Genomic DNA, 144179 nt, shown 5'->3' with positions numbered 1-144179 from the left:
AAAAGAATCTCAATTAAGCCAGAAGTCAATGCTTTTGTATTTTAAATTTTTTTTATACTGACCAAGGGAACTCTGAGGATTATTATCTATAAACCTTTATGCTTTATCAAGTCACTCTCCTTCCCTTTACATTTTATATAACTTTTTATTCAAATAGCAAGTCATAGCACAACCTTTTAAAAGACATTTTAAACTTCCAATAACACATGTGAGTTTACTAAAATTAAAATAGTATGTATCTGGACTCGGGAATACACATGTGAATGTGCAGACAATAGCAACCATATCACTGCTACTCTCCAGCCAGCAATTGTAGCACACCTTCCACTGCGAGAGATCCATTCTGAGTTCAAAGATGCCATTTTTGAATCAGTGAAATATATTTTTTACCGTACTTTTTTTATTTTGTTTTGTTTTGCTTTGTTTTTTTTTCCACAGAGAGTTAGCTAGATGTTATGTCACTATCTACTGGTTAACATCATCTGGATATCTCCTTTAGCTTCAAGAATAAAGCGTGAGAGTAGGGATGCCTGTTTGTTTTTTCTGACAACATCCATTAATCCAGAGTTAGGAAAGCATCTTGGGTAGTATGAGAACAAACCTGAGAATGCACACTTCCCTGTATGGGGTCAACTTACTTTTGTGATGCCCACTGTCTCCTTTAGGATCTCAACTGCAACTCTGAAATGTTTGCAAGCCCAAGCCATGAAAGAAGGCCTTGCAAAAGAATCTGATGAGGGAGATAATCTATGGACCCTACTTAGCAGCCCTGCTACCCATCACATAGGAGTGTGTGCACTGGCCAGGTAAAGTGCAGATAATCTAGAACTGGATACGATCGAGAAAGCTAAGTGAAAAGAACCAAAACTGCACCACAGCAGGACCTCTAGTCAAAGGGAGAATATCAGGGGGGAAATACACCAGGAAAAGGGGGTAGAAAGAGACAGTAGGCTCAAATGGCGATTAAAATTGGATACTTGGGTAAGTTATTTCAAAATTTAAGCCTTGGTGCTCTTTTCATCAAGCATCCCTTTTTAGACAATTCTCCAGAGGAAAAAATAAACTAAAATTTTCCTCCATTGTTCAGAAAAAGACATTTCTGGTAATACTTGAGTTTTTTTTAGGAGCATGGCCGTCTGGCAGCGTGGGGTCATACTGGACATCATGGAACACCTACTCTCCTCTCTGACCTCCTCCTCGGAGAACTACCGGATAACTGGCACGGCTTTCTTCTCTGAGGCAAGGACAGCAGCCATCAGTGCATGCTCAATGGGATCCTTGGGGGCACTTCTCTTGGGGTCTGGGGCTCAGTGAGAGCTGAAACCACAAATGAGGAACTTGGAGGGGACCTTTAGTATCAGAGGACACAACTCCTTCCAGAAACACCTAAGCAGGGAGGAAAAATAAATAAATAAATAAATAAATAAATAAATAAATAAATAAATAAATAAAAACCTCCCTCAACCACACCTGCCCTCCATCTGCAGAAACAAACCTTCCAGAGGAGAAAAAGGGAAGGAAATAAATCTGGGAGGGGCAAAACAAAACATAATCAATAATCAAGAGTATTACTAACCCTTCCAAATCTGGCATAGAGACTGTCCAGGCCAACCCTAAAAACATCATCAGTAATTTCTGATTTCCCTGCCCCTTTTCTCCAGTGAAGCTAGAAACACCCTCTTATTATGATATTCTGGTTCTCATTACCACCTGACCTGGGCCTACAGCTCCTTCATCAGATCTAGGGCTGAGCCTCTATAGGGCTGGCTCGTTCACCTGGAGACTTCCTCCTCGCTCCAAGCAGGGAGGCCCTTCCTTAAATTGCAGCAACCATGCTTTGGCACTCTCTGAAGGGAAGACACACCCATAACTAAAGGAAAGGAGTCTTGATTTCAGCTCATGAGGGAGCCAAGCCTTTGGAAGCTAGGGAATCTACGAGAGGTACTGAACTTCATGGACCAGAGCGCCTGGGACTCCAATGCTATTCTGAGGCAAATGGCCATCCGCGGCCTGGGAAACACTGCATCTGGGGCCCCTCACAAGGTAAGAGGTGCTCTCGGGAAAAAGGCTGCATGTAAGTGGTTTTAAATTTATTATTTACTAACCCACACCTGATAATTGCACAGAAATCCAGTGAAAATCTCAATTCCTTAATAAAGTGATAGCTCTTGGGTCAAAATATACGTGACCCTAATGGAATCTCAGTCTCCTCTCTGGGGACCCTAACCCTCTTCCAGATATGCACAGAGCAGTTTTTGAGATTAAAAGACCTTACTTCAAAATAGGTGAAGAAGCATAAGCAGATCATGTTGGAATCTGTCATCAGAGGCCTGTATCACCTGGCTCGCACTGAAGTCGTCTGTGAAAGCCTGAAGGCTCTCAAGAAGATCCTGGAGCTGCTCACAGACAAAGATGTGAGCTTCTACTTCAAGGAAATAGTGCTGCAAACCAGAACCTTCTTTGAGGATGTAAGTGAGCCTGTTCAGGAATCTTCCTTCCCCAGAAGTGAGTGAACAGAAAAAGGTCCAGATGGTTCTCATACAAGGCAATCTCAGTGTGTGACCAGGATTCCTTGGCCGGCCCAGAGGTCACCTGCAAACAATTCCCATACAGCCCGTTGACTGTAGCTGTCTGCCTGAGGCTGATCCCCAGCCTGAGACTCATGGTTGATCCAAGTCAGGTGGGCTAGAAGTGTTGGGGGTAAAGGGAAGAAAGCCCTGTGAAAGACAGATAAAGAGAGCCGTGTGTAGATAGATTTCCTAGAAGGATTGAGTACCGCTTGCTCATGTGAGTACCACATGCATTAGTACTCCTCTCTTAGCCCTCCTCTCCTCCCTATCTCATTCCCACTGCCAGGATTGTTTTCTGGATTCACTTCCTGAGTACTTGAACTTAACCCTCAATTCAAGGTGTGCTTTGGGAAAGAAATGCTAAATGCAGAATGAGGGCCTGAACAAAGATGGTATTACTCCATCACTATTGTTTCCATTTCTCAAATCCTAAAACTATGCTACACGTGGTGGCACGCACTTGTAATCCCCATGCCTGTAGTCCCCGCGCTTGGGAGGCAGAGACAGGAGGATCGCACAGGTTCGAAGCCAGCCTCGCTGGCTTAAGAGGCCCTGTTTCCAAATAAAAATATAAAAATAGGTCTTGGGGTATAGCCTGGAGGTAGAAGGGCTTCCAGAACCCCAGTATCACCAAAAAAAAAAAAAAAATCCTAAGACTGACTTCATCCAGCCATCAATCAATGACAGCCCATGGACCAAATCCAGGCCACAGCCTGAATTCATCAATAAAGTTTTATTGAAACAAAACCACACTCATTAACTACATATTGTCTATGGCTGTTTTCACACTCCCTTGGAAGAGTTAATTTGCTGTTACAGAAACCATATGGACCATAAAGTCTAAATAATTTACCATTTGGCTTTTTACAGAAAAAGTTTGCCAATTCTTTATCTAGTTCACAATCCTAATTTCAAAAAGATCGGTCAGTAGTCCTAGGCACAGAGGGCCATTTTCCTTATAACTTCCAGGAAACTTTATTTTATTATCTATTTTTATCTATTTACAACCATCAATGTAAAAATCTATTTTATAACAAACCACATCTATTATTTTGTGACCTACACCTGTGCCCTCATGTTCTGCTGTCAAGGGAGATTGAAAACTGCTGATTGCCTCCTCTTGTACATCTTTGTTAACATTAAGGTTTTATTAAATTACTTATTTACCTTCTACTCTCCAGACTGAAATCTTCATTTCCATCACTATTCATCACGAACCTAATTTTTCTGTGCATTAAATATTTTATAAGTCACTGACTAAGTTAGATCTCCAAATGAGACCTGAGAAGTATCAAATAGAATTTGAAGAAAAATTACCTCTCAAATTCAACCTTTTCCTATTTAGCTACTCCATATTTTTTATCTTTCTTTCTTCCTGACACTTTGGCAGTTTATTAGGTGTAGGATCTATATATTTTAATCTGCAATCTATTCCCACACTCAATAATTCTCATTTCAGATTTTTACAATTTTCCTTGTTAGTATGCTAAACCTAACCTTTGAAAACAGCTTGCCATTTTCTCTAATTTTTCAGTATTTACTCTAGGTGTCTGTCAGCATTCTTGCAGCTATAATCTAAAAGTCTGACCACATAACTTAGCAGGAAAGAAGATTTATTTTCTTACAGTTTCAGGCTCAGTCCATCTGAGGTTGATGATGGTCGATCTCTGGGCTTGGAGGTGGGAGGCAGAAGTAGAACATACAACAGGCTCATGGGCTGTGCTCTTTATATCACATCACAGAGATTGGGAGAGAGGGAGAGAGAGAGAGAGAGAGAGAGGGAGAGGGAGAGGGAGAGGGAGAAAGGGAGGGAGGGAGGGAGGGGGAGGGAGAAAGGGAGGGAGGGAGGGAGGGGGAGGGAAGAAGGGAGGGAGAGAGAAAAAAAGAGAGGGAGAGAGAGGGAGGGAGGGAGGGAGAGAGAGAGAGAGAGAGAGAGAGAGAGAGAGAGAGAGAGAGATGGGGGAGAAAGCCCCAGGAACCATATCCTACAGCCACACACTATGGATTTATCCACTTCTTGGATTACAATCCTCAGGACTCAATTACGTCAGCTTTAAACATTAATAAGTGATCTCTCAAGCCAACATGGTGGTACATACTTGTAATCCCAGGATTTGGGAAGCTGAGATAGGAGGATCACAGTTCTAGGGAAGCCTCAGCTACTTAGGCCCTTTGCAACTCAGTGAGACCCTGTTTCAAAATAAAGAATAAAAAAATTGGAGCCAGGCATGGTGGTGCACGCTTGTAATCCCAGCAATCGGGAGATGGAGACCAGTTTGCAGACAACCTCAGCTACTTAGCAAGGCCCTTCACAACTTGGTGAGGCCCTGTTTCAAAAATAAAAAGACTAAGCCTGGCATGGTGGCGTATGCTTGTAATCCCCATGCTTGGGAGGCGGAGACAGGAGGATTGCGCAGGTTCGAAGCCAGCCACGCTGGCTTAAGAGACCCTGTTTAAAAAAAAAAAAAAAAAAAATATATATATATATATATAAGGTCTGGGAGTGTAGCCTGGAGGTCAAAGGGTTTCCAGGAACTCCAGTAAATAAATAAATAAATAAATAAATAAATAAATAAATAAATAAATAAATAAATAAATATAAAAAGACTAAAAAATAGAGCTGATGGTGTAGCTCAGAGGTAGAATGCTTCTGGGTTCCATCACTGGTACTGAAAAAAAAAGTTATCTCTAGGGGCATTTTATATCTGAAAATTCTTTACAGATTCTCAAATTACTTTAAATTCTCAAATTGTCCTCAGGAATGCTTATTGGGTTCCCACCCAGTTTAGTATCTTCTGTAAATATAACAAACATGTTTATTTTTATTGCACAGATAATTGATGTGAATCTTTTAAAAAGAACTAAAGTCACTCCTATAGGTCTCACTGTTAGGTTTCCTGAGTTGTTGTTATTGTTGACCGGTAGTAATAATTTTATTGGAACAAGCCTGAAATAAATCACAGATATACCTAACAGTTTTGTGATCAATATGTTTCTCAGTGCTATTGCAGAAGAAAAAATTCTAAATTATTCCTGGTTGTTAGCCTAGGTCTTTCTCATTCTTAGTAGGTAAAAGTTTCCTCACACCTACTTAAAAGTAAAGTTTGACAAAACTTAAGTCTTAGTAGTGGCATGCTGTTTATTCTCCAGTAACATTATTCTTCTAAAAGTATATGTAACTCTATAATATTTTTACCCTACATTTTTCTGTATATTAAGCAGACAAATCTATAATCTTCTAGTTTTCTCCCCCTCCATTTGGAAACATTTTTTTGGAACTCTCAAAATATAGTGATTTGTTAAGGAAATGGTAGAATCAAAAGTATGTCCACCATCCACCCCATGCCCCAGATTCTTCTTGCCACCTTTTTCTACACTGTTGCCCTGAACAATCACTTTACTCTTATGAATCCTTTTTGTGTGTGAGCTAGAAATTGAACCCAGAGGCATTCTACCTCCCAGCTATGCTCCCAGCCCTATTTTAATTTTTTATTTGGAAACAGGTTCTCACTAAGTAGTGGAGCGCCTCTCTAAGGATCACCGACTAAAAACCTGTGATCCTACTGTCTCAGTCGGCCAAGTATTGGTATTACAAGCATGCACCACCATGCCTGGCTGTCTCATAAATCCATTTTTTAACTGAGAAATAAGAACTTTATGAATATCTCTAGTATTTCTAAAATACTTTGACATTTCTTTTATCTGCTTTTATATAATCTTATCTTTCTTCATTGATGTTGAAAAATTCCAGCATTGTTCGTTTCTATTTTTTAGTAGATGCCTCTCTACATTTTGGGCATTTCATCTTTGATTTTTTAATTTTTATAAAAAGGTATCTTTTACAAAGCTACTCTGACCTTATTCCTAATATATTTAAATTATGTGTTTCTACTTTCATGGCCATTATGCAATATCATATCTCATGTATTCAATTATTCTGACCTTTTTCCAACAAACCATCTTAAATTTTCCGGAACATCTGTATCAACTTTCTTGTTAAGTAGTGCTGACCTAAATAATAGCCTGCTAATTAGGTTTGGATATGGGTATGGGTGTTTTAACTAGTTTTCTAAGCAAACAAAACAAAACCTTCTAGAAAATTCATCTAATTCCTTTCACTTGCTGAAACTCTGAACCATATCAGAAAATTACATATGTGAGATAATTAAAAGCAATCTTCCTCCATCATCTTACCCTTTGTTTCTTGAAATCATTTCCCATCATCCTGGATAAAAACAGGGAAGTTCCTATTCTTGAATTCATACACTCAAGAACAGGGCTTTAAAACCCAAGATCCAGATTCCCGAGCTGCCTATAATTCAATTCTTTAGAATATATTAGGCACCTGGAGAAGAGTTCTGGACTTTAGGAAATTTAGATTAAAGGTCCCAATTGGACATCCCAGCTGGATGTTATGGCACATACGTGTACTCCTAGTACTTGGGAGACTGAGACAGGAGGATCACAGGCTCACAGACAGCCTCAGCAAGTAGCAAGACCTTCAGGAGCGTAGCAAGACTCTGTTTCAAAAAAAAAAACTTAAAAGGGGGGTGTAACTCAGGTACAATGCCCCTGGGTTCAATCCTCAGTACCAAAACAAAATAAAAAAAAATAGATTAGAGGTCCCATAAGTTATGATGCAAACAGGCTAATTTGTATAAATACACAAGACAAGCTAGTATCCCTATAGGGCCTTCTACTGCTTACAGTCCTGCTTATCATTCCTGAGGTCACACTTCTCCACTAGTTACTGAAAAACAAAAATTGGGCCTCCTGCTCTTTAGCATCACCTAAACCCCAGAACCACAGCTCTTTTAACTCACATTTTATGGGGAGAGGAAAAAGACAGTTCTTGGAACACGTACTCTGCTGAAGTGTGGCAGGGCTGGATGGGTTCCAAGTGGGTGCTCTTGGGAAACAGCCTGTGAGAAGATGCATTTGTTGCCACAGGAGCAAGATGATGTGAGGCTGACCGCCATCTTCCTATTTGAGGATCTGGCATCCCTGGCAGGAAGGAGGTGGAAGATATTTTTTGCTGAAGAAATAAAAAAGAGCATGATTTCATTCCTGCTCCACCTGTGGGATCCCAATCCCAAGATTGGAGCTGTAAGTGTCCTTCTGAATATGCCAGTACCTCTCCCTCTCCCTAGGGCTGAGAAACACCAGGAGATCTGGTCTAGCTGGACCTGGAGCCCTATGCAAAGGCACTCCTTAGAACCATAGCTGAAAACTACTCATCCAGTTCTAAGCCCATTCTCATCATCTCTGCCCAAGTCTGCTCTTCCACTTTTCAAATTGGGGGAAATGCTAAGTATGAACATAAAGCCCCTGAAGCCATGCTGACTCCCTTTGCTCCTTTCCCAAAACTTCTCAGCATTTCTTCCCTTCTGGAAGGGCATCCCAGCCTCATAGACTATTACACCGAAAGTAAAATCTTGTTTTTTAGGCTTGCCGTGATGTCTTGATCATCTGTATCCCTTTCCTGGGCCTTCAGGATCTCTACGGGATATTTGACCATCTCCTTGAACAGGATCTACCAAGGGCCAGGGATTTCTATAGACAATTCTGTGTGAAAATGGTGAGTGGAGCAGAGATGCCTGCCTCTAAAATAGCAGGACAAGCCTAGTATGGTGGCACAAACCCATAATCCCAGTACTTGGGAGGTTGAAATGGGAGAGTCACGGGTTTACAGCCAACCTCGGCAATTTAGTGAAATCCTGTTTCAAAATAAAATAAGGCTGGGGGTATAGCTCAGAGATAGACTCCCTTGGATTCAAACCCTAGTACAAGAAAAAAAGGAAGGAAGTGAGGGAGGGAAGGAGGGAAGGAAGAAAGAGGGAAAGAAGGAGGAAGGAAGAGAAGGAAGAGAAGGAAGGAAGGAAGGAAGGAAGGAAGGAAGGAAGGAAGGAAGGAAGGAAGGAAGAAGGAAAGAGTGAGTCTAGATGAATCCCACAAGGGTAAACACATAGCAAGGAATCTCTGGCCAAGACTGTCTTGGAAAGACCATATTGACTCTTGTTATCTCCCACATTGCCCTCTGCTCTTTTCTCAAGTCCAGTCTAGGATCTTTTCTCCTAGGTTCTGGAAATTCACATCTGTTGATTAAGTCCTTAAGCCCTGGCACTTTGATCACTAAGTTTAGAATAAAGTAGCCACAAGGCAACTTTCAGTCCATCACTTACTGATGGCTGTGTGTATATTCTCTGGCCTTTCAAGTTCCCTTCTGAGGACTTCTAAGCTACTGAGTAAAGCATCACTTTCGAGTTGCCCTGTTGGTAATTCACATCTCTTCTAGGCAAAGAAAAACCAAGAGATTCTGTGGATCCTACACACACACTCCTTTACCTTCTTCACCAGCAGCTGGGAGATGATCAGGAGTGCAGCTGTCAAACTCACAGGTGCGTGCACATCCACAGCCCCTCCTCAGAGGATCTGTCCTCCTCTTCATCTGCATCTTGCTTTGACTAAAAGCTACCCCAGTGTAGACGCCAGTGGGATTAGTATGACAATAAAAATAAAAGACCAGGAAGAAATTCATTTTATGTCTTGCCATATCTTCCCTCAAAGGAGCTTGTTTTCTCTCACAAACAAAATCTTATACCCTCTTAACCTCTCCTTCGTCATAAACACTCAACTCAGCTGCCATCAGACTCTTCCCTTCTGAACCTCACCCCCATGTTCCTTCTGGTTCCAAGTCATTGTTCTTTCCTTTCCCACAGGCCTCTGCTCCAAGCTGCAGTGCGGCCTCTGCATAAATACTTTCCTTCCCTTTACCCCTGGGTGTGAACCACACACAACATTCTAAGCGCAGTTCAAGCTGAGAGCTTGGGCAGCAACATGGTACAAGAGGGAAGCATGCTGGTTTTGATGGGGACCCAGCAGACTCTGTGGTCACCTCTTTATCAGATTTACAAAACAGAGAAGAAAATAAGTCAACCTCTGATGACCTCTCTATTATGACATTCTAATTTCATTTTGAAAAGTGTTGGGACTAATTAAGCACATGTTGAACAGACCCACTTGTTTGGTCACTTTAAAGCCAATTAAAAGCTAAGGATTCCTCAGTGGATCATACATATCATTGCCCCAACAACACCACATGTTTACTGAATACAGGCACTGTATCTTATGTTTGAAACCTGACAATACTTATCTCTCCCCTAGAAGGCCATTGTATGAGCTTTTCTGGATACTCTTTGAATAATTTACCACTTCCAGACCTGGTGCTCAACACTCAGTATAGGTGCACCTTACCGCATCGGTCCTTGGCATTTCAGGGGGAGCCATGTAATTTGTTCATTCACTAACCAGACTGCTTCCCTTCTGACCAAGTGCCAAGTCTGACATGATCTCTTGCTGCCTTCAAATGAAACCAGTAATGCTTTCTTCTGTTGCCTTTAGATGCCATCATTCTCAATTTGACCAGCCAATATGTGGAGTTACTAGACAAAGAACAATTGACCATACGTGAGTGCCAAGCCTAGTTTCTGCCCAATATATTATTATATTCAGAGAAAAAGGAACTATTAATGCTTCACATTCTATATAAGCCCAGAAATAGGGAATCTTTTTCAATTATTTTCTCTGAGGCTCTCTAGACACTGGAAATTCTTTGGGGTATAAAGCACCCTCCAGGTCCAGCTTCACAGACGTTCCCAACAGATGATTTTCTAATTATCTTGACCTACTGGTTTTTTTACTCTTAATTTTTTCTCTTCTTTTCTTTTATCCTTTGTGCACACATGCTACCACTGAGCTACACCCTTGGGTTCCTCTTCCCATCTTTCAGCATTATAAGTTTTTCAACTTGCAGCTCCAAATTCTACCTTTGAATGTGGAGCACAAGGACTTGAATTGCACGCTGGCCTGAGCCTCAGGGGAAGCCTTGTGGTGCTCCATAAGTTGGACTTTGCCTTGGGCCACTCTCCCTGCTGGGCTCTGACTGTCCTTGCTTACTTTTGCTAATCTTTCCATTTCAGGGCTCCAGGCACTTCGGCAAGACCCCTGTATCAGTGTCCAGAGAGCAGCCGAAGCTGCCTTGCAGACCCTCCTGAGAAGGTGTAAAGAAACAAGCATCCCTCTGTAAACCATCCAGAAATAAACTGCTAGGCTTTTTTCTAAAACTGACTCCTGGCTTTACCCCATTAATTCATGAACTTGCAGCATTTTGAAGAAGGCGATTTGTAGAATGGAAATCTTGAAATGTGGTATAGTCCCTGCTCTCCAGAATCTTTCTGGTGGCTTTCATTTGGAAAGCAAATCCAATAAATTCACTTCAAGGATAACGTGTGACTTGAGCGGGGATGGCTGCGTGGCTTTGTTCGGGCTAGCCCTTTATCTTGCTTGAGAAATTTAAATCCTAGCAGGCATCAAAAAGTGACAGAACTTGACAAAGTTGTGCCACCTGTAAGAAGAGGAACCCTGTTATTTTACACACATAGCCCTCTCCTTTCATATCTTTGTCAGCTTTGAATTACTACCCACACTCTTCTCCTTATAAAATATATTTGTATGATAAACTTTAACCTGTTTTCTCTCAGGTTATAATTTATGCATCAAGAGTATGTCAGTACTTTTCTACAAAAGACCCTTTTTGACATTATACCAAATCTCGTGGTTTCCTTTTCATTTCTAACCTAGAACAATATTGTGTGTATGTGTGTGTTAACATTCTTTAAGCATCTGTATCATAATTCTTTACTCTTTTTCATAATGCATAAGTAGAAGGCTATGTCCATGAATTAGTTACATAAAGTTTCTAACACATAATTTATACTCATTTAACCCCACCATCATAATTTATTAGTACCATTACTAATATATCCTCTATAATGTCTCTGAAAATTACTACTATATTCTAATTTCTTCATACCCAAACATTTTGGAGAAACACCTCTTGGTCCTACACAACCCAGAAACCAAAAGAGTCTTTTGGGTCAGAGATTCTGGACCAAGAGTCCTTTTATTCATTCATTTAACAAACATTTATTGAGTATCTACAACTTCATAAGGCATTGTTATAGCCACAGAGACTATAACAATGAGAACAAGTAGAAAAATTAAACCCTCATGAAGCTTATAGTCTATGAAATCTGTGTGATCTAAAGGATTGAACTAATCTCCAATCTGGTGTCCAGTGATTCTTGCCTCCCTCCTGGTGTTCATGTCCTCTCCTGCAATGAATAGGATTGATCTTTGCAAACAGTGCAATAGTAAATCACTCAAAGAGGATCTGTCCTGAAGAATCCTAGCAGACCTATAGAAAGGTCCATGTGGTAAGGAACTGATGGCTCCTATGAACAACCAAGACAAGATGCAAGGCATAAAAGCTGCAAGGCATAATAGCCTCCTCCCAGTGGTTAGGTTTCAACATATTCAGACAGATCCATGAGTCCCAGTGAAAGTCCTCAGCTGACCAATCCCCAGCTAGCACCTGAACTGCAATATGGGATTATAACATGAAACACACAATGCCCAGCTAAATATAAATTTCAGAAAAATATTGAAAAGATTTTTTGTAAAAGTGTGTCCTAATTATATACCATATTAAAAGATTATTATCAATTTAAGTTTAAACAAGCCTCTTGTCTTTTCACATGATAAATATGAAACTCTAGTGCTAGCTAAGGAGAGTTCCACACTAGAATCTCTAAGATAAGCTACTTCCAAATTCCTGAACCACAAAACCATAGGAGGTAATAAATCTTTGGTATGTAAAGCCACTAAGTTTTGAGATAATTTACCACATACCAGTAGGTAACTATTACACAATGGACCTATGAACTGTGTGAAATTTTCCGTGTATAGTTTTATAGGTGCATTTTCTAAGTAATGTCCTTTATTAAATTATTAATAGAATCAGAAGCAATTTCCAAGCATAGCTTATATGAAAAGAGCAAGAAAAAGAAGAGATGGGATATGAGCTAAAATGACCTCTTTTGGAAGGTTAAGCCAAGTGACTTTTTTTTTATCAGTGCATTGTAGTCATACATCTTAATGGGATACAAATGGTGGAGACATATATGCACACATCACCCAATCACCCCTTACCCAATTCCCACCCCATTCCCTCCTCCTCTCTCCTTCTCATGTTTGGCTTAGTGATTGACTTTGATAAATTTGTTAAAGTACATCATGTACATTACGGAATTTCCTTCTTCCTTCCTCCCATCCCCTCAGATCAGCTTATTTGCTTATCTATAGTATCTCTTTCTTCATCTAGAGTTCTTCCTATGGCCCATTTCTCTCTAGCTTTTTCATATTAGGGAGAGCATCTGATTTCTTATTTTTTATGACTGACTAATCTCATTTAGCATAATGTCCTCCAGTTTCATCTATTTCTCTGTAAATGATGTAACCATGTTTTTCTTTATGGTTGAATAAAATTCCATTGTGGAGATGGCGACCGAGTAAAGCGGCATTTACAAATCCCGCTAAAAATCGATCTTTATTACTACAAAATCAGTGCTTTTCATAGCCAGAAAACACCACCAGCAGAGAAATAAAAACTGCAAGTACAAGAGACAGGGAGAAGGAAGGTGAGAAGAATGGCCAGATGCCAGAGAGGAAACCAGCCCACATTCCAGCAGCGGCGGAGCCTCGCCGCCAACGCCATCTTCCCTCGCAGCGCCGGGCTCCAGAGAGGAGGGGGACTCAGAACGGAGCTCAGAACTGGAGAGGAGATATGCCAGCCTCACGGCCTGGATGCAGCAGCAGCGCCTTACTGCCGCTGGCAGCAGAGAATTTACCGGATGGCTCCAGACCAGTGCACTCAACCAGCCACCAGACTCCAGAGAGGAGGGGTGGACAGCGAGCTGAGGTGAGCAGCTGCAGAACAGCCGGGTATAATTCAGCATTTTTCTGGGCACGAGGAGTGTCTAAAGCTCCCAGGGGCCAGGCTCAGCACGCTCTCCAGGGACTCAGAGTGGAGCTCAAAACCAGAAAAGAAATACACCAGCCTCAGGACCGACGGTATGGCGGCAGCGCCATATTGCCTTCGGTGACAGCAACGAGTTCACCGAGTCCGCGACAGTGCACTCAATAACCGTTGGCATTGGCTACTGTTTATTGTCATTTTGTGAAGCAGAGAAAATTTTGTTCTGAGTTCCTGACTTCTGACCCCTACTACTCCACCATCACCCAACCCTCACCACTCGAAAAAATACTGTTTACCTTTTAACTCTTCTAAATTCATACTACTAAGACTGGACTATACACAATACCCACAATGGAAAGACAACAGAAGAACAGGCCTGAGAACATTGAAAATATGAGAACCAGGAATAGTGGAGAAACGACAGAAGTCACAAATACTGACCTACAAGAAATGCAAGAAGGGGAGTTCCGAATCTTGATTTACAATATGATGAAAGGATTTAAAACAAGTCTAGAGGAGATGAAAGATGAGTTGGAAACACTAAGAATCAGAAAGAATAAGTGAAATGAAGACAGCAATAGAAAATTCTGGAAGATTAGATAAAATGGAAAACAGAATATCAATGTTAGAAGACAGTACATCCAAAACCGAAAACACGGTCGGGTCGGCAATATACAGAAATCTTTACAGCAACAAAACCTAAACATTCAGCAAATATGGGATAATATGAAGTGCCCTAACTTATGGATAATAGGCATTGAAGAAGGGATAGAGGTACAGACCAAGGGCATCTGTAATCTCTTCAAAGAAATAATTTCAGAGAATTTTCCAAACATGGAAAGAGACTTGGATCTTTATGTCCAGGAGGCATACAGAACACCATTGAGACAGGACCAAAGAAGGACCTCCCCACGCCACATAATAGCCAAAATGACCAACATAGAGGCCAAGGAAAGAATCTTAAAAGCAGTGAGAACAAAAGGACAGGTGACATATAGATGCAAAACAATAATCACCCCAGACTATACAACCCAGGTCAGGAATGCTAGGAGAGACTGGTACAACATGATTCAGACCCTGGAAGAAAATAACTTCCAACCAAAACTACTCTATCCAGCAAAACTACTATTCAAAATCAATGGGGAAACAAATGTTTTTTCAGGATAAACAGAATCTTTTAAAAATTCATGAATTCAAAGCCTACACTAGAGAAAATTCTTAAAGAAATAAACAATAAAGAAGAAAAAAGAAGCAGACTTCAGAAACAGAGAAGAGAGGAAGTTCATAAGTGGCCATTTAAGTAAAGAAGAAAGACAAAACCACCCAAGAGTAGACAGAACACAAAATGGCAGAAAACAAAAATCATATTACAATAATATCTCTTAACATCAAAGGACTTAACTCACCAATCAAAAGACATAGACTGGCAATGTGAATTAGGAAACACAATCCAAATATATGCTGTCTGCAAGAAACCCATCTTATAGCCAAAGACATTCACAGACTGAAAGTGAAAGGATGGAAAAAGATATACCATGCTATTGGAGATGAAAAAGAGCAGGGATAGCAACCCTGATATCCAACAAGACAGACTTTAAACTAAAACACATCAGAAGAGACAAATCAGGGCACTTCCTTTTATTAAAAGGAACAATACACCAAGAAGATATAATTATAGTAAATATTTATAACCCAAACGGTGCAACCACATTTATAAAACAAACCCTTTGGGACATCAGATCCCAAATAGACCCAAATACAATAATTCTGAGAGACTTTAATATGCCCCTCACACCACTGGATCGATCTTCAAGGCAAAAGATGAGTAAAGACTCCTTAGAGCTAAATAAAACCATAAACCAAATGGACCTAATAGACATTTACAGAATATTTCAGCCAGTAACTACAGAATACACATTCTTCTCAGCAGCCCATGGAACCTTCTCCAAAATAGACCACATCCTGGGTCACAAAGAAAGCGCCTGCAAATTCAAAAGATGTAATAAAATTCCTTGCATCTTTTGAGACCATAATGGAATAAAAGTAGAAATCAACAACAGGAAACTCAAAAGAAATTACTCAAATACATGGAGATTGAATGATACGCTATTAAATGATGAATGGGTAAGAGGAGAAATTAGGCAAGAAATAAAGAAATTTATGGAAACAAATGAAAACAGACACAACCTACCAAAATCTATGGGACACTATGAAGGCAGTATTAAGAGGAAAGTTTATTGCATTGAGTGCCCACATAAGAAGGACAGAGAATCACCAAGTAAAGAACCTAATGACACAACTCAAGGACCTAGAAAGACTGCAACAGTCTATTCCCAAAGCCAGCAGAAGGCAAGAAATTATTAAAATTAGAGCAGAAATAAATGAAATAGAAAAAAAAACAATTCAAAGAATCAATAAAACAAAAAGCTGGTTCTTTGAAAAGATTAATAGAATTGATAAACCCCTGGCCAACCTAACCAAAAGAAAAAGAGAATCAATTCAAATTATCAAAATTAGAAATGAAAAAGGATATATCACCACAGTGAAGAAATTCAAAAGATTATCAGAAACTACTTTAAAAATTTATACACCAATAGACTAGAAAACATGGAAGAAATTGATGGATTTCTAACCACAATTAACCTACCTAAACTCAACCAGGAGGACATAGCAAGCCTAAACCAACCAATAGCAATGAAAGAAATAGAAATGGCAATAAAAATTCTTCCACCGAAAAACGCCCAGGCCGAGATGGGTTTCCAGCTGAATTCTACAAAACCTTCAGTGAACAACTAATACCAATACTTCAGAACTTGTTCCAGGAAATTGAAAGTGATGGAACTCTCCCAAATTCCTTCCATGAGACCAGTATCACATTAATCCCCAAAACAAAGATACCTCAAGAAAGGAAAACCACAGAACAATATCCTTAATAAACATAGATGCAAAAATTCTAAACAAAATACTAGCCATATGCATTCAAAACTATATCAAGAGAATAATATATCATGACCAAGTCGTTTTCATACCAGAAAAACAAGGCTGGTTCAACATACACAAATCAATACATGTTATCCACCACATAAATAGAACCAAGAAAAAAACCACATCATCATAGCAAGAGATGCTGAAAATGCATTTGACAAAATCCAACACCCATTTATGTTAAAACACTGCAAAAAATTGGGATATAAGGGATGTACTTCAACATCATTAAGGCAATATACTGTAAACCCAAAGCCACTATTATATTGAATGGGGAAAAACTGCAAGAATTTCCGCTACAGTCAGGAACAAGACAAGGATGCCCACTATCACCACTCCTTTTCAATATAGTTCTTGAGACCCTTGCCGCAGCAATAAGACAAGAGAAGGAAATCAAAGGAATCCACATAGGATGAGAGGAATTAAAATTATCCTTATTTGCAGATGACATGTTCCTTTATCTAGAAGACCCAAAGAACTCAACCAAAAGACTTCTGGAGCTGATTGACAAATTCAGCAAAGTCGCAGGATACAAAATCAACCTAAAGAAATCAGTGGCTTTTCTTTATGCCAACAATGAATCCACAATGAAAGAAACAAAGAAAAAAATTCCATTCACTATAACCTCAAAACCAATAAAACACCTAACCCAAGATGTAAAAGACCTCTACAACAAAAACTATAAAACATTAAAGAAAGAAATTGAAGAAGACCTTGGAAGATGGAAAGACCTCCCGTGCTCATGGATAGGCAGAATATATATCATCAAAATGGACATTCTGCCAAAAGTTATCTGTAGATTCAATGCAATTCCCATTAAAATACCAGTGACATTCTTCACAGACCTAGAAAAATCAATCATGAACTTTATATGGAGAAAGAAAAGACCCAGAATAGCCAAAGCAATTCTCAGTAATAAGAAACATGCAGGAGACATCACAATCCCAGACTTCAAATTATACTATAGAGACAGCAGCGCCATACTGCCGGCGGCAGCGGCGAATTCACCGGACGGCTACAGCAATCACAGGCGAGCCACTGCGGAACAGCCAGGCGGAATCATTCGGCGCAGGAAGCATCTAAAGATCCCAGTGGCTGAGCTCAGCACACGCTGCAGGGACTCAGAGTGGAACTCAAAACCAGAGAAGAAAAAATACGCCAGCCTCACAGCCGAGGGCGTGGCAGCGGCGCCATATTGCCACCGACGGCAGCAGCAGAGAATTCACCAAGTCCAGTACAGCTACATCTGCGTACTCAAGAACAGTGAGTCAAACTGCGGGCCACAGAGGAGAAATCTCAGTACTGTACTCCCTGGGACTTGACCCAGTGGGGGAGTGGCGGTGGCACAGATATCACAACATAGGACAACGTGCAACCTGGCACCCCCCATAGTTTAAAGCAGTCTCTATCGACTCCCTGGGTCGGAGACTCTGTGATACAACACAGTAAAGGAGTAGTGGGGTCTGATATACTACAGACTCGAGATCCAGAGCACCATAAGTGAAGTCATAGTGACCCAAGGGAAGAACCCAGAGAAGGCACAAACTTCCAAAATCATGGGAAAGAGGAATAACACTGGAGCAATGAATGCCCACAACCCCACAACATCAGAACCCGATAAAACAGAAAATCAGAGATTTCTAGAAGATCAAATCAGGAAAATAACTGTAGAAATAATAGAGGTGCTTCGAAAAGTACTCAGAGAGAGCCAAAAAGAGATAAAAGATGCAATTAATGAAGTAAAGGCCTCAATTCAAAGCACAAACAACCGATTAGACCACATGGAGAACAGAATCTCGCTCTTAGAAGATGATCATTCCAAAAATGAACGCATAGTTTCTAATCTAGGAAAAATATCCGACAGCAGGAATCTGACATTGAAGAAATATGGGCCCATTTTAAGAGAGCTAACCTAAGAATAATTGGAATAGAGGAGGGAAAAGAAAGTGAAACCAAAGGGATCAACAATCTCTTCAAGGAAGTAATAGCAGAAAATTTTCCAAACATAGAGCAAGAGGTTGATACACAGGTCCAGGAAACTTATAGAACTCCCTTTAGACAGGATCGGAGAAGAGGATCCCCACGCCACATAATTGTCAAAATGACCAATGTGGAAGCCAAGCAGAGAATCTTAAAGGCAACAAAAACAAAGGGCCAAGTGACATTCAGAGGCAAACCAATTAGAATCACTCCAGACTTCCCAAACCAAGTCATGAGAGCCAGAAGGGCTTGGAGTAACATATTCCAAACTCTGAAAAAAAACAACTTCCAGCCAAAAATTTTCTACCCAGCAAAACTTTCTACCAAATTAGATGGAGAAATAAGAAGCTTCCATGACAAACAGAAACTGAAGGAATTTATGTCTTCAAAACCAGCGCTAGAGAAAATACTCAAAGAGATTAACTACAAAGAAGAAATAGGTAACACACACCAGAACCAGAGAAACAAGATTTTCCATCCAACAGACAACTAAGATTGGTTATCTGTGGAGATTCATTATTTATGTTAGTCTTTTACCTATCTCTAAAGGGTATTGTTTGCCTTTATTGTTGTTAATTTTTAGGATTTCTAGTTGGAATATTAATATGCCTTCAGATATAGCATTTGGAAATATTGTATCCAATTCTATTAGTAACTGTTAACTCTGTTTACATTGTTTTTGGATATACAATTTTTTTTTTATTTTTTAGGGAGTTTGTATACTCTTCTGTTGCCTGTGCCTTTGAAATCATATCCAAGAAATCACTGCCAATTTCAATGTTGTGAGGTTTTATGACCCAGATTTTCTCCTAAAAGTTTATAGTCTTAAGATTTATATTTAGGTCTATTATCTATTTTGAGTTAATATTTTTATATGGGATTAGGTAAGGGTCCAACTTTATTCTTTTCCATGTAATTATTATGTTTCAACAATATTTAGTTAAAAGATTATTATTTCTACCACCAAATGTTCATGGAAACCTTGTCAAAAATAACTTGACAATATATGGAAGAATGTATCTCTAGGCTTTTATTTAACTCCAATGGTTTATATATCTGCCTTTAGAATAGTACACTGTTTCAATTATTGTAGCTTTATATGGTTTGAAATCAGAAAATATATATCTTCTTGCTTTATTCTTTTTCAAGATCGTTTTGCATATCTAGAGTCCATATTCCATATTAGGATAGTTTTTTTTCTGAAAAATAAATATATAAATATATGATAGTTTCACCTAAAAAATAGAAAAAAAAATATTCTCTGGTAAGAAAGAAAGTAAAAAGAAATATTGAAATGTTATCTTTAAGTCATCAAAAGCTTGGTATCAGACAAATGAAACTATTATGTGAGATTATCATTTTTAATTTTGGATAAATTGCCATAATACTAGATGTCAACCACTAAGCCAAGCATGGGAGGGATGGATGGGGAGAGAATGGGGTGGGGATCGGGTGGGGGCTGACTGGGCGATGTGTGCATGTATGTCTACAAAAGTTTGTATCCCACTATGATGTATGAATACAGTGCACCAATAAAAAATAAAAAATAAAAAAATAAAAATAAAATAAAAAATTCATTTGGAACAACAAAAAAACCAGAATAGCCAAAGTAGTTCTCATCAATAAAAACCATACAGAAGGAATCACAATACCTGACTTTATACTACAAAGCCATAGTAATAAAAACAGCATTGTATGGGCACAAAACAGATACCAAGTGACTTTTAAAAACATCACTATCCAATAAAATTTTCTTCAATGATGGAAATCATTTTTTCTTTCTATGCAGATTGATATGATAGCCACTAGCTACATGTGGCAACTTAGTACTCGAAATGGAACTATTATATCTGAGGGAATAAATTATTTAGTCTTAACTAATTTTAATTAAATAGTGATTTACTTTACAAACCGTGAGTCTGAGACAGGAGGATCACGGGTTCAAGGCTAGCCTCAACAATTTAGTGAGACCCTCGGTAACTTAAATGGTGATACGTAACTTTTAGTTATGGGATTGTACAGGAAAGTTTAAGAAATTAGGACAAACGCTGTTATTAGAATAGGTTTGACCCACTCTACAACCATGGTTATCCTCAACAAACGTGTAAGTTCATCGGCACAGGACTTAGATCTGTTTTCCAAATCTCTACCACCACGTCTCATCCATCTTCACATCATCTAGTAAAAAGCCTTCTCATACACTGATATAGAAATTAGAAAGACCTGCCCGGCGTGGTGGCGCACGCTTGTAATCCCTGCGCTTGGGAGGCAGACAGGAGGATCGCGCTGGTTCGGAGCCAGCCTCACTGGCTTAAGAGACCCTGTTTCCACATAAAAAAAAAGTTAAAAAATAGGTCTGGGAGTGTAGCCCGTGGGAGTGTATCCCAGAGGTAGAAGGGCTTCCAGGAACCCCAGTACCACAAAAAATAAAAATAAATAAATAAATAAATAAATAAATAAATAAGAAACTAGAAAGACCTGCAAAACATGCATTGTGCTGAATCTTCAACTATTTGTACCCTAAATGATTATAATATTAGAAAAACTCACCAGGAATTTCCTGCGCGTGGTTCTCTCTCTCTCTCTCTCTCTCTCTCTCTCTCTCTCATTTTAACTTCTTAGTACTTCAATTTCCACATCTGTAAAGGGGTTCTTTTTTTTCTTTTTTTCTTTTTTTTTTTTTTTTGGTGGTACTGGGGGTGGAACCCAGAGGCTTTCTACCTCCGGGCTATACTCCCAGACCATTTTTATATTTTATTTGGAAACAGGGTCTCACTAAGTTGATGAGAACCTCACTAAGTAGCTGAGGCTGGCTTCGAACCTATGCGATCCTCCTGTCTCAGTCTCCCAAGCGCGGGGATTACAAGCATGCGCCACCACGCCCGGCTAAAGGGATTCTTTTTTTGTGTGTCTTTTTTTTTTTTTAACTGGGAATCGAACCCAGAGCGCCACACCTGCAAGGCAGGCGCTTTGCCACTGAGCTACTAGGAAATTTTCTACCTGGAGGTGCTATTGGGGAGATTAAGGAAATAACTCACTCCAAATCATTTAGACTGCTATCACAAAATACCTGAGATGTGATGATTGACAAACAACAGAATTGATTGCTCACAGTTCTGGGGTCCAGGAAGTCCCACGTCAAGGTGCCAAGAGTCAGTGTTGATTTAGGGGCCCTTACTTTTACTTGGCGCCTTCTTATCATGTCCACACATGGTAGGTGGAGCAAAGCAGGTTCTTCAGGCTTCTCTTATAAAGACACTCATCCTCTGGAGGTAGAGTTTTTCAGTGACCTATTCACCTTTCAAAAGTCCGAGCCCTTCATCGCCTGCTCTCAGTGGTTAGGTTTCAACATAGAAATTTGGGGTAAACACAAACATTTCAGAACACAGCTCACAGAAGACATTTAGAGGTCTGCCACAGAACCACTGTTTTATTGATGTTAACCCTACAATAGAAGTATTAATAATGTTAACTGGCTAAATTAGTGATGTGTGTACATATGTATGCTTCTACCATCTTTTATCCCATTAAGATGTATGACTACAGCAGGGCATGGTGGTGCACGCTTGTAATCCCCGCGCTTGGGAGGCGGAGACAGGAAGATCACGCAGGTTGGAAGCCAGCCACATTGGCTTAAGAGACCCTGTTTCCAAAAGAGAAAAAGTATAAAATAGGTCTGGGAGTGTAGCCTGGAGGTAGAAGGGATGAAGGGCTTCCAGTAAACCCAATAGCACCAAAAAAACAAAAAAACAAACAAAAAAATGTATGACTACAATACACCAATTAAAATTTTTTAAATAAAATAATGTCAACTAATTTATAATTAGAATCACAAATACTTACATAAGCTCAGTGGTTTGTACCTAAAGGCAGCTCATTAGACTACCCCTGTGTTTTTCAGCCCTTGTGACTATCGCTGCCTTTTCTGGCAGGCCAAGGGTGAGGGGCGACCCTTCTAACGTAGAAGAGGGCTCAGCTCAGCCTCCTCCTCTTCTTGCTGCTTCCTAGTGACTGCCAGATCCCATCAAAGTCCTCTTACTCTCACCTAACACACAGCATAAATCACAGTAAGATTTTTTGAAAAGAGAAATTTAGGTCTCCTTTTCTTCCCCAACAATTATTTCTATTAATCCCTCCCAACTACTACTTTTCCACTTTAGAAAGTTGCCAGCAGGCCTCCTGATGCCTGCCTTCCCAGGTAGGCTTCAAAGAGCCCTCTGTGGTTCATCCTAAAAACTTAAACACAGGCACATTACCCAATGAGGAAGACTCTTTGAGAACCTCAGGGAAATAGAGTCAGAGAAAAAAAGCTTGTTTGAGGTCCTTTGAAGAAATTGCAGATTCCATTTAGCCTCACCTCAGTGCTTGCCTTGCTATTATTTGCACATGTAATCATTTTCCAACTCATATTTATTATAGGATGGGGTTTCTGCAATGTTCATGGACTGCCTACTGGGCTAGCACCGTTTGAAGGGTTAAAAATCACGTTATTTTGCAACTCGGTAGTCTGCCCTTTAACCCAATAGTGTGAGCCAGTGTTCTGCTGGTAATTTAGAGATGTTTAGCTTGGCTGACCCTGCTATGAAGGCAGTTTTACCAGAAAAGAGGAGAACAGTGAATACATATGAGAAAAATAAACAGGTTTCCAGCAAAAGAAGCCAAGGGGATTGCTTAATAGGAATTGTCCCCTCATTGCCACAGTTTCAAAGCATAAAATGAAAAAGAGGCATTTCTTCTGAAGCCACTGAACTTTCAGACTCTGAAACGATAGTAAAGATTTCCTAATACTGTTTTTCATTTTTTTCTTGATTTAGTTTCCACCCTCCCACGGCCCTTTAAATCACCTGAGTATAGAGTTAAAGAATGCATGATCAACCAGACATGGTAAGGAGCTAGGAGCTAATCAGGGGCCTCCGACAGACAGCAACTTTCTGACAAGTAATTTTATATATCTGCAGCTTGGGGATTATCGTTTCTTGGAAAATCTATTTCTTATTTATTTCTTACCAGTATATCTTACCCTTGGATAGTAGAAAACATGACAGAATCAAAAGGAATACAAGGAAAGAACAGTGAAATTCATTATAAAAATGTGTATGTATGTGTGTCTGTGGTGTCTTTGTCTATGTGTATGTAAAATCACCAACTCAAGACCTAAAAATATGCCATTTGTTTCTGCCTCAACTTTGTCAAACTTTATCCAACAAAAGATTCTTACTTATTTTTATTCCTTCTGGACAAACTGTCCTGGATTTTATTTATTGAATTATGTGGTTATCCTGAAGGCAGGATAAATTTGGAGAATTTCAAATGTGACTCATACTTCTTTTTCAATTTGGAAGCCACTAAAAAACATAAGAAATCCCTCCATCTACATGACCTGCCGGTTCCTCCAAAATTCTCGGAGGCAAGGCTTGAGGATGAAAGTGCTCAAAGCCCTGACCCCATTCTTAACTGACTAGGGAACTGCTTTGCCTGCAGGACAGGTTAACTAGGACCTTTGGAATTTTACAAAGAGGTCGAAGGGAATTGGAATCCATGTTTTCCCTCTCCCAATGGAATGGAAAGAAAACCATCATTTTACATCCAATCATCAGAGGCTGTGCTCAGGGTTAACAGTCATGGGAATGTGCCATCGGAATGTAGATGGAATAAATAGGCCCTGTGGAAAGAGCTGCAGGATGGTGGTTTTCCAGTCTGTTTCATTCTATAGAGGATAGAATCGAGTCCCTTGTGAAGAGAGCAAAGATCTTTTTTTTTTTTTATTAAGAGACAAGGATAATTCAGGGGCAGTGCAAATCAAAACCACAAGTATCACCTCCCAGTAAGAATGGCTACTGCCACCCGGTGTGGTGGCACACACTTGTAATCCCCGCGCTTGGGAGATGGAGATAGGAGGATCATGCAGGTTCGAAGCCAGCTGGGCTGGCTTAAGTGATCCTGTTTCCAAATTTTTTTTTTAAAAAAAGTATAAAATAGGTCTGGGAGTGTAGCCTGGAGGTTGAAGGGTTTCCAGGAACTCCAGTACCACCACACACACACACACACACACACACACACACACACACACACAAAGAATGGCTACTGCCAAATGGACTAAAGATAACAAGTGCTGGTGAAGATGTGGAGAAAATAATTCTTGCACAGTATTCTTGGGGATGTAAAGTAGAACAGCTATTATGGAGGTTCCTGCAAAATAGAACCATATGATCCAGCAATCCCACTATGGGGTATATCTCCAGGAAATGAAGTCAGTGTCTCAAAGTGACATTGGCTCCCCCATGTTTATTGCAGCACTCTTCACAACAACCTAAGTGTCCACTAATATGTGAACAGAAGAAGAGAATGTGGTCCTTATACACATTGGATACATTTAGCCACAAAAAAAGAATTAAATTTTGTTAATGGCTGCAACATGGATGGAACCTGAGGTTATTATATAATAAGTGTAATGAACCAGACACAGAAAGATAAGTACTGCATGATCTTATTTATATGAGAAATCCAAAAAAGTTGATCTTATAACACTTGAGAATAGAAGAGTGGTTACCAGAAGCCAGAGAGAATAGGGGTCTGGAGAGTGATGGAGAAAGGTGTATCAATGGGTACTGTATTCATCAGGAATAGAGCTCACGGGACACATACATGGTAAAGGGGGATTTGTCACATCAGCTTACAGGCTGAAGCAGTGTAACCCAAGTGGCCACCACCTGCAATGAAGAGAGCCCAGAAACAAGCAGCTGGCCAAGTGGTCCAAGACCTAGAATCTTAAATCAGAGTGACTGATTCTAAGTCCCAATTCAAGACTAAAAGGCCAGGAAGCTCTGTGGAGACAGGGTAATGAAAGTCCAGTTCGAAGAGCTGAAGGCCAATGTCCCAACCAGAGCCGACACGCTTTCTTCAGGAAGAACCACACATGCATTCACACAGCTTTCTCCTTTTTTTCTGGGTCCTGCACCTATTAGAACCAAATTATGCTGCCTATGTTCGGGGCAGGATTTCCCCTTCGATATGCTATTACATAAACCAGACATTTCATCAACACACCCATAGTCACATTATCTTGGGTGTGTTATAATCTAGTCAAGCTGACAATTCAGACTAACCATCACAGGTACAAAGATGCAGTTAACAATAACAAGAAGTTCTGGTGTGTTCTTGCTCAGTAAAGTGACCATAGATACTAATATCAATTACTAGACATTCCAAAAAGCTTTAAAAGTTTAAAAGGTTTTTTCACCATAAAGGAATTATAAATGTTTAAGGATATAGATACATTTAAACTGACTTAAGCATTGTGTAATATGCTCAGTGTCAGAACATCACATGGTGCCCCATTAATACGTACAAGTTTTATATTTTTATGTTTTAGTTAAAAATAACTTTAAAAAATAGGTAAGACTAGCCAAGTGTGGTGGCACACACTTGCAATCCCAGTACTTAAGAGGCTGAGACAGAAGGATTGCAGGTTTGTGGCCAGCCTCAGCAACTTAGTGAAGTCCCTTGCAACTTAGACTGTTTCAAAATAAAGAATTAAAAAATAGGGCTATAAGTATAGCTCAGAGGTAAAATGCACATGGGTTCAATCCCCAGTAACACACACACACACACACACACACACACACACACACACACACTAGATAAGACCAATTAAACAGCAAAAAGCAAAATGGTGAATGAAAAATTGAATTACACTTTATCTGGAAGACAGTAGGTAGTCAAAGGGGCTCTGGATCAAGGGAGAGAAGAGTAAAATCAGTAATATAGAATGTAATTAACAAAGTAGATAAAACAGTAAATCAGGTATACGGTTTTGGACTAAGATCATATATAAAGAAATGACGGGGGATATTGTGGCAGTTTTAAAGGTGTGGATAAAAAAATATCCTGAATATTTAAGGCTAGAGGGCTAGGAGACTAATAAGAATGTTAGGAGAAAAAAATCTATTCAAGATGAAGATGATGAGATTAGAGATTTTACCCTATCTCCAAGCCCAGGGAATTGTCACTAATCTTTTGGTTTTCTTATTTCTTTTTAAGTGAATCATATAAGTATATACAAATATTAAGTTAATAGTTTAAATTATTTCAAATGCCACATATATGCTGGTAACTGCTTAAACTCTGTACCCACCCTGATCACTCCTTAACCCCAGGTTGACCTTCCCCATTTTGTCTCAAGATGCATCAACCTTATGACTTCCAAACACTGAACTGATTGCTCCTGGGTTTGTATTCTGTAGTGCAGCCATGTCCTTTTTACTTCATTGAGGCCCAGATAGGCCACAATCTCCAGTTCCTCTTCCTATCAAGTTCACTCAGACCATAAAGCCTTTCCCCCTTCAACCCCTCATGCACTCCCCTAATGGGTCTAAAATGCTCTAGGTACATTCCATCTAACCCCAATCAGAGTAGCAAACATAAAGAAATCAAAGAACAACAATTGCTGGTGAGGATGTGGGGAAATTTACACTGTTGGTGGGAGTGCAAAGTAGTTCAGCCACTATGGAGATCAGTGTGGAGATTCCTTAGAAAACTGGAAATAGATCCACCATTTGATCCGGCTATACCACTCCTGGGTATCTTTCCAAAAGGTTTTAAATCAGAGAACTATGTTAACATATGCATACCCATGTTCATAGCAGCACAGTTTGTAATAGCCAAAATATGGAACCAACCTAGATCTCCATCAACAGATGAATGGATTGCAAAATTATGGGAAATACACACAATGTAATTCTATTCAGCTATAAAGAAAAATAAAATAATAGCATTTGCAAGAAGATGGAAGGAACTAGAGAACATTATGTTAAGTGAGATTAGTCAAGAAAGCTGAGGTTGTTCAATGGAGGAGCTACATACGAATATGTGTAATAGCATAAATACAACATGACTAACCTGGAAACTCTCTATTGGAGGGGGGAAGGGAGAGGGAAGGGCATGAAGCACAATATAAATGTACACCACTCTCAATATGTTCCACTGATAAAAAAAATTAAATTTTTTTAAAAATGCTCTAGTCTAGGCACATATCTTAATGCTATGAGCTGAAAGAGATTCAGAGTTGATAGTTAAAAAAACAAACAAAAGAAAAACCAACAAGTAAATCAATTCATTGAAGACCTAAAATAAATGAATGCTGAAATTCAAATGGCAATTTGTCTCAGAAACACCTTCATAGGCACATTTAAAAAGTATGTTTAACCGGGTGTCTGGGTATCTCATGACCCAATCAAATTGAAACATAAATTTAACCATCACACAGTGTTTACCACTTTTCATTCCATTAATGTTAGTCTATCTCTATCCTTATATGTAAAGTAATTTCTTATGGGAAGCATATTATTGTTTTTTTAAAAAATACAATCTAATAAACTTTGTCTTTTACTTGAGATGTTTAATATAATAACTGATATGATTGGATTTAAACCTACCATGTTGCTGTTAATTTTCTATCTGCTTTATCAGGTTAAAATGTATAATATAAACTTTAGAGCAAATCCTTGCAAGATTTAGCTAAATGCAAACAGCAAAATTAAAATAGTGACACAAATTTTAAGTGAAAACTTAATCCAGACAAAAAGATGAAAATGCAAACAACAGATGTCCTTTGATCAATTCCCAGACTTTAGTCAATTTATAGACCCAAAATCCTTAATGAAGGAGACTAGTTTCCTAGTACACTAACAAAAACTTATGCTGTTGCTCTTTCTCAGTCTCCTACAGCCTTTTACCAAAGTAGCTGTGCATGGGGAAAATGAAATTTTCAGTTCTTTCAGGGACTACTGGATATTGGCTTTAACCTGACACTAATTTTAGGAGAAACAAAATGTTACTCTTTTCTTCTAGTCAGGGGCTCATGGAGGTCAAGCAATCAATGGAGTTTTGACTCAATTCTGTCTCACAGTGGCCTGCGCCCTCCATATATTTCCCCATTTCTGAAATGCATAATTGGAATATGTATGCTCAGCAATTGGCAGAATACCCACATTGATTATTTGACCTGAGGAACCAGAGCTACAATCATGGGAAAGGCTGACTGGAAGCACTAGAGCTCCCCTAGCCTAGGAAGAGAGTAAACCTGAAGCAATATTCCATTCCTAGAGAGACTGCAAAAGAGATTAGTGCCACCATCAAAGACTTGAAAGATATAGGGATGGTGATGACCACCACACATCCTTTCAACTTACATGGTTGACATATATAGAAGACAGACCTTGGAGAATGACAGTATATTGTCAAAAGCTTATCCAAGTGATAATTCAAACTGCACCTGTTATGCCAGATGTGATTTCATTGCTTGAACTATTTAAATCTTCTGGGACCTGGAGTGCAGCTATTGATTTGGTAAATGCTTTTTCCTCCATATTTATTATTAAGGACCACCAAGGCAATTTGCTTTCATCTCACAAGGTCAGCAGGAACATTTCCCAAAGGTATATCAAGTTTCCATCCCTATTTCACAATGTTTATACCCACAGCCCTGTTTTTTTAGTCTTTATTTTGATACAGGGTCTCATTAAGTTGCTTGGGGCCTCACTAAGTTGTGGAAGCTGGTATTGAACCTGTGATTCTCCTGACTCGGCCTCCCAAGTATTGGGATTACAAGCATGGACCACTATGCCCAGTTAAGAAGGTAGTTTCTATGATGAGTGGAATGATTGCTCTTGACTATCAAGGGGAAGGAAGACTACTATCTATCTCCACAATGGAGGTTAATGAAGAGTATGTCTGAAATACAAAGATCTCTTAGGATGTCTCTTAGTATTGGCATGTGCTGTGATCAAGGTTAATGAAAAATTACAACAACCCAATCAAAGCAGAATCACTAACAGCCCACACCTTCAAGAATGAAGGCTTGGTTCATCCACCATATAAAGAACCACAAAACCTAAGGTGCTTGCAGAATGTGAAGGAAACATGGTCTGGGTAATGAAGAAAGGTAATTATAGATACCAGCTAGCACAATCTCACTAGTTACAGAAATGAGGACTAAAATTGTCCTCAGTATTTCCTCTTTGTTTTGTTGTGATCATGTTTCTGTGTATGTATGAATGAGTACATGTAACAAATATCTTTGTTTTATTTTTTCTTATGCAGGATAGGATGGATTGGCTTTATTTTATGGTATTTAAGTTGTTAATTTATATAATAGTATATAATTTATGAACTGTCAAGGAAAAAGACCAATATCACTCAAGGACTTCATCTCCTCGTCATGAGAAAAGATTAGTGTGTTTTCAGTTATACACAGAATAATGGTAGCATGTTAGGTTGAATTACAACTTTGTTATTATCTTTACTCAAAGATGAGTATGATTTTTGGAGATGCATACTACTGCCAAGTTGACAAGGAATGACAGTCAACTTGACATCATTGATATACATAAAATACTCCAATGAACAACAGAATGCAAATTCTTTTCTAAAGTACTTGGAACATTCACCAAGCTAAGTCATATTCTATATCATAAACAAATCCCAATAAATTTAAAAGAATTGAAATCATACAAAGTATGTTCTTTAGCCAATCAATAAGAGAAATGCATCTCAAACTCTGTTACTTAATAAAACAAGCCAGTGTTTTAATTAAAGCTCTGTACCCTCAAGATCAAACCTTAGGAATCCCATTTCAGGAGGGAATAGCCCTTGATCCACTCAAACAACTCAACACACACACACACACACACACACACACACACACACACACGCTTGCGCGTGCACACACACACACACACACACACACACACACACACACTATACACTTATGGACTAAAATCTCTAAAATTTTGTTTCAACTAATTTTAAAACATCAGTTAGAGAAATTTATTATTTAATAAAGATTAATCTTTATTGCAATACTGGGGATGGAACCTGGGGCATTCTACCTCTGAGCTACACCCCCAGACCTATTTTTTATTCTTTATTTTCTGAATCAAGGTCTCACTGAGTTGCAAAGGGCCTCCTAAGTAGTAGCTGAGGCTGTCCTCAAACCATGATCCTCCCGTCTCAGTCTCCCAAATGCTGGTATGAATCTTTAAAAAGAAGAGGCTAAAGAAATTAAATGTTGTTCTTTTATTTTAGAAATCTAATCTTATTCTGAATGTTGCATTCAACTGAATAGGACTTAATTTCTTACATCAGTGAGCAGTGCCATTCCCATCTGTAACACAGGAATAATGGCTACCAAACCAAAGAGCTTGAATTTGAATTCTGGTTCCTCCATTTGCTATCTGTGTGAACATGAGTAAATTTCTTAGCCTCTCAGTGTTTTCACCTCTTCTTTGTAAAATTTGAATAATTATGTTGCTTACTATTGTACTGTTGTGATGATTAAATGAGTTAGTAGAGGTAAATAGCTCACAGCAGTTACTGGCATGTGATAAGCACCATATGAGATTTGGTTTTAAGTACAAATATTGCTATTTTCCAGTATTCAGGTCTTTGCATTCCACATCTCAATACTGAATTTCAGGTTCCTTCTCAAAAAATATGGTACATACCAGATTGAGTTGCTCAAAATCTGTATTAGGTATTTGAGGCACTGTCATTATAATGTGAGAGAATGTCTCCCCATAATCCATGGAGATAATATATTAGGTGCTACATTTTTACTTTGATTTCTTTACATTACTTGCTAAGATTGCAAAAGGACAAGCTTGTGGGTGAAGACATCTCAAAAATAACAGGTTTAAATAAGACATCCCCTCAGTCCATAGTTTTTATTGTGGACTGAATGTATTCCCCCAAATCCTATATTGGGACTTCTAGGATGATGGTGATCAAGAAAGCAGCACATACCAGTTATGCTGACACTGTATCTCCACTCTCTTAAAAAGAATGTTCTATAAAATCCAGAAAACACCATAACTAGAAAAAGAATAGGAAAATAAAAGGTGGCAGGAAAAAAAAAGGCTAGAAGACCAATAAGAGAGCGGAAAAGAAATCCATCTGCCTTGTGGCCATGGGCACCACAAAAAACTACCTTGCCTCACTACACCCAACTCTGGAGAACAGGAAAACAACAAAAGACCTGAAGTAAGCAGCTACAGATCATCAGAATTATAAGCCATCAGTTCCTCCTGCACAAACACTGGGTACAACTTGGAGCAGTGGCGGTTGAGTTCACCATGCCTTCCCAAGACCCAGAGCTGCACTCAACAACACCATAAGTGAAGCTGCCTTCCCTGCAGAATACCCAGTGCAGCACTCCCAGAGACTTGCTCAGCCACTATGAATTCTCTGGATCTGAGACTTTGCAGTTCAACATGGCAAAGGTGAGGAGGGAATCTGCTGTTGGACATAGCAGAGGCTCAGAAACACTTAGGCTCTGTATCAATAGAAAGTGTGGGGAAGACCTACACTTAAGAGTAAATTCAACTAGTAGAATCTCTGGGATCACCACAGATCACCCAATCATGATGAATAGGAGAAATCAGACCAGACCAGCCCTAGCTGTGGAGAACAGAGACTCTTACATTAAGTTTAGTCTCAGAAGCATCCACCACCTACAGAGGCAGGAAGATATCGAGACTCCACTTCTGTAGAAAAGGTTGAGGCTGACCTATACTTAACACTAGATCCAGCCTCATTGATACCAACCACCTGCATAGACTGAGAAAGACTCAGAGAAAAAGGTGTTCATGGCACTTGGTGTCTGCACAGAGAGAAACTGCAGAGGCCCAGTCTGCTGAATATTCTTATATTTGTAGGGTTGCATTATTTTGTTGTTGTTTTGTGTTTTTTATTTTATGTGTGTAAACTCTCTCCCAAGCTTCTTCCCTTGAACACACCTACTCTCTTCTATCACTTTTTTTTCCTTTGTTCTTTTTTCTGTCTTTTCCTCTTCCTTGCCTTGTATTAAGTCCACTTTATATCACTATACTAAAAACTCTACATTGGTTACTAGAATACTACTACATATTCACTATCTCTAATCTCTACTATATACTACTTTACCAAACTCATATTCTCATTCTCTTCTATTGTATCTGAGGCTTTACCCTATTCTTGCATTCACAAATTCATTTTCCTCCTCACTCAAACTTCATGTTGAATACAACACAACTTCCCTTGAATATACCACCTGACATATAGAGACTGAGAAAAATCTATCAAAAGCAACAGATATAAAGTTCTGAAATCATGAGAAGGAATAACAAGGAAGCAATGAGTTCCCACAACACCACCATAATAAAATTTGATAACAGAGAACTGCACAGATCTCTAAAAGGTCAAATCAGGAATGTAACTGTAGAAATAATAAAAGACTTCCAAAAAGAATTTAGAGAGAATCTGAAAGAAATAAAGAATGCAATCATTGAAGTGAAGGCATCAATTCAAACTATAAGCAATCAGTTAGACCACATGGAGAACAGAATCTTGATTCTAGAACATTATCAGTCCAAAAACAAAGACATAGTATATAAAGTATATAACTTAGAAAAAGCAATTTGATAACATGAATTGGTCATTGAAGAAATATGGGCCCATTTTTAAAAAGCTAACCTAAAAATAATTGATATAGAAGAGGGAATAGAAGGTGAAACCAAAAGCATCAACAATCTTTTCAAAGAAATAATATCAGAAAGTTTTCCAAACAGAACAAGAGGTCAATACACAGGTATAGAAAACTTAAAGAATCCCCATTAGACAAGATCAGAGAAAAGGTTCACCACACCACATAATAGTCAAACTGACCAATGTAGAAGCCAAGAGAGAATCTTAAAGACAAAAAAAACAAAAGGTCAAGTGACATCCAGAGGGAAACCAATTAGAATCACTCCAGACTTCCCAAATCATGTCATGAAAGCCAGAAGGGCCTTGAATAGCATATTCCAAACTGAAACTAAACAACTTGAAGCCAAAAATATTTTTTCATCAAAACTATCTCTCAAATTAGATGGAGAAATAAAAATCTTCCACTAAAAACAGAAGCAGAGTTCATATTTTTCTCAGCTGCTCACAGAAACTTCTCACAAAGTGAGCACTAGCAAATTCAAAAATGTGACATACTTCCCTGTGTCTTTTCAGACCATAATGAAATAAAACTAGAAACCAACTATAATAACATTATGTTAAATGAGATCAGCCAAACACAGAAGGAGACGGTACATATGTTTCCTCTAATATGCCCAAACTAGGAAACACAGAGGACACCAGTGGGACTCCAGATAATGGAGGGGAAATATCAGCAAAGTTTGAATGGAAAGATAGGAGAGGAGGAAGGCTGATCTTGATTAATGAGGGTCTACATCTGAATATGTGTAAAATTATGAATATGACATGGTTAACCTGGACAACCATTGGTGGGAGGGGGGAAGGGAAAATGAGGGCGGTGGGGAGAGGGCACCAAATATAGTTTAAATGTGTACCATTTATGTTCAATAAAAAATTTGTTTAATAAAATAAATAAATAAAATAAAAAAGAAGACCCAGAAAAACCACATAACATGTGGAGACTGACTACCACACTGCTGAATGAAGAATGGGTCATAAAATAAGTAAGGCTTAAAATAAAAAAAATCTAGAAACAAATAAAAATAAAGATATATCAAAACCTCTGGGACACTTTGAAGGCACTATTAAGAGTAAAATTCATACCACTGAGTGCTCACATAAAAAGAACAGAAACCACCAAATAAATAACCTAATGACACACATCAAAGCCCTTGAAAAACAGGAACGATCTAACCCCAAAGCCAGGAGAAAACAAGAAATTATTAAAATCAGAGCAGAAATCAACAAAGTAGAGAATTAAAAAGCAACAAAAAATCAACAAAACAATAAGCTGGTTTCTCAAAAAATTAACAAGATAGATAAACAACTAGCCAACTAAACCAAAGAAAAAAAGAGAGAGAATCAACCCAACTTACAAAGATAAGAAATGTAAAAGAAGATATTACCAGTGACAGTGTAGCAATCCAGAGGATTATCAGAAACTACTTTGAAAAACTATACTCCAACAAAATGGAAAATCTGGAAGAAATTGACAGCTTTCTTGATAAATACAACCTTCCTAAACTGACTCAAAAAGATATAAAAAATGTTAAACCAACCAATATCAATCAAAGAGACTGAAACAGCAATAAAGAGCCTACCATCAAAGAAAAGCCCAGGATCAGATTGTTTCCCAAATGAATTTTATAAAACCTTTATAGAAGGGCTAATCCTGATACTTCTCAATCTATTTCATGAAATAGAAAAAACAGGACTCTCCTAAATACATTCTCTGAAGCCAATATCACATTAACACCAAAACCAAATAAAGACAGCTCAAGGAAGGAAAACTACAGGTCTATATCTTTGATGAACTTGAATGCAAAACTGCTAAACAAAATACTATCAACATGCATTCAAAACACCATAAATCAAACACCATAACCAACTAGGGTAAAAGAAATCCAGAAAACACTTCCACTCAGGATTTCCCACAAAAAATAAAATATTTAGGAATAAACTTAACCAAGGAGGTAAAAGACCTCTACAAAGAAAATTACAAAACATCAAAGAAATCAATGAAGATCTTAGAAGATGGAACGATCTTCCATGTTCATGGATAGGCAGAATAAATATCATCAAAATGGCATACTTCCAAAAGTGATCTCCAGAAGAAACTATCAAGAACTTTAACCAAGAGCCAACAGAATGGAAGAAGATTTTTGGAACTACTCCTCTGATAGAGTTCTAATATCTAGAATATTCACAGAACTCCACACTAAGAAAACAAATATTGCAATCAAAAAATGGGTGAGTCATCTAAATAGACAGTACATGAAGGAAGAAATTCAAATGGCCAATAAATGCATTAAAAAATGCTCAACATCATTAACAATCAGAGAGATGCAAATTAAAACTACCCTGAGATTTCACCTAATTCCAACTAGAATGGTAATCATTCAAAACACAAACAACAACAAATGCTGGCAAGGATGTGAAGAAGCAGGAACTCTAATACATTGTTGGGGAGGTTGAAAATTAGTGCAACCACTTTGGAAAATAGTAAGGAGGATCCTCAGAAGAATGGGAACAAATTTACCATTTGATCCAACAACACCACTTCTGGGTATCTACCCAAAAGAATGGAAACCAACCTACCAAAATAAGGCATGCAAATTTATGTTTATAGCTGCACAATTCACCATAGCCAAACTATGGAACTAGCCAAGATGTCCATCAACAGATGAATGGATTCCAAAACTATGGGATATATACACAATGGAATTTTACTCAGCCATAAAGAAAAACACAGTTACATCATTTACAAGGAAATGGATGGAACTGGAGAACATTATGCTAAGTGAAATTAGTCAGTCACAAAAAATAAGAAATCAGATGCTCTTCCAAATATGCAGAAGCTAGGGAGAAAATGGGTCATAGGAGGAACTCTAGATGAAGAAGGAGATACTATAGATGAGCAAATAAGGCAACCTAACTGAGGGGATAGGGGGAAGAAGGAGGGAAGTTCTCTAATGCACATGATGTACTTTCAAAAACATATCAATGTCAATCACTAAGCCAAACATGAGAAGGAGGGAAGGGGAGGGAATGGAGCAGGAATTGGGTGAGGGCTAATTGGGTGATGTGTGCATGTGTGTCTCCACCATCTTGTACCCCATTAAGATGTATGACTTCAATGCACCAATAAAATTTTCAAATAAAAAGAACAGGAGAACAGCTTCCTATGTTGAAGCTCTAATCACTATCATAGCAGTATTTAGAGGTGGAGGCTTACGCTTGGTTGAGGGCATGGGGGTGGGTTTCTCACAATGCGATTAGTGTCCTTCTAAGATGTTGAGGAAACCAGAGCACCTCTCTCTATGCCATGAGAGAACACAACAAGAAGGTGGCTGACTGCAAGCCAGAAAGCAGGCCCTCAACACACACCAATTCTTCCAGCACCTGGATCTTGGGTTTTCCAGCCTCCAGAAATTGTAGGAAATAAGCATTGTTGTTGAAGCCACTCAGTCTGTGGGACCTGATTGTAGTGGCATAAATGGACTAAAACAAGCTTCTTTCTCCCACCAAAATGGGACTGTTTATTGCAGGATCGGAATTCCCACTCTACATCCAAAGGAACTATCATCTGTGGATACCTCCAGTGCTTGAAGCAGAATCACTGCTCTCTTGATAAGCCAGCATCCTAAGATCAACTCCCCAGGACTTAAGATTGTCTGTTAATGTTTAGATCTCAGAGATTTCTAAGCTTCCTACTTAAGTACTCTGACTCCTTCTCTACCACAATTTCCAATAGTGAGCTTCTTCACCCTCAATCAATCCATCATAAGGAAATAAGAATAAATACCCAATCTATATTAGAAAAAAGGAAGGAAACAAATTTGGAGGGACACATTTTCATGGAAGAAAAAAAAGGGATGATTATGTTCATCCATACTAGCACTTCAGAATACCAGACCTATATGTATTGCAAGAGACCATCCATACACATGTCACTATGCAAGACATAACCCAAACATAAAACCCATAGCTATACAAGACAGCAAATGGCCAGCTCTATGGTGAGAGAGGATGAACACTAACCTGGAAAGCAAAAGGGCCCTTTCTGGAATATACCTTTTGCTGCATAACTATGGAAAATTGAGTATAGCCAGTGTACTGAGCCCTGGGGACATAGAACCACAGAAGGTCTATCCCTAACTTTACCAGGCTAGGGAGGATTTGGGGACTATATCTCCTCAAATTGCATTTCTCTATCATGTTAATGAATCTGTGAACCATATCCATGCTAAAGTCAATCATTAAATTAGAGACTGAAAATGCTTTGGAAAGCTCATTATCATTATATCAAAGCTATTTTACCTGGTAGAGCCACAAGGGTCTACTAGTGAGTTTGTGCATGGTTTTACATCCTGCCTGACTCCAGGAGTTGCTCATGGTACTATCTGTGTATAAAAGTTTCTGCACATGGAGCTCCCTTGTGGCCACTTACTAAATATTATAATACACAGTTGGTTGGATTGTGTATATTCTAATGGCACATGAATCCTGAGCCTTCTGGGTTAATCACTTTCTCTTAAAGATGTCAGAAGAAATTTTTCTTTTGCAGAAAAAATTCCATTTCGCCATTGCCAAGAAGTCCTTTGGTCCCTCTGTGTTCTCAGCTCACTGGGACAGTTGATTATTGTGTCATGACCTTCAAGTCAACGTTACATATGCTTCATCTTCCCAGGCAATTTTACTCTTTCTTGAACATCACTGATCCCCTATGGATCTAAGGCCCCTCCCCTGGATTTCAGTCAAGTCTCTTCTACTAGGGACACACAAATAACAGTGATAACACAGCAAAGCCCTTCTTTATATTTATCCTTTCACAGGAAATTGTCCTTGGCCTGTGAATCAAAAAGAATATTTTAATGTTCTTTCTTCTCCTGCCCACCTTTTAGCCTCCAGCCCACCTCTTCTGAAACCATGGCAGTCTTTCCCTCTGGTCTTGTTAACCCTTGTCTAAAAAAGCAAATTTTTCTACACGATTGATGTTTGAGTGTAAATTTGGAGCCCTGCTTTCAGAGCGTGACAGGAATAAATAAAAAGACAAATTGTAGGTCTTTGGTTGTCACAGCAGGGACTCCTATCATGCCATCAGCTTTCTTGTCCCCAAATGTGCGAACTGCCTGAAAGACCAAGGTAATTGAAAAGCAGGCATAAACCTTTGATTTCTCTGATATTAACGGAAATTGCCTCCTACAGAGGTTGCTTTCTGGCTTAGTGCTCTGAAAGAGAGACAGGCCATTCTGTTTCTAACACAGAGATTTAATACTTTAGTCAATCAAGGAAGGAAAATCTCAGTGGACTAGTAGGAACAGGACTAATAGGGTTGCTCAGTTCTTCCAAATCTATTTGGAGAGCAGCACTTTCATATTCTTTCTCCCTCCTCTCTCCTTCTCTCTCTCTCTCTCTCTCTCTCTCTCTCTCTCTCTCTCTCTCTCTCTCTCTCTCTCTCTCTCCTCCTTTGCTTACCCTCCTCTTACCACAGAGAGAGAAAAGATGAGCAGTAGATATATCAGAATACCCACATTATCTTGCCCCAAAATATGCAGCACCTCAGTTTAACTTCTTCAAGTTTATGATGTCCATCTCCATTAACTAGAATACTGGTCTCAAAAATAAGACAAATGTTTATGATATGGATAGCATTTCCCAAGGGCTTCTGTGTCAAAGGCTTGGACTCCAGGATGGCACTACTAATATGTGCTGGGGACCTTTAAAAGGTGGGGCTTAGTAGAAAGCCCTTAAGTCACTGGGAGAATCCCTCAAAGGAGAATTATATAAATTATAAAACACAGGGTTTAACATATCAGCAATAAAAATTTTAAATATTAAAAAACACAAGGTCAAAATATATTGATTGGGATACATCTTAATTCAAAGAAAAACTGAGTTATGATTTCTGTGTGGGCCCATAAAAAGCTGTTTCAGGAAATGCTGGGTAAGGCAGCTGCCTAGAACCTGCAACTCTGATTATCTACTCAAGGATTGGACGTGTTCGTAAGTCTCAAGTGAAGCTGAGCTTAGCCATCATCTGCCTAGCTTAGAAGGAGCCCTCAACCCAATGTTCTGTATTCCCAAGTAGTTGCTAGGTAACCCAGAGTTCCAGCGGTCATTTTCTTCAGGTATTTGCCACTCTATTCCCTACCATATCCCACCTGAATATCAAAAACTCACCCTCTGTTTCAAAGTGATTACATGTACCTGAACTGGATGGGCAAGAATGGGATAACGCAAAGAAGTATGGATGGGGCTTAAAAAGCTTCTGGCACCAGTTAGCAGCACTTGCATTGACCAATCATTAGGGAATGTGTGGGGTGTCACTGGAAGGCACTCCCCAGTGCCAACACCATTAGGAGGTCTTCCAAGATTTCTTCTGCATCCACATAAGTTGCAGTGTTCATGTAAGGAGTGATAAAAGGCATGTCTGTGGGATATGCCTTGGCTCTTCTGCACTTTCCTAAAACCAGTAATGGTGATACCCCAATTTTTTTCTCTATCTCCCTCTGTTCTCCTTGTGTTCAGATGACCTAAATTCCCACCATCTTCAGTTTTCTCCTAAGTTATATCCCATCTTAGCTCAGATGACCCTCACCTGATCTAAGGCAGAGGGAAAGGCAGCAGGGAGGATTCTCACACCACTCTCTATTCTCTTTGAAATTTATTTTCATGGTACAAATAATCCCTATAGATTTTTCTCACAGGCTTCTCGTCAGGTGAGCAAAAACTCATTTTGGAAATCTCAAAGCATTTTTAAAGACTCATTGAAAGTGACTTTCTCCTTGTAAACCTGCTGCAAGAATCTTGGTTCTCTCTAGGTAATTGTGAATGTTCCTGTATGACTTGAGGAAAGGTCAATATGTGTAAGAATGTTCAAAAATAAAAAATAGGCACAAAACAGTATATCAAAATAATATCTCTTAGCTGGGCATGGGTGGCACACACCTGTAATCCCACTACTTGGGATGCTGAGACAGGAAGATTGCAGGTTAACACCAGCCTCAGCAAATTAGTGAGGCTCTCAGAAACTTAGTGAGTTACTGATTCCAAATAAAAAGTAAAAAGGGCTGGGGTATATCTCAGAGGTAGAAAGCCCCTGGGTTCAATTCCCAGCACCACAAAAAATAGTATCTCTTTACAACCACCTTTACCACTCTTTTCCTTCTCTGATGATTCATTAATAATTTAGTGCCGCCGGGCGTGGTGGCGCACGCTTGTAATCCCCGCGCTTGGGAGGCAGAGACAGGAGGATAACGTAGGTTCAGAGCCAGCCGCGCGTGCTGGCTTAAGAGACCCTGTTTCCAAATAAAAATGTAAAAATAGGTCTGGGAGTGTAGCCCAGAGGTAGAAGGGCTTCCAGGAACCCCAGTACTACAAAAAAAAAAAAAAAAATTAGTGCCCCTTCAGCAACTCAGCTGAAACTTTTTTCTCATTTCTTAGTTGTTAAATCTTCTACAAGTCGAGTATCCTTCATCCAAAAATGTTTGGGATGAGAATAGTTTTCAGTGTCAATTTTTTAATTTTATAACATTTCCATATATGTTATGTGATATTTGGGGATGGGACCCAGGTCTGAACATAAATTCATTTATGTTTCCTATATATCTTACACGTATAGCCTGGTGGTAATTTAAAATAACATTTTAGTGTACCTGGCTTTTGATTGTGGCCCACCACACAAGGTCAAGTATGGGATTTTTCCACTTGTGGCATCATGCAGCGTTCAGAAAGTTTCAGATTTTGGAACATTTCAGATATTGGAATTTTTAGACTAGAGATGTTCAACCTGACATTTTTTACTTCAGATTTGGATCTCTGTTGGCATTAATAATGCTGACCATATCCTCTATATTAGGACCTGGATGTGGTGATTCATAATTAACCTACTAGCCAAAGTCCACAAGGGAAATTATTGGAAGGATACTGAGATAGCTTCTCCCAAATGGGTTTCTTGTTCAGCTCTTTACCATGGGGTTTGCATCCAGGTCTGACATTTTCAAATCAATCCCTGCACCCAGGGTAGAAACTATCCTCTATAACTAGCGAATATTATGCTAAGTGAGCTTGGCCAGTCTCAGAAAGTAAAGGGTCATGGGTTTTCATATATGGAAGCTAGAGAGAAATTGAGAAACAAAATAGACTTCAGATAATGAGGAGAGATATCAGTAGAATAGTGGAAGGAGACAGAGAAAGGGATAGGCGGGGAGGGAGGAGATGATGAAGGAATCAGTCCAAACAATCCTATGTACATTCATGAAACTATTATTATCAATTCCAATATTATGCATGGGAATGGGGCGGGAACAGGGTGGAAATGTATTAGGTGATATATACATGAATGTTTCTATCACACTAAACCTCAATATGATGTATGGTTATAATGCACCAATAAAAGTATACTTAAAAAGAGAAATTGTCTTCCATAATAACCTCCAATAAATGCAAATGACATGTCTTAATATTATTATTTTCAATCAATTGAAGCCTGCCTCCTTGTAACTTCCACATATTACATCTGCCTCCTCCCTCAAGACACTTTGGTATAAAAAGGTAGATCTGGATCAGACAGAAAACTTCAAGCAAGAACACATTAGTCATTACCATTCTTCATTGAAATGTTCTCTAAAATCAAATATTATACAGATCAAACAATTCTAAAGAATAGCATCTCTAATAAGTTTTCTGATTCTTATCATCTTAACTAAAGTTTCCTGAAATGTATTTATTAGCACTAGAAAAAAAGAGATAGTATTTGTATATAAAAGCCTATTTAAAATTCTACTTATGCCCACTTATTTCACCTACTACAGATGCTTTTTTATGTTTTGAAGAAAAACAAATAAGGAATAAATAGAAGGCCAGTGCTTCACATCTAAGCATGTATCCACATTGAATATTATTCTCAAATCTGCATCACTTAGTAACTCGAATATGAAGTGATACTTTCTTCAAAACCAGGGGGTGGTGGTTAATTGTAGGTCTTGTGCCTTGCACGTACTATAGAAAAGCCCCCAGGAATAGAATGAATCATATTTGTTCTCAGACAAGAAGGCAGAAGGCACCCTGTGACCATAGCATGATGAATTCTGTTCTGACATTTCAGTGGTTCAATCTTCAGACAAGAATAGGATCCCCACATGTGGCGGTTGACTCAGCAGGGTGAAGCGTGACATTACAACTCAGGGCGGAAATAATTGTATCTGTCTTTTTTCATTCAAGTTCCTTTTTGTATTTGATTTCATTGAGGGAAGCCAACCTTTCTAATCAGGAAATTGTGTTCTTTCTGTTTTCCTAATCAATTCATAGAGTGTGTTCTGGCCCACTGGCTGGGTCAGTCATACATTAATAGAACCATAAGGAAGAATGGAGCATGTATGTATCTCTAGTCTAGCCCTCTAATTTTGCAGTCAAAAAAGTCAAAGTCCAGAGAATTTTTCCAAGAACAGCTAGCTCTTCCAATGGCTTATGAATATTCTTCATCCTGTCATTTTTAAAAGATGGGGGGAGAGTCTCTGGGCTTGGGTTTGGGAGAACAAAGGGTTTGTTTACACAGGTGGCTGAGAGTCCAGGAGAGAAGTGTACACTGGTGAGGAAGGAGGAAAAAATGAATGAGTCTTCATGCTGGCGAAGTGGTCTAGGTGCCCATTTATGCAGGTGTTTTTACTCAACCCCAGCTGCCTGCTGGATTCCAAGCTGGATGATCAAAGTCCTCAAGAGCCTACTGGGTTTCTGCAGCACAGGGCTTTATGCTGGTGACAGAGATACTGTGCCCTCCGCAGCTCAGGACTCCCACCTCACACTCAGACATTGTCTGCTCCTTGCCATCCACTTCCACACAGACGCTGAACCCTTTTTCCTGGCACTCCGAGACTTCTCTGCAAATACATTTGCTGCTCTGGGCTGGAAAATATAAACGAGAGAGGTTTGATGGTATGCACATCATGGATTTGGGAGGGCCAAACCACATTACCTTCAGAGTAATCATTATCCCCTGGAAGACCAGTAGGACCAGGCAACTGAGGCATTTTACTCCACTTGGAATGAATGGCTTTCTATTGGTTGGACCCATGTGAGGCAATTCTATTCAAGTCAGGTACTCTCTGGCTCTCTCCTCACACATGCCAGCATCATGTGAGCCAGCTATCAAGTGTAATCCTTCATCCTTCCAGACCAGATGAGAAGATCTCAGCAAAAGAACAAAGAGTCTTTTTTGAGAGAGAGAGAGAGAGAGAGAGAGAGAGAGAGAGAGAGAGAATGAGAATTAAGCTGGGCTTAGTGGGTCATGCCTGTCATTCTAGTATTTTGGAAGTTGAGACAGGAGGATCACAGGTTCAGAACTAGCCTCAGCAATTTAGCAAGGCTCTTAACAAACTAGTGAAACCCTGTTCCCAAATAAAAGATAAAAGTAGGGCTGAGGGTATATAGCTCAGAGGTATAATGCCCCTGAGTTCAATCCCCAGCACTAAGAGAAAGAGAGAAAGAAAAAGAGGAAAAAAATAGAGAGAATAATTAAACTTGTTTTGAGGGAGAAGGCATGGCACACAAAGGGCTACATATGCTATAAAAACAAACCAGAAATGAATTGGGGAGGAAAGGAGTCTATCTGGGAAAAGGGTGTGCTGAAATACACTTACTAGATGTCTCCAGAAGGAGAGGAGTGACAGGGTCAGGCAGCAGATGGTGGGGAACCACCAAACCCAAAATAATCCCATTTGTGGCTACAGTCACATATGTCTTTGTCTGTGCTGCAAACCATGATGGAGTGAGGGGAAAGGTGCCTGTTAGGTATAGTCCAGGATGGGGAGGGAGCCAAGAGCTGGTGGGGAACAGGTTTACAGATGCAGAGAGGCAGGGAAGAGACTGCTCCAGCCACCCAGCCCATCCAAAACTGGGACGTGTGCCATGGCCTTGGTGGTATTGAAGATCATTGTAAATGCTACCTGGACACAGACTTAGCAAACACTGAATCAAGGAAGTAATTATTTTGTCTATTATCTTCAAATTCTTCTGATTTCCTAGGAGAAAGTGTCAGCTTGGTGGTAGTATGTTTTTAACACCCCTCTAAAACTTAATAGATTTTCTTATCACAAAGATCCTTATCAGTCCTAGAGGAATCCTCAACTCTCTTGTTCTTACTGTATGGATTTTTCTAGTAACCAAATACTTATGACAAAAGATACTTTCTTTAAAGGATGTAATATATAAGGTCTCTTTTGGGGGGAAGAAGGGGCAATCTGGAGATTGAACTCAGGGACACTCTACCTCTGAACTAAACCCCCAGCTCATTTTTTTTTTTTTTTTATATTTTGAAACAGAGTCTCCCTAAGTTGCTGAGGGCTTCAATAGGTTGCTAAGGACGACCTCAGATCTGTGATCCACCAGTCTCAGCCTCCCAAGTATTGAGATTAAGGTGTGCACCATACCCGGCTACCATTTTTAAAAAATGTTTATGTTACTCCTTTTAGAAATGAGTACATGAGCCGGGCGTGGTGGTGCACGCTTGTAATCCCCGTGCTTGGGAGGCGGAGACAGGAGGATCACGCAGGTTCAAAGCCAGCCACGCTGGCTTAAGAGGCCCTGTTTCCAAATTTTTAAAAAAAGTATAAAATAGGTCTGGGAGTGTAGCCCAGAGGATAAAGGGTCTCCAGGAACCCCAATACCACCAAAAAAAAATGAGTATATGACGTGGTGGCACATGCTTGTAATCCCAGAATTTGAGAGGCTGAGACTTGGAGGATTGCAGTTCGCGGACAGCCTCAGCTACTTAGTGAGGCCCTCCGCAACTTAGTGAGACCCTATTTCAAAATAAAGAATAAAAAATAGGGCAGGGAGTATAGCTTGGAGGTCGAATGCCCCTGGGTTCTATTCTCAGACCAGCAAAAAAAAAGAAAATGAGTACATGATATGAATAATACAAAGAGCAAAAGTCATGAAGGTGGAATGGGAATCACTGAAGTTGCAGAGAACACTAGATCATCAGGAATGGATTCTGGTCCTCTTAGCTACTTGATCTGTGCCCCTCTCCAAGGAAGGAAATGGAAAGGGCATTTACTGTCAAAGCAGCATGAGTCTTTGATATCCTCAAGCATCTGCCTGGATCCACTACTAATCAGAACATTGTCTAAGGCCACAGTACTATTACTTCAGCATCCTGATCATCACAAGTACCACACGCTCCTTACCATCACATTTGGCCCATAGTGGACAGGTGCCACAGGCTCTGTCGACAGCTGAAGCAGGGAGAGCACAGCCGTCCTTACCAATGAGGGTGTAATTTCTACCCTGACAGTGGAGAACGTGCATCTTGCAAACTGTTAGAGGCAATATCCTTTTGCTTCTCTCATCTCGAGCACATACATTCAAGGAAGACCTGAAAAGAATTTTAATTACATTATTTACAAGATTTTTGTTCTTAAGAGCTGAGGAGGAGAAAGTGAAAAGCGAGGCTTTAAGGCTCATTGCTCCACATGTTACCGCCCACAGCGAAAACTGGAGCATTGACTAGGATCCCTTTCCTTCCTGGAGCCCAACACCCTTGGGTCTTCAAAATGGACATATTTACTCTGTATGTGTTCATAGTTTGCAAGCGTAGCTACCTAGTGTTAGCTTCATCTAGAACAGTTCAGATATAGCAAACTAGATGAGAAGGTGAGCTCTGTGAGGGACTGCTAATAAATTGGTAACAAAGAAGAAAGAAAATCAGGAAGGATTAAAAAATCAAAGCGATCCTATCCAATGAAATTATTGACCACAAGAGAAGTGAGCTCCTCCCATCCCAGCAGCCCTGAGATTTCATGTCCACAGTACAGTATTGTCCTATAATAAATGACCCTGAATCACCTAGGAAAGATGAACCTGTTTTTTTCAAAGCTATTTTTAAAGGGTCTATGTTTACAAAGTACTTTAGAAATGTTTCATAAAAACTGCTACTTCTTTCTTATGCACTGGTGCTAAGATAGTAAGATATAAGCTATTTAGAAATGTCACTAATAAAAACAACCACATTTTTTAATGCTGATGGATAAGAAAAGCATTTGTGCAAACAATGTGCTTTTTGTCTATCACATGAAGTCAGAAAGACTCTACATTCCCATATTTTATTTAGTTTTCTCTTTGATCAAGAGCTAAATTTACTTGAAAAATAAATTTTAAAAAATATACTTACCTGGATTTACTAACATAACAAAAACTATCATTTTGATTTGTATTTATCTCTTGCTGTGTATATTTAAATTTTAAATAGAACTAATCAGAAGAGCTGAAATGGCAGAGATGTTACATGCCGCCTTGTTATCTGATACCATGAAATGATATGAAAAACTTATACGATACCATGTCTATAAAAGATGGGCTGCAGAGAAAGCACAGGAACTGGGGAAGTTGGAAAGCGGAGGAAAGTGATTCTATTTAAACAATGACTAATAGAGAATAACAGCAGAGTTGTAATATGATAGTCGGAATGGATTGGAGCTGACCACCATTTTTATTTGTACCATTTAGTTATCGTCTTCCTCACATCAGAAGTTACTATATAGGATCACCATATACTATCACAAACCAATTTTTGTTTTAATGGCCATAGCAAGTGAAAGCCAAGAAATTAGTCATTATATCAGTGTTTTGATTCTTAACCTTAAAGATGGCCCATGAGCCCAGGGGCTGAATTTTTCCCATTTCCTCCCAGACTTCCCTCTTCCCCATCCACCTGGGAGGCTGACTGGTAAGGACCACAACAGGGACTTCTTTGTCCTCAACTTCAGGTGGGTTTCTCAATGGAGAGTGACAGTGGGAGGTTGGAGTCAGGAAGGAGCTTACATTTGGGGTGTTTATCCCTCTGGCTCCCCTCTGTGGGATCTGAAGGCCTGAAAGAGTCTGCTTATCCTCACTGGCCATCTCCATAAAGCCCTTTCTCTCTCCAGGTTCCCTAAATTCTTCTTCTCCTCCCTCCTTCAGGCCTGGCAGTGGATAGATGGCACAGCTGTTACTAGTCCAAGAGTCTTGCTCTGAAGCTTGTAATCTCCTTTACTTTGCCCACACTTTTGTCAAGAGGCCTGCTATATACCGCTTCTCATCCTAATACTAGGACCATGACATAAACATGTACCAGCTACTCCAGATGCCCTCCCACAATAATTTCAAGCTCATAACATTCTTACAATGCAAATCTAGAGAAAAGGCTTCAAGAACCAAAAAAGTAGCTGCTCTTTTCCCCATCAGTACCACTTTAAGAGTTTCTGTCCCTGGGAATTTCAGCCTAATCCTCTAAAGCTCTAAGTCCTCAGATGACAGTTTTGCCTTTTTCCTCTGTTTTATATATAGAACAAGCAGTGTTCAAGTAGTCCCCCAGCATTTCCCACTAGTAAGAATAGAACACCTCTTAACACGGTGACTGTCAGCCTGGTCACCCAGGCAAGAAACCGGCAGCTAATGAGCCAGAATACATTGCAAAAAGACCCTTAGCCATTGGTAAAACACACCTTCAATCTAACGGACACTAGCATCTAAGAAATCATCTCATTTATCTAGGATAAAAAAAAAAACAGAAAAGTGTAGACAACAGAGCTTACCCACATTCGTAGGGCATTTTGCAAACACATCTTGAATTCTGCAGTTTCTCCCAGTGCTGACATTCAGGAACTGTCTGAGTTAAAGGGGTTTCTAAAAGAAAAGCATAAAGAAGATGCAATCATTTGGGGAAGAAGAGCTTCCACACAGTAAGCAGGATATTCTCTTAAATATTGAACCAGGGTCTGTACTATTCTCAGCTGTAGGGGGTTTCTACTTTAAAAATGAATAACAAATCTGAAGCCAGCCTCAGCTACTGAGTGAAGCTCTCAGCAACTTAGTGAGACCCTGTTTCCAAATAAAGTATAAAATTGGGCTGGGAGCATAGCCCGGAGGTAGAAAAGCCCCTGGGTTCCACCCCTGGTACCACAAAAAAAATGAATAACAAATCTATAGAGCAGTTTACACGAGAAAGGTAGCACTGGTGGTAATAGTTACCCTTTCTTGAGCATGTACAATTGGTAATATATATATATGGTGTGTGTGTGTGTGTGTGTGTGTGTGTGTGTGTGTGTGCATGTGTGTTACTGGGGATAGAACCATAGAACCCAGGGGCATTCTACCTCTGAGCTATACTACCAGCTCTAGTTTTTTTTTTTTTTTTAGTCTTTTTTTTTTTTTTTTTTTTGCGGGTCTGGGATGGAACCCAGGGGCATTTGACCTCCGAGCTACACCCCTGCCCTATTTTTTTTTTTTTTTTTTTTGGTGGTACTGGGGTTCCTGGAAGCCCTTCTACCTCTGGGCTACACTCCCAGACCTATTTTTACATTTTTTTTTTTTATTTGGAAACAGGGTCTCCTAAGCCAGCACCCGCGGCTGGCTTCGAACCTGCGCGATCCTCCTGTCTCCGCCTCCCAAGCGCGGGGATTACGAGCGTGCGCCACCACGCCCGGCGTTCCTGCCCTATTTTTTATTCTTTATTTTGAAACTGGGTCTCACTGAGTTGCAGAGGGCCTCACTAAGTAGCTGAGGTTGTCTGCAAACCGCGATCCTCTAGGTCTTAGCCTCCCGAATGCTGGGATTACAAGCGTGCGCCACCACGCCCGGCTTTAGTCTTTCTATTTTTAAACAGGGTCTCACTGAGTTGTGAAGTGCCTTGCTAAGTAGCCAACGGTGTTCTTAAACAGTGATCCTCTGGTCTCTGCCTCCTGAATGCTCGGATTAGGAATGCGCGCCACCATGCCTCAAACTGAGTAAGTTTCTGGAGGAACTTACATTAATAAAATTCTCTCCATTACTTTATATTTCCTAGAATCTTATAAAAAATAAACTATCATGCCAATTTTTGACAGGAAGATACCTTGGTCCAGCTTACAAGAGCCTAAACTGACTAAATAAATCATAATGTAAATAATCCCAAGCACCTTGATTTGCCCACCTGCTCCCAGGTTCATTACCAGGGAAGTCACTGACATATACTTTGTTTTTTAATGTACTTTTAGTAGTGCATTGTAATCACACCCCATAATGAACTTCAGAGTAATAGAGACATATGTGCACAAAGCACCTGATGAACTTCCTTCTCACCCCACCTGTCTCCTTCCCCAAACATGATATTGAGATTGACATTGAATTTCATATATGAACATAGCATCAATTGAAGTGTTTCTGGGATATACTTTGGATTCTAAAACTAGATATTCATTTTATATATTTCAGTATATTTATATAAAAAGTATGTTTTTATGAATACAAAAACTATTAAATAGTTCCTTACTTTGGAAAATCTAAGAGATTTAGATATGACAGTATAATCTTGTGAACAATTCCTACATATGGAAAGTGGTAGTAATCTGAAGTATGCCTGCCATGGCCAGAAATATCAATGACAAATAATCATTCTTCAAATATTTCAATTTTAAGTGGTATTATCCTAACTATAATGTCGTATGCTGAATTGGATTGTAGAATGTAAAAAGGTCACTAGCGGAAAAACTGGTGATATCCAAATAAAGTGTGTAGTTTTTCAACAGTATTGTACTCATATTAATTTCTTACTTTTAATCAACTCAGTTATGTAAGAAATAAAGATGGGTAAAGGGTATGTGAAAACTATATTTGCAGCTTCTCTAAAATACAGTTATTCCAAAGTAAAAATTTTTAAGTGGCATATTTTAGACCAGTGCTTCTCAACCAGGAAAAAAAGGTTTTCCCCCAGAGGCACATTTGGCAATGCCTAGAGATGTTTTTATTGTCACCATAGGGAGGAGGTGCTTCTAGCACCTGGTAGAGACCACAGATACTGCTAACCATCCTCAGTCACAGGACAGGCTCCCACAACAGACTCACGGGCCCCAAATCACAATAGCACTGAGGTTGAGATACCAAAACTAGAGTTCAAAGATAAAGCCGTATAAAATAGGTGTGCATTATGACTGAAATTTTATTTAAGGCTACATTTTGAAATTTTAGTTTTTATATACATGCTTTTTTAAAATCATTATAATTTCATTGTGGAAAAAAAAATCCCTTATAGGATCACCTTACACTAAAGATGTTTAAGAATTTTGTAGTTAAGAACAGAACTTTATCTTACAGCTTGGTTAACTATGTAGACACTCTTAAAGCCCACACAAATATGTGCCTATGCTCACATCAATAGGAGAGCAATGATCCAGCGAAGGTATGAGGGAATGGAGAGTTATTGTTCAATGGATATAGAGTTTCAACTTAGAAAAAATGGAAAAAAGAATTCTGGAAATGGGTAGTGGTGGTGTTTATGCAACATACTGATGCCACTGATCTAGACATTTAAAAATGGTTAAAATGACAAATCTTGCATGCATTTTACCACAATAAAAGAAGACTACTGCCGGGCGTGGTGGCGTATGCTTGTAATCCCCGTGCTTGGGAGGCTGAGACAGGACGATCGCACGGGTTCAAAGCCAGCCTCAGCTACTTAGTGAGGCTCTCAGCAACTTAGTGAGACCCTGTTTCCAAATAAAATATATATATATGGTCTGGGAGTATGGCCAGGAGGTAGAAAGCCTCTGGGTTCCACCCCCAGTACCACCAAAAAAAAAAAAAAAGACTACTAAAACAGCTGGTATTTTATTTATTTACTTATTTTTGTAGCTGATACTTTGGAGGCTGACAAACCTGTGATATTTTGTTTGTCATAGGCTTATTTTAAGAGTAGTTATTATTGTTATCTACATCTTCATAAAAACACACAGGTCTGAAAAATATCATTAATTAAAACCAGTTTTAATAGAATTTTCTACTAAGTGGGAGAAAATTCATACTAAATTGTGCTATAAAATGACTGAAGTAGAAAATTCAGAAAGACAACTACATCATCTCCTTAGGAACACAAGGGTGACCTCATCAACTGTTTATTGTTCTCCTTCACTTTAGAATTACAGGGACAGGTGCATTACTTTACAAATCCCCAATGAACTCATATTTATGCTTCAGTGTATGTAGAAAACAAAGCACTTGTCTTCTGATGTGGAGCTCTGACAGATAACAAGCACATCAGACTGGCACAGGGGAGCAATGGGCTTGGACCTGCACCACCACATTCTCTTGCCGGTCATCTGCTTCTCCCCACAGCCCGTATCCACCATGGGCAGCAAAGTGCTCCGTGTGGTCCACTTTCTCTTCAGTCATCAACATCTAATTCACCTGACAGTATCACTTATGGAGTTTACTTCATCCTCACCAGAGGGATGAGTTGAGCATTGAATTAAAAAGCATACACTCTAGAAATTATATCATACAAAATAATATGCAAGTGAGCTTTTCTTCTTTTCTGGTTTCAGCTAGTAAAAATGCAATATTTCCATTTAGTAAAAAGTAAGCATAGCCTGGTGTGGTGGCGCACGCTTGTAATCCTCCCGAGGACTACAATCCACTTGGGAGGTTGAGACAGGAGGATGGCACAGGTTCAAAGCCAGCCTCAGCTACTTAGTGAGGCTTTCGGCAACTTAGTGAGACCCTGTTTCCAAATAAAATATAAAATAGGTCTGGGAGTATAGCTCAGAGGTAGAAAGCCTCTGGGTTCCACCCCCAAGTACCACAAAGTAAAAATAAGCATAGAAGAGATGAGAAATTATTTTAAAACAAATCCATTCCACCGCATATATTTCTAAAAAGAAATTTTTTTGTCTTCTAAATTTGTTTCTACCTTAGAATCTCAAGACAGAACATTTCAATTTGCATAGTGTTTTAAATACTGGATTTGGGGATTTCCTCTATTAAGAACAACTTTACAAACATGAATGTTTTTCTTCAGTAATACCTTCAATAATATTTGCCTCAAGGTGTTAAATTTTTTATTTTCAATTTCAATAATACCAATAAGCTCCCTGGGAGCCCAGAAATTAAACACACAAAATTTTATGTAAAATATCTTATCCCTGTATGTAATCAAAGGAAAAAATAAGAAGGAAAACAAAAGTTTGCTTTTATAAATCCTTTGTTTTCTTGGCACCCTGACAGCTATAGTGATGTAATCTTTCATATGGAGGCTTTAAGTGAGATGTTTCCGAATCATCAGGTGCATGCTTGCCTGCCGTACACTTCACAAGCCTATGTGCATCATGTGAATAACTGCAGCACCACTTCCATCTTGACCTCATTCTCCTGGGAGGCAGGAAGAAATGACTCCTAGTGATGGTGACACAATACCACACAGGTGACCAAAAGGACATGCACTCAGCCGAGTGCAGGGACCCTGAAATAGACACACTCACCTTTCTGCACACACCGGGCATTTTTCAGCTCAGGACTCCACTTAAGGCTGGAGCCACAGAGAAATGTCGCAGGACCTTCTAAGGACAGGCCCACTGAGCAGGAAAGGGTCACCTTCTCTCCAATGTTGTAGAAGGGTTTGTGGGGATGACTCTGTAGGCCATTCGTCAGTACAGGTAGAACACAGGTGATTTCTAAAGATAAAACAGAGCACAAAACAAGAAACATTGCTTCCCTCGGCCATCTTTTTTTAATTTTTTTTTAATTTTATTTTATTGGTGCACTATATTCATACATCATAGTGGGATAGAAACTTTTGTAGACATACATGCACACATCGCCCAGTCAGCCCCCACCCGATCCCCACCCCATTCTCTCCCCATCCCTCCCTCCCATGCTTGGCTTAGTGGTTGACATCTAGTATTATAGCAATTTATCCAAAATTAAAAATGATAATCTCACATAACAGTTTCATTTGTCTGATACCAAGCTTTTGATGACTTAAAGATAACATTTCAATATTTCTTTTTGCTTTCTTTCTTACCAGAGAATATTTTTTTCTTTTTTTTAGGTGAAACTATCATATATTTATTCTTCAGAAAAAAATCTATCCTGATATGGAATATGGACTCCAGATACCCAAAACAATCTCGAAGCAAAAACAAAGCTAGAAGATGTACACTTTCTGACTTCAAACCATATAAAGCTACAATAATTGAAACAGTGTAGCACTGTTCTAAAGGCAGATATATAGACCATTGGAGTCAAATACAAGCCTAGAGCTAACTTCTTCCCTATATTGTCAAGTTATTTTTGACAAGGTTTCCACGAAGATTTGGTGGTGGAAATAATAATCTTTTAACTAAATATTGTTGAAAAATAATAATTACATGGAAAAGAATAAAATTGGACCCTTACCTAATCCCACATACAAGTATTAACTCAAACTAGATAAAAGACCTAAATATAAATCTTAAGACTATAAACTTTTAGGAGAAAAATCTGGGTCATAAAACCTCACAACATTGAAATTGGCAGTGATTTCTTGGATATGATTTCAATGGCACAGGCAACAGAAGCGTATACAAACTCCCTAAAAAATAAAGGAAAATATTGTATATCCAAAGACAATGTAAACAGAGTTAAAAGTTACTAATAGAATTGGATAAAATATTTCCAAATGCTATATCTGAAGATATATTAATATTCCAACTAGAAATCCTAAAAATTAACAACAATAAAGGCAAACAATACAATTTAGAGATAGGTAAAAGACTAACATAAATAATGAATCTCCACAGATAACCAATCTTAGTTGTCTGTTGGATGGAAACTCTTGTTTCTCTGGTTCTGGTGAGTGTTACCTATTTCTTCTTTGTAGTTAATCTCTTTGAGTATTTTCTCTAGCGCTGGTTTTGAAGACATAAATTCCTTCAGTTTCTGTTTGTCATGGAAGCTTCTTATTTCTCCATCTAATTTGATAGAAAGTTTTGCTGGATAGGAAATTTTTGGCTGGAAGTTGTTTTCTTTCAGAGTTTGGAATATGTTACTCCAAGCCCTTCTGGCTCTCATGACTTGGTTTGGGAAGTCTGGAGTGATTCTAATTGGTTTGCCTCTGAATGTCACTTGGCCCTTTGTTTTTGTTGCCTTTAAGATTCTCTGCTTGGCTTCCACATTGGTCATTTTGACAATTATATGGCGTGGGGATCCTCTTCTCCGATCCTGTCTAAAGGGAGTTCTATAAGTTTCCTGGATCTGTGTATCAACCTCTTGCTCTATGTTTGGAAAATTTTCTGCTATTACTTCCTTGAAGAGATTGTTGATCCCTTTGGTATCACTTTCTTTTCCCTCCTCTATTCCAATTATTCTTAGGTTAGCTCTCTTAAGATGGGCCCATATTTCTTCAATGTCAGATTCCTGCTGTTGGATATCTTTTTCTAGATTAGAAACTATGCATTCATTTTTGGATTGCTCATCTTCTAAGAGCGAGATTCTGTTCTCCATGTGTTCTAATCGGTTGTTTGTGCTTTGAATTGAGGCCTTTACTTCATTAATTGCATCCTTTATCTCTTTTTGGCTCTCTCTGAGTTCTTTTCGAAGCACCTCTATTATTTCTACAGTTATTTTCCTGATTTGATCTTCTAGAAATCTCTGATTTTCTGTTTTATCAGGTTCTGATGTTGTGGGGTTGTGCACATTCATTACTTCAGTGTTATTCCTCTTTCCCATGATTTTGGAGGTTTGTGCCTTCTCTGGGTTCTTCCCTTAGGTCACTATGGCTTCACTTAAGGTGCTCTGGATCTCGAGTCTGTATTATCTCAGACCCTACTACTCCTTTACTGGGTTGTATCACAGAGTCTCCGACCCAGGGAGTCGATAGAGGCTGCTTTAAACTATGGGGGGTGCCAGGTTGCACGCTCTCCTATGGTGTGATATCTCTGCCACCACCACTCCCTCACTGGGTCAAGTCCCAGGAGGCACAATACTGGGATTTCTCCTCTGTGGCCCGCAATTTGACTCACTGTTCTTGAGTACGTAGATGTAGCTGTACTGGACTCGGTGAATTCACTGCTGCTGCTGCCACCGGTGGCAATATGGCGCCTCTGCCACGCCCTCGGCCATGAGGCTGGCGTATTTTTTCTTCTCTGGTTTTGATTTCCACTCTGAATCCCTGCAGCGTGTGCTGAGCTCAGCCACTGGGAGCTTTAAATGCTGTCTGCGCCAAAAGATCCCGCCTGGCTGTTCCGCATCGGCTCACCTTGGCTTGCTGTAGCCGTCCGCTGAGTTCGCCGCTGCCGCCAGCAGTATGGCGCTGCTGCCGCGTCCTCAGGCGCGTGTGTCTCCTCTGTGGCCCTGAGCTCTGTTCTCAGTCCGCTTTCTCTCTGGAGCCTGGTGGTTTTTTTGTTTTTCTGGTGATGGTGTTTTCTGGCTATGAAAGGCGCTCTTTTTGTGGTAATGGAGATTGGTTGTTAGCGGGACTCTTAAGCCCCGCTTTTCTCGGTCGCCATCTTCCCGGAAGTCTTTTTTTAATTTTTAAAAAAATTTTATTGGTGCATTGTAGTCATATATCTTAATGGAGTATAAGAAGGTAGAGATATACATGCACACGTCACTCATTTAGCTCCTCCCCAACCCCCCCCCCATTCCTTCCTCCTTCCTTCTTCTCATGTTTGGCTTAGTGATTGGCTTTGATATGTTTATAAATGTACATCAGGGCATCTTTTTAAAAGCAGTCTTAGATGGCATTGAGATGCTTGTTCTGCTTTTTCACCTTAGATACAAAAAGAACTGAATTCACTCTTCAGCTCCCCTGGAACACAGGCCCCCAGTGCCAGGCACATAATTGACCACTAAGTGACTGAAGGGTAACAACACTGGTATCCTCTTCCCCTGCCCTCAAAGCAATGCAACTACTTGAAATAAACTAGTCGACAGATAACAGCCATGAAGCATTGCCTTCCCTTACAACCAGACTTTTCAGGACTGCCACTTTTCTGTCTTATGTGGGGAAGACCTTCTCAATCTACCCACCCCAGATTTTTCCAAAGAGCCATTTTCTTTTGACCATCATTAGCTTCAATTAGGTATATTGCTATCAGAATTTTTTGTGTGTGTGTGGTACTGGGGTTCCTGGAAACCATTCTACTTCCAGGCTACATTCCCAGACCTATTTTTATACTTTTTTATTTGGAAACAGGGTCTCTTAAGCCAGCATGGCTGGCTTCGAACCTTTGCGATCCTCCTGTGTCCACCTCCCAAGCGCGGGGATTACAAGCGTGCACCACCACGCCCGGCGCTATCAGAATTTTTTTAAGTGCCATCTTTAACCTTACAACCATAAAACTACTCAATATTCTTTGGCTTTTCATCTCTGTTCTTTCTTAATTACATTCTTTAACTCAAATCTACTTAGAAAAACAACAGGGAAAAATGAGAAATATTTATAGTTATGGGGAGCAGGTCAAAATTTATAATGTTAAAAAAAATCTTTGCAATTTCCTTAGAGGACTTTGGACAATATTTTACAAAAGACTGCTTAATAGCTGAAAACTCATTCGTTCATTTATTCAAAATCAGCACTCATTGAGTGCCTCTCTTCTGCCAAACATGTTGGATACTGGTGGAAACACAGAAAGGTAAAAGTCACATTTTGTGCCTTCAAAAACAATAATCTAGTATTGGATTTATTTCTGGCATCGTGAGTTTGCTGGTTTCACAATCACTATCATACAAAGACAAACCTGAAGAGTATACAAAATTAAAAGAAAAAGTACCTCAGAGAAAATCAGAAAGCTATCAAAACAGAACAACTTTTAAAGTCCAAGGTTCCAGAAAGAAGAGTAATCTAAGTGGGTGATTACAAAATCTGGAAATGTTTCTTCCGCTTGCAGTGCTTGTAAATTAACATATATTTCAACTCAGAGGTTGAAAGATGATAATTTTTAGCAATGTCACATGCTAGGGAAAAAAATTGGAATATAGTCCCATCAAGAAGGAGAGGCCCAGGAAGAAAACCCACACTTTTTATTAGATTCCTTTAATGGAAGTTCCCTTGGAACAAAGATAGATCAGACATAAACCAGCTTTGCTGCTTGCCAGAAACAAAACTAATCTTTACTAAAGGAAGATAACTCTGTCATGGTACATCCACCCTTTTGGCTTTCTCAAATTGTTTCTTTAATTTTTTAATGTTGTAAAGTATGACATTTAATCAAAACTAATGTAACATGCAAAACAATAGGAATTGACCAAAATCCAACAACAAAAAAGACAATAAAAATACTCTTAGGAGATGAAATGAGCAGATACAGGCCTTGAAACAACTATAATTAATAAATTGGAAAAATACTAAATGACAAATGGAGAATTTCACCAAAGAATTGAAAATTTAAAATGAGGCAAATGGAATATCTAGAACTGAAAAATGGAATTAAGAATTCAACAGAGTTCTTAGAAGTGTATTATAAACATTATATGTAGATTAATAAACTAAAAGATAAATCAACAAAAACATATTAGAATGAAAGAGAATAAAAGAAGGAAAACAAAGAAAAGAAGTTTTGAAAATAGTTATAATTTCTCCAGCCCTGGTAGGGTTGTACTTGAAGATTAGCAGCATCCACTAAGTTTAAATGCATGTGCATTCACTGTATTTATAGCCAGTGACTCAGAAATGTCACTAATAGGCATAATTCCAAGTGAGAAAACGTGCATGTGTGGACTAGAGCTTTCCTCATATAGCATAGATTTAAGAGAAACATCTCTACACCTCTGCCCGCCTATCCATCTGCTGAGCATGCTTGTCTGCCACTTGAGGTGGAAGCCAAAGGGTGGATGGAGCCTGATATAATATGCCGATGCTCTAACTCATATGCCCATATCTGAACAGAATAGGAGTTAAAGCATTTAAGGACGTGATTGATTGGGCTTAACCCTAGTAATGAAACTCCAAAGAATGTGCTGATGGTCTTAGGCTGAAAACTCCCTGGCTATTTCTAATTTCTTCCAGAAACTTTCAAACTGACCTCACTACACATTACCAATCGGAGAAGACTGAGGATCTCTTAAGTCAATTATGAAGACTGGACAGGATCATATCAGCCTCTTAGGAGCAGTAGGTCAAGACATGGTACATATCATGACGAGTGTTTTTTTATACTGATTAGTTTTCTTCCACATTATTCTCTGGTCTAAAATTATGTCTTACAACCCAGGTCACTCACTCTGACAATGCATTTCCCCAACCAGCCATCGTAAATCTTCTCCACATCTAGCAATGGGGTCTCCAATAAGAGAGTATCCGTCATTGCAAGTGTACACTATGTTTTTTCCAACAGGAAACACAGTATCTTCACTCTAAACAAAAATAAAAATGGAAAGAGACAGAGTTCACCCATTTTTGCATTAACAAAATGCTTCTTTTATTTAATTTGGCCTAAATCACAGCCTTCGTTGATCACCAGGCAACCTACATTCAAATGACTGATTTAGAAAATTGTCTAGAAAGCACTTTTCCTTGTATAGTCCTAATCAACTATACTAGTACCAAGATTAATTAAAATAAAACTATTAATGGCAATGCACTATAATGTATTGATTGTTCCCAAAATACCAAGTGCTATACTAAGCATTTTACAAAGATTACTTTAGTGGATACTGTTCAAATAAATTTTTTCTCACACTTTTAGAAAAAGGTAATTTGTTATCATATTTTGGAAGTGTCTCTATCAACTCTTCATGTTAAAGTATTATGGGCTGTTCGTTAGTGATGCTACCTAATAAATGCCAGCATAAATACACAGAAGTATGCAGACCCTGTCAGCATTTTCTTGAAGGTCTAAGTTTCTAAATGATGGTGTGCGTGCGTGCGTGCGTGCGTGCGTGTGTGTGTGTGTGTGTGTGTGTGTGTTTTGTTGGTGGGTATTTTTTGTTTTGGTTTTTGGTTGGGTTTCTTTTTTGCCTTTTTGTGGTTTTTGTTGTTTTGCTTTTATTTCTTTCCTTCTTTCTTTCTCTCTTTCCTTCTTTCTTTTGTTTTTTGGTACTGGGAACTGAACCCAGCTCTAACTCTGGACTACACCTCTAGGCTTATTTTATATTTTATTTTTAAACAAGGTCTCACTAAATTGCTGAGGCTGGCCTACAGTCCTCTTATCTCAGCCTCCCAAGTACTGGGATCACAGGCCTGTGGCACCATGCCAGGCTCACTGATGACTTAAGGGAAGCATGTTGTTGATCTTCTCCCACCCTCATCTCTTATTCTATCCTATAAGTTTGGAAATACTGCTGTAGCTGGATCAGATTTAAGGATATTTTACTAACCTAAATGCCAAGAGGTGAACTTTTATGGTGAAACAAAGAAGAATATAAAGTCCAAAAGCTGGGTAGGGTGGTGCATGCCTATAATCCCAGTACTTGGAAGGCTGAGACAGGAAGATCATAGGTTTGAGGACAGCCTCAGTAATCAGTGAGACTCTCATCAACCTAGCAAGATCCTGTTTCAAAATAAAAATAAAATAGGGCTCAGGGTTAGAATACCCCTGAGTTCAATCCCCAGTACCACAAAAGAAAAAAAAAATGTTTGAGCCTGTGAGGGGATATTTATTCTCATTTGGAGTCACTTTTGCTACTTTGCTTACACTCTAGCTCTCTGACACCCAGAGAATGGAGATAGCTGAGGTCTGGAGGAGGGCTCAGAGCTGATACCTAGGCTATCTCTGTTCTAGAGCTTAGAACAAAATTCCCCAGGGCCTCCTGGCCCTCATTGCCAGTCTTGCTCTTCCTGGCCTGGCCCAGTCTGGCTCTGTCATGGAAGTTGATAGAACACAGAAGGCTAAGGCTGATGCCCAGGTCTGAAAGTCGAGGAAGCCACATGTTGATCTTTGATTGTAGCTCCTAGACCTTATTCTACATTATTAAAGGGACTTGTATATGAAGAAGTCTCAGCAGTACTGCTCAAATTTGGCCCCGTATCAAAACCTGTTGTAGTAATATAAAAAAATAGACTGTCAGACTCTACCCCAAACCTATCAAATCAGAAGACATAGAGAAGACATAGAGGACAGGCAAGCAGCCATCCCTCTTAAGTTCCCTGGATGGCTCTCTTTGGCCAGCCTGTTGAGCAGTGTTTGGAAGCCATGGCTCCTACAAGGGTGTCACATGCACTGGAGTTTGGGACAATAACTTCGTGGTTCTATGGAGCTTGTGTTTGCCCAGCCTCGCTCTCTGAGTGTGTTTCATTCAGGAGCTCAATGGGTTGTGTAGGGGGACAGCATGGGTATTGGAGATGCCAAGTTCATATTCTCTTTGGCTTTCTCTTCTTCTATCAATAGTTCCTACACTGGGGGAAGCTTAAGCAAACTCTCAGAGATTGTATGCTCAAGGGCTTGAAATTTGAGAGCAAGGCTGGCAGCACTGAGCACGTTCTGACGAACGGTGTGTCCTGGGGGAGCCATAAAGTGATTGTGCCAGGATTTGGGGCCAAGGCCTCATCATAAGAAATACTGAAAACAACACTGATTAATATGACCCCAAATCCCAGTAAAGTCTTTAGAATGCCAATTGGGAGATTACTAGTATTCCTTTCTAAATAGGAACATTGCTCAAAGTACAATGACAAATATCTCACTAGACACTGGGTAAATGTCTTATTGACTTTTGGCATAAACCTAATAACTTTATGGGCTAGGGATGTAATTCAAAGGCAAAATGCATGCCTGTCATGCACAAGGTCCTGGGTTTGATCCCTTGAACTAAAAAAAATTATAATAAAAAACTAATATTTAATTCCAGGTCCCCAAGTGTTTATTTTATTTTGGAACTGAGGATTGAAACCAGGAGTATTCTACCTCTGAGCTAGATCCACAGCCTATTTTATGTTTCACATTGAAACAGGGTCTTATTAAGTTTCTGAGGCTGGCTTTGGCCCTGCAATACTCCTACTGTAGCCTCCCAATTGTTGAGATTACCACCATGCCCAATTTCACATTTTGTAAAGATTTTTTTCACTGGCAAGAATGAGGAAAGTTTTCTAAGTCAGCAGTGGTGGCACATGACGGAAATCCTAGCATTTGGGAGGTTGAAACAGGTTAATCATAGGTTCAAGGCTAGCCTCTGCAATTTAGCAAGTCTCTCAGCAACTTAATCACAGACCTGTTTTGAAACTTAAAAAATAAAATTTTAGTACCTAGGAAAGAAAAGGATAAGAAGAATACTCTAAAGAATTTGCTTGCAGATTTTTTTTTTTGTATGTGTGGTACTAGGGATGGAAGCCAGGGTCATTCCACCTGCAAGCTGCCCCCAGCCTTATTTTTTATTCTTTATTTTGAAAAAGGGTCTCACTAAGTTGTGGAGGGCCTCACTAAGTAGCTGAGGCTGTCCTCCAACCATGATCTTCCTGTCTCAGCCTCCCAAATACTGGGGTAGCAAGTGTGTGTCACCATACCTGGCTGTTCACAGATTCTTATTTTAATGTTCAGAGTGGCAATGTTTAGTAGCCCTCTGGCATGATGACATTTCAGATCCAATGGGTGGTGATACTGATTTCCCACACCACAGAAGATTTCTGCAAAATCAGAATCACCTAGAGCTGACGAAGAAAGCCACAAACTAAAGCCTTCAGTGCTAAAACTAAACTACACACATAAAATATTTTATTTCACCATGGAAGAAAGAAATAGATTATGGCCCAGTAGAGAGATAGAACTTGTAATATTATAAAGGAAAAAAATAACTTTTATAACTAACTTGAATAAATCCATCTTTTAAGGCAGGAGGCGATGAACAGAATTCTTTTGGAACCAAAGACAAAGGAAAGCAATGTGGTTCAAGCAATCTGAAAAAAAAATAATAATGACAGTGATTGATTTCCACAGTTTAATAAATATCTTGCAATGCATTAAATTTTTCTTTGCATCTGAAGATATGTAAATAGAGAGTACAAACACATTAATGTGTTATTTTTGTCATTATCAAAACCAAATATATGATCACATCCTATGATGGAAAATTCAAAGATAAATGCATCAGCCAGGTGTGGTGGCGCACACTTGTAATCCCCGCACTTGGGAGGCCAAGACAGGAGGATCGCGCAGGTTCGAAGCCAGCTTCAGCTACTTAGTGAGGCTCTTAGCAACTTAGTGAGACCCTGTTTCCAAATAAAATATAAATGCATTCTACCAAAATATAGGAATTCAAATAGCTATAAGATTAGTAGCATAAAAACAAAAAGAAGAAACAGAAAGAAGTCTTTGGACAACACACTGACTTCATATGCTTTCTACAGGTCACATCTGTCAAAATCTACTTTTTTTCTTTTTTTCATTGTTGATATATTTATTAAGCACCTTTTAAGGGTCGGCTCTACTCTTTTTCTTTCTCCTGCTACTGGATCCTGAAATCCTTTCACACAGAATTAATTCTGTGTTACATATAAAGTAATTAGGGTTAGTGATTCCAAGAGAGGTGATAGAGAATTACACTAACTACCTCTTACTGAGCATTCCCTACATGCCAGGCATGATGGCAGTTACTCTGAGCATGCTTGTTAGCTCAATTCATACTCACAGCAATTCTATGAGATGCCCAAAGAATAGCAAAGGCACAGAAAGTCAGAATAACTTCATCCGAAGTCAGGAACTAATAATACTAGGGCTGGGTTCATGTTCATCATGATTCCTACAATCATGTTCTCTCTACATCTTATAAGGCAATAAGAAGTCACAGCATCTATATACTTTTTTCTGAAATATATCTAATTCATAGCACATTGTTTGGTGAAAGCACATTCTGATAGGGTTTGAGGCAGGAAATCTAAGCTCCAAAAGGAAGATGGAGGGAGATGGAGGCCTTAATCTCACAGGTGCCAGTCCTGACAGTTCAACATCACCAGGACCATCTTTAGGAGGAGGTGACAATAGCAATAAGGATAATGATCACTAAATGATACTGTTTTCAACGGTACCTCTGTGGTCAATATACCACCCGTATTCTCTCCACTGCAGAGACACAAAATCTGAGGGAGAACTATTAAAAATGGCCTGTGAGCGTTTCTCAGCTGAATTCCTTATCCTTTTGAGATACTCTGAAGAAACCCAGAAATGTGGAGTATTGATCAAACTTCTTCTATTTGTGCTTAAGGAGACTTCCCCTGCTCTGAGCACCAAGAAGAGTGAAGATTCCTTCACTTTCTCCCTTAGCATGCTCCTCCCCTCCAGCTTTATGTCTAAAGGCAGAGGAAACAGCCTGCTCAGGAGACCTCCTCTCAACCCCCCTCCAGGAGGTACATGCACTGAAGCTGAAGTTCTCTTCCCACAGTACCCCATGTGCTCTCCAACTCTCAATAGAGAGATTTCCATTGCCGATAGATTACAAACATAGAAGACCTTGGAATAAGATAGCCCAACTCCTACCCTTCCACAAGAACATCTCTTTCTTTAAATGTTACCTAAACCTTCAAATTATCTTACTAGAAATTTCTGCCAACTCCCTTAGATCAGAAGAAATTACAGACTTGGAACAGTGGTACACACCTGTAATCCCAGTACTTGGGAGCTTACACAGGAGGATCACAGGTTTGAGGACAGCCTCAGCATGTAGTGAGACTCTCATCAACCTAGGAAGACCCTGTTTCAAGCCAGGTGTGGTGGTGTGTGCTTGTAGTCCTAGTACTTGGCAGGTTACAACTGGAGGATCCGGGTTTACCATAAGCCTCACCTACTTAGTGATGCCCTCTGCAACTTAATGAGACCCTGTCTCAAAATAAAAGAATAAAACATAGAGCTGGGGATATAACTCAGAGGCAGAATGCCTCTGGGTTCAATCCTGCTTAAAAGACCCTGTTTAAAAATAAAAAACAAAATATGCTAGGAGATGTATATCAGAGGTAGAACATCCATGGGTTCAAACCCCAGAAACACAAGAAGAAAAAAAGGAATAAAGGGAGGAGGAGGAAGAAGAGGAGGAGGAGAAAAAGATGATATAAAACAGTAGGGTGTGACATAAAAAAATTATGGCCCAGGGATATGATTGGGTTAGCAAGCATTTTTGAAATAGCTTTTGCAAGGTCCTTGCAAATGTGAAGGAAGTACCAGATGACCATGAGGCTAATCAGTTAAAATATTATCTATCAGGCTGGGCGTGGTGGCGCATGCTTGTAATCCCCAAGCTTGGGAGGCTGAGACAGGAGGATCGCACAGGTTCAAAGCCAGCCTCAGCTACTTAGTGAGGCTCTCAGCAACTTAGTGAGACCCTGTTTCCAAATTAAGTATAAAAAAATAGGTCTGGTAGTATAGCCTGGAGGTAGAAAGCCTTGGGTTCCACCCCCAGTACCACCAAATATATATATATATATATATATATATATATATATATATATATATAATCTATCTCAAGCATTTGACTATATAATTAATCCAGAAGTAATAAGAGTGATATATTATAAAATTAACACATTTATTAAATGCTAACCATGCACCAGACATACTACTGATTTTACATGCTGAAGCTCATTCAGTTCCAACAGCATTCTGTTGTTGGTTTATCTACTATTATTATTCTAGTTGTAGAAGAAGTGTGCAGGTGCCTAGTCCAAGGTCACACAGCAGGTAGGTGGCAGGTGTGTGTGATTCCAAAGCTATTACTCATATCCACTCAGCGGGCTGCTCCCAGTGACCCATGCAAGCACAAATCAACCACGCTGTCACTCCTCCTTCACTAACTCCAGTGCTGAGGGGCAGAGTAGCCACTGGTCAAAGCCCACCACCCTATATCTAAGTCTGTCATAGCAGACATTGTATCCTCTGTGCCTAGCAGAGAGCACTGTGTGCTCTATGCACTTGCCCAGAAGCCTGATTTCCATTACCTCAAATGCTCCAGCTCCTCATCTTCACATTGCCTGCTTTCCGTTGTTTCTCCAATACAGGACTTCCCTCCCCCACTGGGAGGTGGGTTATTGCATCTCCGGTTCCTCGTTTTCTTCCCTTGAGAACAGGCACTCCAAGAGGACCAGCAGCTCCAACCTCCATCAACCCCTCCTGTAAGACAAGAGAGAGGCTCTTCAGTGAGATCCTGGAGAGGACAACTTCAGAGCTTAGAGCTGTGTGTTTGCTGGGGGAAGAAGCAATCCTGTGGATTGCTTCCCTCTGCTCTACCCACTGACTTGGAAGGTCCATGTTAAGGTTCCTATAGTGAACCTGCAGTAATATTTTTAGATTTTTGCTTATTTTACATCTGTTTCAAAGCACTTTCATGTGCATTGTATAATTTACTTACTTCTCACCACAATGAACTGAGATAGGCAAGAGGCACGTTACATTCTCATTTAATAGACAGGACTCCAAGAGCAAGTAGTTAAGGGTCAGGCTCAAGATTGTAAGACAGCTGCCAAAAGCCACAGCCACAACATAACCAGGTCTTCTGACTGAGTACAGATCTTCCCTCGCCCCACAGTCTCAATAAGGCAAGTAAGATCCTACAGTTAAAGCACTGACTTAGCACAAAGAGAACATAACCAACTGGGTCCTCCAGTCGGCTAGCCCCAGGGCTGGTGCTGTACTAGGTGAAGAGATGCATTCAGCAGAAGCAATGCTCTTAATCTCCAGTTCTATCTACTCTTAGCATCCTTCTCCAATCTACAGGTACTTCCTCAGCCCACACTGGCCTATTTAACCTTCCCAGTTCCTGTACTTTTCTCTATCATATTCTTTGGAGCAGGCACAAAAGAACATGCACTATATTCTAAGATCCTGGCTTTCCTAGTTAGACTGTGGTTTCAGAAACCATGCCCCCAAAGCCTGGTATCCAGACAATGTACAGGTGTATTTGCTATTCCTACGTTCCTTCTACTCTGTGTGTCCAGATTCCTCTTCCCCTTCCCCCATCCCCACTCTTCGGTATCACACACACTAAAACTAAATCAATTTGCATAACATCTTCCCATGATTTTTTTTACATTACATTAACTAGAATTTATTTAATAACACAGCCCACTGAGTATGTTGATAGGTGGTAATAATAGCTCAATGTGTTGTGATTACTACCCCAATCCTTACCAGCAAGGGGTGCTTCCATTTCAATGGATAACTGGAAATCCAAGCTACAAAGAAATTAATCTCAGTGGTGGAATTTCAATGTATCTGGACAGGCCACTTGGGGAGACATTTGGGAGAAAGTATGCTGTGAATAAGTAACCATTGTTCAGCCATGTATTTTTCATTTATCAGATATCTATTTAGTGATTTCTATGAATCAAGCCTTATGTAAAGCTCTAGAAATAAATAAAAGAATCAAACATCTATAATCCTTAAGTCTATACAATGTTTCATTGCCAATTTCACTGATATGTATGGGAAGAGAGGAAGGGGAAGGAGGATGGGTATACAGAAAGAAAGTGATATGTATATTTGTTATTGCTTTGAATCTCATTAAGATGTATAATTACATTGCACCGTTGAAAGTATGAGAAAAACCCTAACTTTAAGAAATGAGCTTTCTAGAGGAGAGAAACATGTACATACATGCAAGAATAAAAACATATATATATACACATACATACACACATATATATAGTCATACTTTGACTAGTAATAAATTCAGCTTCACATGGCCTCATACTGAGTGCTTGAAGCATCATGCATCCTATTGAGCACACAGCAGATAATCAAAAAATATTTGTGAATGATTGATTGGTGGCGCATAACACAGAATAGAAGTAGAGATGTTTCAAAAAGATTGCTTTCAGAAAATAGGGGATGCAAACATAAGCTTCAGAGACCTGTGTTGCAACCAAACCTTAAATTATGGAAAGAAGGAAAATATTTTAAGTATAATTCAATTCTTTTTGAGGGGTGTGCTAGAGATAGGACCCTGGGCCTCTTGCATGCTGGTAAATAGCTCTACCACTGAGCTATACTCCAGCCCCCATAATTTTATTAGAGAATGGGGAGTGGAGGGCTCAGTGGGGCTATTAATTCAGAAGAGTTAAAAGAGAAACAGGAAAATGTCTTAACCATGCTGGCTATAATCTGGGGATGAAAAAAAGAGAGAAATTGTAAATTCAAACATGATTTCACTTTTTTATATACAGAGAAGCACATTTTAGGGGCCAGAGAGAAAGGATGATTTTCTTTTCAATATGACCAATCATGACAAGAGAAAATTCAGCACACTTACCTGCCTGATCACCTACAAGGACTCCTTTTTCACATGCCATACCAAATGTATATGGTTTGCAATGGCACTGACACTGGGTCCCTCTGATAGTGGCCATGCCACCATTTTGGCAAGGTTGGCAATGGCAGGGGTCAACTTCATCCAGATACTCCTCTAGAGCCCGCTTCAAGTACAGTTTCTTCACAGAGGCACATGGCACTTCCTTTACCAGCTCATATATCGGTGTCAGCTATGAAAATAAAGACAACATAGTCAGTGTCCAGGGCTTTAGGTGGGAATAGTTTTCACATATGGGTACAACTGCATTGAAACAAAATCAAAAGCCACCCTTCTGATTGTTACAGTAGTTTTCCTTATCTACAAGGAGATGTCTCAAGACCCCAGTAGATGCCAAAACCCAAAACCACAGATAGTATCAAACCTATTGGGTATATATATATATATATATATATATATATATATATATATATATATATATACACATGTATACATGTATATATGTATAAGTATGTATTTCCTATGCATATATACCTATCATGAAGTTTAAATTATATATTAGGCACAGATAAAGATTAGCAATAATAACTAATGAAACAAAGTGATAATAACTAATCATAAAATAAAGCAATTAAAACAATGTAATGCAATAAAAGTTACTTAAGGCTTATGAATTGTGTATTCCTGGGATTTTTCCATTTAATATTTTGGGATCATGGTTGATCTGAATCTGAAGCCAAGGAAAGCAAAACTGCAGATAAGGAGGACCACAGGACAATTATTTCTTGTTTAAAGTTTTTAAAAAAGAACAATTCACTGTTGGCAACAAGATCAAGACAAACCCAAAGAAAGTTAGAATCAGATAGGGTTGGATTTTTTTTATTTCTTGTATGCATGCATAAAATTAAAAAACAAAAACCAGGACATTCATTTTCTGGTTAATGGAAGATTATTTTCAAGACAATACATTACCACCCCCATAGAGGACAGAAGAAAAGGAAATGTGCTTAAATTACAACAAAGAAGCAAAAGCAATTAAATTCCCTGACTGTGAGAGATTTAGCAAGTCTCTTTAGTGGAGATCATGAACTCTTTCCTGGAGAAGTTTGAAACAGGTAGACATTATTACTTTGTGTAGGGTATTTTGGGGGATGGGGTGGGTAAGCAACTCTGAAACCACAGACGCACTAGCTAAATTTTAGCAGTTTGCTCTCCAGGAGCACCTCTGCTTCACAGCTCTTGCCAGTTCTTGCAGTGCACTCTCACGGTGACCCACTTCACCCTACCGCCACGATGTCACTCCGCATAGGAACTGGAAAGAGATGAGCACCACTGGCTCTTGGGCCTTGCACGGTCATATACCTATGTTATGGTTTGAATCTGGAATGTTCTCCAAAATACTCATGTGCTGAATTCACGATCTCCAATGCAGCAAGGTTGAGAGGTGGGGTGTTCCTGGAGGATGTGGCCTTGGTGACTTTGTCTATCCCTGGCCCACAGCATGCTCTCTCTCTCCCCCTTCCTCCCTCTCCCCCAGTCTTCTCAGCCATCATGAATGAGCAGCTTCCCTCTACCACCCACTGCCACCATGATGTCTTGGGGCCAGCCAACCATGGGCTGCACCTCTGAAACTGCAAGCCAAAATAAACCCTTCCTCCTCTAAATTGTTTTTATATGGTATTTTGGTTGCAGCCATAATAGAGCTCATTGGCACAATCTGTGTATTCGCTTTTCTCTTGCTCTTCCTTTCCTGCCCAGCTAATAAGTTAGCACAATTATGATAGTTTACAGTCCTTTGTGGAAACGTATATAGTTGAGTCTGTGAAAGACTTTGTTTTTCCCTAATCGATAATTTAGGGTTTCTAAAGAATATATAGAACACTGACTACAGATATAGGCCATTTTGAATATTAATGAATGGCACTTTAAGATGATTTTCCAGAAAAAACTCACGCTCCACCCTCAGCTTATTCAGAAGTGACTGGGTGCAGGATGGTATTCATAGTGTATTTGAAGAGCTATTGTAATTTTTTTTATACAAAATTTCTCTGGATCTCTTGATCTCTGAAAAATCAGACTTTTGCCTGGGACATTAACTCACAGAGCAAGGAATAGATCATAAATTCAGTTCTCCTATAAGGTTTGTTGTGAAAAGGTGGATTTGCTCTATTGAGGCTGATATATTGGAGAACAATATGAGCATGTCACAAATTTTGCATTTCCTATGGACAATTTCATCCCAAGATCACAGGATAAACACAGAAAATTTGATACTGTTCCACCAATCCCCACAGAAAGAAAATCCACATGCACACACACCGTGTCAGTTCACTGCCTGTATTGTAACCTCCACTCATCTATCTGGTGTTACAACTGTCAGGTTTCTGGTTGTTCTCCTACCACTCCATGATACTCACAAGTTGTCATCTTCGCCTCATCCAGCAAACTTCAGGTCTTTTTCTAGGTAATATGCCACATTTACCATAGCACATAAGCATCCCTTAAAAACAACATGTATAAAACTGTGCTGCTGTTTTTATCAGTATATATCCTTTGTGTGTGTGTGTGTGGCTATCTACCTCTAGGCTACACTCCCAGACCTATTTTATATTTTTATTTGGAAACAAGGTCCCACTAAGTTGCTGAGAGCCTCACTAAGTAGCTGAGGCTGGCTTCGAACCTGTGCAATCCTCCTATCTCAGCCTCCCAAGTGCAGGGATTACAAGCGTGCGCCACCACACCCAGCTATCCTTTTATTTTTTAATGAAAATCACAACTGATGTTTTTTGAGTATTGTATTTCTAACCCCATTTTCCCATTAACCGTTTGACCTTTTTGTGCATCTTATAGCTCGATGATTTTTAGAAACACAAGTTGTGTTATAAAGAACTGAGTATATAAGTAAAACATCCTAAATTTTGCCAGCCCATGTGGTACTATTTTAAGTTAGATGACTTCAGAAATCCATGAGCCATGGTCATAAGAAGAAAGACAGCCTGACAGATGTAAGAGCAGGCAAGTACAAATGCCTTCCTTGTGCAAGAATCTATGACTTCTCTGAACTAGGAACCAAGGAACATACAATCAAATTTAGGTCAAATTAAAAATATAAATTTCATCAGTAATTTCCCTTGAAAATTACAAAACACTTAATCTTTACAAATAAAATATGAACATACCAGAGAATATACCTCCTGTTTCTTCTTATTATGTATGCATTCATCTTACTATATAAAATATAATTGGGATCCAGAAAACACTAATTACAGGTATCTGCTTAACCACCTTAATTGAATCTCATTTTCCCAGTGCAAATAAACATACTGCTTCTTACTGCTTTGACGAAGCATCATATACCTTTTGTTGTATGACCTGAGGGAGATTAGTGACAGACTGTGCCCAGGCAGAATATCGCCTTTTGTTTCCGGCAGGATTGTCCAGTTCTAGGAAACTAAGGCCAGAGATGAAGCCTGAACTTCCGCCTCTGACAAATGGGTCTCCTCGCAACACGTTGCTCTGGGTCCCTACACGGGAGGAAGCAAGAGAAATCAGTCAGAACGCACACAAAAAATGAAAATAAGAACAAACCGTGAGTAAGAAATTCATCAAGATTTTTAAAGACACATCAAACGTATGAAATCCAGGGAAAAGCAAAACCAAACCATGAAAACAGTTTAAAAAAGAGTGGTGGCCAGGAGGGAGAACCAATAAAGAACAGAGAATTTTTAGAGCAATGAAACTCTCCTGTACAATACTCTTAGTAGATGTGTGTCATTACACATTTGTCAAAACCCATAAAATGTACAATACCAAGAGCAAATCCTAATGTTAACTAGGGCTGAGCGGTAATAATGTGTCAATGTAGATTCATCAATTTTAACACATGTGCCCCTCTGGTGGGGAATGCAGCTAGTGGGGGTCACTTTGCATGCATACGTGGGCAGGGAGTGTATGGCAAAGCCTTATACTTTCCTTTGGGCTGCGCTGCAAATATAGAACGGCTCTAAAAAAAATAAGGTGATTTTTAGAGGAAAAAAAAGACAAGAAAATTGTGACCTGACAGTGGATGATACTAGGAAATTATTGTTAATGCTGTCAGTATTCTTAGTATGATAAGAGTACCATGTTTTTCAGAAGAATTCCCTTCCTAAAAGACACATGTATGTATGCTGAAGTATGATGTCTTAAGTACTTCTAAATGGCTCAGTAATATTATAAATATTTTAAGTATAAAATATTTCTATAATGCTAAATAATAAGTCAATGTTGCAATTATATGTAGATATACATGTAGCAAAATGTGAAATTAATAACTTGAATATAAGAGATGGATATAGAGGGTATTAACTACTATGTTCTTTCAACTTTTCCATATATTTGAAAATTTTGGCAATAAAATGTTAGAGGGACTTTTCCGTTTCAGACTGTGTCGAGTCAGCTTATGGATCTTTGACACCAAAAATTGAAAATGTATATGCACCCCAGAGGTTGCGCCTGAGGCTCTGCAGCTGTTGCCATACCACAAAGTGAATATATTGGGTCACACTGTAATCTCTATGGATAGCATTCAGATTGCCACAAGATCTGAAGGAAGGAAAGTTATGAGCACATGAAAAAAAATAAAAGACTGGTTGAAGGCTGAGCTCTACCATAAGCATCCTAGAAAATACAAATTAAAAAGACTGTTAGGATGCATGAAAAGAAAAATACCAAACCAAACAATGAGGAAAAGACCCCACAGAGAGCAGTACCTGCCTATCTGCTGGGCAGAGAAGGACAGTTCCAAGAAAAAATATTTTTTCAACCTGATTAAATAGAAATGGGGGGGGGAGTGTAAAGTCTCTCTACCAAAACTTTGTGCCAGGCAAAAACAGAAGTATTAAAAGTGATTCGAAGAAAGGAAACAGTTCAAACAATGTTCTGGCAGTACAACAATGTATTGCTACCAGTTTCACTAGCGTGTACCAAGAAAAAGGAGTGGGGAGCCATCCGAGGCGTGGAGGGAGTCACACCAAGAGCTGCATGCATGTATGCTTGCATACACTTTTCGCCTGCCAATACTTGAGATGAAAATAATCAATCCCCATTATATCCAACTTTGGATGTTATTACCAAAAGTACGGATGTATTAAGATGAATGTGAGTTGGACCTTGTTGGAAATACAGGGAGGCAGGATTATGTGGGAGCATTATACCCAGGTTACCAACAATCCTGAAATGATAGATGCATAAAGGCAGTCTTACTGGTTCAACAAAACTTTCATAAAAGTAACTCCAATTACAATCAGAAAAACCATTTCTTAATACTATCAAACAGCCTTAACACATCTTCAGTTATCAAGATAACTGTGCATTAAGCTGTAAAAATAAAACATTAAAATGGGGAAAATAGACCTTGCATCTGGTATATTAACAATAAAAGAAAACAAAATACTGTTATTTAATGGGAATACAATGCCTCACACATAAAAACTGAAGTTTGAATGCTAATTGAATTCTTTTTCCCATTTATGTGTCTCATAATTTTAGAAATATTTTTTACCTCTGTTTGTAACTGATTTTCAACAGCTCATGGCTTGAAATTCTCTCTTACCAAATGCATTTTGAGTGATTTCTATATCCTTTTTTATAATCCTCCAAATTTTGAAATTTCATGAAATGACCACATTGTACTTTTATAATAGAAAATTATCAAAGCCTGCCTGGTATTTTTAATAAATTATCTGAGTGCTTTCTTGTCTTGATTATTAGTTATTTTCTTAATATGCAAAGAGCTGCCCTTTTTTTGCAGTGTATCACCAAGTCCAGGCCCTGAACGACTGAAACACAACCACCTGGAATGTGTGTTTCTGAGCCCCAAACACGATCTACGAGAGAACACCTGAGAGAATGAGACTTGGAGTCAGCACTTCAGTGCGCTTCCCCCGGTGATTCTCAGGATACTAAAGTTTGTGAATATTTGCCTTACCAGACACATCTGTTTAAGAAGTACAGAGTCTAAGAAATCAGTGTCTTCTGCTATTTTTAAGCCTGAGGCCTCCCTCTCCATACCTGAGGGATATATTAAGAGGCTCTGTTCTGGCTCTTTTTTCTGTCACGATGTGCCAGGGAAGAGCCCGGATTATGAAGCCAAATCCCACGCATTCCCATCATCTGTCTGATTCTTTTCTTTTCTTTTCTCTTTTTCTTAGTACTAGGTATTGAACCCAGGGGAATCCTACCTTTGAGTTACATCTCTAGCTCTTTTTTAATTTTTGTTTTGAAATAGTGTCTCACTGGGTCGCTGAGAGTCTCTGTACATTGCTGAGGCTGTCCTGAAACCTGCGATCCTCTTGCCTCAGCCTCCCAAGTACTGGGATTAGAGGTGTGTACCGTTACACCCAGTTCAACTGTCCGATTCTTCCTTTCAGCTGTGATCTGGGACAACCTTCCTCTGCCACAGTGTCCCTGCCTGTATTGGTTATGTTGGATAATCATTTAAAATTGTGTCGAGCACATAAGCGTTACATGTCTGTTAGATGCAAAGTAAGACGCAATCAGGAAGCAGCTTGCAATGTCCAGCCTAGCTAGCTAATAACTGATGGCAACCTCTTTCCAGCACTCCCGTTTCTATCTTTCCTCTGCCCAGAACATTGTTTTCCCACCTCTTTCAAAAATCTTTCCTCTTGTCATGTCAACTCCCTGAAGATAAGTTCTTTGGCATGCCCATTGAGTGTCCCCAGTGCCTAGAGCAAATCCTGGCCCATGCTACAGATCCTGTGAACAGCTGATGAATGAGGCAAGCTAATGAGTGCATCCACCTGGTTCCCTCCTCTGTCGTCCTCCTCCTTTGCAGACATCTGCCAACACCCTGAGAATCCCGCTTCCTCATTGACCATCACAGCTCCTGAGTCAGTCTTCTCTTTACTACAATTTCTACCAACACCCAGGAGCATTTAAGCTGCAGTGCTGCTCGGGCCATTGTCTCACAAGAGGCACTCGAGGCTCGCTCCCATTCCCGCAGTAGTTGCGTCTTGACCTCCAAATTCAACAGCTATTTTTTCCTTATCTAACTTGACTTCTTTGTAGTATTTTTCTCTGCTGACCTCTCCCTTCTCCTTGACTTCTCATATTTTCTGTTTTTTTTTTGTCTTCACAGATAATTTCTTCTCCATTCTTCATTTTTCTCTATAATGTTACTTAGGTAATCACTTCTTTAAAATTTTCCTTTATTAAATATTTTATTAAATAGTGGGGAATTGAACCCAGAAGCATTCTGCCTCTGATATACACCCCCCAGCCCTTTTTATTTTTTATTTTGAAACGGTTTCTCTAAGATGTGGAGGGTCTCTCTAAGTTGCTGAGGTTGGTCTTGATACTGCAATCCTCCTGTCTCAGCCCCCCAAGTACTGGCATAGCAGGAGTGTTATTAAATCATTTAATGGTAACCTACAGGCATCAGGATAAAAACCCAAACTTTTTATACTTTTTGTACTAGAAATTTAACCTAAGGGCATTTTACTTTTGAGCAAAACCCCCAATTCTGTTTATTATTTTTTTATTTTGTAACAGGGTCTTAGTAAATTGCTGGGATTACAGGCATGTGCCACCACATCCAGATAAATCCAAACTTCTTAACATGGTACCCACAGAAGCTAAATCAGCCTTTTAGTTACTCCAAGAGTGATACACCACCTTTTCCACCCTCTCCACCATGAGCAGCATTCATGAGAAACCTTACTTCTACCAAATATCTTCATCACAAGGTAGAACTGACCATCCCCTGATGGTGTCACTTTTCTAGACTTGTTTGCCAACTGCCATCAGGGAGAAAAGTGGTATACACTGAGAACATATTTACAAAACAGAGGAGAGGCCAACCTGTGTGACGGCTCAATGTCATGACTTGAGAGAGAGCAGAGGCAAAAATAACCAAGTAGCTGAAAGACACAAAGTAGAACACCTGCTAGCACTTCCAAAGCCCTTGGAAATCAATAATTAATCAGCAAAGAGACAGAGTGAAATTAAGCTTGCAATACAAATTTCTCCCTTCTCATTTACCTGAACCTGATTTTAAAGCTTCCTCCAATTCCTTGCATTTCTGCTCTGAGGATGAAAACAGGAAACGGAAACTGGAGGCCGAGCACATCTTCTGTTCTCCTGAGCCAGAGCCTGGATAGGGAAATGCAGAGGGGATGTGCTTAGTCCCACCTTCATGGAAGACCTCCCTTGGGGTGCAGCGAGGTATGGGAGAGGGAATAAGAGGCTGTGCTTTCCAAATAAAACAGTGGAGGGAGAAGAAATTTAACATCTCAAAGACTGGCATCTTTCACCTTATCACAGTCTGCTTCTTAGACAGGAAACAGATAAATGAACAGGAGAATAGAGCCCACCAATGAGGACTTTGAAGGCTGGATTCTGGTTCTATACTAATTAATCCCTCAGCCCCTAGGGCTACTGACTCAGCATCTCCATCTTTGTCAAGTGTGGTTCCTAACTTTGTCCCATAATTCATAACCAATCCCAGTACTTGGGAGGCTAGGACAAGAGGTTCAAGAATAGCCTTGGCAAGTTGTGAGACTCTCATCAATTTAGCAAGACCCTGTTTCAAAAATAGAGTTGGAGTTGTAGATCAGAGGTAGAATGCCCCAGGGTTCAATTCCCAGTACCACAAAAAAAAAAAGAATGTGCCAATTTCTACTCATTACCAAAGAGATAAAATAGGGTTTTACCAAGGCATTTTTAAATTAGGATGGAAAATAATAAAGTGTGGAAATATATTGCTCTTATTTTATACTAGGAATTAAACCTAGGGCCTCATGCTTGCTAGGCAAGCTGCTATACCACTAAGGTATATCCCCAACCAACTTTAATAGTATAATGTGTGTGTGTGTATGTGTGTGTATGTGTGTGTGTGTGTATGTGTGTGTGTGTATATATATATATATATACACACACATTACATTATATATACACACATTATATACATACATACATATATACATACACAAATATATATAATCTTTACCAGTGCATTGTAGTTATGCATCATAGTGAGACTCAAAGTGATATATATATATACATGCACACATTACTGGGTATAATTCCTTCATATTACACCCCACTCCCACTTGCCTCCCCATACATATTAGTGAGATTGGTAGTAATACTTTCATATATGGATGTAACCTTATTTGAACAGTTTCCTTTCACACATTTCATTTTCCCCCTCTCCACTCCCATCCCCCAACCCCTTCCACTATTTTACTGGCCTCTCTCCTCATCTGACTGGAGTCCCTTTGTTTTCTGTTTTCATTCTGGCTTCCACATATAAGAGAAAACATATGAAGCTTGACTTTCAGAGACTGGCTGGTGTCACATAGCATAATATTCTCTAGTTCCATCCATTTTCCTGCAAATTACATAATTTTGTTCTTAGTGGCTGAGCATATACCATTGTGTATACACACCACATTTTCTTTATCCATTTGTCTGTTGACAGACATGCGGTTTGGTTCCATAATTTGACTGTGAATGTGCTGCTATAAATGTATGCATGCATCCCTGTAGTCCTCTAACTTTAATTATCTGGTTTCAATAGTTCTTTTTTGTGTGTGGGTCTGGGGATGGAACCCAGAGACATCTGATCTCCGAGCTACACCCCCTGCCCTATTTTGCATTCTTTATTTTGAAACAGGGCCTCACTGAGTTGCAGAGGGCCTCACTAAGTAGCTGAGGCTGTCTGCAAAGCGTAATCCTCCAGTCTCAGCCTCCCGAATGGTGGGATTACAAGCGTGAGCCACCACGCCTGGCTCAATAGTTCTTAAAGAACAGTTAGGATAATAAATTATATATCAGAAGCATTAATTATATTTAAATTAGTACTTAAAGAAAAACAAACAGCTCAAGAGTAAAAATTTTACTCAAAAAATAAATATTGCCATTTGGGAAAGTTTTTATAAAATCTTTGCCATTTCTTTTAAGTATTATAAAAAATAGGGTGAGGTAAGGGGTAAAACTGAACTTAGATCAAGCCACTTTCTGGATTGATTGTCCAAATAAATAATACCTCTGTCTTTGCTATAAAAAAAAAACCACGCTGGTACACTCAATTTCAATTTGGGAGATTAGAAAAATTCAGATTCTAGTTGAATTTTATTTCATAGAAAACTACAAAAAAAATAGTCCAATGGAATCACAGAAAAAAATTATAGTTCACACATAAGGAAAAGCTAGAAAAGTCTTTTCTGAGCCTCATGTAAGAAGTCTTAGTCTTCTTCAAAGTAGCAACACAATTTTTCCCAAAGAGAAAGCCCTGCAGTGCTCATTTGGATTTAAGAAGGATGTGTGGGCATCAGGTGTAGGTCAAAATCAGGAAGGAGAGGGTTTCAATTAGCATATCAGTAAGCCAGAACAAAAAGGTCTCTGGAGCCGGGCATGGTGGCGCAAGCTTGTAATCTGCACCCTTGGGAGGCGGAGGCAGAAGGATTGCACTGGTTCGAAGCCAGCCTCGCTGACTTAAGAGACCCTGTTTCCAAATAAAAATATAAAATAGGTCTGGGAGTATAGCCGGGAGGTAGAAGGGTTTCCAGGAACCCCAGTACCACCAAAAAATAAAGTCTCTGGAGAGAAAAGGCAGATGTTAAGTCACCAGGCACATGTCTGGGCAAATGGTACAGATCCTCTTCCTCTCAACTTAATGCCCACAAAGCATGAATTGAGTGCTTCCAAAAGGAATCAGGCAATAGAGTAAGAAACAGAGCATAGGAATCAAACTAGGATGGCCACAAAGCCAGTTAGTCTGGGTTTAGATACCCTCCTTAAGGTCGATGTGACCTTGGATAAATCACATCATAGTACCGAGTTTTTCTCATCTCTCTCTCTCTCTCTCTCTCTCTCTCTCTCTCTCTCTCTCTCCCCCCCCCTCTCTCGTCTATAAGACAGGGGTCATAGTGTCCATCGTATAAGGGATAATGAGGATTATTAGTAACAATACAACTCACCTATCCTGAAGAAGGAATCAAATAAATATAAATTTATTTCTGTTACAATGACCAGGTGGTAAGCAAATTTGTACTATTCAAAGCACTCTTTTGTGCTGATTCATTTTTGGGTTTTAGTACTAAGGATTGAACCCAAGGGTGTTCTGCCTCTGAGCTACAACCCTAGTCCTGTTTTATTTTTTGCTTTGAAACAGGGTCTCAATTGGTTGCTGAGGCTGGTCTTGAACCTGTGATTCTCCTGTCTCAGCCACCCAAGAACTGGGATTACAGGAATGAGCTACCATGCCCAGTTCACAGATATTTTTTTTTAAATGCAAGTGATTTTGCTTGGTGTCTTTCCAAAAGAATTCAAGTTAGAATACAATAATGAAATATGTATACCCATATTTATAGCAGTATAATTCACAATAGCCTGATTATGGAGCCAACCTAGGTACCTGTCAACAGATGAATGAATAATGAAAATGTAGTACATACACACAATAGAATTTTACTGAGTCAGAAAGAACAAAATTATAGCCGGGCTGAGGTAAGAGGATTGCAGGTTCAAAGACAGCCTCAGCAAATAGTGAGACTCTCATCAACCAAGTGAGATCCTGTTTCAGAAATAAAATAAAATAGGGCTGGGGTGTAGCCCGGAGGTAGAATGCCCCTGGGTTCAATCTCCAGTGCCACACACACAAAAAATATGTCATTTGAAGGAAAATGAATGGAACTGGAGATTATTGAGAGTGAGATCAGCCTATCTCAGAAAGTCAAAGGTCATATGTTTCCTCTCAGATGCAGAAGCTAGAGAGAAAATAGGAGACAAAGGGAACTTCAGTCAAATGAGGGGAGAAGCCAGTAGAGTAGTGAACAGGGATAGGAAGTGGGTAGGGGAAAGTGAAGTTTGAGGAAGAAAACAGTTCAAATAGGATATGTCCAATCTCACTAACACGTATGAGGAGAGAGGAACAGGAAATAGCGTGGGAGACAGGTAAATACACCAAGTGACGCATGCATGTGTTGACATGTCACTTTGAATCGCACCAATAAAAGTGCCAAAGAGAAATTGTGAGGGATAAAGATCAAAGGTAAATATTTTTTTGAAATATTTTGATTTCTGGAATGTCAGAAAATTCCTCATTTTGTTTTCCTCAAGAAATATTATCGTAAAATGGGAAATGTTATAAAGTATTCTAAAAATCCAACACCCACTAGAGAGCCCATAAAGATAGTGCTTTGACTTTGGGTATTATTGAAAAGAGTAGGCAGACATTTCTTAAGCTATGTACGATTTTGAGTAGCATATAACAGATTCTTGCAATTTTGAACTCCTTCGCAATTTAAATCTGTCACATTTTAAAGCCCAAAAGTTTAAATTAACTACTTGTTATTTCCCCCCATGGAAAGCCCTAAAATACTTTTAAATAATAACTTTTTAAAATACTGTACCACTTTGTTTGATTTTTCCTGAGTCCACATAAAACAGAACTCTGTATTCTCCTCCTAAGGATCCAGACTGCAGATAATGTGTCCCATACTGGTCAATTAATCTTCGGTAGGCACTGTAGTCATACAGAGAGGGGAGGTGGGAGAGTTCTTTCCAGAATGGCTCAGCAAGTTGTAAAAATTCTGGATTGTTATTAATGAACTGAGCCACTTCAACAGTGTTCTCAATAACCAGCAACTGATAACTCTATGGGGAGAAGGAAGAGGAAAAGGTGTTTTAGGTAAAAGATAAAAAGATAATGAAAATATTTTCCTGTCCAATGCCTTCATCGACCACCACCTCCAATCAACCCAGACTATATGAATTTCTATATTTTATGTATGAAGGGGCCTCTTCTGGACCTACACTCATCAAAAAAATCTAAGGAATTTTGGAGTCTCAAATAAAAAGATATCTGGTTGATAATATAATTTCCTTTATATATGACCTCTGAAACCCCAAGTTGCTATGTGCTCCTCAACTAGAAAAAAATCAACTGAATCCACTGCTAATAATCTCATAAATAAGTATCTAAAATGACTTATCCCTAGGGTCCACATCTTGACCATGACTTATGAGAAAGATGATTAAGTAATTTGTCTCTTGTAGTGAGGTATTTATATGTTAAACTACTTTCTAATGAGGTCTTTTAAACATTTTCTAAGGATTTTTTTTAAGATCCAAGGCAAACTTACCTTATATCAAATGCTCGCTCTATGAACCACATAAATAGAAATTAGAAATATTTTAACAACTCAGTGTTCCCACAGTCAGCTTCTTAATCATAGAACAAATAAAATTAGTATTCCTATACCTTCCTTGTATGCTTTATTAGCCCAACTACTGACTTTAAGAATGAGATGAAATATTCAAATTGTTAGTAATGTTGGGCTGATACATTCTCCTACAGTAAACATATATCAATTAGTACAATCCATTTCAACTGTTCTGGTTTTCCAATATGAAAGTCTTAGAATCTAAAAATGACAAAGTATCTAAAATTAAGTATTATACTCCTCAGATGAAAAATTTGGGTATCTCAAAAGTAATAAGGTAATTTTATAATCTTTTAGCTTTGTATATTTTCTAAGAAGGCTCTAAACCAAGCAAACAAACTCTGTAATTCTGGAATTACCATCCCAGCATGTGGAAGGCAGAGAGGGGAGGATTGTGGTTCGTTGACAGTCTCAGCTACTTAGCAAGGCCCTTCACAACTCAGTGGGACCCTGTTTCTAAAATAAAAGACTGAGCCAAGCATAGTGGTACACATTTGTAATCCCAGCATTTGGGAGGCTGAGACAGGAGGATTGCAGGTTCACGGCCTGCCCCACTACTTAGGTGAGGCTGTTCGCAATTCAGTGAGACCCTGTTTCAAAATAAAGAATAAAAAATAGGGTTGGGGGTGTAACTCAGAGGTAGAATGCCCCTAGGTTCCATCCCCAGTACCATCAAATAAAAAAATAAATAAATAAAAATAAAAGACTAAAAAATAGGGCTGGGGGTGTAGCTCAGAGGTAGAATGCCCCTGGGCTCCATCTCTGGTACCTCTAAAATAAATAAATAAATACATAAATACATAAATAAATAAATAAATAGACTACCAATAGCATAAGCATTTATCATGTATTTTATACTGTATATAACACTTAAAACAGTAGCACCAAAAATTATAAATGAGAAGTTTAGGATAATTTAAGATAGAATATTTCAAGATAAGTTATTTAATAATTTCAAATCACAACTAATACTTTAATAACAAAACAAAAAATATAAATAGCCAGGCATGGTGGCGCACGTTTGTAATCCCCATGCTTGGGAGGCAGAGACAGATGAATCACGTAGGTTCGAAGCCAGTTTCACTGCCTTAAGAGACCCTGTTTCCAAATAAAAAATTAAAATAAGTCTGGGAGTGTAGCCTGGAGGTAGAAGGGTTTCCAGGAACCCCAGTACCACACACAATTTTTTTTCCAGAGAGAATTAACAAGACAATACCTTATCTTTATTTATTTATTATTATTATTTTTGTGTGTGGCACTAGGGTTCCTGGAAGCCCACCTACCTCCGGGCTACACTCCCAGACCTATTTTTTTATATTTTGAAACAGCGTCTCGTAAGCCAGCGCGGCTGGCTTCGAACCTGCGCAATCCTCCTGTCTCCTCCTCCCAAGCGCGGGGATTACAAGCGTGTGTGCCACCGCGCCCAGCAATACCTTATCTTTAAAGAGATATATTATCTCTTAACAGAGATTCTATTGTCTCAAATAGGAAAGCTGATTCTTTCGGTAAATGCACTTTTGTTGTTGTTAGCAATATTCAAAACTAGTAAACTATGGCAATGTTAGCTGATATTCCATACTAACCTTTTCCTTATGAATTTCATTGACATTTGAAGTATAACTCTGTGAAGATGATGATGAAGACATAAAAAGGAAGCGTCCTTTACTAGATGAGGTATGTTTAGTCGATGTTTCTTTTACATAAGACCAAGTACTATTGTAAAATTCATAATTAAAATCGTTATTCACTTTCACCTACAAAGAAAATGAGAAAATTCTGCTATAACCAAGTTGAGGCCGTGGATATACTAGAGTTAGTTTTATCATGGATCCATTAACATGGGTATTTCTTCAAAGTCTCCCCTACCCAAAAAAAAAAAAAGCTATGCATTGAGACAGAACAACTGTGACTCTAATCAAGCTCAGGCCTGTAAGAGTAAAAGGAAAGGACATAGTATTAATAATGCCAACCCTAATTGATTCACAAATCATATCCTATTTCCTGAAATGTCAGCATTTATACTAGAAGTGAGCAAATTAACAAAGCAAAACTCAGAGAAATGCAAGACATTTGACTGTTGGTTCTCCATCTCACAGAGGGGAACAGAGACACAAATCAGTGAGTTGAACAATTTGATTACTTAGACTGTTTTGGAATATTATATGTGATCCTACGGTGGATCCAAATTTCTAATTCTAAGCCGGGCGTGGTGGTGCACACTTGTAATCCCAGCATTTGGGAGGCTGAGACTGAAGGATCACAGTTCGCGGACAGCCTCAGCTACTTAGTGAGGCCCTCTGCAACTCAGTGAGACCCTGTTTCAAAATGAAGAATAAAAACTAGGGCAGGGGATGTAGCTTGGAGGTCAAATGCCTCTGGGTTCCATCCCCAGACCCGCAAAAAATAAAAAAATTAAAAATAAATTTCTAATTCTATTTGACTTGAATGAATGCTAAAATTCAATTTTTTTTGCTAAATGATATTTTAAAAAGAGATCCCAAAAGAATTTAAGGCAGACCATAGATTAGTCACATGTCTGAGAAGCGACAGTGCTAGCTTTCACAGGGGAGACAATCATTTGTTTATACTTTATTTTACTTTATATCAGATGTCAAAATAAAGTGTCCATGGGAAGGTAGCAACTATTACAAATATTGGAAGTATCAGCAGAAGGCATGGTGATAACATATTCTATCTAAAAGAGATATCCAGCAACTGAAGCCATCAGGTGATCACACCATGTAACTACTGGCTGCTCTGGTATTGACAGAGTTGCTGATTTTTTTTTTTTTAAGAGAATCCTCATGCCAAAAGCTCTTGATTTTTTTTAATTAAACTCAGTGAATTTATCATAAATGCCTATCAACCCCCATCGGGGGGGACAGACAATGAGACTCCCTCCCACAGTATCTATAAATGTATGTATAAATATCTATTCTACATAAATATTCAAATTGGAAACTCTCCTGTCACACTTATTGCATTTCTGTGTGTGTGTGTGTGTGTGTGTGTGTGTGTGTGTGTGTGTGTGTGTGTGTGGTACTGGGGTTCCTGGAAGCCCTTCTACCTCTGGGCTACACTCCCAGACCTATTTTACACTTTTTTATTTGGAAACAGGGTCTCTTAAGCCAGCGTGGCTGGCTTTGAATCTGACATCTCTTTGTCTTTTGACCTAGTGAGGGCTGATTCAGGCCTACCACCCTCCAATCTACTCAGTAGTCTCAAAGAGTGACATCACATAATTTCTTTTTAAAGTTTCTGCACAAAAAAAAAGATCATCAAGAGTCTAAAGAGATTACCCACAGAATGGGATATCTTTGCTAGCTATCTCTCTGAAAGAGGACTAATATCTAGAATATACAAAGAACTTTAAAGACTTTACACTAAAAAAAAATCCAATCAAGAAATGGGTAACTGAATTGGATACTTCACAAAAAGAGATACAAATGGCCAATAGACGCATGAAAAAAAATTCAACATCATTAGCAATCAGGAAGATGCAAATCAAAATTACACTGAGAGTCCATCTAACCCCAATAATAATGGAAATCATAAAATAACAATAAATATTGGTAAGGACGTGGGGAAATAGGAACTCTTCTACACTGTTGGTGGGATTACAAACTAGTTCAGACCCTCTGGAGATCAATAAGATCTCAGTACTCTGTATGAGGAAGAAGGTAAATGGAGAGGTAGAGGTGTGGGAGGTCACCAAGTACTGTGTACATGTATATCATTGTCAACATGATTTACATTATGATGTGAGACTGTGAGACTATAATGCACCAATAAAAGCACATTAGAATAGTGCTTCATATGTAAAGGTTTTAAATATGTAAGCTATTTTTATCATCACCCAAATTAATCCCAGTTAAGTTAGATTTAGAAATCTCAGTCTTCAGGCCAATAAAGGAATCAGAGGCTCAGATAATTTAGCATTAGTTACAGATGCCTTTATAACATGCCTTCTTTTGATCATCTGATGTGTATCTGGGGTCTCTCTTTAAAATATGTGTATCATGAAGTACATTCCTGACCAGATCCGGGAGACGCCGTGAAGCTTCTCAGGCTTGCTCTTTGCCACACTTCAGTCTGTGCATCAGACTTGGAGCACCAACACCGCGGTCCTCCTGCTGCCTCCCAGGACACCTTCCCCAGCAACCCAAGAGCCAGAAATGCTCGTGTCTCAAAGGCCTTTCTTGTGGTATGTAAGGTATAAGTAAGCATGACATCAAAAGTGGTTCACTGGAGAAGAAACCAGGCTTGCCCTAAAAGAGCCACCATGCTAATAACCAAATCAGAGATTATGAGAGACTGATTCATTCCACTGTGTGTTTACTTACCAATGTTTTTGTTCCAGTAAACCAAAAGTTACCTCCCACCTTGCAGAAAGCTGAGTACCCAGCAGGCCCAGGTCAGCTTATTTGAACTGTGGAAGACGTTAGCCCACCACCACTGCGCCTGATTCTGCCTGTTGCTTCCAGTTCACTTCCCTCTGGCTGGATCTTCAAAACAGTACTATTTCTCATTCAATAGCAGGCTATAATTTCCCTCTACTTCTGACAAACACCTTCACATAGAGTGATAGAAAATATATTTCAGATGTCAGTCTAGAAACCAAGCCCTCCTAATAAAATGAGTGTCAGGTCCATGCTGCTACTAAATGATTCCTGTTCTTCAAAAGCTGCGGGCTTCCAGCATGTCTGCCGGAACTAAGAAACACTTTGCCCTCGTATTTCTTCTGCTTTTTTAATTTTCTAAATTTGACCCTTCAGAAATTTGCCATGCAGTTCTTCCCGTCCTAATTAGGAAAGAACAAGGAACACATACTCCTGGGGACAGAAGAAGAAAAAAAATGTCTTCATCTATGTATCTCATATTCTTTCTTCTAACTAAAGATTAAATTATAATACTGATGTTGCACCATGTAACTCTTAGAACTGAAAAAAAAATGAAATTCAATACATGAGTAAAGTTTAATAAAAAATAAAAGGCGGGGAAATCTGACAGACTGGATCCAATTTCAACTACTTCTTAATTTGGTGACATGAAACGACCAAATGAGCCTCCATTTTTACATATATAAAATAGAACACATTACTCCTCTCCAGGGCAATTGTGGGGATTCCACCTATACCAATAGCCTAAGATAGAGCAGATGCCACAGCAGGTGTTCACAAACTGGTAGGTAGCTACAGCTATTTTTCAAATGAGTTTTATGTTTCATTTTCATGATTCAATAACTCTTAGAGGTAACTAACTCATTCTATGTAAGTAGGAGGATGGTAAGTTCGTAATTTATAGTCAAAGCTTCTTTCTAGAGAGGCTTAACCTAGATAGATGAAAGACCCTTCGTTCTGAACATCCTAGTAGTTTCGGTTTACAAATTTGGGAGCAATAGAGAAGAAGAGATGAACTGGAAAAATTGAGAGTTGGGATGAAGGGAGTAAAAGGACTGAGAGGGGCCTGGGGAGAGGAGAGCAAGAGAAAGGCTAAGGCAGGATGAGGCCAGACACCTCGCTGTGTTGAAGCTGTGAAGCACGTTTTGAGATGGAAAATTCCAGCCGAGATAGCGTGTACTTGTTTATTTAAGAACAAAGACGCATGTAGAGTAAATATTTTTAGGGGAAAAAAGGAACTGATTAGTACAAAAATGTGTGGTAATAATTGCCTGAGAGATAGAAGAAAGTTGATCAGTTGATCAGAGAAGGGTGCAGAGAAGCTTTTAAGTTACTGGCCATACTGGTGAGTGTGTGTGTGTGTGTGTGTGTGTGTGTGTGTGTGTAAGTTAACTGATTTAACCCAGGGGTGTTGAACCTCTGAACTACACCCCCAGCCCTTTCTATTTTTTACTTTGAAATACGGTCTCACTAAGTTTCCAAGGGTCTTGCTAAATTGCTGAGGCTGGTCTGGAACCTGTGATTCTCCTGTCTCATCTACCCAAGGTCTGGGATTACAGGCATGTGCCACCACACTCCACGCTCACCTACCATATTATATTTCTTAAGGTGAATACGGATGTACAGGGGTATTTGTTGTATTAATTTTCTTCAAATGACACATGTATGTTACCTACACTCTTTTGCATATATATAACATTTTATTATTTAAAAATAAAAGCATTTTGGCTGGGTGTGGTGGGTACATGCTTTTAATCCTAGTACTTGGCGGGCTGAGACAAGAGAATCAAAGTATCCAGGCCAGCCTCAGCAATTTAGCAAGACTCTCAATAACCAAGCAAGATCCTGTTTCAAAATTTTAAAAAAGCAAGAGGTATAGTTCAGAAACAGAATGCCCTGGGTTCAACCTCTATTACCACAAAAGAAAAAAATTTTTTTAAGTACTGAGGGTGGAACCCAGGGGCATTCGACCTCCGAGCTATACCCCCTGCACTATTTTTTATTCTTTATTTTGAAACAGGGTCTCGCTGAGTTGCAGAGGGCCTCACTAAGTAGCTGAGGCTGACTGCAAACCACAATGCTCCAGTCTCAGTCTCCCAAACGCTGGGATTACAAGCATGCGCCCCCACGCTTAGCTTCAAAAAAATTTTTTTTAATTCAAAAGCATTTTTATGTGAGGTGTCACTGTGGCAGTATAACAAGATTATTACACCAGTCATATCAGGTCCTTGATTTTTAACACTCATACAAGAAAGGCAATATGTTCCTTATTCACATGCAACAAAGGGTTAAGAACAATGCATAGGGATAAGTCACTTCTTTCCTGGCAAGAGCAAGGCCTAGGGTTCCATCATCATCCTACTACAGCAGCAAAAAAGAATGTCAACTAAAATGGCACAAGTTAAAAATAGCCCTACTTTGTAGAGTTAAACAATATGTATGCTTTGTAAACCACATAAAACATTTATGAAAACTGACCACATATTAGTCCTTAAGTCAATCCTCAACAAATAGCAAAAAGTTATTACATAAAAAATGGTCCCTGACAATTTGTAGGTTAGCAATCAGTGAAAGTAATGTAATTCAGTACCTGGAACGTATAGGAAAGGATATTTCCACTCAGTCTGTAGAACTCTCTTCCATCTCCACTAAACACTTTTCTGCATTGACCACCAAAACTTTTGGTGTTGATAACTTTGGTCATAAACTGACCAGTAAGGACATTGTACCTGTCAGAAAGAGAAAGAGATGAAGGAAGAAGTAAATGGTGGTTTAAAAAAATAGCAATAGTCTCTGGTCTAATTTCTAAGTCTTTGATCCATCTCAAGTTGATTCCTGTGCACGGTGAGAGGTAAGGATTTAGTTCCATCTTTCTACAAATGGATAGCCAGTTCTCCCAGCACCATTTCTTATCTTTTCTCCAGCATATGAGTTTGACCCTTTTTTTAAAGATTACAGATGAATGGATTGCAAAATTATAGGAAATACACACAATGGAATTCTGCTCAGCTATAAAGAAGAACAAAATCAAGTCATTCACAAGAAGATGGAAAGACCTGGAGAACCTTATGTTAAGTGAGATCAGCCAAGCACAGAAAGAGAAGGGACATATGTTTTCTCTAATATGTCCAAACTAGGGAGTATTAGGAATACCAGAGGGACTCCAGATATGGAGGGGAAAACTCAGCAAAGCTAAAATGGCAGGATAGGAGATGAAGAAGGCTGAGGTTGATGAATGGAGGAGCTATACCTGAATATGTGTAAAAGTATGAATACAGAATGGTTAACCTGGACACTCATTGTTAGGAGGGGGCAAGGGGGAAGCGGGGTGGTGGGGGAGGAAAAGTCACCAAGCGCAGTGTGAATGTATGCCATTTTCAATATGTTCCACATAAAAATAAAAAATAAATTTAAAGCAAATTTAAACATATATTAAAAAACAGAAATAGTACTTGCTAGGGAAAAATTATTAGAGGACTCAAGAAGATTTTTAGAACACTTCATGGTTAAGCACTTCTCTGAGAGAGTGCAAATAAAGAGAATAGCGTCCTAATGCACACCATGCATTATCCAGCATCTCCTACTTGATATAGTAGCTAACACTAACAGCTGGGAAAATTCGGCAGCTCTTCAGCCTTAGAACATAGTCAGAAAACACATAGGCCTGTTGTATCTATGGCAACAACTGGTTCTGAACTGAATCCATAGGTAAACCCAATACAATTGAGGTTACTCTGAAGGAGAGAGCACTTTCCTCAACAAATTATTCAGCCGATTGACACTTACTGCACTGAATGGTATGCTTCTTCAAGCAATTTCATACTGTTTCCCTGTTAATAAATGTAAAATATTACAAGAAAATCACGGTCATTCTCTCTCTCTCTCTCTCTCTCTCTCTCTCTCTCTCTCTCTCTCTCTCTTTCAGATTATTTTAAAGATTTAAAAATCTGAACTCAGATAATACAACCTCTAAAAGTTTCTTGCAATTCTTTTTTGAAGGGAAGACATGGGTTTTTCTCAACCTCTGGTGAAAATGAAGATTCCCCATCTACTTTATGCAATCACTTTTTAGTATTGTGTATTGTGATATGCTTGCTTCTTTCTTTACATCCTCCTTCCTTCCATTCTAACATCTCTTCATTCTCTTGAGAAGTCCCACATAATTCTCATATTCTCTCTCTCTTTCTCTCTCTCTCTCTCTCTCTCTCTCTCTCTCTCTCTCTCTCCCTCCCTCCCTCCCTCCCTCCCTCCCTCCCTCCTCCTCTCTCTCCCTCCCTCCCTCCCTACTACAAGGTAAAAAAACTATCTAGATTTCCCTGGTGCTAAAATCAGGACTGTCCTGAGACAATGGGTCACTACATCTTACTACATTTATCTAGAATCATACAGGTAGGAGTGTTATAAATTGTTTCAGGATGTGGCAAAGAGCTCTGAGCCAATGAAAATGCTTGGATGTTGGGTAAATTGTTATGAGACTCACCAAACCCATATGATAAAGCAAAAAGAAATGAAAAACTGCCACCCACTGATATACACCGGAGGCTGCTCAGCACCTTACCCATTGCCTGTAAGCTCCACGTTGGGAGGAGGTTTATCCATGTCACAGGAAGGTCTGCTTTCAGAGTCCTCACATCTGTCTTCATCAGCACCATCTTCTTCACAATCAGAATCCCCGTTGCAAACCAACAATTTACTGATACACTGACCTGAACAACAGAGAAGCCGACACATAAATGCAAAAGAGGGGAAAAGGGAAACCCAGCCTGGAACTGAAGGGTGTTGTTCCTCATGCCCAGTACTGCTTTCATGTGAATATAAGATAAACCCTCAAAGCATCTAGGAAAAGGCTAGAGATTATTTTGGTCTTTATTTTGCAGTACACAGGATTGCTTTTCACCTTGGATAGATACAAAATTAAAAATACAGGGCCTCGACTCAAAATTCCAAGCCCTTACCCATAAACATCAAGCAGTTTTATCTAAATCTTCCAAGATTCATACAATGCTAACTACTGGTTACAATGACCTCCTGCCCTTCAACTTTTCATTTTTGTCCTATAGTCATTATCCAAGATCCTGAATTTGTGCTTTTCTTGGTTGGTTAGAGTTGTACTCTTTGTGAGCACTGGGAACATGTTAAGCATTCTTTTAGCATCTATTCTATGCAAGATCCTCTTCCTGATATTGGTGGATACATGCAAATAAAAATGATATTTTCAATATTTTAATATGCTTTAAAGTCTCACATGGAAGACTATGAAAATATAAGTTATTATAAGTCAACAATATAATTGTAATGATAGCCATAAGCTCAGGAAATACTGACAGGTACCAGCTGATCTACCCCACCTCCCTTCCCAGCATCATTTCCAACTATCCTCTCACTAGCTTCATGTATCCGGGTCATACTAGGTCATTTGCATGAATCTATCGTGTCCAATAATCTTACACTTAGCTTTCTCTCTGTCAAGGAGAGTTTTCTCTATCTAGTTCCCACTTGTCCTTCAAAAATCAAGTTAGATACCATGCCCTCTTGAAACTCTTCCTACCCCATGAACTCTGATAGATGCTCTTCCTCTGCAAAAATAGGATGCTTTGTGCACAAATATCCTTGTAGTTTAGCGTGTAGCCCACTCCACTCTCACTCAATGCAATGCAGCAGACATTGGGTGAGAATCTACTATGTGCCAGACATTTCAGATGTCAAAATAAAAGAGGTATAAACTATTTATTCAAGGAGTTCAGAGTCTACCAAGAGAGATATTCAGGCCAACAAAAGATGTAAATTACAGATAGTACAAGAAATGTTTGGAAGACAGAAAAAAAAACATTTGTTATTCAGTTCTGTTGGGGGTTTAGAAAAGGGTTTCTCAAAGAAGCTATTATTTGGTTTGAATTAAAACTAAAATAGGAGTTTGGCAGGTATTGTTGAAAAACCCTTCTAAGACAATGATTCTTTACATACTATTCCTCTCATAAAACTTTAATGTTTTTGAGAGAAGATATTATATATTTCATTTCCATATCTACAAACCTCATCACTATATTTGGATCATAATAAGAATAATAAAGTTACTTGCTAAAAGTTATTGAATGACCTGACTGTATAAATGTAGCATAGACTGTGTCAAATAATCCTCAAGGTCCAAAGTGTTTCTATCACCCCATGTGTAGGAGGAGTTAACTGTTTTTCTCCTTGATTCACTAGAGTTACTTTACTTATAAACATAATTTGGGCAGAAACATTGTTTTTACCCATTCTCATGTCTATACCAGACCCCCTCTGCATCTTCAGACCCCCTCTGCATCTTCAACATAAACTCAATGTCAAGAACTGTTTGACCAGTTAAGACCCATAAGTCTCTTCAGAAAACCAACAGATGTTCATATCTTAATAAGTAGATGCCTCTCTTGCATTTGAAAGAATCATGGTAGAATGAACGATTGATATAGCAACATAAATCCTGCTGATATTTGGAGGAAAGGAATTTATAGGCCAATAGAAACTCAATAAAATTCAACAAATAAATATCAAACAAGTTTAAAAAAAAAAAACACAGTATGATGAGCCTGTGGATAACAAGTTACCTGAAAAACACCGGAAACGTTCTCCACAGCCCTCTTCTGTTGGACACCCCTGTGTAGGTTCACATGACTGTGTTTCAAATGTGCTTCCAACACAAGGCTGGCCCCCGTACTGCCCATAAACAGCAATTGACCGCCTGCGAGTCTAAACACAAAATAGAAGCCGAGTGTGATGGTGCCCACCTGTAATCCCAGTTTTGGGGAAGGTAAAACAGGAGGATTGAGGGTTCAAGGCCAGCCTCACCAACTTAATGAGACCCTGTTTGAAAATAAGTAAAATAGGGCTCAGAAGTAGAATGTCCTGGGTCCAATCCTCACTACTCCCCTCCCTCCACTTCCCCCCCAAAATTTGCCTCATTTCCAGAAGGCTTAAACCTTAAGTGAAGACCAACAGAGTATGTATACAAACCAACTCTGAATCCTACATTCATCCTAAATTGGGTTAGAAGTGGGGATTTCTTAGGATGTATGTTCACAAAACAGCAGTTTGAATTCTGAGAGTCTTCCTAAGTGGGATCTAGCCCTGGCACCTCCCATTGTGTTTAAGCAGAGGGACCATGAGGAAGGAATGGACTCAGTAACACTTCTTGATACTTCTTTAGTTTCTACTTTTAACTGATGAAGACAAGTCCCACCTGTGATTCATCAGCATGTCCTTCCTGAGGTTCAGAAGCTCAGGCCATGTCATGTACATGAGAAATGTTCCCCTCCGCATCCCAGGACGCCCCTGAGGCTGCCTGCTCTCCACAATCTCATTGTCACCTGTCAAATCCAGACCCAGTGACCCTTCTTCATTCTCACTTGTCTCTTTCTGAATAAAAATATTGCTTTATAATCTAGGGTTGTATTCATCGCATGGTGACCTTCACTCAAAGAAATAAATTACTTATATGAAAAATACCCTCTGTCTACTTCTATTTAGAATTCTTCTTGTTTTTTAAATTACAAAAATGTTTTATGTGTTCGGTGTTTCTTTGACTTTTGCCTCATTATTCATGTACCTTGCTGCTTATAATCAGAGTTATCATCTATTTTCTAGAAGCCAAGTTCTTCATTCTGATAATACTTCAAAACAGAAACTATTGAAAAAACAGAAACTATCTTCTATAATATGGCTCATTGCTTTAAAAAAAAACTTTTTTTTCCTCTCAAAATGCTAAGGATTAAAACCAGGACCTTATACATACTAAGCAAGTGCTATATCACTAAGCTGCATTTCTGTAACTTTTTTATTAAATTTTTTTTTTGGTGGTACTGGGGGTAGAACCCAGGGACTTTCTGCCTCCAGGATACACTCCCAGACCTATTTTATATTTTTATTTTGAAACAGGGTCTCATTAAGTTGCTGAGAGCCTCACTAAGTAGCTGAGGCTGGCTTCGAACCTGTGCCATCCTCCTGTCGCAGCCTCCCAAGCACGGGGATTACAGCGTGTGCCACCATGCCCGGCCCTATACCTTATTATTTTATTTATTTTTAAATATTGAGGCAGACTCTCACTAAATTGCTGAGGTTGGCCCCAAATTTGCCATCATCTTGCCACTGACTTTTGAGCAGCTCAGATTGCAGGTGAGTACCACCTTATCTGGCTTAAAATAATTTTTAAATATATTTTTATCCAATCTGAGCCATTTAAAAATATTTAAATAAACATTCAAATGTTCAGAAACTTTAGAACATATAATCTATTTCTAGAAATTTATCCTAAGAAAATTATGAAAACAGAACAGATATTCACGTATAAAAAAATCCATGTAATTAAAAATGAAAACAACTTAAATATGAAACAATAGTATAAGTACAGTAGATACATTCGATAGGGATAATTACATACTGGAATATAACTCAGTCATTATAAATTCATGCTGATAGTATAATGTTAGCTTTAAATGGTATAATACAGCCATGCATGGTGGTGCATGCCAGTACTTGGGAGACTGATAGGAGAATCAGAAGTTCAAGGATTGCCTCAGCAACCTAGCAAGACCCTGTTTCAAAGGGGCTGGGAGTTTAACTTGAAGATAGAATGTCCCTGGGTTCAATTCCCAGTGCCACAATAAAAAAAAACTATGATTAAATAATATTTTTAAATTATATACACAAATAAGCCGGGCGTAGTGGCGCACGCTTGTAATCCCCACACTCACGAGGCGGAGACAAGATAGCTCAGCTTCAAAGCCAGCCTCGCTAGCTTAAGAGACCCTGTTTCCAAATAAAAAATATAAAAAATAGGTCTGGGAGTGTAGCCCGAAGGTTGAAGGGTTTCCAGGAACCCCAGTACCACCAAAAAAATTATATACACAAATAAAATAAGCTGAAAGAGTAAATATCAAAATGTTATTATACTTATTTCTCCCATTATAATTATGAATACTGCTTTCTTTCTTTATGCTCTTATGTATTTTCTTCAATGAACATTTTATAAAGTAAAAAAAATATCTCTTGAAGTATTGTACAATATCCAGATCAAGTAAATGTCTTATTTGTATGATTTAGAAATAAAATTTTAAAGCAGTAAATAATTGTTTATGGTTGGTCTCTAATTGTGAAATAAAACAAAGAAGCCATTTTGCTATTTGATAGTGTTTGAAATGAGAAAAAGAATTTGAGCTCAGTGAATATAAAATAGATTTTGAATTATCGGGTAATTTTCACTTCATGCTATTTCCATTTCCCTAATAAGGAGTTAGTGAGTTATTTTTCATTTTTAGCCAATGTACATTTTGAGTCAAAGATAAGATTTAGAGAAGTCCTTCAAGAAAAATGAATGGAAAAATTACTTTATCATATTAATTATTGAACAAATCATACTTATTTCCCTTCAAAATTGCTAAAATAAGTTTTCAAAAAATATTAATACTGATTAATGAACATTCAGATTTTAATACCATTTTGGCTGTACTTATGCTGTTTATACATATGGGTAATCAAATACAAAGCTTCATGGGGTCCTACCTGAGTCTTGGTACAGCCGCTGCATTCTGACCAAGGGCCATAGGAATCCCACTGGCAGTCGACTGGAGAGGAGGCACTATTATAATGTCCAATCGCCCATGATTAACAGATAAGAAGATAAGTAAGGGGGTTAAAAATGAACATAGTAAAAAATGCTTCAATTTTTTTCCTAAGAGAAACTAAAAGTTTTTTTTTAATATATAAAATGGGGGCAGAGGAACACATTTTATTACAGATTAACATTTATCAAACATCTATTATGTACAAGGCACTATTAAGACATTAGAGTTGTAGAAATAAGAGATGGGTTATTAACTATTTCTAAAACAGGTGATAGACACACAGATGTAAATAATCATAACCTACTAATTTGATATAGTATGTCTTCATAATGAGATGTTATAATGTGTTGTGGAAGTAAAGAGAGAGGACTGCCCAAAGTTGGGGGGGGTCGGTGAGCACACACAGGAGGAAGGAGCCATGCCCCTGAATGGATGAGGGATTCTGCACGATAATTCAAAGAGCTGCCCCGAAACAACTGAAAGACAACTCCAGTGAGGAACACTAATGCGACTCTATGAGGAGCTACCTTAAAACCTAGAGGATAAAAGCACAACAATTCATATTTTAAAATTCCTCATGTTCATTTAGGCTACTTCTCAAACAAACACTCAAGTGGTGTCATTTGGGCTTAAATAATTCTACTCCAGTAATTTACACATGGAAAATAGAGCTGAACCAGATGTGGTGGTGCATGCCTATAATCCCAGTACTTGGGAGACTGAGACAGGAGGATTGCAGGCTCAAGACCAGTATGCAGTGGCTTAGCAAACCCTACTTCAAAATAAAAAATAAAATAGAGCTGGATCGTAGCTCAGAGATAGAATGCCCCTGATTTCAAGCCCAGGTGCCAACTAAATAAAATAAACAAATAAACAAGTTGGCTCCTATAGGATATTCAACTCTATCTGTAGAAGAGGTCACTGGGTTCATCCTGAAAGATTAAGACTTGCCAAAAAAAAATAAGGGAAGCAGGATTCTTGGTTTCTGGATTTCCAGCCCATTTCTGGGCCACAAAGACATCTTGAATCAAGGTAAATCTTGCACATCTTAAGACTGTCAGAGAGCTGTGCAAGTAAAGAATCCCATTCTGCAGCATGAGGGCCTCAGGTGCTCATCTGGAACCAACCTTGGTAGTCTGTTTTCCTAATGATCCAAATACCAGAGCATACTTGACATTTACACTATCTGAATTTACTGTTATTTGTCTACTTTGTGTCCCAGAGAAAACAGGGACCTTCCCCAACCACAAGGACTTAGGAAAAAGAGCAGAGCTGGCTTGGCCTTCTTCTGTGTCCCTACATCACCCTGTGCAGGGCCGTTAGTGCACACATATCACAAAGAACTGTCTCAGGACTTGAATCACCCAGCAGATGCTCAGGGTCATCCTGCTCCTCACTGCACCCCCAGGTCCTAGCTCAGCCCCTGACACATACTCTCATAGTTCCACAAAGTGAACTGATCCCTTTACGCCCATCTCACAGTAAAAACAAAACAAGGTAAATGACACTGGCTGTTTTCCAGGTCCCAAAAACCAATAAAACTATTTTCTCAGAAAACTCCCAACCTTTAAAATCCAAAGAACATTTGCAAGGATTACATTTAAAGATCAAATGCTCCTCTAGGATGTGTAGATCTGCTATGATTTTCTGAATGACAAGTAAAACCATGGTACTGGGGCAAAAATCGTAGGGCTTTTTTAGTTTTCAAGGCTTTTTTTCTTACAGGGAAAAGTAAAGTAAAAGAAGAATAAGACTAAAACACACTTCTGTTGTCACTGCTTTGTCTAAAAATATGGGGACCGAGAAAAGCGGGGCTTAAGAGCCCCGCTAACAACCAATCTCCATTACCACAAAATCAGCGCCTTTCATAGCCAGAAAACACCATCACCAGTGAAACAAAAAATCACCAGGCTCCAGAGAGAAAGCGGACTGAGAACAGAGCCACAGAGGAGATAACCGGCCTCATGCCCGAGGACGCGGCAGACGCGGCAGCAGCGCCATACTGCCGGCGGCACCGGAGAATTCACGGGACGGCTACAGCAAGCCGAGGTGAGCCACTGTGGAAAAGCCAGGCGGGATTTCTCCGCGCAGAGAGCATCTAAAGCTCCCAGTGGCCGAGTTCAGCACACGCTGCAGGGATTCAGAGTGGAAATCAAAAACAAGAAGAAAAACACCAGCCCCACAGCTGAGGGCATAGCAGCGGCGCCATATTGCCACCGGCGGCAGCAGCACCGAATTCAGCGAGGCCAGTACAGCTACATCTGCGTACTCAAGAATAGTGAGTCAAATTGCGGGCCACAGAGGAGAAATCCCAGTACTGTACTCCCTGGGACTTGACTCAGTGGGGGAGGGGCGGTGGCACAGATATCACACCATAGGAGAACGTGCAACCTGGCACCCCCCACAGTCTAAAGTAGCCTCTATTGACTCTCTGGGTCGGAGACTCTGTGATAAAACCCAGTAAATGAGTAGTGGAGTCTGAGATACTACTGACTCGAGATCCAGAACACCTTAAGTGAAGTCATAGTGACCCAAGGGAAGAACCCAGAGAAGGCACAAACATCCGAAATCATGGGAAAGAGGAATAATACTGGAGCAATAAACGCCCACAACCCCACAACATCAGAACCCGATAAAACAGAAAATCAGAGATTTCTAGAAGATCAAATCAGGAAAATAACTGTAGAAATAATAGAGGTGCTTCGAAAAGAACTCAGAGAGAGCCAAAAAGAGATAAAGGATGCAATTAATGAAGTAAAGGCCTCAATTCAAAGCACAAACAACCGATTAGAACACATGGAGAACAGAATCTCGCTCTTAGAAGATGAGCAATCCAAAAATGAACGCATAGTTTCTAATCTAGAAAAAAATATCCGACAGCAGGAATCTGACATTGAAGAAATATGGGCCCATTTTAAGAGAGCTAACCTAAGAATAATTGGAATAGAGGAGGGAAAAGAAAGTGAAACCAAAGGGATCAGCAATCTCTTCAAGGAAGTAATAGCAGAAAATTTTCCAGACATAGAGCAAGAGGTCGATACACAGGTCCAGGAAACTTATAGAACTCCCTTTAGACAGGATCGGAGAAGAGGATCCCAATGCCACATAATTGTCAAAATGACCAATGTGGAAGCCAAGCAGAGAATCTTAAAGGCAACAAAAGCAAAGGGCCAAGTGACATTCAGTGGCAAACCAATTAGAATCACTCCATACTTCCCAAACCAAGTTATGAGAGGCAGAAGGGCTTGGAGTAACATATTCCAAACTCTGAAAGAAAACAACTTCCAGCCAAAAATTTCCTACCCAGCAAAACTTTCTATCAAATTAGATGGAGAAATAAGAAGCTTCCATGACAAACAGAAACTGAAGGAATTTATGTCTTCAAAACCAGCACTAGAGAAAATACTCAAAGAGATTAACTACAAAGAAGAAATAGGTAATACACTCCAGAACTAGAGAAACAAGATTTTCCATCCAACAGACAACTAAGATTGGTTATCTGTGGAGATTCATTATTTATGTTAGTCTTTTACCTATCTCTAAAGGGTATTGTTTGCCTTTATTGTTGTTAATTTCTAGGATTTCTAGTTGGAATATTAATATACCTTCAGATATAGCATTTGGAAATATTTTATCTCATTCTATTAGTAACTTTTAACTCCGTTTACATTGTCTTTGGATATACAATATTTTTTTTATTTTTTAGGGAGTTTGTATACTCCTCTGTTGCCTGTGCCATTGAAATCATAACCAAGAAATCACTGCCAATTTCAGTGTTGTGAGGTTTAATGACCTAGATTTTCTCCTAAAAGTTTATAGTCTTAAGATTTATATTTAGGTCTATTATCTATTTTGAGTTAATATTTGTATATGGGGTTAGGTAAGGGTCCAATTTTATTCTTTTCCATGTAATTATTATTTTTAACAATATTTAGTTAAAAGATTATCATTTCCACCAACAAATGTTTGTGGAAACCTTGTCAAAAATAACTTGACAATATAGGGAAGAATTTAGCTCTAGGCTTTTATTTAACTCCAATGGTTTATATATCTGCCTTTAGAATAGTACTACACTGTTTCAATTATTGTAGCTTTAGATGGTTTGAAATCAGAAAATATATATCTTCTAGCTTTGTTCTTTTTCAAGATCATTTTGGGTACCTAGAGTCCATATTCCATATTAGGATAGATTTTTTTCTGAAAAATAAATAAATAAATATATGATAGTTTCACCTAAAAAATAGAAAAAAATATTCTCTGGTAAGAAAGAAAGCAAAAAGAAATATTGAAATGTTATCTTTAAGTCATCAAAAGCTTGGTATCAGACAAATGAAACTGTTATGTGAGATTATCATTTTTAATTTTAGATAAATTGCCATAATACTAGATGTCAACTACTAAGCCAAGCATGGGAGGGAGGGATGGGGAGAGAATGGGGTGGGGATCGGGTGGGGGCTGACTGGGATAAGTGTGCATGTATGTCTACAAAAGTATGTATCCTATTATGATGTATGAATACAGTGCACCAATAAAAAAATAATAATAAAAAAATAAATAAAATAAAAAAATAAAAATAAATAAAATAAAAATATGGAAAGACAGAACATGTTGGAAGGCCTAATGGTTTGGATTTAGAACATCCCCTAGCACTCACAGAAACAAGGTTGCACTGTTGGAAGGGAGCTGGTTGCTGAGAGGGGTTTCTAGGGCTTGGCCTTGGAGATTATGTGGTTCCTCCTTCCCTGCTCTTGCTCTCTCTACTCCAGCTCTAAAGTGGGAGCAGAACCTTGCACTCTCCCTCTCTCCACTTCCCTTGGCCTTACATGGACTGAACCCATAATCTCCAAACAAACAGTGAGCAAATAAATCTTCCTTCCTCTAAGTTGCAATGTAAATCGTTTTGGATTGTAGCAGTGAGAATGTTGACCAAGACAGAAGTAAGCACACTTGATCTGCAATGTGGGAATTAGACCACACTAAAAAAAAGTCTTTAAAATTTTTAAGAATATTTTTAATGATTTCCGCATGGAATCCAAAAAAAATTCTCACCTTGATAAACCTTGGAACTGTACTGTACATCCCACAAAAATGAATAAGCTTATTGCCTAGAGAAGAAAAACAATAAAGCGTTATTTTAGATTTTATTTAATGATTTTAAAATCAAGACATTTGTATAAGTCCATATAAAAGGATGATAATTCTACTTTTCTTTTAAGATTCTACTTTAAGCAGAAGTTTGAAAGCTTTCCAAAGAAATTAAAAATAGAACTACCATATGATACAGCAGTTCACTACTGCATATATATATATAACATAAAATCACTATGTCAGTGAGATTTCTGCACCAGGTGTAGTGGTACACACCTGTAATCCTAGTACTTAGGAGGCTGGGACAGGAGGATCATAGGTTCAAGGACAGACTCAGCGACTTAATGAGGCCCTCAGCATCCTGACAAGACCCTGTTTCAAAATAAAAAATAAAAAAGGCTAGAGGTGTAGCTTAGAGATAGAATGCCTCTGGGTTCAATCCCCAATGCTGAGAAAGAAAGAGGGAGAGAGAGATGGATTGATTGATTGATTGATGATTATTTGATTATGACAGCTTTATTCATAATAGTCAAGATATGAAATCAACCAAATGGTTATCACTGGATGAACAGATAAAGAAAATGTGATCTGAGGGAATGGGAATATAGTTCAGTGGTAGAACACTTGCCTCACATAGACAAGACCCTGTGTTCAATCCCCAGCACCACAACAAAAAAAAGTATACATACAAAGCTCTCCTAGGATGTTCAATTAAATATTACTCAGCCCCAAAAAGAAGAAAAACCTGTCACTAGTGACAGCACAGGTGAACTCAGAGGGCATTAACGTTAAATGAAATAAGTCAAGTACAAAAAGACAAATACCACATTCTAGCTCACTCACCAGTGGAATCTAAAATGTTTAACTCATAGAAGTAAAAAGAATGGCCAGAAGCTAAGGAGGTGGGCAGTTGGAGGGACTGAGGAGATCATTGTCAAAGGTTATAAACTTTCAATTAGAGGAGGAATTACCTCAAGATGTTAATTGTAGCTAGGCATGGTGGTACACACCTGTCATCCCAGTACTTGGGAGACTGAGACAGGAGGGTCACAGGTTCAAGATCAGCCTTAGCAACTTAGTGAGACCCTTCACAACTTAGACCCTTTTTTATTTTTTTGGTGGTACTGGAGGTGGAACCCAGAGGCTTTCTACCTCCGGGCTATACTCCCAGACCTTTTTTCTAATATATATTTTTTATTTGGAAACAGGGTCTCACTAAGTAGCTGAGACTGGCTTCGAACCTGTGCAATCCTCCTGTCTCAGCCTCCCAAGCACGGGGATTACAAGCGTGTGCCACCACGCCCAGCAACTTAGACCCTTTTTGCAAAAGAAAAAATATAAATAGGGCTAGGGGTGTAGCTCAGAGGTAGAATGCCCCTGGATTAAATCCTCAGTATCTCACATACACACACACACACACACACACACACACACACACACACACACATACACACACATGCATCCACACATACACACAAAGATATTAATTGTACAACATGGTAATGATAGTCAATAATATTGTCTCGTGTTCTTGATGTTAACGGAGATTTTAGGTATTCTCACCACATATGTAAGTATACGAGGTAACATACGTGGAGATTAGCTCAACTGAGCCATTCAACAATGTGTACATATTTTAAAACATGATGTACAGCCAGGCATGGTGGTACACACTTGTAATCCCAGTACTTAGGAGGCTGAGACAAGAGGATCACACATGTTCAAAGCCAGCCTCAGCTACTTAGTGAGGTTCTCAGCAACTGAGACCCTGTTTCAAAATAAAATATAAAATAGGTCAGGGGTTTAGCCCGGAGGTAGAGACCCCTGGGTTCCATCCCCAGGTCCACACACACACACAAAAAAAAATGATGTACATAAATATACACATTTTTTGTCTGTCAGTTTTTAAAAATAAATAATTTTAAGGCAAAAATTGCTGTAATCCTGTGGCTTATACCTCCCACGGATTGCTCCCATAAAGACCACAAGGGTTGGGCAATACTGGAGACAAGTTGCAACTACTCGGTCAGCAGAGTTGAACAGCCGGGCACTTCCCGAGGGTCCCAGTGTCCCCGGTCCCTTTCTCCACTCTGTTCTGTCTCACTTCAGCAACTGTGAGGACTCTAGAGTGGGCAAGCTTAGGAGAAGAAGCAGAGCCGATGCTGGGAGGAAAGAGGGAAATGAGCCCAGTGAACAAGTGATCAGAAGTTGGGGTGCACCAGCGGTGGCGGGAGGCAGGGGTAGGAGGAGCCCAGGGTCCAGGCCAGCATCAGCAACTTAGAAAGGCTCCCCAAAACCTAGCGAAATCTGCTTCAACATAACTAATAAAACAGGGCTGGGGTGTATCTCAGAGGTAGAATGCCCCTGGATTCAATTCCTAGCACCACAGAAATAGTAACAAGTTGCTGTGCAGCCTAGGCAGGAGGCAGTGGCCCTCCTTTTATTCCCTTAGGGCGGTAGGTGGCTCCCTCCATATTTATAACACCCCTGAGGCCTTTTAGAATCATGTTTATACACTAATATAAGCCTAAGTACTGAGGATCTGACAAGTTACAAAAATGTATGTAAAATAATGATTGTATTCTTTTTTTTTTTTTTTTTTTTTTGGTACTGGGGTTCCTGGAAGCCCTTCTACCTCCGGGCTACACTCCCAGACCTATTTTTTTATATTTTTATTTAGAAACAGGGTCTCCTAAGCCAGGGCGGGCGGCTGGCTTCGAAACTGCGCGATCCTCCTGTCTCCGCCTCCCAAGCGCAGGGATTACAAGCATGTGCCACCACGCCCAGCTTGTATTCTATTTGAAAAATCAAACATGTATTAAACTATCTAGAAATAGAACACATGATAATAGTTTATTTCTAGTTTTAAAATTGTAGGTAGTTTCCATTATCTTATTTTTATTTATATGTATTTTCCTATGTTTACTGACAACTAAAGGTGGGAAAGGGGGGAAGGTGAGTGTAATTCAAATCTTTACTGGTGAAATTTTAAGAATATCAAATGTATTCAATTCATAACTCAGTATAATAGTCCTTAAAATTACCCCACATTACAAGAGGCCAATATCCTTTGTCCTCTTCCTGAGCTCTTAACTTTCTTCCAATTCAATGTATCCATAGAGTATCTTTCCAATTTTTTCCTGGGGGGCAAGAGGGGTTGTAGATTGAGTACATACCTCCAAGCTATACTCCCAGTCCTTTTTATTTTTTTATTTTTGGAACAGGGTCACACTCAGTTGCTAAGGGTCTTGCTAAATTGCTGAAGCTGGCCTTAAACTTGGAATCTTCCTGTCTCATCCTCCCAAGTACAAGGATCACAGGTGTGAGAACTATAGTGAGACCCTCCACAACTTAGACCCTTTTTTCAAAAGAAAAAACATAAATAGGGCTGGGGGTATAGCTCAGAGGTAGCATTTTTTTTCCCCAGACTCTTCTGCTAGCCTTCCTAGATCATCTACCCTCTAATTAGGTATCCCTTGGCCGGGTGTGGTGGCCCAAACTTGTAATCCCAGCATTCTGGAGGCAAAGCCTGGATGATCATGGTTTGCAGACCTCAGCTACTTAGATGAGACCCTATTTCAAAAAATAAAGACTAATTAAGTATCTTCGTTTCAGCTGTAAAATCCTACTTGGCTATTTCTGTTTTTTATAGTTCTAAAAATCTTTAAGCCTATTATCCTCATTAGCCTATTAAGAAGGGTGGAAAGATACCCAGGTTTCCTGCAGCTGAAAAGAGTGAACAGTAATGAGAGAGATCATGAACACTCTCCCGACTTCAGCAAACAGTAAAGTGAAGAAATCTTAACATTTTTAACATTTATAATCTATGTGGATTTTGTTTTCTTCTTCAATAACATGTCTTTCCTCTGTGCCCTGTCAGCTCATTTTTTTCCTGTTTTGGGGAAAGCACATTTCATAGCTTTACCCTTCAACCTTAGTCATTAACATGGTGTTGCACTCCTGTCATGCCAGTGCTTTGGAGGTGAGACAAGGGGATCACGAGTCCAAGGAGAGCCTCAGAAATGTAGTGAGGCCCTCTGCAACTTAGTGAGACCCCATTTCAAAATAACAATAATAAAATAGATTTAGATGTGGTGGTGCATGCCTATAATCTCAGTACTTGGGAGGCGAGGCATGAGGGTTGCAGGTTCAAAGCCAGGCTTAGCAACTTAGCAACACTGTGTTTTAAAATAAAATAGAGATAGGGGTAACTCAAAGCTAGAATATGCCTGTGTTCAATCCCAAGAACCACTAATAAAAATATATAAATAAACAAATAAGACTGGGGGTATAGCTTAGAGGTAGAATGCCCGAGTTCGATCTCTAGTACAACAAAAAGGTCCTATTTTAGAAAAATTTTAGAACAATATAAGATTCAAACTTTATCATTAATTTAAAACTGCTCACCGAATCCCAACTCCTGGATGCTCATCATGGGGCTGGGGAGGAGGAAGTCCACTCCAAAATTTCTCTACCTTATTTTTTCCCCTTTTTCCCAGGCTACTTCTGTCTTCAAAGAGCAGCAAAATGGAGAAGAACAAGATTCAGAAAGAATCTTACTTAGTTGCTGGGCATGGGGGCCATGCCTATAATTCCAGTACTTAAAAAGCTGAGACAGGGCCGGGCGTGGTGACGCACGCTTGTAATCCCCGTGCTTGGGAGGCGGAGACAGGAGGATCGCGCTTGTTCGGAGCCAGCGGCGCTGGCTTAAGAGACCCTGTTTCCAAATAAAAAGTTTAAAAAAATAGGTCTGGGAGTGTAGCCCGTGGGAGTGTATCCCAGAGGTGAAGGGCTTCCAGGAACCCCAGTACCACCAAAAAAAAAAAAAAAAAAAAAAAAAGCTGAGACAGGAGGATCACAGGTTCAAGGACAGCCTCAGCAACTTAGTAAGATGCTGTTTCTTTTCTTTTCTTCTCTTCTCTTCTCTTTTCTTTTCTTTTCTTTTCTTTTCATTTCTTTTGTGGTACTGAGGATAGAATCCCTGAGTTGCATCCCCAGTCTGAGCTATACTCTCAGCCCTATTTTTATTATTTATTTTGAAAAAGGGTCTCACTGAGTTGCAAAGGTCTTCACTAAGTAGCTGAGATTGTCCACAAACCACAATCCTCCTGTCTCAGCCTCCCAAATGCTGGAATTACAAGTGTGTGCCACCATGTCCAGCTCTATTTTTATTTTGAAACAGAGTCTCAGAGTTGCAGAGAGCATCACTAAGTAGCTGAGGCTGACCACAGACCTGTGATCCTCCTGTCTCAGCCTCACAAATACTGGGATTACAAGTGTGCACCATCACACCCGGCACTAGACACCATTTCAAAATAAAAGGGCTGGTGGTGTAACTCAGGGATAAAACGTCAATGGATTCATTTTCCAATACAGAAGGAAAAGGAGGGGGGGGGAGGAGAGAGACGGGTGTGGTGGTGCACACTTGTAATTCAAGTACTTGGGAGGCTGGGCCAGAAGAATACATGTTCGAGGCCAGCCTCAGCTACTAAGTGAGGCCTTTTGCAACTGAGTGAGACCCTGTTTCAAAATAAAGAATAAAAAGCCAGGTGTGGTGGCGCATTCTTGTAATCCCCGCAAATGGGAGGCTGAGACAGGAGGATCGAACAGGTTCAAAACCAGCCTCAGCTACTTAGTGAGACTCTCAACAAATTAGTGAGACCCTGTTTCCAAATAAAATATAAAATAGGTCTGGGAGTATAGCCCAGAGGTAGAAAAAAAAATCCCCTGGCTTCCATCCCCAGTACCACAAAAATAAATAAATAAATAAATAAATAAATAAATAAATAAAAGAATAAAAGGTAGACGTGGTGGCACACGCTTGTAATCCCAGCATACAGGAGGCAGAGACCAGAGAATCGTGGTTTGTGGACAGCCTCAGCTACTTAGAGAGGCCCTTCGCAACTCAGTGAGACCCTGTTTCAAAAAATTAGGGCTGGGGGGGTATAGCTCGGAGGTACAATGCCTCTGGGTTCCATCCCTAGTGCTGCAAAAATATAAAAAGATTTAAAAATAGGGCTGGGGGTGTACTTTGAAGGTAGAATGCCCCTAGGTTCCATCCCCAGTACCACAATAAATAAATAAATAAATAAATAAATAAATAAATAGATAACTTATTGCATAGAGTGTCCAGCACCTCACTTGAAAATGTGAGAGTCCCGAAGATAAATTTGTTGTTCTTGGCTTTTGACTCTAAGCCAAAAAAGGCATTGTGGGTGGTGGGGGGATCATTTTTAACATCCTGTTAGATAGATTTTAGAAGAATATCAATCAAATTTTCGGGAATGTACTTTTTATTGTGTGCCTTGGCCGCCCCCTTCCCCACACACATGCTCTTTATTTAATCCACCAAGGTCTGCTTACTGCAAGACCAGTTCCGTTCATTTGTTCTACAAGCTGAAAGGGAAGCTGTTATTGTTCATTCCTTTTGGAAAGAGTATTCTGTCAAATGGACAAGGGAGACAGGACAGTCTTGAGTAAATAAGCAGTCACACGAAGGTCACAGCTAGACATGCATGAGCTGACTCTAGAGAAGAATTGGCTTAGAACTGGCTAAGTTCATAGGGCATTTTTGTAGCGTGTCAGTGCAGCTCAGCTACCTCTCCTGAATTCTCGTTTCGAGCATCAGCTTTAGGGAGCCAGCTAGAGATGAGCAGGTGGGCAGGACTGGGACTGCCCTGGAGCACCTGCAGGAAGAGGGCCCCTGGGAACAGAAATAGCTGCAGGAAGAGAGGTGGGAGGGTGGTCTCACTTAGACCCCAACCCATTGTCCAAAGTTTCCAACAAGTAGAAAATAGTAGACGCAAAAAGAGACAGTGACCTCCTCGAATGCATGTGCGCTGGGGGAAAGGATTCCAGACTGAAGAAGCTCACCATGTGGAAGACTGCACGCAGTTTTCTACTCTCAGAAACAGACTGCTCTGGACCCTGCTGTCTCCGGAGCATAACTTCTTTGTTTGTTCCATTTCTTACCTGAGGAAAGGAACCCTTTCTGAACCTTCTCTCCTGAACATAACCTAACCTTTTTCTGGAACATAACCTGACCCTTTCTCTGGAACATAACCCCCTTTATTATGACCTTCTTTTATAAATTGGCCCCATGACCCTAAATAAACTTTTTAGATTTCCTTATTGCTTTCTGTTTGAAATCATTCTCTTGGGAGAAGCAAGATCACCACCCTATAATATTTATTTGTAGGCAAAGATTATCACCCTGTAACAACTCTACTTGCTTCTTCTAATATGTTCTGATCTGAGACATGCTGAGCCTGACCTGTGCCCAGCCCCCAGGGAGCCACTCCCCAGGGTCACTGACCCCAGCCTGAGCTCAGCTAGCTTGAGGGAAGCAACTTTGGGTCTGAAGTCCCTTCCAAACATCTCAGTCACAAGTCCTCTCCTATCTAAGGGACACTAAGAGAAAGGGTTCTGGGACTATTTCTCTGAATTTAGTTCACACAGATAGGAAAGGGAGCAAAAGATTACTCCCCTGTGAACGGCCAGATGAGGAATCCATTTCTGGTGTCTTCATTACCCAAGGCTCTCCAAAGTTTTCTATCTCACAATATATCACAAAAAAAGAATGTCCTTTAGGTTTACTGGAAAAACACAAATTCCTGCTTTCAAATAGGAGTAGGAACTCTGCCTACTAGAGTGAAACTATTGCTTTTCTTGATGTCTTATGAACCAATTAAAAGATAAAAGCATACTTGTTATCAAAACATTAAAATGCCATAATAACCAATGACTGTGAACTACATTTTTAAGCACAAAACAATCATTAAGATGTCTCATCACAAAATAAATAAGGAAATTGATTGACAGTTAATACAAATATTAGGGAAAAACGTTCACTAGATGACTTTTGCAAAAGCATCATATTCTTCTTGAGCTAACACATCTCTAAATTTTTAAACAAAAATATAAGTCAGAGTCAGGCATGGCAGCACACACCTATTATCCCAGTACTTGGGGGGCTGAAACAGGAGGATCTCAGGTTCAAGGACAGCCTCAGCAAGTAGCAAGATTCTCAGCAACTTAGTGAGATCCTATTTCAAAACAAAAACAAATTAAAAATATGGCTGGGGGTATACTTTGGAAATAAGATGTCCCCAGGTTTAATCTCTGTACCACACATAAAAAAAAAAAAGAAAAGAAAAGAAAAGAAAAGAAAGAGCACTTGAGATTAAATTACATCATGTAAACCTTGTCAGGTATTATTGAAGCACCATAGCATTAAACAAGTAACTGTGATTTGTGTTTAATGTTTAATTATTTAATTACTCATAGACAAGAGCTTTTCAAAACCTATATCTTCTGCTCCAACCCTACTGATTAGCAAGCAGGGATGTGGCACAGAGACAGCACAGTAACCGAGGATGAGACCCAGCGATTGCCAGGACTGCGAACCTATTGCTCCAGTACTATCAGGCATCTGTTTTCAAGTTATTTTAAGTGCCAAAATTTACAGTGATAATATTATAATAGCAATATTAACTTATTTTTGCATCCCAGGAACTCAGTCTATGATGGTGATTTCTGTCTTTGGTTTTGTCTTTGGTTAAATAGTAATTATTTTAAACATTTGGTCATTTTTGCATTGGTCCAACATAAATATTTGGCAAGCCTTTAGTTTCATTCCTTCGTCCATTCATAGCTGTTCCTCTTATAATCCTGACTCTTTGATCCAGGACTCCAAATTCTAAGGTTCCAACTCTGCAAATTCACTTTTTCTGTAAAGAGCTTCCATAAGTTAAATCAGGTCGCCCTGGCATGGCTCCAAATCAAAATGAACAAACAAATACACTGGAGAAAATGTTTCCCTAAGAAATAACAATAGCACCATTGTACCACTTTATGGCTTTCTCGGGATTTATATAAACATTGTCTCTAGTCCCCTATTTTCAGCCTTCTGAATCTATCATTTAACTGAAAAAGAAGAGGAAAATAGTTCATTTTGGCTTAACTACCAAAAATATACTTAAATATGGACTTTTTTAAAAGTTCAACTTTTTTTTTTTTACTTTTATTGGTACATCTTAATTATGCAGTATGGTGGGTTTTCTTGTGGAATATTAGCAATACATAAAAACACAATTTGATCAATTTTACTATTTCCCCTCCTCCCTAATGGTCATCCCAGAAGGAACGGCCTGGAACCTTGCTCAGAAGAAGACCAGGAGTGTTTTGCCTCTCCTCACCATGACCCCACATCCTGTTGGGTGTGTTGTAAACAAAGGAGCCATTTGTCCTGTCCTCTGCTCTGAGCATTCCCCAAATAAGGATTTTTTTTAAATCATCCCCAGACCTTTTACTTCTGGACAGTCCCATGCCCTTCTCCTTATTTGATTTCTTTCAGTTAAGTATTAATGTTCTTTTGAGATCATTTTATTTTACAAAAGTTGTAAAATTATCATCTTACCTTCATGTTTGGGAAAACACTCAGGGCAGAAAGAAGGAGGAAACCTTCCCCTGTAAGGGCCGGATAAGCTTTCAACAGCAGGAAGAGCCCAGCAGGCTGTCTCCCCTCTGCCACTCCCTGCCCTGGACTGTCTTGGCTCTCATTTATAGAGCAAGTGGTCTTGGGACAGAGTTCCCACTCCAGCTGATCCTCCAGGGACGTGAAGAGCCTGCTTCTATACTTAATCTGTGCCTTGAAGCCAGATGCTTCTTATCAATTACCCAGACCTTAGCAACAGCCAGCTGGGACTGCTTGGAAGTTACAGATATGTTTCTGAGAAAAATATCTGTAAATCAGTTAAGACAGCAAATGTTCTCAGTTCAGTGTTAAAGTGATTTCCAACCAAAGGGGATTCTGTGTAAGGCAAGGGATAAGCCTTCTTTCTGTTTCAATCCACTAAACTGAGCAGATGTTTTCGTGATGCTTTCCAAGAGGGTTATAAACAAGACTTTGAGATTAAACACTTGGGAGAAAAGATCTTGTCTTAGTCCATTTTCTGTTGCTTTAACAAAATACCTGAGGCTGGGTCATTTACGAAAAGTTGGAGTTTATTTTGGCTCACCATTCCGGGGACTGGGAAGGCCCATAGTGTGGCTCCAGCATCTGCCTGGCATCTGGGGAGTGCCTTCTTCCTACATCATCACATGGTGGAAGGCATTACACAGTGAGACACAGCAGGATTGCTGACAAGTTTCTCTTCCTCATAAAACCATGAATGCTGTCCTGAAGGCCTCACACTTAAGACCTCCTAACCCTAATTCCCTCCTGAAGGCCTCACCTCCAAATCTCTAGCATATGTATGACTTCATGGATTATATTTCCAACACATAAACTTTTGGGGACACAGTCCAACTACCGTCATTCTTGCACATTCCCATCTCCACATCTTTGCTCTCACAGGAGATCATTTCTTCTGTCTGGAATCCCAACAGAGGCACCATTAGAACAAAGTCTTTAAATATAGGTGTGGGCCATGGTGTGGGAACCGGCATAAGATGTGTGGCCTTATTCAAAGGTCAAAGGAAGCCTCGTGTCGTGGCACATACCTGCTATTCCAGTACTTGGGACGCTGAAACAGGAGGATGGCAGGTTTGTGGCCAGCCTCGGCCAATTAGTGAGGCTCTCAGCAACTTAATGAAGCTCTGTTTCAAAATAAAAAATAAAATAGGGCTGATGGTGCAGCTTCAAGGTAGAACGCTCCTGGGTTCTATCCCCAGTACTTCCCAAGAGAAAGAATAAAAGGATCCAATGGAGCCGGGCGTCATAGTACATGCCTCTATTTCCAGTACTTGAGAGGATGAAACAAGACAATCACCAGCACATGGTAACTTTTAAAGACTGTTTCAAACTCATAAATTTAAAAGGTGCTGGAGGAGTAGCTTGGAGGTAGAATGCCCCTGGGTTCACTCCCTAGTTACACACACACACACACACACACACACACACACACACACACAAGAGTAAGGAAGGAAATAGTCAAAGAAGAAGAGGTGAATCATGTAGCATATAACTGCAAATGCAGATCTCTTTGGAAGTTGTGGGGTTGCAGATGAGCCACCGGCATGACGTTATATCATAAAAATCTCAGAAGTGGATGAACCTCATAGAGACTGATCACAATGAAGCATAAAACTCAGGGAACGAGAAGAAAAGCCCAAAAGGAGAAAGAAGGAGTTTACAGAGAGAGGAGAAACTGAAGCAAGGCAGCCTCAGGCCAGTTGAGAAGAATTCTCTAAAGGAGAGGCCAGTCATCAAGGAGACAAAAAGCCAAAGAAAATAAATGTCAAGGGAAGACCACACCATTCTGTAACTGGACCATCGTTGGTAAACTCAGAACAGAGTTTACCATAGGATCCTAGTGTTGAAAGACACTTTAAGAAAAGATAAATTTGTGGCTAGATAAGCATAAATGTGTAAGAACAGGATTTGTAGACTTTTTTTTTATAATCCAAGGCATCTAGCTCTGAGCCGTACCCTCTCCCGTACCCTCAGCCCTTTTCATTTTTTTATTTTGAAATAGGTTCTTGCTAAGTTGCTGAGAGCCTCACTGAGTTGCTGAGACTGGCCTCTACCTGTCATCCTCCTGTCTCAGTCTCTCGAGTACTAGGATTGCAGATGTGTGCCATCTAGCCCGGCTAGGGTATGTCAGCTTCTAAACTGGCCTTTGGAGCCTGATGATTCTTTGTTGTTTGGGGCAGAGGAACTGCCCTGTGCACTAGAGGATGCTGAGCATCAGTCTTGACCGCCACCCACTAGATGCCAGTAGCACCTGTCCCAGTCATGACAATAAAAAAAAAAAAATGTCTCCAGTAGCCAGGTGTGGTGCATATGCCTATAATCCCAGTACTTGGAGACTGAGACATGAGGATCACAGGTTTGAAGCCAACTTCGGCAGCTTAGCAAAACCATCAGCAACTTAGAGAGGCCTTGTCTAAAAATAAAAAATTAAATGGGGCTAGGAATATAGCTTGGAGATAGAATACCCCTGCGTTCAATCCCCAGTACTACAATAAAACAAGTCTCCAGACACTGCCAAATGTCCTCTGGGAGCAAACCACTCCCTGCCCTGGACTGAGAACAACTAGTATATGGTCCTCCCCCCGCAAATGCTGAGCCTTAAACTCAGATGCATACTGCATTGTAAAAGAAGTGTTCTGATAGTTCTACACCAAGTGATACTTTTTTAACTTTTTCAGTGCAGAATTCCCCAAGTTCATATGACCCCAAAATTTGTATTTCTTTTTTTTTTTTTTTTTTTTTTTTTTGCGGGTCTGGGAATGGAACCCAGGGGCTTTTGATCTCTGAGCTACAGCCCCTGCCCTATTTTTTTATTCTTTTTTTTGAAACCGGGTCTCACTGAGTTGCAGAGGGCCTCACTAAGTAGCTGAGGCTGTCCACGAACTGCGATCCTCCAGGTCTCAGCCTCCCAAATGCTGGGATTATAAGCATGCGCCACCACACCCGGCACCAAAATTTGTATTTCTAACAAAACTAGCCTGTGGTCATTCTTCAGCAAATGTCTGAGCCAATATTGAAACAGTACAAGATTTCCGCAAATTGGGAAGGGTCGGCTGGGCACAACCTTCTCGTCTCTGTAAACCACCAGCTCCTGCCCATTTGAGAGCATCCCCTGAGAACACCTCAAAAACTATGAATACCCACAGATCCGAATGAAGCTAGGCCACTATGATATCAGGATGCTGTTCTGTTCCACCGCAGGAAAATATTGGAAAACATTTTTACAAGGCTGTTTCATTTACTATTTGTTTTGCTCTGAATCATTCCAACAAGTTCAGGTGGCTCTGGGGGCTTAAGAAGGAGGAACTCACTTGGGAAGCTTAAAAACCTCCTTTTCTTTCTTGTATTGAATCTGACAAGGTCAGAACTGAACCTGACAGGAATTAGAGAAAAGAAGCAACAGCACCCCCTAGTGGCAGGCTACTCCAGGTCCGCAAGAAAAAATAGCGCAGGGCTCACCGGAGGACTTAGGTTCCCAGATCAGTGCTTTTAAGCTAATAAGTACTCCAGGTGGTATCTTGTTTTTCCACTAAAGTTCACAATGTGAATAGTTTGAGAATGAAAAATGGCTGCCAGGCAATGCTTTCTCCAAAGGAAGATATCAATAAAATACTGGTTGTTCAATGCTTTATCATCACACCTAAAAAGATACTACCCATATCTGCTGGTAGCACTGCATTAAACAGTAGGATTTGTGCATTAAACAGTATGATTTGTGCATTACTTTAAAGTAAGGTCACTAGATAAGTACTCCCTGTTAACATCCTGGGTTTTTTTTATAAGAATATTGTTTAAGGTTGAGATATTTTAAGAAATACTTACAAGGCCTCACACTCCCTTCCTGGACAAATGTCACTGTCCTTTACAACACTGGACAAGCCTTTGCCCAGGTTGCCCGGATGGCTGCAGAGGGAGACGATCAAATTACAATCAGGAGGTGATAAACGTTTTATCCTGAGGGTTTTCAAAAGTGGCTAGCGCTTGCTAAATTTAGAAGGCCCGGATTTGTTTGGGTTTCTGAATGTCATTTGGGTTTTTTGGTTACCTGCAATGTACATTGTGGCAGTAGCCTACAAGCCTAAAACTTGTTTCTTTTGGTTTAAATCAGAATTGTCAAATAGTTCTGAGAAGAAAGATGTAAAATGCAAAGATTTCAAGAGTTCTGTAACTGCACTCTGTGAAGTCCTGCAGAGGGAAGGTGAATAGCAAATGACAAGGTCATTCATTTGATCCACAATTCAAACTTGTGCTGCCCTAAAAGTTTTGCTTTTTTTCAGACCAAGAATTCAGCATGTAATATCCCTAAAATGAAAATAATCGCTTGCAGAAAATGTCAGACTATCCCATAATTTTAAGCTCTACTTCACTACATTGTCTTTAAACAGGTTCTTTAAAATATCAGATTCCACAGGCCAAGAAAAAATAAAGAATGAGTGATAGAAAGACCGCAGCAGAGCCGAGCATGGTGGCACATGCTCGTAATCCCAGCATTCGAGAGGCTGAGACTGGAGGATCATGGTTCGCAGACAGCCTCAGCTACTTAGGGAGGCCCTCTGCAACTCAGTGAGACCCTATTTCAAAATAAAGAATAAAAAATAGGGCAGGGGGTGTAGCTGAGAGGTAAACTACCCCTGGGTTCCATCCCCAGACCCACAGAAGAAAGAGAGAGAGAGAGTGAGAGTGAGAGAGAGAGAGAGAGAGAGAGAGAGAAAGAGAGAGAGGAAGGAAAGAAGGAAGGAAGGAAAGAAGGAAGGCTGCAGCAGCCTAAGCTCACATAAGTACTATAATTCATGAGTTTTTAAAAATATACACAAGAAAAATATATATACATAAGCAAAAATGAACCAAAGAAAAATTTAGGTAAAATAGCTTATCTAAAGATATTTCTTTAATGATATGCATGCTCACTGAGAACAATCAAATCAACTTGCAAATACTCAGCTCAGGAGTCCAGAGGGAATCTGCCTGATGATTATCGGAGTGATCACCCTCTCTATGACATTAGATTCTCATAGAGATAGTCACTGGCTTCCTAGAGTTACTTTAAAATGTACAGAATCTAAAATGAAAATGCACCAATTCACTGCAGGATAAAGAGCCTAGCTGAGTACAGTGGTGTGGAGCCCGTAACCCCAGCTGCTTGGGAAAGTAAAACAGAAGGATCTCTAGTTCAAGGCCATTTTGATTTCATCCCCCCAAAAGTATCAAGAATCTTTTCTTTAGATTGAAATTATAGCAGACATAGTGGTGCACACTTGTAATCCCAGTACTTGAGAGGCTGAGATTGGAGGATCGCAGGTTCTCGCCCAGCTTCAGCTACTTAGTGAGGCTCTCTGCAACTTAGTGAGACCCTGTTTCAAAATAAAGAATAAAAAATAGGACTGGTGGTGTAGCTTGGTAAAATGCCCCTGGGTTCAAACCCCAGTAACTCAGAAAAAAAAAAAGAGAAAAATATTTATATCATCTGGCACTGTGACACTGATGGTACAGCTCACACAAATCAGAAGATTGAGTTGGCAATTGCATATATTATAACAGATTTAGCAAAGGGTGAAACAAATTATGTAAATAAAAACCTTTCAAAATGTATGGCCCAATGCTAGGTGCAAAAGAGGGCAACTCGCTTATAAACAGGAGAACTCTATAAAACATTTAGCCCTTAATGTAGAGTCAATAGAGGTTAGTGGCATCCTCCTCTTTCATTAAATCGTCAATGAAGAAATATCAAATGGGAAGTAGAATTTCAAAACTGTCCAAACACAGAAAGTAACCTCTTCATCCACAAGGGAAATTGAGCGAGACAGCTGGAGTGCATAAAACAGGACTATGAAAATGAACATACTTGATGTTTTACCTAAAGTGTATCTAAAACTGCCACCTCACTTTCTTCTCCCACACACAGGCTCTGTGTGTCCAGAGACAGACCCAAACATAGGTTTAGATATCGATAATATCTGTATATGGTATCATAGATATCTTAATGTTTTAAATTTTTTGAGCTGTATACTTAATAGTAAAGCCGGTGTGGTGGCACAAACTTGTAATCCCAACATTCGGGAAGCAGAAAAAGGAGGATGGCAAGCCGGGCGTGGTGGCGCACGCTTGTAATCCCCGCGCTTGGGAGACTGAGACAGGAGGATCGCACAGGTTCAAAGCCAGCCTCAGCTACTTACTGAGGCTCTCAACAACTTAGTGAGACCCTGTTTCCAAATAAAATGTTAAATAGGTCTGGGAGTGTAGCCCAGAGGTAGAAAGCCCCGGGTTCCACCCCCAGTACCACAAAAAAAAAAAAAAAAGAGAAAGGAGGATGGCAGTTCGTCATCCTGTACTAAATGATACCCTGTTCCAAAATAAAGAAGCCAGGCGTGGTGGTACACACTTGTAATCCAAGCATTTGGGAGGAGGAGACCAGAAGATCACAGTTCACGAACATCCTCAGCTACTTAGGCCCTCCGCAACTGTTTCAAAATAAAGAATAAAAAATAGAGCAGATGGTGTAGCTCAGAGGTCGAATGTCCCTGGTTCCATCCCCAGACCCACAAAAAGAAAAAGAAAAAATAGAAGAAAACAAAGAAAGAAAAAATAGGGCTGGAGATGTTGCTCAGAGGTAAAAGTCCTTAGGTTCCATCTCTCCAGTACCACACACACACACAAAAACAAAATAGATCTACCATTTGATCCAACTATTCCACCTTTGCATATATAGCCAAAGAGAATTAGCATACCAAGGAGATACCTGCTCATCCATGTATATTGTGGCACTATCCTCATTGGGTAAGATATAGGCTATCAAGAGATGAATAGATAAAGAAAATATGAAATTTATATACACACACGTACACACACATACACATAAATATACACACAATGGAGAATTATAGAGCCACAAAGAATTAAATCCTGTCATTTGCAACAAAATGGGTGGAAATGAAGGACATTATGTTGTTAAATGAAATAAGCCACACACAAATATCATATGTTCTCTTTCATATGTGGAAGCTAAAAATAAAAAATCAACCCAAAAGTAGAATAGTAATTATTGAAGGAGGGGAGGGTCGAAAATGGGACAGTGGGTTTGATCAGTGCACACTATATGCATGTACGGAAATATCACATTGAACCTCATTAATGTGTACAATTAATATGGGTTAATAAAAAATTAAATTCCTCCTTAAGATCTCACATTGATTTATTTATCCACTTAACAAGCATGTCTTCTATGTGACCTATGCTAATTCCTGGGAAACAGCTGTCTGCCATTTTTTGGGTTAAGAATTTTTGTATACCTTCTGTCTAAACTGCCCTTACTAATTATCCCCATTTCTCACTCCCTCTCAGCATTTATGCGATCATGTTAAATCCGATCCACCTATTTTCCACCTGGACACTGTAACTGCTCTTACTTTAAACTCAGAACCATGAACCTCAAGTAGATCTTTAAGTGACAATACCAGTCTACTGCCTAATCCGTCCAGTGGTTCCTTATGACTATGTCACACTTTCTTTTTGAAATATCTTCCCACAAACTCACACTCTGGGAATAATCTTTCCTCTACATCACTGAACAAAGCAAAAAGAAAGCAAGAACTCCCACCGGTTCCCCTGACCTCCTGCACATACATCACCTTCCCTCGGTGGTAATGGATCACTTTAACAGATATGTCTCTATAAACCCTTCAGCTTGCCTTTAAGGATAAGTATAAACGACTGTCCTTAGGAGCCACGGGCAGGCTCATGCAGTTCCTAGTCATCTTGCTGGCAATCTGGTCTCTGGTGTCTTGAGGACACTGGGATGAACATGGAGATGGATGAGGTAATGCTGCCAAGATTTTAAGAAACAGGGTTCTCTTTCAGCTCACGAGGCTTAGGAGAATCAGTACTGAGTTTAGCTGTTACATGCCTGTCCCCAGTGACATTCCTCTCTCATCCATCTTGTCATGAAGTTTTCTCCATGGGTTTTGCTTTAATACTGATTATGATGCTAAGGACAAGTGACCAAGTATGATGGTGAAAGTTGATGAGTATAACTTAAACTGAAAGAATTAAAAATTTATGCTGAAAGACTTGTGGGTAACTATGCCACACTTTACCTTTCCCCTCCTGTATCTACTATCTATTGTCCCACAGTTAGTGTGTGTGTGTGTGTGTGTGTGTGTGTGTGTGTGTGTGTGTGTGTGTTTACTGGAAATTGAACCCAGAGGTAGTCTACCTCCAATCTACGCCCTCTGCCCTTTATTATATATTTTATTTTTTTATTTTAACAGGGTCTCACTAAGGTGCTGAGAATGGCCTCAAACCTGTAATCCTCCTGTCTCAGCTTCCCAAGTACTGAGATCACATTCACCCACTCATTGGCATCTGTGTCCAAACATTCACCCCTGTTTTTTATTATCATAGGTGAAGGCTACATACTCCTACCTGGGGAAAATTTCCTCATTTGTCTGCTAGATCCCATCTTGTGAACTCACAATTAAATCCTGAAAAGCCAGCCCTCATCTTATTAAAAAGTCTGATTAAGCCGGGCGTGGTGGTGCACGCTTGTAATCCCCGCGCTTGGGAGGCGGAGACAGGAGGATCGCTCAGGTTCGAAGCCAGCCGTGCTGGCTTAAGAGACCCTGTTTCCAAAAATAAAAAATAGATCTGGGAGTGTAGCCCGGAGGTAGAAGGGCTTCCAGGAACCCCAGTACCACCAAAAAAAAAAAAGTCTGATTAAGAACAACTCTCACTCAGTGAGATCACATCCCACCCCTTTCACAATTACACTTTATGCAACAGAGAGATTATGTGTCTTTCCTCCCAGCAGAGATACTTACGTGTTTTCCTGAATGAGCTGCTCTTCTAAGACTCTGTGATGCTCTGCATTTGGGCCCATAGTAGTTGCTCAGAGCATTTTACAGAATGACTAATACTTGTAGACACAACCCCATATCTCAGGACTAAAACTCCAGGAAGAGAGTTTCTAGCGCTTTCAAAAAAAAATCTTCACCTAGTGTTCGATCCTTTTGTGATGAATGCCCCCAGTAAAATACTGTAAAATATATTGATGAGACTCATTCCAAGAAAATAAAGCTTCTTATACTTTATAATACAATAGGTTTCCCGCACCTTCTGCTGGAGGACTTTTTTATACTCACAGAATCAGCAAGTGCTCTGCTGAGTGATTACCTTAGGTACCCTCCTAATTCAAAAAGATAAAGTTGACCTTCTCTTCACTCTAAGTCCTTTCAACAAGAATATAAAGAAAAAATATGCTGCCTATAACTGAAACTGGGTTTTAAAAGCATTTTATATTCCATCTGAGAGCAGTCTTCAAGAAAATATTTGGAAAGAATACCACAAATGAATTAAACTGCTAAATAATGAAAGGTGCCATTGAGTCCATTTTAGGATACATTAAAGCTGTGGATCATGAGTTGGTAGCAACACTAATTCACGGAAAAGAGATTTTTATGCACCCCAGCCTTTATCTTCTGCCTTTTCTTTTTCATTTCTCTTGAAAAAAAAATTCTCCCATACCAATTTTCAGGCATAATTTTCAGATACTCCTGACCTAATTTTTTCTCTCACAAGGCCTCAAATTATAGCCTTCACAATTTATCCTTTGCTTCAAACAATTCATCTCCAAGTTGGGAAACATAAAAGTATTTTACTTTAAGTGAATATTTACTATGTGGAGAAAAGAGAGGTAAAGAAAAGGCATAGGAAAGAAATGAAGACGTGTAGTAGCCTTTTGGTCTTTGAGCAGGCAGGGCTGAGCAAGCAAGGCCAACACTCCTGCCCTCAAAACTCCCACAGCAACTGCGGCTTCGCCTGCAGCCCACTCTGCTGCTATGACTAACCGGGCGCCTGACTTTGCAAAGGGCTCCTTGGCTGCCACATCACTACTTCAGTCCAAGGCTGGGTAGCTCCGTCAAGTGGGTGACACGGCAGAGGCAGGTGCAGCATGCAGGCAGATTGCTGCTGGTCTCTCCTTCCAAGGTGTAGGCACTGTCCTCCCAAGAAGCAAGATATGTTCCTTCTGAAAGAACACTGTGACACGTATGAAGAGACATACTCCTGCATGGGCCCTTTGCTTCGCCGTTAAGGATAAGTATAAATGAATGTGCTTCAGAGGCAGTGCTCAGCACTGGCAGTTCCAGAGTTATCTTGCTGGCAGTCGGTTTTCTCCAGAGCCTATTAGGCATCTGATACTGAGCATCTGCCAAGTAAACAGAATTTAAAGGCCTAAAAGACTTTTTGGTGAAAAAAAATGAACAGATATGGCAGTATTAGAGGCTGAGGTAGTATTATCATAGGCTACCTATTGCATGGTACAGCAAATGGCATGCTCTCAGACCAAGGTGAACTGGATGACCTCCCACAGACTGATGGCCATGGCCATGGGCTTGGCTGGGTGGTGATCCATCCCTGATACTGTGAGCCAGTGGTTGATACTGTAACGTGGGCACAAAGTAACTGACATCATGTATAAGGAGACCCTTAAATAGTAAAGGAAGATTTTAAAGATGATCTGAGTCTATTTTTGTTGCTAAAATAAAACACCTGAGACTGTGTGATTTATAAAGAAAAGAGGCGTATTTATCTAACAAGTCTGGAACTTCAAGAGCACAGTGCCAATATCTGCTCATCTTCTGGTGAGGACCACATGCTGCTTCACACATGGCAAGAAAGGAAGAAAGAAAGAAAGAAAGAAAGAAAGAAAGAAAGAAAGAAAGAAAGAAAGAAAGAAAGAAAGAAAGAGCAAGCAGGAGCATATGAAAGAGAAAAGTGGGACTGAACTCCTGTAATGGTCAACCAATCCCCATAAGAAAAGCATTAATGAGGATGCCCCCCACCATGATCTAATTACCTTTTAAATGTCCCACCACCTCTTAATACCATTTCACTGAGGAATTAAACTTCAACGTGAGATTTTTGTTTGTTTGCTTTTGTTCTGTTGTGTTTTTGCAGGAGTAGAGACTGAATCCAGGGAGGGCCTTGTATATGCCAGGCAAAAGCTACCGCCGAGCTATAATCCCTAGCCCCTCTTATATTAAGTCACAGTCTTCACTAAGTGTCCAGGCTGGCCTCAAACTTGTAATCCTCCTGCTGTCTTATCCCAATCTCTGAGATTACAGATGAGTGTCACTGCAGGTGGCCCAACACAAGTTCTGATATGGGCAGATCATATTCACACTATAGCAAAGACACAGTTGGAAAAGCCTTTTTCTGAGTGCATGATCCAAAAATGTCAGAGGTTAGGTACAGCTTTTGTACTTGTCCCATGTACATTGAAGAAAATCATCTAAATGTGCTCTCATTACAAGCTGTAACCAATGGAATGATACAGAATACTCATCATACAGCCAGGCATGGTGGCCCACGCTTGAAATCCCAGGACTTGGAAGGCTAAGACAGGAGGATCGAGGTTTGCAGCCAGCTTCAGCTATGTAGTGAGGCCACTTGCAACTCAGTGAGATCCTGTTTCAAAATAAAGAATAAAAAATAGGGCTGGGGGTATAACTTGGAGGTAGAATGCCCCTTGGTTCCATCAATAAATAAATAAATAAAAATATATAAATAAATACCATCTAATTGAAGTTCTATTTTTAAGACTCTAACTTATGTTATTACTGTGTGTGTGTGTGTGTGTGTGTGTGTGTGTGTGTGTGTGTAACTGAGAATAAAACCCAGGAGCATTCCAAGCTACACCCCCAGCGCTATTTTTTATTCTTCATTTTGAAACAGGGTCTCACTGAGTTGCAAAGGGCCTCACTAAGTACCCGAGCCTCACCGCTAACCGTGATCCTCCTGTCTCAGCCTTCCAAGTACTGCGATTACAAGTGTGCACCACCATGCCCGGCTTGTTAATACTTATTTTGACAAAGCATGTTTCCATTTGAACTTAAGTACATATCTTTTTACACACCTGAGTATTTGAAGTTATGTTCTATGTTATACATTCCCCTTGTAAAACACTTAATATACTTTTTTTCTTGCCTGCACACATTGCTTGGTGTATTTCCCTCTGTATACCCACCCCTCCCTCTTCCTTCCTCCCCACACGTCAGTGACATTAGTAATGATCCTGTATGGATTTAACTTTAATTGAATGGTTCCCTTCCATAATCCTCCTCTTTTCCTTTCCATAATCCCCTTCTATTTTACTGTTTTCTCTCCTCATTCAACTGAAGACCTTTTTGCTTCCTATATTTGTACTGGCTTCCACATGCGACAGAAAACACAGGACCCTTGACTTTCTGGGACTGGTTGATCTCACTTAGCATAATACTCTCTAGTTCCCTTAATTTTCCTGCAAATGTAAATACACTTTAGAAAAGACTTGTTGACATGGAAAGCAGAAATTATAAAAAAAAAAAAACTACCTTCTTGACCGTTTTGTCTGTGACTGATCTTCGTTGAGAGAACTTCTTTTGGTCTTTCTTGCCTCTTCCAGGTGAGAAAATATATGTGATCATATCTAATCAGGTGCCTGGCAAAAATACATGTTAGCTTCACTTCCCAGGCCCACCTAGGTTACTATGAGATGTATTAAAATCCACAAGTGCTGGGCGTGGTGGCACACGCTTGTAATCCCCGCGCTTGGGAGGCTCAGACAGGAGGATTGCACAGGTTCAAAGCCAGCCTCAGCTACTTAGTGAGGCTTTCAGCAACTGAGACCCTGTTTCCACATAAAAGTATAAAATAGGTCTGGGAGTATACCCCGGAGGTAGAAAGCCCCTGGGTTCCACCCCCAGTACCACCAAAAAAAATAAAATAAAATAAAGGTTGGATGTAAGCAAAATGACATTGCACAATAAATTTAGCCTCACAGTATGGATTTCACAGAGCACTGAGTCTTTCTTTCTTTCTTTCTTTCTTTTTCTTCCTTTTGAGTAGAAACAACACATAACCACTTACATTAAAATTTTATGTCATTTTTTGTATTATAGACCATAAAGCTAAAATTATATACTATACCCTGTGTTCCCTTTTATAAAATCTGAGTTCACTACTCTTTGAATGTCAGAAACCCAAATATAGGCTTTTCTGCATACATATCTGGCATAAAAAATATGAAGAGTGAGGACAGGGGTGTGGCTCTGTGATGCTCACTTGCCTAGCACTTCTGAGGCTCTGGGATCCCCAGCACCACACACACACACACACACGTACAATAGATCTTATTTTGTACATATATGAGTAGTATTTATTTTACATGGCATCTCCCTGTTCTAGGAAAAAATATTTAAAACATATTATGAAACTCTTAAAATAACAATTGTTACCAGCATGTTACAACCATCTATATATTTTTAAATTATATTACATAGGTATAAGATATTTACTTAAGCATCCTTAAGTAAATTCTAATCTTTTATAAACAATATAATAATATACAACTTTTACCTATATCCACCTTTGTATACATTAACAATAATATATGTAAGATAAATTCATAAAGTAAATGTCCTGGGTAAAAAGTCACATGCATTTTGTTTTTATTTTTTTTAAAATACATCCAATTGCCTTACCAAAGGGCTATAATAATTTATACTTTTACTGGAAATAGAAGCATTTTTGCCAAAAATCTTTATCATTGCTTAATCTTAAAAATGAAAAAAATGGAAAAGATAGGAAGAGGTTGAAGTTAATGATCAGAAGGAGGCTACTGAATTCATATAAAGTTTAACTGCTATGTTTTTCTCCAGCCTCTAACAACAAACAATTCTGACTACAGAACACATTTACTTTTAGCCTCCATATTTGATATATTAAAAAAATACTTTCCCAATTAAATTAAAATATATTTTTATTGTCTTTTCCCTTTTAAGGGAAAACATTGTATATAAAGTTTAATATGTCAACCCAAGATTAGAAAGAGGCCTACCTGATTTTAATTATCTAGGTTCATGTTAACATGCAAGCACTCAAAAGATCCAGAAGATGGCAGTATAAATGTTTTTTTTTAATTTTTAAATCTGGGGAAGGGTTAAGTTAAACAGGAAAATCCTAAAATATGTAGATTTTTACCATTTTTATTTTCTCTTTTTATATAGTGATGCAAGATCCCGAAATGCAAGGCGGTTAAGGAATGACAGGAGGGGACCACCTCACCTTGAAGTAAAGGAAGTGTGGCAGAGCGGGATGCACCGGGGCTGGGAGCCAGAGGACCTCAGGCAAGACCTTCCTCTGAGTCTACATTTTCTCATAAGTGAAATCGTCTAACAGCATCACAACAAATCATCTAGTAATATTACAATATCATAATCATCTAACAATATCACAAGATCATTGTGAAGACAAAATGAGATAAAATACGTTGATGTATGCAGTACACCAGAACATTAAAATGTAATGAGTATTTAATCAATATTACTAAATACCACTCAGTATAGAACTACTCAAAGAGAAAATAAAATTCTCATTTAGAAGACAGCCGCTTTTTCTCTCTCTGTGCTATCTACCTATTTTTTCTCGTGTGTGTGTGTGTGTGTGTGTGTATGTGTGTGTGTGTGTTTGTGTGTGTGTTGTGTGTGTTGTGAGGTGGGGGGGTTACTGGAGATTAGGGGTTGAACCCGGGGGTATTCAACCTCCCAGCTATATCTCCAGCCACTTTTGCTTTTTGTTTTGAAACCGGGTCTTGCTAGATTGTTTATAGTCTCGATAAGTTGCTGGGGCTGTCTTCAAACCTGCAATTCTCCTGTGTCAGCCTTCCATGTACTGGGATTACAGGCATGAACCACCACACCCAGCACTAATAACCACTTCTTTTTTTATTTTATTTATTTATTTATTTATGGTAGTACTGGGGAGGCATTCTACTTCCGAGCTATATCCCCAGCCTTATTTTTTATTCTTTATTTTGAAACAGGGTCTCACTAAGTTGCGGAAGGCCTAACTAAATAGCTGAGGCTGGCTGCAAACAGGTGATCCTCGTCTAAGCCTCCCTAGTACTGGGATTATAAGGGTGTGCCACCATGCCTGGCTTTAACAGCCTCTTCTGAGGAAGGATCAATGCAGTACCCGGAAGAGATCCCCCCCCCCCCGGTACTGGGGATGGAACCCAGGGGCATTGTACCTCCAAGCTACAGTCCCAGTCAGTCCTATTTTTCTTTTTTTTATTCTTTTTATTTTTGAAACAGGGTCACACTGAATTGCAAAGGATCTCACTACATAGCTGAGGCTGTTCACCAACCGCCATCCTCCTATCTCAGCCTCCAAATGCTGGGATTACAAGTATGCACACCATGCCCGGCTCCCGGGAAGAGATTTTGAAAACACATGAGACAGTGTTCGCCTCGGAGACCGGGAAAGAATTGCCCAGTAAGTAACAGCACAAGGTAGAAAAGGGAAAGAGAGGTCTCTGCCAGGAATGGTAAAGACTCATTTCAGGGCTCTGGAGTGCACTCCTTAGTGCTTCCCTGCCCTTTTGGCCCCCGTTCTTGGTTGGTTTGCCCTGCCCTGTGAAGGATTGGCCTGGGATGATTTCGGTTGGGTGGGTCTGGACTGAGAAGGCTTAGCCTGGGAGGGCGGAGGCCTAGAGGGTTTTTTCTGAAAGGGTTTTGGTTGAGAAGGCGTGGGTTGGGAGGGGTTGGGCTGGAAGTTCTTGACCTGAGCTGGCTTGGATTGATGGGTCTTTAACTGAGAGTTGGGTGAAAGTTTGCTTTTGGACATCGAATGGGACCCTGTTAGGAAAGCTGGATGTGCAGGCCCGCCCTGGACCAACAGTTGGGCTCTTTGCTGAGAAGCGGGTCTTTCCAGCTTTTGTATGTTTGCTGCTGGCTGAGAGGACTGATGGTGTGGATCTGCATTACGGGGTGTTGTTCGCATTGATTTTCCTGCTTTGGTTAGCTGTGTTCCCTGGGCCTGGGTCTGTCCAGGCTGTGGCTTCCCTTCTGTTCCTGCTGGCTGTGACCCCCTGGAATATGAGTGACTTCCCAGGGAGACTACCGCCCTAGACCTCACACAAGCTCCTGTTGTCTGTGGTCTCTCTGGACAGGTCCATATATGCTCAGAAAGGAGTCTTGGGGGTGTCCCAAATGTTCCATTGAAGTGATGTCCATGGGAGGTACTTGAAGTTTTTGCAAATCTTGGGCCAGAATAAAATCTCTGGGGTTGGAAATATTTAATACCACAACTTTTACCTCTGCTACGGATCCTTGTATTCCAAAAGGGAAAGGGACGGAACCACTTAGACCTCTGCTCTGACCCAAAGTGAGAGCCCACAACCCAGGGAGATTTTAAAAAACCATGGTTCAAGTTACCTCCAACTCTGGTTGGCAAGGGCCACGAGTTTCTTGGATGGGGCATGAATGCTGGAGAGGGGTAAACCTTCTGAAGGTTCTGGCTGACTTCGCCTCCAGACATCAGAGCTTGGCTTTCAGATGAGCTTTTTGGCAGACTGTGTCTTGGTATTCCTTCATCCTCAGCTGTTACAGCCATGTGTTCACTAAGGGAAACTTGAATCCCTTGAGCGTTCTCAAAGTCTTTGTCTACATGAATCCCCAACTCCCTGGCAAGGAAGGCCATGTCCTCCAGGGACACATATCTGAGTGAACAGGCCATCACTTCCTGGATGGCAGCTTGAAGACCTTCCAGGCTCTCCCTTCTATCAGCATCTTCATCCCCCTCCCAAAATAGAAGCTGTGATGGCTTCAGTTCCAGGGTCCTCTGGAAAAGCTCAGCCTCCTCACTCTCCCTGGCCTGGGGACTGAGGACAAAGTAGCATCTTTCAGTAGAAGCTTCTCCTAAAAACATCAGCAAATCCCATTCCTTCTGGCCTAGGCTGTCAGTGAAAAAGAACATGGCTGAGGAAACTTCCATCAAAAATCCAAACTGTGTCCAAGAGCCTTCTAGATCTCCACGGAGGTTAGCCACTGCCACAGGCTGTTGGAAAACACTAGGGCTTTCCTTTAGGTTATCACCAGCAGGAAAACACCAGGCCATTTCTACCAGGCCATCAGAGATTTGCCGGGGAGGCCCTGGAACAGATAGATCCTGGTGAAGGAAGATTTTATGTGGTTTCTTTTGGGCAGGGCTGAGCAGTCTGTTGAGAATTCTAGACTTGGAAAAACCACAACTCCCTAGACGCACGAAAGAGATGATAGGCATCTTTGTGAGATGCAGCAACTCTTCTTGATCCCCTGTGGGCGCTCCTGAGGACAGTGCTGATGGCTTCTTCACGATGTCCTTCATGGCCCCCAGCATTAGGAGGCATCTGTTGTTTTCCACGTCCGGCAGCAGCAGGGGAAGAGCAAACTGGCATTTATACATATTTGACATGACTTCACATTGCAGAGAGCTGGCTGAGCACAGCAGGGAGGCACAGATGACATCAAGGGGATTCATGGTGTGCGTGTCTTGAATTTCTAAATTTTCCACTCTCATCAGCAATTCCTCTTCACTAGCTTCATCCAGAGCTCTGTGCCTAAGGACTACATCCCTGGCGGTCACATCCAGTGCTTGAATTTTCATCAGGAAATTCCAGACTAATTCTCCTGGAGTCTCAGGGGTCCACCCGTGTCCTCGATCTAAGGAGAATTGTTTAACAAAATCTGGCAGAAGCTTTCTGCTTCTATCCATGTTCAAAAGGGACAGTACATCTTTAAATGCCTTTTTTCTTTCTGCAAAGAAGAAGAAACTCAATGAATATTGTGTGTGGAATTTAAGTTTCCTTTACATACTTTTAAAATTAAATAAGCAACTGCTATTTTCACTGCAAAATGATGAAACGATACAAATAAAATGAAAATACCATTTAACTATCCTGCCTCTCCTATATCCTTCTAAGAGATTGATCAATATGGTACTGTACATTTATTTCCCATTCTTTTTCTATGCAAGTATATAACTATGTATAAAAATATATAGTTTTACTTAGTGAATGCTATAGAAATATACAGTTTTACTTAATGAGTGCTATTTTATTTTTGCATAAACGATAGACCAACAAATGATTCTTCAACCTCTTTCTACTTGAGGATATTCCTAACAAATTCTTCCAAATCAACATATACAGATTTATATATGAAGATTTGGAATATATATCATTTAGCCACTTCATGGTATTCCATGGCTTGGTTGGACCATTACTTAATCATTGATATGGATGATAATTTAGGTTTTCCATTTCCTCTTTCTTTTTCAGGTAATGTTTGTATTCAACAATGCAAAGCCTGCTAGGCACAGTGACACAAGCCTGTAATCCCAGTACTTGGGAGGCTGAGACAAGAGGATCACAGTTTCCAAGCCAGTGTACAGTAACTTACCAAGATCCTGTTTCAAAATAAAAAGTTTAAAATGACTAAAGGTAGTTGGGCGTGGTGGCACACGCTTGTAATCCCCGCACTTGAAAGACTGAGACAGGAGGATCACACAGGTTCAAAGCTAGCCTCAGGTACTTAGTGAGGCTCTCAGCAACTTAGTGAGACCCTGTTTCCAAATAAAATATTAAACAGGTCTCGGAGTATAGCCAGAGGTGGAAAGCCTCTTGGTTCCACCCCTAGTACCAACAACAACAACAACAACAAAATTGACTAGGGGTATATCTCAGTGATAGAATTCAATCCCCAGTACCACAAAAATAAATTAAAAACCTATTAATTATATAACTATACACATGTATAAAGGATTATCTAGGTTAATTCTTGGGGAGGTGCAGAGGGGGTACTTGGGTAGTCTTTTGTGTGTGTGTGGGTCTGGGGATGAAACCCAGGGGCATTAACCTCTGAGCTACACCCCCTGTCCTATTTTTTTATTCTTTTATTTTGAAACCGAGTCTTGCTGAGTTGCAGAGGGCCTCGCTAAGTAGCTGAGGCTGCCCACGAACCGCGATCCTCTGGTCTCAGCCTCCCAAATGCTGGGATTACAAGAGTGTACTACCATGCCTGGCTTGGGTAGTATTAAAGTTGCTTGAACTAGTATATGTGTTGAGGAAAGAAAGTAAGGAGAGAATTGATGCTAGTATAGAGAGTGTCCAGAGCAAGCTGTGAGAGGATGGTTTGCAGGAAAACTTTACTTTTTTCACTTGCTTCATACTTTGCCTTAGTTCAACAATCCTCCAGGTCTTTAGCACAAAAATTAGATATCTAGTGTTGGCAAGGTTATAATGATGCTCAATGGAACAGATAGGAGAAAAAGAGTATATGTTCATACAGAAACAGGATATATCTAATTAAGCACAGAGATGAGTAATAAAAATCAAGCAATAATATCTAGAAGGAAATATTACCAATTTTGTAAATTCAAAATTCATCATAATAACTAAGACAAAAATAAAACAGAGACCCTAGTTGCTACTCACTAAAAGGGAAAATCAATTTTGAATTTGAGTTGAGTCAGGTAAATGGGGAACTAAACAGAAAAATAAAAATAAAAATCCATATTCTTAAAGAAATATAACAACCTAGAGTCTTTATAACCCTTTATAAACAATGAGTAGGGCACAATCCAAAGTTAATATATAAAGTAAGAGACAGGAAATATAACCTCTGTTCAATCAATAGAGATTAATCCCAATATAACCCAGATAGTAGTTTTAGCACATAAGAATTTTAAGGTAGCTATCTTAACCTATTCTCATAACTGTAAAATAATCCTATAATGGATTATGAAGTAGAAATTCTCAGAAAAATAGAATGATTAAAAGAAAGAAATTCTATAATTAAAAATCATAGTATCTGAATTTAAGATCACTGAATAGGCTAAGAGTAGATAAGATATAGATAAAAGACCACCATACCTTCCATAAGTTCATCCTCCTCCTCCAGGGAGAGGCTGGTTTCTGAATCCTCATAAATGTGTTCTTCCTCAGAGAATCCCGTGGCTTCTGAATGCTCAGGGTCCTCTTTACCATCATATACAGTGTGCATGGAGCCATCAGAGTCTCCCTCTTCCACGGTAGCATTTGCATCTTCAAGGTGCCCAACAGATTCTTGGTATTCCTCTCTTCCTAAGTATAAAGAATCATCTGGCTCCTCATATCTCTGTCTATCCTTTAAGTACGTAATAGTTGCTGGAATTCCACACTCGGCTTTTTCAGTTGAATATGGCAATATGACATTGGGGGTGTCATAGTCCTCATATCCCCTGGAGGACAAAGTAGTTTCCTTGTAACTGGTATTCTTGTCCCTGAATAATTCAGAGATTTCCAAATCCAAGTGTTCTTTCTCTTTGGAGGACACCGCACTTTCAGGATTCTCAGCTTTGCTTTTTCCAGGGGAAAAAGTATCTCTTGAAGTTTTGCTTACCCCTATTGACTGGGGAGGTGTTATATTGTCGTGTTTTAAAAACTCTGAAAAGAACAAGAAGATTTGATAATTTGGTTTTTATTTCAAATTAATAAGAATTTATAAGATAACTTGAGTTTCAAGTCCTCAAAGCATCAATTTTTTTCTTTTGAGAAAGGGTCTCAACCTGTTTCCCAGGCTGACCTTGAATTCCTGGGCTCAAGCGATGCTCCTGCCTCAGACTCCTACCCAGTAGCTGAGGCTGCACCATGTAATCCCTCTTCTTTATTTCACTGTGGGGGGAAAGCCCGCCATCTTTGGCCCACGTGTAATCACTGAGGAGCCGCCATGTTTCTTTAACCCCTCCCCCCTCATGGCCTCACTGGAGGCCCCGCCATATTTGACCCCTCCCACCTCATGGCCTCGCTGGAGGCCCTGCCATCTTTACTCCCGCCCACTTTCCATTCCTAACCAATCCTAGGAGTCGGCGGCCATTTTTAAAAAACTTTTCGCAGCCATCTTCAGGCCAAATCTCCACAGCAGCCTCTCTCGGCGGTAAGCTTCCTCTTAAGGAACTAAGTGGGTTCTGCCTAACTCGGAGGGTTCTGACTGACTGACTGCTGTAAAATCCGGTACCGGTGTCCTCCAGTTCTCCGACCGTCCAGGACGGTTGCGAGGTGTGAAAGAGACAAGAGACGTCTTTTCTCGGTCACACCTGCTCTGTACCGAACTAGGCAGGGCCCTGGGACGCTGGAGTTTCCTGCCTTTGTTCTCGCTCGCCCACTTACAACTCATGGGGGGAAGTCAGCCATCTAAGATTGAGATCGATTCTCAATCCCCGCTGGGCCGTGTGTTATCTAATCTGCAGGCTCTGGGATTCTCAGGGGAACTGTCCCCAGAGAGACTTATTTCTCTTTGTACTAAGATCTGGCCGACATATAATTTGGCCAATGACATTCGATGGCCTGCCGTGGGCACGCTAGACTCTAGGACGCTGATGGCTCTCAGTGAATATTGCACCCGGTCAGCAAAATGGTGTGACCTCGAATATTTACAGCCCTTCTGGCGGCTGCATTTCCTGTTTTCTCCCTCTACCGGCTCTACTGCTGCCCAGGGCATGCTGGCTGGAGTATCCCGCCAGTCACAGCCGCCATCTTGGACACCACGTGGCAACTCACAGGCGCCACCTGGTGGCCATTCTGGGTCACAGGCTTACAATTCTGCAGACCCACAGCAGCCATCTTGCAATAAAACATGGGGGCCGGGGTCTGACCCAGCTGGGTTACAAGCCCCATCTTCCTCTCTCCTGGCCCCACTTCGCGAAGTGGCTGGAGCAGAAGGGGTGATTCGGGTCCATGTTCCTTTTTCCCTTCCTGACCTCACTCAACTAGAAAAGAGATTGGGGTCCTTTTCTTCCAATCCTCCTGGTTTTATCAAGGAATTCCAGCATATTGTGCAGGCATATGATCTAACTTGGCGGGATTTGCATGTCATTCTAACCTCTTCTCTAACTCCAGATGAACGTGATCGGATCCTGAAGGCAGCCAGAGAGAGGGCTGACCAGAGTCATTTAACAGATCCAGGGCTTCCTATTGGTACGGCTGCAATTCCATCTGAGGAGCCCCACTGGAATTATAATGTAAAGGAGGGAATAGAAATGAGAAATTATATGATACAATGTCTTCTTGATGGTATGCGAGATGCTTCCCATAAGGCGGTTAATTATGATAAGCTCAGGGAAATCACCCAGGGTCCAAATGAAAACCCAGCAGTTTTTCTTAATCGGTTGCAAGAGGCCCTTACGCGCTATACCCGTCTAGATCCATCCTCTGAGGCAGGCTCGATCATATTGGCCACCCATTTCATTGGGCAAGCGGCTCCTGATATAAGAAAAAAGCTAAAGAAAGTTGAGGATGGCCCACAGACTCCTATTCGAGACTTGATGAACATGGCATTTAAAGTCTTTAATTCCAGAGAGGAACAGGCCGAAGCAGAGCGCACTCTCCATCTTCGTCAGATGGCGGACTTACAGTCCCAGGCCCTGATTGCAGCCCTGAGGCCGGAGGAGAAAGGCCAGCTCTCTGGGTGGCAAGCGCCACCCAGGAGAGGACGACAGTAAAGACAACCACCTCCAGGAGCCTGCTTCAGGTGTGGAGTATATGGCCATTGAAAGGCGAATGTCCTTTAAAAAGCGGTGGACCTCAGGTACCTCACTACAGGGGGTCTACCCTTCTGGACAAGGACCCGCCGCTGGCCCTATCTGGTCTGACCAAGGACTGACAGCTCCTGGAATTCCTCGTCCTCCTTCTTCCATCTTCCTTGCTGGCCCAGGGTAACTGCAGGTACAGGGTAAGCCAGTTTCCTCTTTGGTGGCCTGCTCGATCTTTCAGGCCTTAGTTTCCTTCTCAAGTCTCGGTTCAGGATGATGAGGCAAGCCCTCCAGCCTCTGCCCACAGCTTAGGCCATATCTAAAAGGGCTCTGTTACAACAGCTCCAGGGACAAATTCTCTTGCACGGTGTTGGGATCCACTAAACTTTATTTCTCTCGACATAACTCTCTTTGATGTTTATATTTTAGCAGGTCCACTTGTTTACATACTATGGTGCTCTCCCTCCTCGGATGCCAAATTGCCTAAGTATTAAACTTCTAAAATGGATAACTGATACCGACGCTCCTAATGCAGTAACAGGTGTTTGTTTGACCAGACAAATCCATACTCACTCAATGCTGAAAAGAGTGGTGTGGGTCTGCTTCGGGAGTTGCTGCTATTAATAACTCTGATCTAATAAAAAACTGCTAAAGGGGCGATAGACGTTCTCCTCAGGAAAATGTTGCTATTTAAGTTAGTAGATCTAGTGACTGCCTTGTGTCTAAAAGGGCTTCTGCCCAGCCTGGGTTCCGTTCTCACAATTTTCTTTTTCTTTAATAGCACCTTGCCTGTTAGTCTCCTCAAAGCAAACCGGTCACCGAGCTCTCCAGGGTAACCTCCAACTCCAACAGCCACCTGCTCCCTTCCGGCGGCTCAAATTCCGACCTCTCCCGACCTGGGGCCTTTGACTGGGGCCCTTGATTGACGTCGCCCAATATCAGCATGAAGCCGCTAGATGAGCAAAAACCACGCCCTTCTGCAACCCCTTAGTCAAAGCCCTTCTGCACCCCTGAGTCAAAGAGGTCGGAATGTAAAGTGGGGGCAGGGCCGAGAGCTAGGAGGTAGAGCCTGCAATTCCGGGGACCTCCCGCCCCGGAAGAGGAGAGTTCAGAGAGGACCCGGAGAGGGAGGGAGGCATTCTCCCGCCGGCCACCGGCCCCCGCGGCCACGCGGGGGCTGGGGGTTGACCCCCCACGAATAAAGCCTCTCGTAATTTATTATGGATCTCGGCGTGTCTCTATGCTAGTGGGGCACCCCGCATTTTTCTACAATTTTACAGTGACCTTCCTCCTTCTGCTGACATTCTTACCACAGAGTAAATAAAACTATTGATCTGCTATCTCACCACATTAAAACTTATTTTTTCCGTATTTTCACAATGCCTAGCCTAAGTGACCAATGTCCTTGAGGGCCTGGAGCTGTTAACATGGGTGAATTCACTTATCTAAAAAAAAGAAGCCCAGATCATGCCACTATTAACACTATTCTCTTTCCAACTGTGGGACTTGAAGCTGTCATGCCAGAATAATGAGCCCTTCGTGGTAGCACTCAAACAACTGAAAATTTTGGTATAGCCTGAACAACAAATTACTTGTCCTCTAAAAGAGTAAGACACATTGTTTCCTGCTTTTAAAATTTCTGTGCACTTTCTCCCATTTCATATTTTGGTGGAAATTATCTCTGAGAGAAAGATAAAAATAAAAAGGCAATAACTTTACTTTTTTCAGAAAATCTGCCCTCTTACCCGTAAGCCCAAAGTGTAAAAATTCAACTTACCATTCCTTAAGCTCCAAGCAGTAGCTGACTCTGGAAAAGTATTTAAAAAACACTGGAGAAAATATTGACAGCTCACCTCTCCCTTTTTCTGAACCAAAATTAACAGCTTCCGACTTTTCTTCAGCGGATCAGAAACTTTCTCTAGAGTCTCATATTCTTCCTCGGAAATCAGCCTCCGAGAGGTCAATGAGTCTAGGACAGAATCAGGGTCTTGCTGGAGGATTTTAAGCAATGTTTTTCTTTGTCTTTCTATGATCTCAGAGGGAGCACTCTCAGCCATTGCTTCTGCTTTCACAAATCAGGAAGCAGAAGTAGGAAGTCACTCTGACAGATAAACAAAGAAGAGCATGTTGGGGGCCGGGAGAGACCTAGCATATTTTGCAGTTTCACAAAAGCAGAATATGTCAATGACACCTAGTGTTGGAAGGCTGCAGATCGAAATAAGCACAGCAAGGAAATCTGAGCCTGGCTTCTTGTGGCTTTACACACACACACACACACACACACACACACACACACACACACACACAGAGTTTTTTTTTGGTTCCGGGAAGAGTACCTAGCATACGGGGCCTCCTAGTGCTCTACCCACAGAGGGACATAACCTGCCCTACTCTTCTGTTGGCTTTGCAGGATCAGTTACACTCAGCCTGGGAGTTGCCTCCTCCAAGAAACCTCCCTTGAACTGTAGATTGCACTAAAGACTCCCGGATCTGAGACCTAGGCTGTGATAATAAGAATGTAGATTAATTGACTTTTGTAGGGCGATCTGGCAATATGGAGCACTAAGCAAATAAGTTAGATAAAAATAAAAAGTCATACCCTTCAAATCAGAAATTATACTTCAGGAAATTATATGAAGGAAGTTATCAGACAAATGCCCAAAGATGTATGTATGAAAAGCTGCATTCCAATGTTGCTTAAAATAGCAGAAAACTGAAAATAACCTGTATTTTCATAAATTGAGGTGATAAGTAAAATAAAAAATTAATGCGAGTAAAATAAAAATACATGAGTACGGCGGAGTGTGAAAAACACGAGAGAGATCGGTACACGTGGCATGTAGTTTTAATGGCACGGCTCTCCTGGGGATCAGGGCGAGGCACTGTGGGGCCCGAGTGCCTGTCCGAAGCTAGAGGACGCGGTGCGGGCTCTCCTTTTCAAGCCATGCATCTCCCAAGATGGGGGTTTTACTCGCGGGAACGCCCAATTCTCGCGGGGGGGGGGGGGGGGGTGTTCCAGCCCCTCCCTTGCCCTGCAGAGGTCATGTGACACAAAGTCACAGGAGTGCAGGACCCAACTTATCATGAGGATTTGAGGAATAAATGTTTATATGTCAGCAGTGAAACACCAAAGTGTACCAGTATTGGGAATGGCTTAGGAAGATTTGAGAAAGCTCTGATTATTAGTAGATATATTTCAGAAATAATTGTGTCAAAATGGCGGCAGGCCTGGAGAGAGAAAGGCTTGGCTTTGGTCAGGAAGCAAACAGCTATTGAAACTTAGATTGACTTAGCTAAAAGTAATTACCAAGGAGAGGGGAACTAGGCCTTTCTCTGTCTAAAGACAGATCTACATGATTAGATAAGCTAGCTAGGATGGGAGGAGGGGTCGACCTTCGACCTTCGTGAAAGGAGACACCTCGCCACACCTTGCTGGGGGAGGAAACTTACAGGGACGTTTACTACTTCAGAATTATGTAAACAAGATGGAGGTCATGGGTATAAAAAGTCCAGTCCATGTGCTGTATCCTGGGTGGGACATTCATTTGAACAACCCCTCACCATGCCATTCTGGCATGGAGCTGTAACTATCTTCCTTATTTCTATCTTTTTTTTTTTTTTTTTGGTAGTACTGGGGGTGGAACACAGAGGCTTTCTTTCTACCTCCAGGCTACACTCCCAGACCTATTTTCTATTTTACTTGAAAACAGGGTCTCACTAAGTTGCTGAGAGCCTCACTAAGTAGCTGAGGCTGGCTTCGAACCTGTGCGATCCTCCTGTCTCAGCCTCCCAAGCCCAGGGATTACAAGCATGCACCACCACATCCGTATTTCTATCTTTTTAATAAACTTCTTTAAATCTTCAGCAAGAATCCAGGCTAATGTGTTTTTACTTTGAGTTCAGGACAAGAACCCACAGTTTTTCTGTTTTTGTTTGTGGTTTTGTTGTGGTTTGAGGGAAATTGTGTCTGGGACCCTAACAGGGGTCCCCAGGAACAGTTTTCCCACACCCATATCATCCCACACTGCAACATATTTCACTATAACACAAAGAACTGTTTAAAAAGATGCAGTACATACTATGTACCAGTATTGGGAATGGCCTAGGAAGATTTGAGACAGCTATGATTATTAATATTTCAAAAATTGGGTGAGGGGCAAATCTGTGCAAGGACTTGATTTCTGCCTAAAAGCAGGCAACTATTCCGATGTAAATTAACATAGCTAAAAGTAATTAACAAGTCAATAGGAGAAGAGAACCAGGCCTTTCTCTATCTAAAGACAGATTTACATGATAAGCCAGCTAAGATGGTAGGAGGGGTCAACCTTCATGAAAGGAGACACTTTGCTACACCTTGCTGGGGGAGGTACCTTACAGGATAAGGGGAGGTACTGAAAGACTCCATTTAGAGAAAAAATCATAAGCCCCTAGCAGCTAGCTAATAGTTAAAACAGCCAGCTAATAGTTAAAAAGAAAAAGTATATTTTACTGCAGCTCACAGCTTAGGAATGTAAAATGTGCGATAAGCCCACCCCATCTTATCTATACTGACTGAGTCAGAGCGCCTTGACCTGGGAGCTTACTGACTGCACCTGGTATTATCTAACTCTTGACTACAGAATGTAATTTTCAAATGATTCTGTAATTTTCTGTAAACACATGCAATTTAGCCCAAACCCCCCCTAACTAGTGGTCTTTTCCCTATAAATACCCTCAGTTTCAGTGGCTCGGGGCCAAACTCCTATTCGGGTCGGCCCCAGTGCACTGGCTCTTTAATAAACCCTTTTGCTTTTGCATCAAGGAGGATAAAATTTCTCGTGTGTTCTTGCTGTCGTCGCTTATCCCGAGGCTGACTGAGGGTCTTCCCTCGGCGGGGGTCTTACAGTACCTTACAGGGACGTTCACCATGTCAAAATTATGTAAACAAGATGGAGGTCATTGATAAGTAAAATAAAAATTAATGCGAGTAAAATAAAAATAATGTGCGTACGGCGGAGTGTGAAAAACACGAGAGAGGTCCGGTACACATGGCATGTAAAGTTTTAATGGCACGGCTCTCCCGGGGATCAGGGCAAGGCACCATGGAGCCTGCGCGCCTGTCCGAAGCTTGAGGACGCGGGCTCTCCTTTTCAAGGTATGCATCTCGCGAGATGAGGGTTTACTCGCGGGAACGCCCAATTCTCGCGGAGGTTTCAGCCCCTCCCTTGCCCTGCAGAGGTCATGTGACACAAAGTCACATGAGTGCAGGACCCAACTTATCATCCCGGCCTTTTGATGGTAGGGATAATAGATGACGTTGGACCCTCTAGCTTCTTCCTGCTGTCAAGGGGCATTGTCAGGGGCCCCAGGCCGGGAGGAGTCGGGAGTCCAGTCCCCCAGAAGGGGGTGCAGGTGGGTGCATAGCTGCAGTGCGAATTGGAGGTTACCCTGGACAGCTTAGTGATGTGCGCTTGAGGAGGCTTGAACAGGCAAGGGCCTTTTCCAAGGGCACTGTTCCAGTGGCCCTCCTGGCCGCACGCCGGGCACAGTCTGATTGGTGGGCGTGGCTTCGCCCCACTTCAGGCAGGCTCCTGGAGGTAGTCGTCATTGCAGTCCTCCACACCTAGGTGGCGCTCCAGAGGGCTGAGCCTCCACCGCCAGCCGAAGGGCAGCTACCAGGGATCTGCTTTTTGGCAAAGTCGGAGTGTACGCTCCATTTCCGCCTGTTTCTCTCTGGAATTAAAACTTAGATGCCATGTTAAGGTTCTGTCAGCTGCGACGGACCTATACTCACAAAGAGCGCGTCCCGGGACGGGTGTCCAGCAAGAATGGCAACGCGGACTCCGTACGGGCAGACAGAGAGTGTCGCCCCAGCCCCGGCCTGGCGTTTCCCGCAGCACCTAGGGCGCACCCGAGCGGGCCGCCCAGCAAAATTGCAGTCTGGCGCAGGCCAAGATGGCGACTGTGACATCACCAGGCAGCGACTATGCGCCATCACAAAATGGCAGCTGGCGGGAAAATAAATGGAAGCTGATGGGGGAGAGCATTTGGAGGGATACCAGACTGCTTATAAAAGTTCCTAACTATTCTTGGGCCACCACAACCCATTTCCCAACTCGTATCAAGGCAGACAGGCTCTCAGGGCATCTGCTAGTATAAAGGTTCGACTTCCCATAATTGGTTCACGGGCAGAAACGAAGAACAGGAAATGGGCGTCCCCGATTTCCCTGCTCAATCGTTCGGAAACGGAGGTTAAGAGATAGGGAAGAACGTCTTCATTCCTTCTCAAAACCGGAGGATGACCTGGTCATCCGCAGGGTGGTCCCAGTGGACCAGGGGACAATGGGTCACCAAGCGCTTGGATTTTGGGGTCCCAGTGGACCGGAAGACCCAAGTCCGGAACCCGCTAACCAAGGGAAGGAGGCAGTTTACCGGATTGAAGTGTTGCCAGCCAGCGCTGGCTGCGAAAGAAGCGCTGAGAAGCTGCTGGGGGCGCGGTGGAGCTGGGGCTCGCAGATGCTGGTGGCTGGTGTGGACGGCACTGATGGCTGGCGCAGGTGGGATCAAACGGTGGCACGCAGGCGGCATGGCTTGCCCAGTTTGCGGCGTGGAGACAAAATGGCTTCCAGGCATGCAGCAGTCGCTGAGGCTGGGCCCCGATGAGCACCGCCAGTGAGCCTGGCTTGGGCGGGCGAAACGCAGCAGCAGCAGCGAGTAGAGCTACGCCTGGTGCGGGTGACTGTGGCGGACACCGAAGCCGGCTGTGCGCCGCCCAATGAGCCTGGCTCGGGGCAAGCGGGGCAAATCGGCCAGAGGTCCCGGCAGTGACTGGAGCGCCGAGCTGGAACGGCGGTTTTAGGAGGTCCAAGCGGCAGGCAGAGGTCCTGGCCTGTGCAGGACGTCGGCAAGCAGAGCAGGTGCCAGCATCACCCAAGGAGCCTGGCTCCAGGCGGGTGGAACTGGCAGCCTGGCGGCCGGCGGAGCCTGCATGCCCCGGCGGTGGTGGCTGCGGCCGCGGTGGCAGTGGAAGATGGCCGTCGGCGCTCCGGAAGAGAGCACGTAGGTGGGAAAAGATGGCCACCGGCTCTCAGCAGAGCGTGGGGCCGGAAAGATGGCCACCGGCTCTCAGCAGAGCGCAGGGCCGAAAAGATGGCCGCGAGCTCTCAGCAGAGCTCGGGGCTGGAAAGATGGCCGCAGACTCTCAGCAGAGCGCGGGATCAGAAAGATGGCCACCGGCTCTCAGCAGAGCTCGGGGCTGGAAAGATGGCCGCGAGCTCTCAGGAGAGCTCGGGGCTGGAAAGATGGCTGTGGACTCTCAGCAGAGCCCGGGGTGGGAAGAAGGCTGCCGGCTCTCAGCAGAGCGCAGGGCCGGAAAGATGGCCACCGGCTCTCAGCAGAGCGCGGGGCCGAAAAGATGGCCGCAGACTCTCAGCAGAGCCCGGGGCGGGAAGAAGGCCGCCGGCTCTCCCGGAGAGCGCGGGGCTGGGGAAGAAGGCTTACGGTCCGGGCAGGCACAGGGCAGCAGTGGCGGCAGTGGTGGGAGCAACACCTGCAAGCGGAGCGCTGGTGTGGGACCTCACAGTCGAGCTGCTGGCGGGTCGGAGAGTCCGGGGCTCAAAAAGAGAGTAAAAATAAAAAGAGAGAAAAAAAAAAAAGAAATAAAAGGGGGAGGGACCCAAGAGTTCTCCTGGTTCGGCACCAAATGATAAGTAAAATAAAAAAATAATGCGAGTAAAATAAAAATAATGTGCGTACGGCGGAGTGTGAAAAACACGAGAGAGGTCCGGTACACATGGCATGTAAAGTTTTAATGGCACGGCTCTCCCGGAGATCAGGGCGAGGCACCATGGAGCCCGCGCGCCTGTCTGAAGCTTGAGGACGCGGGCTCTCCTTTTCAAGGTATGCATCTCAGGAGATGAGGGTTTACTTGCGGGAACGCCCAATTCTCGCAGAGGTTTCAGCCCCTCCCTTGCCCTGCAGAGGTCATGTGACACAAAGTCACATGAGTGCAGGACCCAACTTATCAGTCATGGGTATAAAAATTCCGGTCCACGTGCTGTATCTTGGGAGTGATGATTTGGCCCAGGCCACCCTCCCCCCTCATGCCATTTTGGCATGGGGCTGTAACTATTTTCTGCATTTCTATTTTCTATATTTCTATCTTTTTAATAAACTTATTTAAATCTTCAGCAACTGTCCAAGCTATGCATATTTATTCTTAGCTTAGGACAAGAACCCGTGGTTTTTCTGGTTTTGGTCGTTTTGGGTTTTGTTATGGGTTGGGGGAAAGTGTGTCCGGGACCCTGGCAGGGGTCCCCGGGGAACAGTTTCCCCACAACCATATTCTCCCAAACCGTAACATACTAGGCAAGTGTTCTATCACTAATCTACATCTTCAGCCTCCATTTTTGTTTTTAAAAAACCTAATATGTGTATAATTTATTTATACTGAGTGCATACATATTCACACAGAAAAAGACAGTTAAGAGATACTCTAAATTTTAATACTGGTTATCTCTAGGGATATGATTGTAGAAAGGTTTATACTTTTTTGCTTTAAATACTACTATTTAATACTTCTGTTTTTATTTATTTTATTTTTTACATTTTGGTACTGAGGATTGAATCCAGGCTCATTCTACCTCTGAGTTACACTCCCCAGTCCTACTTTATTTTTTACTTCGAAACAGGATTTTACTGGGTTGATAAGACGCTCACTACTTGTTGAAGGAGGCTGTCTTTGAACCTTAGATACTCCAGTCTCAGCCTCCCAAGTACTAGAATGACAAGCCACCACACCCAGCTACTTTTGTTTTCATTAGACTACCCTCCCCCCCAGCCCCACAAAGCCCCTCCCCCATAGGTGATAGGACCCAGGGGCATTCTACCTCCAAGCCACACCCCCAGCCCTATTTTTATTCTTTATTTTGAAACAGGGTCTCACTTAGCTGCAAAGGGCCTCACCAAGTAGCTGAGGCTGTTTGCAACCCGTGATCCTCCTGACTCAGCCTCCTAAAATTACAAGTGTTCGCCCCACGCCCTGCTAGACTTTTTTAATTTTGAGTTTAAAAAAACTATCTGTTTTTTATCTACACTTTCACAGATCAGAAAAACCTGAAACCAGCCTTAATAAACAGAAACTGAAAGAATACAATGTAATATTTCATTTGCATAATATTATGTAACATTAAAAAAATGAACTTTAGAGCCCAGTGTGGTGGTGCATGCTAGTAATCCCAGCATTTGGGAAGCTGAGACAGGAAGATCACAGTTCACAGACAGCAGCAGCTACTACTCGGTGAGGCCCTTTGCAAGTCAGTGGGACCCTGTTTCAAAGTAAAGTATAAAAAAATAGGGCTAGGGGTGTATCTCAGAGGTAGAATGCCCCTGAGTTTCATCTCCAGGACCACAAAAAAAAAAAAAGAGAAAGAAAGAAACAAACAAACAAACTTCAGAGACTGACAATATAGAAAAATCCTAACAATATTAAAGATAAACTCTAAGTCCTAAAAAATTACACGCAGATGACACCCTTCTTAAAAGTCACAGCAGGTATGGTGGCACATGCCTGTAATTCCAGGACTTGGGAGACGGAGACAGGAAGAGTACGGGCTCAAAGCCAGCCTCAGCAATTTAGTGAGGCTCTCAGCAACCTAGTGAGACCATGTTTTCAAATAAGAAAACTGGTCTGGGTTTGTAGCTCAAAGGTAGAATTCCCCTGGGTCCCCACTACCATAAAAAAAAGAGTCAAACACACAGAGACACATTTAGGAATATACATCATGCATTAAGATAATATTAGCTGGGCACGATGGTCTGCACCTGTAGTCCCCAGTTCCATGGGAGGCTGAGGCAAGAGAATCAATTGAGTCCAGTGACTTTGAGGACATATCAGACAACAGAGTGAGACCCCATTTAAAAAAATATATTTGTTGGAGATTGGGCTCTCCTTCAAATGTATAAATTCACTGACTGCTCCTGACTCCCACAACTCTTGCTCCTGGAGTTCTCAAACCTGATGTTGTACAGACATTTGCATACATAGCTTAGGCTTAGAATGCAAAATGAAGTGATCTGGGGAACAGCTGTCACCATACAGGGTCTCTGGAGTCCCTTCCAAGGGAGCAATGGGACCACAACTCATTCCCAGGTGGGTCCTTAACCTACACTGCTGAAAAGAATTTCAAGATGCATCGAAAGCAAGGATGAGTGTAGTGGTACATGCTTGTAGTCCCAGTACTTAGGAGGCTGAGATAGGAGGATCGCTCAAGTTCAAAGCCAGTCTCAGCTACTTAGTGAGGCTCTCAGCAACTTAGTGAGACCCTGTTTCCACATAAAATATAAAATAGGTCTGGGAGTGTAGCCCGGAGGTAGAAGGCCCCTGGGTTCCACACCCAGTACCACAAAAAGAAAAAAGAAGAAGATGAAGAAGAAGGAGGAGGAGGATGAAGAGGAAGAGGAGGAGGAGGAGAAGAAGAGGAGGAGGAAGAATAGCAAAGGTATACATAACCCAAAGACAGGGTACAGGTAGGTGCCCTCACCTCTCAAAGAGAAAACAGTATTGAACCCAGGTTTGAGCTCTCTGTTTATTTATATGATTTTGCTGGGAAAAAAAGTGCAGGTTTCCTGAGATACTTCTTTGAAAATCAAAACCCATGACACTCATTTGATATTTGGGATTAAGGATGTTTCTTCTTTGTCAGATGGTTTAGCCATAAATCACTGTGGGTACATTTGTGTAAGTCATTCAATCTGGTGACATTTATATTGATTATTTTTTTGTTCTAGTTGATCTGGCTCAAACATGTGCAGAGGGTTTTGTTTATTAAACTAAAAGGACAAACATGACTGGTTATGCTCATAAATCCAGGTCTCCATTACTGAGGGTCTCTTTTTCTCTTTCCTTAAGAACTCATCTACTTCAGGGTGAATATGACCAGGATGTTCTCTATTATGTAAAATATATGTAATAATATACAGAAAGTATAGACAAGAGGTGCAGATTTGAAAGTACCTCCCTCAAATCAAAACAAATGACACAGGAGTAAAAAAAATTTAATTTATACCCAAGGAAATAAATTTATGTTACTTACAAACATTTACAAACGTTTTACACAAAGTTTAGTGGTATAATTTCATTTTGTTCATCATAGAGGGAAAAAAACAAGCAGGCCTAAGATTTGCCAAGCCCTAGTGGCTGAGTTGATTACATCAGAATATAAATGCAGAATCTAGAATTTACATATTTTTATCAGTGCCAAAGAGCAAAATATTCGACAGTAAAGGTCTAGGCTAAGAACCTTAGTTAATGTGTTTTAGAAGCTGAGTTGAAAAGCTCGGGACAATGGCACATGCCTGTAATCCCAGTACTTGTGAGACTGAGAATGAAAGATCACAGGTTAGAGGTGAGCCTCAGCAACTTAGCAAGACTCTGTTTCAAAATCAAAAGTAAAAAGGGCTGGTAACATAGCTCATAGGTATAATTTGCGCCCTTGAGTTCTGTCCCCAGTACCAGAAGGAAGAAGAAAAAAAAAAAAAGACACTGAGCTAAGTGGGGGCACAGTAGTGTGCATCTATACTCCTAGCTACTTGGAAGGGCAAGGTAGTAGTATCACTTGAGCCAAGGAATTCAATACCAGAATAGCAAGACAATGAGACCCTGTCTTAATACAAAATAAAATCTCTTCTCTCTCCCCCCCCTCTTTTTTTTGGGGTGGGTCTTGGGATGGAATCCAGGGGCATTTGACCTCCGAGCTACACCCCCTGTTCTGAAGCTCCCAAATGCCGGGATTAGAAGTGTGCTCCACCATGCCTGGCTTAAAAATTGATCTATTCTTGACCTAAACCTTGCAATCTGGAAGTTCTAAAATAAACTTCCCCCTTGGCCCCCGGAGAGCCAAGGATATACCTAACTAACGCAAAATTAATGTGGTTTCAAATATACCAAAAAGAACCACCTCACGTAAAGGACAGAAGGAAAAATATTTCACTTTTTCTGCTGTCTTCAATTCTGTTTCTGGGGAAAAGAGACTCACATAATGCCTGTCAGATTGCTTGGCTCTTCCGTGGCTGATATATGTCCTCCTCTTTTTTATACTGATGTTATTTCTCGTAGCCCTTGTGGTACACAGAATAAACATAATTGTCTTAATCCTCACAACCTGTGAGTGTTGGGTTACATGTCAAAGGACAAGGCTGCAGATAGAATTAAGGTTGTAATTAGCTGGCCTTGATTATATGAACCTGGGTCAGGTTCATATAATCAAAAGGAATCTTAAGAGTGGAGAGGGAGGCAGAGAATGAGAAATGCTGTGTGGAAAAGACTATTATTTGCCTTGAAGGTGAAAATAGATCAAGAAGTTTAGACAATCTCTAGAATTTAAATGAGGCAAGTTAACAGATTCTCTTCTACAGCCTCCAGGAAAGGCAGTCCTGTCAACATCTTACCATTTGTTGTTGAACCCCCAACCTTATGCATGCCAGGCAAATGCTACCATTGAAGTACACCTCCAGCCCTACATGTTAATTTTATCCTAGTGAGACCCTTTTTGTGGTGTGTGTGTATGTGTGTGTGTGAGTGTGTGTATGTGTGTCACTGGGAATTGAACACAGGGGCATTCTACCTCTAAGCTACATCCCTAGCCCTATTTTTATTCGGAAACAGACTCTTGCTAGGTTAATGATAGTCTCAATTCTTTCTGAGATTGTCCTTGAAACTGTGATCCTCCTGTCTCAACCTCCCAAACACAGGAATTACAAACGTGTGCCACCACTTTTTCACATGCCTCTGACTAGCAGAATCTTTATAAATTTGTGGATCTTTAAAAAACTAATAAGAGCACAACATAATATCCACTCTTGTAACAGATTTTTTTTTTTGTGTGTGTGTGTGTGTGGTATTGGGGGTGGAACCCAGGGGCTTTTCTACCTCCGGGCTATATACTCCCAGACGTATTTTATACTTTATTTAGAAACAGAGTCTCACTAAGTTGCTGAGAGCCTCACTCAGTAGCTGAGGCTGGCTTCGAACCTGTGAGATCCTCCTGTCTCAGCCTCCCAAGTGCTGGGATTACAAGCGTGCACCACCACGCCTGGCTTGTAACAGATTTCTATTTACTTTTTGGAGGGGGACTCCAAGCTTGGACCTTCAAGCTATACATCCAAGCTTCTATTTATTTATTTTAAAAAAAAAACACAGAGTTTCGTTAAG

At 40.3% G+C, this 144179-nt stretch overlaps 3 protein-coding genes across 3 annotated transcripts in view; 1 reads left to right on the top strand and 2 right to left on the bottom strand.

Moving 5' to 3' along the window:
• MROH2B (maestro heat like repeat family member 2B) overlaps positions 1 to 10656 on the top strand; it is a gene marked incomplete at both ends in the record, with an annotated part of 82650 nt that extends 71994 nt beyond the window's left edge. The window contains 9 exons of the mRNA XM_080701756.1: positions 666 to 806; positions 1125 to 1239; positions 1897 to 2043; positions 2286 to 2468; positions 7521 to 7676; positions 8017 to 8148; positions 8866 to 8968; positions 9972 to 10037; positions 10550 to 10656. Of these exons, the coding sequence (XP_080557882.1) occupies positions 666 to 806; positions 1125 to 1239; positions 1897 to 2043; positions 2286 to 2468; positions 7521 to 7676; positions 8017 to 8148; positions 8866 to 8968; positions 9972 to 10037; positions 10550 to 10656 (1150 nt within the window). The remainder of the gene's footprint in view (positions 1 to 665; positions 807 to 1124; positions 1240 to 1896; positions 2044 to 2285; positions 2469 to 7520; positions 7677 to 8016; positions 8149 to 8865; positions 8969 to 9971; positions 10038 to 10549) is intronic.
• A 31978-nt stretch (positions 10657 to 42634) lies between these two features.
• On the bottom strand, positions 42635 to 119093 carry C7 (complement C7; the record flags this gene model as incomplete). The annotated part of the gene is made up of 21 exons (XM_080701629.1): positions 42635 to 42816; positions 45099 to 45286; positions 47484 to 47574; positions 52179 to 52370; positions 57900 to 58032; positions 61420 to 61507; positions 64535 to 64706; positions 66844 to 67072; positions 70198 to 70364; positions 74881 to 74991; positions 79257 to 79500; positions 81653 to 81823; positions 87060 to 87198; positions 89028 to 89175; positions 91057 to 91198; positions 94007 to 94082; positions 99118 to 99173; positions 105756 to 105859; positions 109470 to 109530; positions 116317 to 116418; positions 118968 to 119093. The coding sequence occupies 21 exons, from the start codon at positions 119091 to 119093 to the stop codon at positions 42635 to 42637; spliced, it is 2922 nt and encodes a 973-aa protein (XP_080557755.1).
• A 4931-nt stretch (positions 119094 to 124024) lies between these two features.
• CARD6 (caspase recruitment domain family member 6) lies at positions 124025 to 133047 on the bottom strand (the record flags this gene model as incomplete). Its single annotated transcript, XM_080701508.1, has 3 exons — positions 124025 to 126237; positions 128355 to 128906; positions 132768 to 133047. 3 exons carry the CDS (start codon positions 133045 to 133047, stop codon positions 124025 to 124027), a joined length of 3045 nt encoding a protein of 1014 aa, XP_080557634.1.
• Positions 133048 to 144179: the final 11132 nt, after the last annotated feature.

Source organism: Muscardinus avellanarius (assembly GCF_963383645.1).
Source record: "Muscardinus avellanarius genome assembly, chromosome: 1".
Classification (NCBI taxonomy): domain Eukaryota; kingdom Metazoa; phylum Chordata; class Mammalia; order Rodentia; family Gliridae; genus Muscardinus; species Muscardinus avellanarius.
The sequence above is the reverse complement of the archived record's forward strand: the minus strand, read 5'-3'. Positions and strand labels throughout refer to the sequence as shown.